This window comes from Heptranchias perlo, chromosome 11 (genome assembly GCF_035084215.1).
Source record: "Heptranchias perlo isolate sHepPer1 chromosome 11, sHepPer1.hap1, whole genome shotgun sequence".
Classification (NCBI taxonomy): Eukaryota; Metazoa; Chordata; class Chondrichthyes; order Hexanchiformes; family Hexanchidae; genus Heptranchias; species Heptranchias perlo.
This window is the reverse complement of record NC_090335.1, coordinates 67195904-67318265: the sequence shown is the minus strand read 5'-3', so window position 1 is coordinate 67318265 and position 122362 is coordinate 67195904. Positions and strand designations below refer to the sequence as shown.

General features: G+C 45.0%; 1 protein-coding gene across 1 annotated transcript; it reads right to left on the bottom strand.

The window, feature by feature from the left end:
• Window positions 1-14074: 14074 nt before the first annotated feature.
• pcp4b (Purkinje cell protein 4b) lies at window positions 14075-83143 on the bottom strand. Its single transcript, XM_067992392.1, has 3 exons — window positions 82986-83143; window positions 18830-18881; window positions 14075-14415 (listed from the first exon to the last, which is right to left on the bottom strand). The coding sequence occupies exons 1-3, from the start codon at window positions 82992-82994 to the stop codon at window positions 14282-14284; spliced, it is 195 nt and encodes a 64-aa protein (XP_067848493.1). The 5' UTR covers window positions 82995-83143; the 3' UTR covers window positions 14075-14281.
• Between the last annotated feature and the right edge of the window lie 39219 nt (window positions 83144-122362).

Here is a 122362-nt window from a genome sequence, read left to right as displayed (position 1 = left end):
CCTCTGTCTAGACCCCTCCTGATTTTGAACACCTCTATCAAATCTCCTCTCAACTTTCTCTGCTCTAAGGAGAACAACCCCAGCTTCTCCAGTCTATCCACATAACTAAAGTCCCTCATCCCTGGAACCACTCTAGTCAATCTTTTCTGCACCCTCTCTAAGGCCTTCACGTCCTTCCTAAAGTGCAGTGCCCAGAATTAGACACAATACTCCAGTTGTGGCCAAACCAGTGTTTTATAAAGGTTCAACATAACTTCCTTGCCTTTGTACTCTATGCCTCCATTTATAAAGCCCAGGATCCCGTATGCTTTTTTAACCACTTTCTCAATCTGTCCTGCTACCTTCAAAGATTTGTGCACATATACCCCAGATCACTCTGTTCCTGCACCCCCTTTAAAATTGTAACATTTAGTTTATGTTGCCTCTCCTCCTTCTTCCTGCCAAAATGTATCACTTCTCACTTCTCTGCATTAAATTTCATCTGCCATGTGTCCGCCCATTCCACCAGCCTGTCTATATCCTCTTGAAGTCTATCACTATCCTCCTCACAGTTTACTGCATTTCCAAGTTTTGTGTCATCTGCAAATTTTGAAATTGCGCCCTGTACACCCGAGTCCAAGTCATTACTATTTATCAAAAAAAAGCAGTGGTCCTAGTACCGACCCCTGGGGAACACCACCATATACTTTCCTCCAATCCAAAAAACAGCCGTTCACCACTACTTGTGCATATATACCCCCAGGTCTCTCTGTTCCTGCACCACTACGGCTTTCCTTAATTAATCCACATTTATCCAAGTGTCTATTAATTTTGTCCCGGATTATCGTTTCTAAAAGTTTCCCCACCACCGAGTTTAAACTGACAGGCCTGTAGTTACTGGGTTTATCCTTACACCCTTTTTTGAACAAGTGTGAAACATTTGCAATTCTCCAGTCCTCTGGCACCACCCCCGTATCTCAGGAGGATTGGAAGATTATGACCAGCACCTCTGCAATTTTCACCCTTGCTTCCCTCAGCAACCTAGGATGCATCCTATCCGGACCTGATGACTTATTTACTTTAAGTACAGCCAGCCTTTCTAGTACCTCCTCTTTATCAATATTTAGCCCATCCAGTATCTCAACTAACTCCTCTTTTACTGTGACTTTAGCAACATCTTCTTCCTTGGTAAAGACAGATGCAAAATACTCATTTAGTACCTCAGCCATGCCCTCTCCCTCCATGCGTAGGTTTCCTTTTGGTCCCTAATCAGCCCCACCCCTCCTCTTACTACCCATTTATTATTTATATGTTAGTTGCCTGTCTATTCTCATACTCTCTCTTTGCCCCTCTTATTTCCTTTTTCATTTCCCCTCTGAACTTTCTATATTCAGCCTGGTTCTCACTCGTATTATCAATCTGACATCTGTCATACACCCTCTTTTTCTGCTTCACCTTACTCTCTACCTCTTTTGTCATCCAGGGAGCTCTGGCTTTAGTTGCCCTATCTTTCCACCTCATGGGAATGTACCTAGATTGTACCCGAACCATCTCCTCTTTAAAGGCTGCCCATTGTTCAATTACAGTTTTGCCTGGCACTCTTTGATTCCAATTTACCCGGGCCAGATCCATTCTTAACCCATTGAAATTGGCCCTCCTCCAATTAAGTATTTTTATTCTAGATCGCTCCTTATCCCTTTCCAAAGCTAATCTAAACCTTATGATACTATGATCACTGTTCCCTGAATGTTCCCCCATTTGACCCACCTCAGTCCCCAGAACCAGATCCAGCAATGCCTCCTTCCTTGTTGGGCCAGAAATGTACTGCTCAAGAAAGGTCTCCTGAACACACATCAGAAATGTTTCGCCCTCTCTGCCCTTTACACTATTACTATCCCAGTCTATATTAGGATAATTGAAGTCCCCCATTTTCACCTCTCTGTAATTTCCCTGCAAAATTGCTCCTCTATATCCTTCCCATTAGTTGGTGGCCTATAGAATACAGCCAGGGGTGTAATGGCACCTCTATTGTTTCTTAACTCTAACCAAATAGATTCTGTCGTTGACCCCTCCAGGACATCCTCTCTCTCCAGCACTGAAATATTCTCCTTAATCAATACTGCCACCCTCCCCTCCTTTTTTCCCTTCCCTAACATTACTGAACACCTTGTATCCAGGAATATTTAGTACCCAATCCTGCCCTTTTTTGAGCCAGGTCTCCCGTTTCACCACAACATCATATTCCCATGTGGCTATTTGCGCCTTTGTGCGTTTTCACACTGTAAACCTACCTTCTTGTATCTCTCTTAGTTTGAACCCACCTAATACCGTACTATTTCTTACTCTAGTGCTATCTCTCTCTTCCAATACTTTTTGCATTTTGTTTCTCCTTTATATTGCTACATCCTGGTGCCCATCCCCCAGCCAAATTAGTTTAAACCCTCCCCCACAGCACTAGTGAACCTCCCTGCGAGGACATTGGTCCCAGCTCTGTTGAGGTGCAATCCGTCTTGCCTGGGGTACAGGTCTCACCTGCCCCAGAACCGGTCCCAATACCCCAGGAATCTCTCCCTCCCGCACCATCTCTCCAGCCATGCATTCATCTGCACTATCCTCCTATTTCTATACACCGGGAGTAATCCGGAGATTACTACCTTTGAGGTCCTGCTTATAAATCTCTTTCCTAGCTCCCTAAAATCTGCCTGCAGGACCTCATCCCTCCTTCTACCTATGTCATTGGTACCAATATGGATCTTGACCTCTGGCTGTTCACCCTCCCCCGCTAGAATGTTCTGCAGCCGTTCAGTGACATCATTGACCCTGGCACCAGGGAGGCAACATACCATCCTGGAATCATGTCTGTGGCTGCAGAAACGCCTGTCTGTTACCCATTGAATCCCCTTTCACTATTACTTTCCTGATCTTCCTCCCCTCCCCCACCCCCCCCACCACCCTGTACAGCTGAGCCACCCATGGTACTGTGGACTTGGCTCTGGCTGTAGTCAGCAGAGGAACCATCGCCCTCACCTACCGGTCAGAGAGCGAGATGCACTCAGGGGACTCCTGCACTACCTGCCTGCTCCTCTTTGTCTGTCTGGTGGTCACCCAGTCCCTCTCTGCCTGCACTCTCTTAAGCTACGGGGTGACCACACCTCCTGAAACGTGCTATCCATGTAGCTCTCAGCCTCACGGATACACTGCAGTGACGCCAATCATTGCTCAAGCTCCAAAACCCAGAGCTTGAGCTCCTCCAGCTGACGACACTTCCGGCACACGTGGCCGTCCAGGACACGAGGTTGGCGTACTGGAGATCCCACACGGCACAGGATGTGCATTCGACAGGACCGAGGTGCCCTGCCATGCGATTATTTGACTACTCACTAAATGATTTGACCACTAACTAAACTTACCCGAAATAAATTTTATGACTTAAAAAAAACACTCGCCAGCTACTAAGTTCGACAGCAAAAAAATTAATCACCTACCCACTGCCCTGTGACATCATTCTTTCAAATTTCTGCCTGTAATAGACCGGTTTCATCTGTGCAAATCCTCTAGAAATGAGCCCCAGTTCTTGGTTTGGTATTTTTATGGCCTTATCAATCTATGTCGCAACTTTTAGTGATTTGTGTATCTGTACCCCCAGATCCCTCTGTTCCTCTACTCCATTTAGACTCTTATTTTCCAAGGAGTATGTCTCCTCCTTATTCTTCCTACGAAAATGTACCACCTCACACTTATCTGTATTGAAATTCATTTGCCAATTACACACCCATTCTGCAAGTTTATTAATGTCTCCCTGTATTTTGTCGCAGTCCTCCTCAGTATTAACTATACCCCCAATTTGGTATCATCTGCAAATTTTGAAATTGTACTTCCGATTCCTGAGTCCACACCATTTACGTAAATGGTGAACAACAGTGGTCCCAGCACCGATCCTTGTGGAACACCACTTCCCACCAGTCTGAGTAACAACCTTTAACCCCTACTCTCTGTTTTGTAACCATCTTGCTCTCCATTTTGCTACTTGTCCCCTGACTCCACATGCTCTGACCTTACTCATGAGTCTACAATGCAGAACCTTATCGAAGGCCTTTTGCAAATCTAAATATATTACATCTACTACATTACCCTTGTCTAGTCTTTCCTGTTAATTCTTCAAAGAATTCAATAAGGCTGGTCAAGCATGACCTTCCCTTTTGAAATCCGTGCTGACAATTCGTTATTGTATTTTCAGTGTCTAGATATTTTCCTATTACATCTTTGAGTAAGTATTCTATTAACTTTCCTACCACCGACATTAAGCTTATTGGTCTATATTTAATAGGTTTATAATTAATCCACTTACATCCCATCTAAATCACCTTCAGTCTGTTTAGATGAAAAAAAGGGAGAATTATCTGATCAATTTTCAGCCCAGAAGGCATTACCAGTTCAATCTAAGAATGATGTGCCTTTAGAAGGGAGTGATCGAATTGGCTGCTCATTTGTTGACTCTTCACCAGCACAGGCACGATGGGCCAAATGGCCTCCTTCTGCGCTGTATCATTCTATGATTCTATGATGAATACCCTTACTGTGCTGAATGAATATGACCCTTGCTTGGCTTATGGGAGTCTATGGAAAAATGGGCTGGTATTTTTGCATCTCTATAATGTTTTGGGTAGTTTGTATGATTGATTGCCTTGGTAGTTATGAATTGTGAATTAAAAATTTTCAGCTGGTTTAGAAGCTTAAAGACACTCTTGGCCCATTTTGAATATTAAATGGATTTTGTTGAGTTTAACCATTTGAAGTTTTGAGTAGCGTCAAAGGAGGCTGGAAGGAGGACATCTCGTACTCAAGATTATTGTACATTGCCAACATAGAAAACTAAAAGGAACTTACAACCTCAAACAGCTGACAACACAAAAACAGCCTTGAACATAAGCCTATGATGTGTGAAAACAAGCAGTCAGCATTTCATCACTTGTATTGCAGCGGTTAAAATAAAGTACAGAAAAGCATAATTTGTAACAATGACAACTTACATTTATATGGCGCCTTCAATCATTGCAGCAGTTGTAGATTTAAAACATGTTGAAGAGTGTGAGGCTTATTTTCTGGGGTAGGGGGAGTGAGGTCCCAGAAATGATTTATTTTTGACACTATATTTGGTGCATTTCCAGAATTTTGAAGTCTATTGCCATTCCGCCTTCCAAGATAAAATGGTTTATCTTGGAAGAGCGACAGATATTTTAAATGAAATAGTTATAAGACTTCAATGCAACTCGACAGGATCCGTTTCCTTTCGTTGGTAATTAAGACAAGGCACATAATGTTGATTCTGAACTGAAAGCCTTTATAACAAGCACTTACAATAAACCCTGGCTTTAGGTGCCTAGCAAACCTAAAAGCAAGGAGTCCCAGGACCAGACTGCCCGAGCCCTGCTGTTGATCTGTTTGAGTCTGTGGGGGAGAAATTCAACTCAGACCCACCCATTTCTCCAACGTTATATTGGCGTTGGACCTACGAATTTCGCAACGTGATCTGCTGTGCCCAAACTGCACCCAAATTGCGCCACACACCCATATTGGCTCTGACGACTTTGAGTCGTCCAGGACGCCTGCCTGAAACAGGTGTTAGGCTCCTTAGGCATGCAAATTGGGACCCCCACATTGTTTGTAGGACCCTGAATGTGAACGTCAGGTAAGAAAGGGCGGAACTTGCGTTGCATATGCTCCGTCTAGTTTTACCAGGCATCGAGTGGCCCAATCTAAGACCCTTAAAGGGAATGCCGGAGGCCACTTAGAAAAAAAGGCCCAGGAAAATTTTCAGTTTTTATTTTGTGGCCCCTTACGGGATCACCTGCTCCCTCCCCCCGTTCCCCCCCGCACCCCCCACTTCACCCTCCCCGACCTGACCTGACCTGCTGATTGGCTGGCTGCGCGTAGCAGCCGATTTCCCGCCCTTTCCAACCGTCAAACTACAGGGTCCCACTCATTTGGCGTCCGCAGCTTGTTGGCAGCATTTAAACGAGGCCCGAAGCCTAATTTGGTTTCAGCATCAGGCCGGCACAGATTGGCGAGCAGAGCCAACAGTCTGTCGATGTTTTGCTCATTTTGGGCACGAGTTGAATTTCTCAGCCTGAGCAAAAAGTATTAAAGTACCCATGGAAAGAGATGCACCTTAATAGTTAAAATGATTTTATTTTCTGCAAACATATATTGTTTGCACATTATTTATTGGAGAGGCCATTTGTTTATGGTTTTCCTGGAACATAGGAACAGGAGTAAGCCATTCAACCTCTCGAGCCTGTTCTGCCATTCAATGAGATCATGTTTGATCTATATCTTAAGTCCTGCTTTGGCTCCATATCCCTTAATACCCTCGGTTAGCAAAAATCTATCGGCCTCAGATTTAAAATTATTAATTGAGCTAGCATCTACTGCTTTTTGTGGGAGAGATTTCCACATTTCTACCACCCTTTGCATGAAGAAGTGTTTCCTAACTTCTCTCCTGAATGGCCTGTCTCTGATTTTAAGGTTACATCCTCTTGTCCTAGACTCCCTCACCAGTGGAAAAAGTGTCTATCTACCCTACCAACTCTTTTTAAAATCCTAAAAACATCAATCAAATCACCCCTTAACCTTCACAAGCCTAGTTTATGTAATCTCTCCTCGTAATTTAACCCTTGGAGCCCTGGTAACATTCTGGTGAATCTGTGCTGCATTCCTTCCAGGGCCAATACAGTATATCCTTTCTAAAGTGCGGTGCCCAGAGCTGTACACAGTACTCCAGATGTGGTCGAACCAGGGCATTGTATCACTGTAGCAAAACTTCTCCCCCTCATATTCTAGCCCTCCAGATATAAAGGCTAACATTCCATTAGCTTTTGTACTTGACCACTACATTTTAGTGATCTGTGTACAGGGACCCCTAAATCTCTTTGAACCTCCACTGTTTCTAGCTTTTCACCATTTAAAAAATGCTTGGATCTATTCTTTTTTAGTCCAAAATGGATGACCTAGTAGAAAAAAGGGATATAACTAACAGAAGGATAGAAACAGAATCCGTATGGATTGAAATAAAAGGTAAGAAGGGATCAATCACGCTAGCAGGGGTATACTACAGACCACCTAATAGTGGAAAGGAGGTAGAGGAAGAACTATGTAAGCAAATATAATAAAGAATAGTCAGCACGGATTTCAAATGGGAAGGTCATGCTTGGCCAACATTATAGAATTCTTTGAAGAAGTAACAGAAAGGATAAGCAAGGGCAATTTAGTAGATACAATATATTTGGATTTTCAAAAGGCCTTTGATAAGGTACCGCATTGTAGACTCACGAGTAAGGTCAGAGCATGTGCAGTCATGGGACAAGTAGCAGAATGGATAGCAAGCTGGCCACAAAACAGAAAACAGAGAGTGGAGGTTAAAGATATTTACTCAAATTGGCAAAAGGTGGGAAGTGGAGTACCACAAGGAATGGTGCTGGGACCACTGTTGTTCACCATCTACATAAGTGATTTGGACTCAGGAATCGGAAGTACAATTTCAAAATTTGCGGATGACACCAAATTTGGGGGGTATAGTTAATACTGAGGAGGACTGTGACAAAATACGGTAAGTCATTAATAAACTTGCAGAATGGGCGTGTAATTGGCAAATGAATTTTAATATAGATAAGTGTGAGGTGGTTCATTTTGATAGGAATAATAAGGAGGCCACATATTCCTTGGAAAATAAGAGTCTAAACAGGGTAGAGGAGCAGAGAGATTTAGGGATACAGATACACAAATCCCTAAAAGTAGTGACACAGGTTAATAAGACCATAAAAAAAGCAAACCAAGCACTGGGGTTCATTTCTAGAGGGATAGAATTGAAAAGCAGAGAAGTTATGTTAAACTTGTACAGAACCTTGGTTAGACCACACTTGGAGTGCTGCGAACAGATCTGGTCTCAATATTATAAAAAGGAATATAGAGGCTCTGGAGAAGATGCAAAAAAGATTTACTAGGATGATAGCAGAACTGAGAGGTTATAACTATCAGGAAAGATTGAATAGGCTAGGGGTCTTTTCTCTAGAAAAGAGAAGACTGAAGGGTGACCTGATAGAGGTCTTTAACATTATGAAAGGGTTTGATAGGGCAAACGTAGAGAAGATGTTTCCACTTGCGGGGGAGTCCAGAACCAGGGGCCATAAATATAAGATATTCACTAATAAATCCAATAGGGAATTCAGGAGAAACTTCTTCACCAAGAAAGTGATAAGAATGTGGAACTCGCTACCATAAGGAGTAGTTGAGGCGAATAGTATAGATGCACTTAAGGGGAAGCTAGATAAACACATGAAGGTGAAGGGAAAAGAAGGATATGTTGATAGGATTTGATGAAGAAGGGTGGAGCATAAACACTGGCATAGACCTGTTGTGCCGAATGGCCTGATTCTGTGCTATATATTCTTTGTAATTCTTTGCAATACTATGCCACCTATCTTTGTGTCATCAGCAGACTTGGTTATATGGCTCTCTATTGTGTTCTCTAAATCATTAATAAATATTGTGAATAGTTGAGGCCCCAGCACAGATCCTTGTGGGACACCACTAGACACTTCCTTCCAATTCGAGTACATACCCATTATCCTTACTCTCTACTTCTACCGCCTAACCAACCTCCTAACCAGGTCAATAACTTGCCTTCAATTCCATGAACTTTAATTTTAACTAACAGTCCCTTATGTGGAACCTTATTGAATGCTTTCTGGAAGTCCATATAAACTACATCCGTAGACATGCCCCTGTCTACTACTTTAGTTACTTCCTCAAAAAATCCTGTTAGGTACATTAGGCATGACCTCCCCTTTACAAATCCATGTTGGCTCTCTCTAATCAGCTCTAATTTCTCTAAGTGCTCAGTCCATTAATTACAGATTCCAATAACTTCCCCACAACAGATGTGAGACCAACAGGTCTATAATTTCCTGGTTTCTCTCTCTCTCACCTTTCTTAAATAATCCAGTTACATTTGCAATTTTCCAATCTAAAAGGACAATTCCTGAATTGAGAGAGCTTTGGAAGATTACGGCTAAAGCATCTGCAATTTTCTCACCTACTTCCTTTAAAACTCTGGGGTGGAAACCATCAGCTCCTAAGGATATGTTGGTCTTTATTATTTTTTCTAATACTGCTTTCTTACTAGCGTTAACTTTGGTGAGTTTCAGTCCTTGATTCATTATTAGTTTCCCTGGAATGTCATGAATATTATTCTCTTTCTCTACTGTAAAGATTGACACAAAGTAATTATTCAACAAGCCTCCGTTTCCTTATTTTCATTTGCAAAATCACCCGCATTTGTTTTTAAAGGACCCACATTACCATTGACTACCTTTTTTCTTCTAATATAATTGTATAAATTTTTTATGTCAAGTTTGATATGCCCTGCAAGTTTTTTTCTGTATTCTCTTTTTGCAGTTCTTACTATATGTTTTGTCTCTCTTTGTTATTCTTTATATCTCTCCCAGTCCTGTACCTACACTATTCTTTGCACTTTTATATGCTCTTTCCTTTAGTTTTATGTTACCTCTCACCTCTTTTGTCGACCATGGCTGTTTTATTTGGTAAATAGATCTCTTACCCCTTAAGGGTATATACTGGTCCTGCATTAAGCTAAATCCTTTTTTGAACACTTCCTACTGTGGATGGCATGTAGGGTTGCCAACTCTAGTTGGATGTATTCCCGGAGGCGTCATCACATGACCACCCATCTCCCATCGTCCCGCCCAGTCAAACAATCTTTTTTTCCCATCTCCAAAATTTCCATAGCTAATAAACAAAGGTGTTCACAAGAAATTTTTTTAAAACACGCACAATTTTGCTTTAATGCCCATATGATTTTTTGTCCTGAGTTGTTCAAGCAGCATCCTGGGGACTAACCTTTAATTTCTGGAAAGTCCAGGATGATCATGAAGGGTTGGCAACTCTAATGGCATGTAATGGTGAAAGTATTGGTAAAAATCACAGAATCACATGTATTAAAAGTGGAATTCAACTTATTCAGTCCCTGTAAATCGGTGGCCTTGTTAATTTGCAATACAATTCTTGTTGATTTTATACTGGTAACTTTGTGCTGAGCTACATGAATGAAAGTTATCCAGTCATTTCAGGGTGAATCATGAGTCCTCCAGTCACAATTTATTGCGGTGATTGGCAATTTAAAATGTAAAATCCTACCGATGTCCCAGGGTCACCGATGGCTGGGTATTCCCACCATCACTCAGATGACTCCTCTTAGATCTTCACACTAACCGTTGTTAAATAAAGCTGTATTTACAAAAATTTAATTGTATCCTTTCAAAGACAGCTTGATACAACATGAATTTAACTGGTAATTAACCTCAATAAGCAGATTGCTAAAAAAAAACACACTTCGAATGTAGCAAAGTGCAGCATATAATGGAAGAGGCGGAAAGGCACATTTTTCAGGAAATTTAACACTAAGGGGAGCAGACATCCATTTTTTGGTGGGTGATTAAAGCTGGCATAGGCTATTTAACTACAGCCAGTTTTCAGTATGTATCATGCCCTTAATGCAATTATGTCATTTACAAAACTAATGTTTTGATGGAAACAAAAGGGTTTTATAATTTTTATAATAAGCTGGAACGTGGATTAGGCCAGAAGGCATCTGTGGTCAGCAGGTGACACAGGCAGAGATCAGAATAAGCAGCAGAGAGCAGGTGGTTGCAGACATCGAGAGGTGGCAGAGGTCAGGAGGCTGTAGGGACAAGGTGGTGGAAGAGGTCAGGAGGAGGAAGAGGACAAGAGGAGGAAGAGGTCAGGAAGAGGAATAGGACAAGAGGAGGAAGAGGTCAGGAGGAGGAAGAGATTAGGAGGAGGAGGAGGTCAGGAGGAGGAAGAGATCAGGAGGAGGAAGAGGTCAGGAAGAGGAACAGGACAAGAGGAGGAAGAGGTCAGGAGGAGGAAGAGGTCAGGAGAAGGAAGAGGTCAGGAGGAGGAAGAGGTCAGGAGGAGGAGGAGGTCAGGAGGTGGAAGAGGTCGGGAGGAGGAAGCGATCAGGAGGAGGAGAAGATCAGGAGGAGGAAGAGAACACGAGGAGGAGGAAGAGATCAGGAGGAGGAAGACAGCGGGAAGAGGAAGAGAACAGGAGGAGGAGGAAGAGAACAGGAGGGGGAAGAGATCAGGAGGAGGAAGAGGTCAGGAGGAGGAAGGGGACAGGAGGTGGAAGAGGTCAGGAGGAGGAAGGGGACAGGAGGAGGAAGGGGACAGGAGGTGGAAGAGGTTGGGAGGAGGAAGGGGACAGGAGGTGGCAGAGGTTGGGAGGAGGAAGAGGTTGGGAGGAGGAAGAGGTCAGGAGGAGGAAGAGGTTGGGAGGAGGAAGAGGTCAGGAGGAGGAAGAGGACAGGAGGTGGAAGAGGTCAGGAGGAGGAAGAGGACAGGAGGTGGAAGAGGTTGGGAGGAGGAAGAGGTCAGGAGGAGGAAGAGGTCAGGAGGTGGAAGAGGTCGGGAGGAGGAAGCGATCAGGAGGAGGAGAAGATCAGGAGGAGGAAGAGAACACGAGGAGGAGGAAGAGATCAGGAGGAGGAAGACAGCGGGAAGAGGAAGAGAACAGGAGGAGGAGGAAGAGAACAGGAGGGGGAAGAGATCAGGAGGAGGAAGAGGTCAGGAGGAGGAAGGGGACAGGAGGTGGAAGAGGTCAGGAGGAGGAAGACAGCGGGAAGAGGAAGAGAACAGGAGGAGGAGGAAGAGAACAGGAGGAGGAAGAGATCAGGAGGAGGAAGAGGTCAGGAGGAGGAAGGGGACAGGAGGTGGAAGAGGTCAGGAGGAGGAAGGGGACAGGAGGAGGAAGGGGACAGGAGGTGGAAGAGGTTGGGAGGAGGAAGGGGACAGGAGGTGGCAGAGGTTGGGAGGAGGAAGAGGTTGGGAGGAGGAAGAGGTCAGGAGGAGGAAGAGGTCAGGAGGAGGAAGAGGTTGGGAGGAGGAAGAGGTCAGGAGGAGGAAGAGGACAGGAGGTGGAAGAGGTCAGGAGGAGGAAGAGGACAGGAGGTGGAAGAGGTTGGGAGGAGGAAGGGGACAGGAGGTGGAAGAGGTTGGGAGGAGGAAGAGGTCAGGAGGAGGAAGAGGACAGGAGGAGGAAGAGATCAAGAGGTGGAAGAGATCAGGAGGAGGAAGAGGCCAGGAGAAGGAAGAGGTCAGGAGGAGGAAGAGGCCAGGAGGAGGAAGAGGTCAGGAGGAGGAGGAGGTCAGGAGGAGGAAGAGGTCAGGAGGAGGAAGAGGTCAGGAGGAGGAAGAGGTCTGGAGGCTGCAGAGACAAGAAGGTGGAAGAAGTCAGATGCTGCAAAAGACATAAGGTAACAGATGCCAGGAGGCAGCAGAATCAGACATTGCAAAGGACAGGAAGTAGCAGAGGCCAGGAGACTCCAGTGGTCAGTGTGCATGCATTGTGAAGGTATCTGACAAGATAGATCCAAGCAAATTGTTCACTATGGTAATAGTTTTAAATGGTGGGTTGCACGTGCAAAAGATAAGCAAGTTTGAAGGAAGGAGCGATGTAAGGCAGAATCTTTTCACCAGAAACGTAATGGCGTTGGGAAATAAAATACCAGGAAAGACTATTGAAGCAGACATTGTAAATGGGCTCAAAAGACAATTAGATGTGTTTCTGAAGAGAGAAGAGACTGAGGGAAATCAAAGAAAAGACACAAAGAAAGGAAAGGAAAGAAAGATAGAAAGAAAGAAAAAAAATCATATTTTTATATTGTGCCTTTCACATCCTCTGGGAATGCCAAAAGTGCTTTAGCACTAATGAATGATTTTGTTCTTGAATGTTAATCAATGTTGTTTTGTATGCAAATGGCACAGCCAATTTGTGCACAGCAAGGTCCCACAAACAGCAAATGAGATAAATCACCAAATAGACCTGATCATCTCTGGGTTGCAGCTTCTTTTCTTTACGTAGGGGTGATTTGCATCTCACTACTGCCCTGTTTACTTCTTAAACCAGGTGGTAGCGGGATGAAAATTGCAACAAATGAAAAAGTCCCACAACTGGATATTGTGTCCAGTTCTGGGCACTGCACTTCAGGAAGGATATGAAGGCCTTAGAGAGGGTGCATGGGAGATTTACTAGAATGATTCCAGGGATGAAGGACTTAAATTACCTGGATCGACTGGAGCTGATGGAGTTGTTCTCCTTGGAACAGAGACGGTTGAGAGGAGATTTGATAGAGATATTCAAAATCATGAAGGGTCTAGACAGAGTAGATGGAGAGAAACTGTTCCCATTGGCAGAAGGGTCAAGAACCAGAGAACACAGATTTAAGGTGATTGGCAAAAAGAACAAAGGTGACATAAGGAAAAACTTTTTTACACAGCGAGAGGTTAGGATTTGGAATGCACTGCCCGAGGGAGTGGTGGAGGCAGATTCAATCATGGCCTTCAAGAGGGAACTGGATAAGAACTTGAAACGAAAAAATTTGCAGGGCGACGGGGAAAGGGCGGGGAGTGGGACTAGCTGGATTTCTCATGCATAGAGCCAGCACGGACTCGATGGGCCGAACGGCCTCCTTCCATTCTGTAACCTTTCTATGAGTCTATGACTTACCGCTGGAGATCAGCTTGATCTGATTTTCGGGCGGGCCACGATTTAGGCAGCAATATTCAAACAGGGGTCAAACGGCACTGTCGGGACCCCCACCTCCATTTTTATGTTAATCAGCGCTTACTTTCTCAGCCTTTCCCCACCCCCCAACAAACCATGGGCGGTACAGGTCGAGAGGCGGCCGTTTATAGCACTACTTAAAGGGATCATTAACTGCAGTAAGGGAAAGCTGGAAACCTAAAACGTTAACTCTTGTTTCTCTCTCCGCAGACGCCGCCTGACCTGCTAAGTGTTTCCAGCATTTTCAGATTTCCAGCATGCTCAGTATTTTGCATATGAAGAATGATTGCTTGTGTGACTGTCTTGAAAGCTGCAAGCGGACATAGGAGACACACCCCAGTAATAGGCACCACCCTCAGGAGTTGAAAAACGAATTCTCTGTGCTACTTGCACCTTCTACTTGTAGCTTTGAGAAGGAAGGTCATTGGAAATGTATCAGGTACAATACTGACTTTATTAATGTATGAATAATAATAGGAATAGGTTACAAGTGAATGACTAAGGGTAGTATTACAGAGGCATTTTCAGGATTTTATTCAATACACACACATCGACGGAGTGTTTTTACTGCATGCACCAATAGAAGAGAGCTGTGAGGGAGTGGTCGGCTATGTGCTGTGTTCTCAGCACTCAACGGAAAGTCTAAGAAGGATCCTGTTTCTTCTTCTGGAATTTTCTGAACTGACTCTGTATAGCGACAGCAGCCTTCTCCGTCTCAGGGGCATCCAGATCAATGTCAAATTCCTCGGCATCCTCCTTCGAAGCTCTGGCTGCGTCTACACGAAAAGAAAAGTGGGAGGTTAGCATCAGCTGGGTTGTGTGACAACCCCCAAATCACTCCAATTTGGTTGCAATTTCCCACCTCAGTTTTCTTCTCTCCTCTCCTCGAGGTACTGACTCACACTGGGGTGCAGTCTTGCGAGTCCCATGCATGGTCCAGTGCTTTGCTCAATTGACCATTCTCCTAGTGTGAGTTTAGACAGTGACAGCAGACTGTTTGACTGGGAGAAGGAAGGTAGAGAAGGGGGAATCAGAGGTGAATCTGATCCTGCCCTCACCTGGCACGCACGCATGCATTTTTCCAGCAGGGTTCACTGAATATAATCAGGAGTGGCAAGCTGAGCTAACTTTCCCTCTCTCACCACATGAGGCTGGTGAGCTGCAGACACCTGCTGGGCGTACCCGGGCAGCTCACTGGCAAAGAGGATTTTAATTTCAGGCCCCTGCGTCGCTAGCAGAGTCCCTCAGGTACATCCTGGAAGGTGGTGTGGGGGGGGGAAATGATCAACAGGGGGAGGGGGGGCAGCCGGGAGAGGAGGGCAAGCAATCAGGAGGGAGGGGGGTGACCAGGAGAAGGGGGGCAAGCAATCAGGAGGGAGGGGGTGACCGAGCAAGGGGGATGAGCGATCGGGGGAGGGTGGGAGATCGGGAGGGAAGGAGGCGAGCGATCAGGAGGGGAAAGGGAGATCAGGAGGGAGGGGGGCGAATGGAAGAGGGGGGCAAGCGATCGGGAGGGAGGGGAGTAGCGTTTGGGAGAGGGAGAAGGCAGCGGTCGGGAGAGGGAGGGGGCAGCAATCGGGAGATGGAGGGGGTGGGGATCCGAAGAGGGAGGCAGGAATCGGGAGTGCGGCAGCCATTGGGAGAGGGAGGGGGAGCGGGGAACGGAGAGGGTGGGGCCAATCTAGAGGGAGCCGAGTGGGGGCTGGCAAAGGTCTTAACACTGCAGTGAAGCCAAGAAGAGCACTCCTGCTTCTCCAGGCTCCACATTCAGATAACTATTTTTTTTACAAACTTACCTCTTTGGGTGACGGCCTCCAATGGTCCCTTTAAGGGCCGTTGGTTAGGCCGTGTGCAGACCACATTTTCCTGCACACAGCTGGTCCAGCACCGGGTGCTTTCAGGGCAGCCCAATTTTGCAAAAGGACCCTTCGAATATGCAAAGGGACTAACGCCTGTTCAGGCGTGGGCCTTGGGTGCCTTTTTTTCTGCCTTTACCAATCTGGTGCATAGTCAGCTGGTGGCCTCTCCCACCATATTGGATGATTGGGCGCCCATTTTGAACCTGAACATTTCTAGGCCATGGAGGAGGAATAACTCAATAAAAAATTATTTGAAAGCAGGGCACATTCACGTAATCAATCTCCAACATCTGATTCTTAAACAGTGACAGACATGGCCACAATACTCATTGATTTCTTTCCCTGAAGTGCTGATACAGTGAATTAATTTCCATGTGTTGAATAATGCTCTATTGCACAGAGAGAAATGTAATTTGCTGGTCTGGGGTGAAGGAAATGTGACACATCAGTGACATTTATGAACTGATTGATCATTTTAATATTTTTGAAGCGATCACAAAGATCTTTCTGCTCATTAACACCACAGTTGCCCTATCCACTGATGGGAATAATGGTCCTATTTCTTTCTCCCACTTCCTCACTATCAGGTCCGATGATACTAGCTGTTTGGTTTCATGGCTAAGGAATTCTACCCTAGCTTCCCTCTCTTCAGCTTTCAATCACTGGAGAACTTGCCTCTAATTGCCCACTCTTCCTCACTTTTTCCCCTTCCTGCACCCTCACCACGTTGAAACCAAGAAGTATCACACTGTCTCCTACCCTAAATCAGTCTTTCCCAGAATCTCAAAACTGCACATTCCTCAATCTTTCCTTCTTCCAACAATCTGCAGTCAACTCCTCTTAATCCAATTTTCTGACAATTCATTGTTAAATTTAATATTAAATTCCCCACTTTGCTGCATTATTCACAGTTCAGATCATTGGATAATTCAGATCTTTTTGTGGAAACATTGACTTATCAGGAGTTGACTTTACCAGGCCCTGGGCAAGGTGGCATGGAGGGGTCAAAGAGGCAGGGGTGGCAAAGGACAGGAGTGGTCTATTTATTTATTTTTTAATCTTGTTCTATTGGCCTCCTCTTCATCACCGATTCCAAACAGGCACTGTGCAGTGAAAGTACTGCTCAGGCACTCTGGTTTCACCATGGAGCAGTCACATAACCTGCAGGGAAATCAGTTTCCCGATTCAGTGATCCCTGCTGGAAGTTCATGTGTATGGACATCAGGGGAAGGCAGCGACCGGCCTCCGCTGTGATTAAGAGTCTACTACACTCAGTGCCTAGACTCAGGCGTGAAGAATTGCCTTTCGGTCCCAGTATTGGAGGTGCCTGGTGAACAGGGAACCAAACCCCAGCAAGAAGTCAATGCCTTCAAAGGAGGAGGAGTTGAGAGGAAAAGAACTGGCAGAAAAAGGAAAAATACATCCAATGAGTCAAGTCTCTCTTTAGGGTGAGTGGTTGATTATATACTAAGTGTGCTTTGCTTCTTTTTAATGAAGGTAATAACCAGTTAAGTAGATGGATTTGAACGTAGATAAATATAAGATTTTTCACATTGGAACAGGAAAAATTAAGGTGGAAAAGCAAAGGCGGGGACAGTGGGGTCAATGTGAAGTTGTTTTCAACAAGTCTATTCATGGACTGGGGAGCATCCATGGGCCATTTCACTCAAGTTTTCTAACCTTGCAGAGGCCACATCTGGAATATTGGCAGAGATTTTGGTTTCAACGTAGTGAGGGTGCAGGAAGGGGAAAAAGTGAGTAAGAGGCAGCAATTGCTGCATAACAGGAGCAATAGAGGCAAGTTCTCCAGTGAGTGAAAGCTGAAGAGGGGGAAGCTAGGGTAGAGTTCTTTAGTCATGAAACCAAACAGCTAGTATCATCAGACCTGATAGCGAGGAAGTGGGAGAAAGAAATAAGACTATTATTCCATTGCTGCAGGAGTTCCTCAGGGCAGTGTCCTAGGCCCAACTATCTTCAGCTGCTTCATCAATGACCTTCCCTCCATCATAACGTCAGAAATGGGGATGATTGCACAGTGTTCAGTTCCATTCGCAACCCCTCAAATAACGAAGCAGTCCGAGCCTGCATGCAGCAAGACCTGGACAACATCCAGGCTTGGGCTCATAAGTGGCAAGTAATATTCGCGCCAGACAAGTGCCAGGCAATGACCATCTCCAACAAGAGAGAGTCTAACCACCTCCCCTTGACATTCAACGGCATTACCATCGCCGAATCCCCCACCATCAACATCCTGGGGGTCACCATTGACCAGAAACTTAACTGGACCAGCCATATAAATACTGTGGCTACAAGAGCAGGTCAGAGGCTGGGTATTCTGTGGCGAGTGACTCACCTCCTGACTCCCCAAAGCCTTTCCACCATCTACAAGGCACAAGTCAGGAGTGTGATGGAATACTCTCCACTTGCCTGGATGAGTGCAGCTCCAACAACACTCAAGAAGCTCGACACCATCCAGGACAAAGCAGCCCGCTGGATTGGCACCCCATCCACCCCTAAACATTCACTCCCTTCACCACCGGCGCACTGTGGCTGCAGTGTGTACCATCCACAGGATGCACTGCAGCAACTCGCCAAGGCTTCTTCGAGAACACCTCCCAAACCCGTGACCTCTGCCACCAGAAGGACAAGAGCAGCAGGCACATGGGAACAACACCACCTGCATGTTCCCCTCCAAGTCACACACCATCCCGACTTGGAAATATATCGCCATTCCTTCATCGTCGCTGGGTCAAAATCCTGGAACTCCCTTCCTAACAGCACTGTGGGAGAACATTCACCACACGGACTGCAGCGGTTCAAGAAGGCGGCTCACCACCACCTTCTCAAGGGCAATTAGGGATGGGCAATAAATAAACCCTATAATGGCGGGTTTGACTTACCGCCCCGTTCACACCAACGTATGGCCGACGTTATCTTCCCAAGCCCCTTACGCTGGGCACCCACCTGAGTCAGGTGGTGCACTCTTTTAACATGCAAACCGAGACATGCATAGAACCCCGAGAACTCACTGGGCGCAGCAAGCTCCATGAACACTCTGCCCAGTTTCAGCTGGCAGCCCTGCCGAAGAGGAGCCCGTAAGGTGAGTTTTTATTTGCTTTTGAGTGGCCATCTAGTTCACCTTCTACTATCCGGTAGTCACATTATACAACGTTCAGGGAGTTGTTGACTAATCACAGCTATCAATCTCTTCTCAATTAGTCTACAACAGACCCACGAGGAAAATGCCAGTGGTGGACAGCTTTGAGCTTCATTCATTGCTATTCCCTATTGTGTGAGTGTGGATATGAATATAAAAATGAAAAATATTTACCTTTGCCGTCAGATGTCTTCTCTTTCCCATATTTTGCTCCAGTGTTTTTTCTCTGGAAAAGAAAGTGAAACATTAAATGGATTAAGTTTCGTATGCAGCCTCTTTACGCTGGTCACAGATTCATTTTAACCATTGGAATGTTCTGATAATTGCTGTAATCCTCTGGCATCCATTATGCCATCTTCAGTATGGACAGTAGGAAACACCAGCCGAGGCACATCTCCACAGATATTGTCAATCCCATTGCTTGGTTATCTCATCATCAGTTGCCCAAGGGAAAGTTAAAGGGTTTAGCACCAGTAGAGACCTCCCAGTCAGGAATTGAAGTGGGATTAGAGGGCAGAGATAATTGGATCAGGGTGCACAGTAGTGGTTCAGTCACACACTCAGTCCTTATTTTTATTCTGTTACAAACCCATATGACCTCATTTATAGTGGAAGCTGCCTATGTAAACTTGTCACACTATTATTACCCCCTCCCATCAGTGGTGCTGACAGAACATGTAATTACAGTGTGAGAAGTTTACATAGGCAGTTTCCTTTCTGTTCCCGATTGCTGTGCACTGAAGCTTGCTGAAGAATGTTTGCATCTGGAAGCTGGATCTCGAGTGATTTCCCCCACCCACCACATAGTAAAATAGCTTGACAACACTACACGCTCACACACAAAGTTTGAATCCTATTGTTATGTCCGATTTGCTCAAATTGCTGTGGCAATAACCAGCTGACTTTATTTCCAGACCCTTTGGAATATTCCGTCAAAGAATAACGAAAGAATTACGAGAGACCTTGGAGTGTAATTACTACAATGCGCTTACTCCCTTCAGGGCACCATCTGGTGCTCAGTTAACAACATGCAAGTGCCATACATATTATCTATTTTCCCAGGTCATTTCTGAGGTATTTGTTTTCAGTGTCCATGGGACCATGAGTCATTGTCTTCAGGAGAGATGTGAAAAGCAAGAGTAAGAGTAGGGGAAAAAAAACTCAGGCTATTACCCTGAGAAGAAGCTAAATGCTCCCTCACAAGAGGGGAGGAAGAATTAGGGAAGAGTTATCTTAGGCCACTCTGACACAACTCTTAGTGCTTGGTCCAAGAGAATGATTAGTAGTGGCCTGGACCCAACTTACCCATTTGTCTTCCTTGGCCTGGAAAATGATGCATTACATACGGCGACCCAGGACGGAGCATAATTATAGAATGTGCTTATGAGAATTCTTTAAAGATTATTTTTGGGGTTGGAGGTCAGCAAGAGGGTTAGGAAGAGTATATGAATCTTGGGTGGGAGGAGAAGAAGAGTCCATGGACTGTGGAATGAGCAGCCTTGATGGGCTGAAAAGCACTTTTCTGCTTTCAAGCTTTCTTATGTAGCCCTAAATCTGAATCATTTTGGTAAAATAAATAGCGGAATTTTAAAATTCCAAACAGCACAGTGGTGCGCCACATTACAGCAACAATGAACTGGGATGTGGATTTGAGTCCATGGTCTCCCATGAGCTGAGTTACACAGTTTCAGCACCAAGTGGAGTCTGGGAAACTCCCCTCTAGGAAGCAAGGGGAAATTGGAGAGAGCAAGAGTTATTCACAGTTAAATCTTTGACACACCCTAGCGGGTTTCACAATGGTGCAGAAAGAGATCTGAAACAGATCGTTCATTCACCTAGTCTTAGCTTCAGAAGGTGAATAGTACAATGGAGATTAAGAAAGCAAAAGTGTCCTGGGCAATATTTATCCCTCAACCAACATCACTAAAACAGTGTATCTGGTCATTTATCATTTGCTGTTTGTGGGAGCTTGCTTTGCTCAAATTGGCTGCCGCGTTTGCTACATTACAACAGTGACTACACTTCAAAAAGTACTTTATTGGCTGTAAAGCGCTTTGGGACTTCCTGAGGTCATGAAAGAGCCTGTATAAATGCAAGTCTTTCTCGCTTTCTTTCAAAAGGGAAATGCAATAATAACTTAGCTCAACAAACAAAAAAATACTTCAATCCTTCAGAAAGAGTAATTGCACACAAAATGTTGAGTGATGGGACCAAAACTAGCAATTTCTGCTCTCTGTTTATGATTAACTTCACAACCCATAGTTCAATTTGTGGGAAATCACACTATATTAGATAGACCGCCTCCGTAATTCACAATTGATAAGAGTTTAATGAGTTATGGTTGTAATAAGGGAAGATTGGTGCAAACAGGCACTTTAAAGTCTCTTGTGTAGAATGGGAAGGCTTTGTCCCCTGCTGTTAAAAATGTATCTAAGTATAGAAATGTTCAGTGGTTCAAACCTCTTATTAGTGAGAGTAAGTGATGACATACTGCCATGTGTTTCTATAGAGATAGCAGTTCCTATCCAATCCACTGAATTTTTAATGCCTACTAAAGACTTTTAACTCATATTATTTGCTGACCACACTGACTTCAACAGCTTCCAAATAAAACGGTGCATTGTGAGGTGAGGCAGTGCATTAGAGTAATGACCTCTAGGGCTAGATTCTCCTCTGCAAGCCCGCCCAAAATTGGTTGGGATAATTAACAGAGATTGATAGGATATTGAGCTGGTCAGGCCTACCGCCACCTTACCACCTGACCTGCATCCCCCACTACTCCCTGCCACTGCATGTAAATGATGGCAAGGGGAATGGAGCCTGAGACCCCAATGGATTTCCCGCTCATCTGTCTGTGTTACTGCCAATTCCTGGGACTGCCATGGAAAAGGTGGTGGTAGGCCCCAGAAGGTGGTGGAAACAGCCCTGAGGTTCCTCCATGGAGGAAGAAGGCCTTGTAGTGATCTCCTCTCCTCTTTGATCCGGCCCCCCATTGACGCCCCATCGGTCTCTGCCGAGGCCTGCAAAACTGTAGCTCCATCAGTCATTGGGGGTCTCTGTCCCTTTAACATTTTCCCGTCTCTTATGGCGCTCGGGAATCTCGCTGCAGCAACACGGTCATTTCCCTTGAGGTAGTTGATGGGCTCACTCTTGACAGTGGGAATCCTGGTGGGAGCTCGCCATGCATTGGGAAAGACCCCCAAGCTAGGGAAATAGGTTGGAGTTGGGGCAGAGTCAGGGGCGGGGGTGGGGGGGAGGCGGACAGAAGTCTGGCCCATTGTGACTGCGCCCTTAAAAGAAAATTCAGTCCTTAGTGTCAGGAAGTTAAGGGTCACCTATATGATTCTCACCCCACTGAATTCTTGATCTAGGCTCCACTTTAGTGGGGATGCATCAGATGGCCCTAGAGATGGAGGGAAAATTGAGCAAGGGCCATGATCAGCTCTCCAGCAGTCAGCTCAAGGACAAGATAAAAGGAGGTCTAAAAGCAAGAAGCGCAACAGAGCAAGTGCAGGACAAACATTACCGGGAGAGGTCACAAAGGGGAGAAAACAAAGGTTGATATACTCTTAAAACAAAAACGCCCTCTGGATCAGCCAATACCTGATTCAACTCCAATTCCACCCCAGCATAGAATTGCAATGCTCTAAATCACTTCCCATCGTTTAGAATTCCTGATCCAACCCCAACATTATAGAGTTGATTTTACGCATGCACTGTCCAACGGGGAGCATCGCCCTCTGGGAGCACACAACGGAAAATTGTGGGCGAATTCCCCATTACAATTAACGGATGGAAAATTGTGGGAAGAGTGCCCGTGATTTCCCGATTATGCAGTTCTGGCTGGGAGAGCACATTTATAAAATCAGCTATGAAGTATAAACTCCTGTGAAAGATTAGAGTCTCTCCTTAGTAGGAGTGCTAGGGTGTCCCTGGGCTATGAAAAGAAAACACAAATCAGCCAGGGTTTCTGTTCCTGATCACTGTTCAGCGACCCCGGCTGTGTGAAGATTGGGAGACAACTGTAGGGATTCGACTCGCCCTCCGCCTCCCTCTTTCAAATTGCCTACTATCCCTCATTCTCTAGATCATCCAAAATATGAAGGCCGCCCACTGGGTGAAGATTTCCACCAGCCTTCATGGAACTGTGCTGAGCAAAATCAGGAGAGGGGGGGAAAGAGAGAAGAAAAAGACAAAAATTGGGGGAACGGTTCTCAACTATCCATTTTTTTAACAGTAATACAGGAGGAAACCACAAGCCAGTATTTTTTAAGTCATCACTTTTTGTTCAAAAAAAAATCTATTTGCCCAATCGGCGATGTGACGATTTCCAAAGTGACTGATGGTATCTACAGCTGATAGGACTCCTGATTCAGGCACAGCATTTCTGAGAAATCCAATTACGTGTTGATCAGCATCTGAGTGTGTCGACAACGAAAGTGCAATGCAGCATATTCCGCAAAGCGAGGTTAATACATTGGCGGAGTCCCACAGATCAGTACAAACAAGGTTATATTAAATGTAGAAAAATCTCAGGAACCTCGGGCATTTACTCAGTACCACCTAAATAATACACACGGGCTTCAAAATAGAGGCTGGACCTCTCTAGAGATGCGAAAAAACTTTGAATCTTTGAACACTTCAATAATACCCGAACCCCAAAAGATGCTAATCTGTTACATCCGATCTGGTCGGCACTTGTGAAGAATCTGAACCACGTCTGTCGCTTGTAAGTATTTAGACCATGAAAATGCCCCAAAATATTAACTCATTCGTAGGACTTGACTTTTTTTTGTGTGTGTTTTTGTAATAAATTAGCATAGTTCTAAAATGTTGTTACTAGGTACTTACTTCACCTATTGCAGCCCAGTCCAGTGACATGGCCATGCTACTTTGCTAAGATTCACATTGCTAAGATCTATATTGCCAAGAATCACATCGCTAAAATTCACATTGCTAAGAAAAAACATTGCTAAGATTCTGCCACATGTGATATCACACTATTAGTAAAGAAGGAAGAAAGAATAAATTTGCATTTAAATAGTGCTTTTCACAACCTCAGGACATTCCAAAGCGCCTCACAGACAATTACGTACTTTTGAAACATAGTCACTGTTTTAATGTAGGAAACGCGGCAGCCAGTTTGCGCACAGCAAGGTCCCACAAACAGCAATGAGATAAATGACCAAATAATCTGTTTTCGTGGTGTTGGTTGAGGGATATACATTGACCAGGATACCTTGAGAACTCCCCTACTCCTCTTCGGATAGTGCCATGGGATTTTGTAAGTCCACCTGAGAGGGCCGACGTCTCATCTGAAAGATGCATCTCCAATAACAGAGCATTCCCTCAGTACTACCCTGAATTGTCAACCTAGATTGTGTACTCAGGCCTCTGGAGTGGGGTTTCAGCCCACAAGCTTCTAGCTCAGAAGTAAGAGTGCTACCATTGAGCCAACAATGACAACATTCAGTTTAGAAAAGTTGAGAGATCATTTTACAAATTCGCACTCCTAGTGGATGGAAAATCATGCAGGAAGACACGCTGGTTAGTTTGTTGATCTCAACCAAACATCAATTGGGGGTCTTAAATTGATCTCTGGACCCCTGGGCTAGGGAGGTTTCCTGCTCCTGAACACTATCCAATGACCTCTGCTGGCAAGTGAGTGAGGAGAGGATTGGATTCAGCCGTGACGCCCTCTATAATCAATTAGCTTGCTAATACTCACTATCCAAGGTCATGCACAAAATATAATCATTTGGGAGAGGTACCAGAGGATAGCTGGAACTGTACCCCAGCACCTTCAGGAGAAAAGAGGTAAACAAGCCAAAACAACTGCTTGTCCCTATCAACTGGTCTGGCATGGACCAACTGGGCTGAATTCTGTGCTGTAAATTCGATATAATTCTATATGATTTTGCATCCTTTCATCAGGTGAGAAGTGCACAGGAAAAAAAAATCCACCATTACCGGCGCTATGACCTAATACTGCTCTAAAACTCCCAGGCAGGATACTGTTAGATTCTCAGGAAATCAGAGAATGGTTACAGCACAGAAGGAGGCCATTCGGCCCGTCGAGCCCGTGCTGGCTCTCTGCAACAGCAATCCAGCTAGTCCCACTCCCCCGCCCTTTCCCCATAGCCCAAGAGGAAACCAAGTGGGTTTTCAAATATTGCTTCTGGAATGTCACAGTGTTTATTTGAAAAAATATTTATAAATCCTATAGGTTCCCAGAGGGTTTTGTTAAGAAATGAGATCTGTTGAATCCATTGGACTAACGCTACTGAGCATATAGATACTGAGGTCTTCCTAACGGGTAAGGATACAGTCGACATGGGAACTGCTTTTTTATACACATCAAAGAGATGTCAGTGGTATGGAATGGAACACTTTTTGCATCAGCATCAAGCACTTCTGAGCCAGATGTAGCAGAGCCAAATACAGAATGTTGTTCCCTTTGCATAAACAACGGACTTTAACCTCAATCATAGAACAGCGCTGCCTAATGTACCAGTATCTTATTTCCATTTCCTGCACCAACCACCCTCACTGCAAGATTGCTGATTGATTTGCACCTATGAGGAACTGGGGACTTTGACACTGACCAGATACAGCTCCTAGTGGCAGCAGGAGGAGGCATTAGTCCTATCAGTCTGTACTAAACTCAAACCTAGATCCCAGAGGTTGAAAATACATGTACCAGCCCATTGCATCATCCAGTCCCCATTGGAATACATCAATTTGGAGGAATAAGCACACTGGCAAGAAAAATTGGTGCTTTTTTCACTAGAGTAACAATGCTGTACAGGGCGATATGATAGAGGTGTTTAAGACTATGAAAAGATGGGACAAGCTAGATAGAAGCATTATGTTTCCAGTAGTTGAGGTGTCTAGAATGAGGAGCCATAGATACAAGATTAAATATAGGAGATTTATAATGGAGAGAAAGATACATTTCTTTACACAGAGAGTAGTTGTAAAGCTCTCTGTACAGGGTACAGCAATGGGCTGCACATTATAGGAAGGATATTGAGGCAGAAACTATGTCAACATTCAAGATTGAATTAGATAGGTAAATGAAGGAAAAGAGGATTAAAACAATATGGAAACAGGATTGGTAAATATAATTGGAACTAATTGCTCGCCAAGAGGTTAAACATTGACATGGGCTACTTGGAACAAATGGACTATTTCCATGTCGTAATTTCCATGTATTACCCAAAATCCACACGCATGCACTTTTCAGTAGGGATCACTGAATAATGATCAGAGGTGATTATGCTGGCTGATTTTTGTCCTCTTGCTTGCCCAGAAGAACTTAAACCAATTGTAGTACCCTCTCCAATCGCTTTAACAACAAGCGAGACAGAAACTTGAATACCACATCACTCGATTCAGTCTCCTGTTTGAGGAGGTTATGGGGTCTGTTGCAGCCCAACCACTCCCATTCCCCAGCCAAGTGAAATTTTCGCAGCAAGTGGCTCCAAAAATGGCACCACTCCTTTTGAAGTCTCACAACGTAGAGCAGTTCATCTCCGTCAAGTGTAGAGAAAATAGCTATCCACTAAAATCATGTTCCCCTCTCTCCTCTGTCTGAAAAACATATATATGGATTGAAATCATGACAAGCCTGTCAGCTGGTTATCAGAGTTAGTTGCCACGGAGACGAAGTATTGCTGAGTGTCAATGCAGAAAAGAAAGAACTTGCATTTATATAACAATTGTTACGACCTCAGGACGTCCCAAAGCTCTTCAGGTATTTAGTCAACAATAAGTCAAGTTCCACTGCTCAAAGTATCTCATTAACAAACTCACATTAATCCGACAGATTCATTTCCTTTATACTTTTCCTTCCTATTTCTAGGTATTAACATAGGTCCCCAGATGACATTGATGTTAAATGTTATTCATTTTCATTATTTACTGATGGTTTGCATGTTTTCCAGAGGACAGGAGTTCTGTGTGTCCCCCCATCCTCTCCCCCCCCCCCCAACTCCATCCATGCCTCCATTTCACCACCAGGACCCTCCACCGTTAAACTCCTCTAATTTGCTACATTTCTCCTGCCCTTCGGTCTCCTCCCCTATTCCTCTTCTCCCAATTCCTACTCGGTATGCATACACAGCCCCTGCCTTTGTGAAACACCTTGGGATGTTTCACTATATTAAAGGTGTTATATAAGTGTAAGCCACCATCAGACAGCTTTGGATTGCTTCCAGGCTGGCCCAACGTTGGAGCTGCTCCAGGATACGACAGGGAATGACAACCACATTAAGATGGCAGCTAGATGCCACCAAACAACACTCTGTATACTTTCAGGCTGTGTCTTCTCTTTGACAAAGGTGGGAAGTATTGGTGGTGTATTTCTGAACATGATTGATATTTTTGACTTCCGTGGTATGACGTGCTACAAAGTTGAAGTGATTCTCTACCATGCAGTGATACTGGGTTTTAGTTTACTGCATCCACAGTCTACGTACATTTTATATCATCTAACATGCCATAATGTATTTTCATAAAGCTGTAAACACTGAACAAACAGAACTTGGCTACAAAAAAGTACAAGGATATCATTTATTGAAAGGTGTGAATTAGGGCATTGGACTTACTGAAAACCCATTACGCGCATCGTCAGCACCAAGTTCATTTCATGCACCATTGATAGGTTGGACTGTTATTAAAGATATATTTATATTTGGAGCTTGTGTGAGGTGTGGTACAGGCAATGTATAATTGCTCCCAGCAAAAGCACTGTCATAGAATCATAGAAAGTTACCAGGGAAGGAGGCCATTTGGCCCATCTTGTCTGTGCCGGCCGAGAAAGAGCTATCCAGCTTTCCAGCACTTGGTCCATAGCCCTGTCGGTTACGGCACTTCAATTGCACATCCAAGTACTTTTTAAATGAGTTGAGGGTTTCAGCCTCTACCACCCTCTGGGTGAAAAATTTCTCCTCAGCTCCCCTCTAATACTTCTACCAATTACTTTAAATCTATGGCCCCTGGTCACTGACCCCTCTGTTAAGGGAAATAGGTCCTCCCTATCCACTTTATCTAGTTCCGTCATAATTTTATATACCTCAATTAAATCACCCCTCAGCCTCCTTTGTTTCAACAACCCCAGCCTATCCAATCTTTTCTCATAGCAACCCCGGCAACATCCTCATAAATCTCCTCTGTATCCTCTCGAGTGCAATCACATCTTTCCTGTAATGTGGTGACCAGAACTGTACGCAGTACTCAAGCTGTAGCCTAACCAATGTTTTATACAGTTTTAGCATAACCTCCCTTCTCTTATATTCTATGCCTCAGCTAATAAAGGAAAGTGTCCCGTATGCCTTTTTAACCACCTTATCTACCTGTCCTGCTACCTTCAGGGATCTGTGGACATACACTCCAAAGTCCCTCTGTTCCTCTACACCTCTCAGTATCCTTCCATTTATTGTGTATTCCCTTGCATTGTTTGTCCTCCCCAAATGCATTACCTCACACTACTCTGAATTGAATTCCATTTGCCACTTTTCTGCCCATCTGACCAGTCCATTGCTAACTTCCTGCAGTTTACAGCTTTCCTCCTCACTATCAACCACATGGCCAATTTTTGTATATTTGCAAACTTCTTGTTCAAGCCCCCCACATTCAAGTCTAAATCATTAATATATATCACAAAAAGCAAGGGACCTAGTACTGAGCTTTGCAGAACCCCAATGGAAACAGCCTTCCAGTCGCAAAAACACCCGTCAACCATTACCCTTTGCTTCCTGCCACTGAGCCAATTTTGGATCCAACTAGCCACTTTCCCTTGGATCTCATAGGCTTTTACTTTTTTGATCAGTCTGCATATGGGACCTTGTCAAAAGCCTTGCTAAAATCCATGTGCACTACATCAAATGCATTACCCTCATCAACTCTCCTTGTTACCTCCTCAAAAAATTCGATCAAGTTAGTCAGACATGACTTTGCCTTAACAAATCCATGCTGACTGTCCTTGATTAACCCGTGCCTCCCTAAATGACGATTTATGCTGTCCCTCAGGATTGATTCCAATAATTTGCCCACCACCAAGGTTAGACTGATTGGCCTATAATTACTCGGTCTATCTCTTTCTCCCTTTTTAAACAACGTTTCAGCATTAGCAGTCCTCCAATCCTCCGGCACCATGCCTGTAGCCAGGGAGGATCAGAAAATGATGGTCAGAGTCTCTGCTATTTCCTCCCTTGCTTCTCTTAACAGCCTGGGATACATTTCATCTGGGCCTGGCAATTTATCTACTTTCAAAGATGCTAAACCCCTTAATACTTCCTCTCTCACTACGTTTATCCCATCCAATATTTCACACTCCTCCTCCTCCTTAACTACAATCTCTGCATCATCCCCCTGTTTCGTGAAGACAGACACAAAGTATTCATTAAGAACCATTCCCACATCTTCCACCTCCAAACATAGGTTACCTTTTTGGTCTCTAATAGGCCCTACTCTTTCCTTAGTTATCCTCTTGCTCTTTACGTATTTATAAAACATTTTTGAGTTTGCCTTAATTTTACTTGCCAGTATTTTGTCATGCCCTCTCTTTGCTTTCCTAATTTCCTTTTTAATTTCACCCCTGCACATTCTATACTCCTCTAGGCTTTCTGCGATATTGAGTTCTCGATGTCTGACATAAGCTTCCCTTTTTTGCCATATCTTACCCTGTATGCTCCTTGTCATCCAGTCGGTTCTAGATTTGGCAGTCCCACTCTTTTTCTTTGTGGGAACATGTTTACTCTGAACCCCTTGACTCTCCTCCTTGAATGCCTCCCACTGCTGTGACATTGATTTACCTTCAAGTAACTGTTTCCAGTCCACTTTTGCTAAATCACTTGTCGGCTTAGTAAAATTGGCCTTTCCCCAATTTAGAACTTTTACTCCTGTTCTATTTTTGTCCCTTTCCATAACTATGCTAAAATCTAACTGGATTATGATCACTAGCACCAAAATGCTCTCCCACTGATACTCCTTCCACCTGCCCAACTTCATTCCCTAAAACTAAATCCAGAACTGCCCCCCTCCTCCTCTTTTTGGGCTTGCTACATACTGGCTTAAAAAAGTTCTCCTGAATGCAATTTAAGAATTCTGCACCCTCTATACATTTTGCACTGATTGTATCCCAGTTAATATTAGGGTAGTTGAAATCCCCTATTATTACTACCCAAGATACCTAGATGTATCAAAGTACTCCCCTCACAAACTCTATACAAGTCCATTGTATGATGGAGTCATTAACTGCTAGTAAATTTCCACGTGCTTGTGTTCTTCAAACTTTAGGCAATTTATCCTCAGTGTATAAATCTTACCAGTGTACTGAAGGTATCTAGATTTTTATATCTTGTTTCTTGTCTGCTCATGAATCTTGTTCTATTCACATAATGTAAGTTGAAGTTGGAAGATTAATGGTGTTATGACTGGAATAGGACACTCGGCTCTGTCCCTAACTGATATCCATTAACAGTTTTTGCTACAACATTCCTCCATTTAGAAATGAACAGGCTGTATTCAGAACGGTATCAACATGGGGTTTCTGGTTACATTGCTGTCTTCAGGTCTTTCACAACTGTGGAGCACTTTGCAGATTAAATGGATACGATCCAACAAGAGTTTTTCCAATACTAAAAAAAAGTAATTATCAGTAATTAGAAAACATTCAGAGGCAATTTATGACAACTACGAGGACAGGTTGCATAGATTAGGCTTGTATTCCCTTGCATATAGAAGATTAAGGGGTGATCTAATTGAGGTGTTTAAGATGATTAAAGGAGTTGATGGGGTAGATGGAGAGAAACTATTTCCTCTGGTGAACAAGGGGGCATAACCTTAAAATTAGAGCTAGGCCATTCAGGGGTGATGTCAGGAAGCACTTCTTCACACAAAGGGGAGTGGAAATCTTGAATTCTCTTCCCTCGACGTGCCTGCTCCGCCATTTGATAAGATCATGGCTGATCTGTGATCTAACTCCATATACCTGCCTTTGGCCTATATCCCTTAATACCTTTGGTTGCCAAAAAGCTATCCATCTCAGATTTAAATTTAGCAATTGAGCTAGTATCAATTGCCATTTGCAGAAGAGAGTTCCAAACTTCTACAACCCTTTGTGTGTAGAAATGTTTTCTAATCTCACTCCTGAAAGGTCTGGCTCTAATTTTTAGACTGTGCCCCCTACTCCTAAAATCCCCAACCAGCGGAACTAGTTTCTCTCTATCCACCCTATCTGTTCCCCTTAATATCTTATAAACTTCGATCAGATCACCCCTTAACCTTCTAAACTCTAGAGAATACAACTCCAATTTGTGTAATCTCTCCTCCTAACTTAACCCTTGAAGTCCGGGTATCATTCTAGTAAACCTACGCTGCACTCCCTCCAAGGCCAATATGTCCTTCCGAAGGTGCGGTGCCCAGAACTGCTCACAGTACTCCAGGTGCGGTCTAACCAGGGTTTTGTATAGCTGCAGCATAACTTCTGCCCCCTTGTACTCTAGTCCTCTAGATATAAAGGCCAGCATTCCATTTGCCTTCTTGATTATTTTGTGCACCTGTTCATGTCACTTCAATGATCAATGTACCTGAACCCCCTAAGTCCCTTTGGACATCCACTTTTTTTAACTTTTTATCATTTAGAAAGTACCCTGTTCTATCCTTTTTTGATCCAAAGTGGATGACCTCACATTTGTCTACATTGAATTCCATTTGCCACAGTTTTGCCCATTCACCTAATCTATCAATATCGCTTTGTAATTTTATGTTTTCATCTACACTGCTTACAATGCCACCAATCTTTGTGTCATCGGCAAACTTAGATATGAGACTTTCTATGTCTTCATCTAAGTCGTTAATAAATATTGTGAATAATTGAGGCCCCAAGACAGATCCCTGCGGGACTCCACTAGTCACATCCTGCCAATGTGAGTACCTTCCCATTATCCCTACTCTCTGTCGCCTTTCGCTCAGCCAACTTCCTAACCAAGTCCGTACTTTTCCCTCGATTCCATGGGCTTCTATCTTAGCTAACAGTCTCTTATGTGGGATCTTATCAAATGCCTTCTGGAAGTCCATATAAATAACATCCATTGACATTCCCCTGTCCACTACTTTAGTCACCTCTTCAAAAAATTCAATCAGGTTTGTCAGGCACGACCTACCTTTCACAAATCCATGCTGGCTCTCCCTGATTAACTGAAAATTCTCGAGGTGTTCAGTCACCTTATCCTTAATTATAGACTCCAGCATTTTCCCCACAACAGATGTTAGGCTAACTGGTCTATAATTCCCTGGTTTCCCTCTCTCTCCTTTCTTAAAAAGCGGAGTGATATGTGCAATTTTCCAATCTAGAGGGACAGTTCCTGAATCTAGAGAACTTTGAAAGATTATAGTTAGGGCATCCGCAATGTGCTCACCTACTTCCTTTAAAACCCTGGGTCAATTAACAATTTCAAAACTGAGATTGATAAATTTTTGTCAGGCAAGGGTATTAAGGAATACGGAACCAAGGTGGGTAGAAGGAGTTAAGATAGAGATCAGCCATGATCTAATTGCACGGCGGAACAGGCTCAATCGACTGATTGGGCTACTTCTCCTATGTTCCTATAAACCAATGTTCAGAGCATTTGCTGGATCAGAACAGGTGACAGATCAGAGATAATGATCCTTTAACTTTGACAGGCGTGCCTAAATTTTACGAGCCCGGGATGGCAGTGAGGTGTTTCATTTGCTTCCAGTGCGTATCGGGAAATCACATGTGATTTCAAAGCAACAGACAGAAAATAATCTGCTCACAATGTTCTGATAGGCATTGGTGACTGGCAAGGTACCTCTCTACGTGCCCCGGGTGAGGAAAACTTACCCCTTGGCAAATGAAATGAATGGCCTTAGTTTCCCTCCCACCCAAAATAGATCCAACTGCATACAACCCAGGTCAGTCTTCTGGCCATAAGAAACCATGTAACAAGGAAAGACCACTTCAGCCTATCAACCTCTTCTTTCCACACACCATGCGCAATCGGCTGAATCTCAGATTCCACCCCAGCCCATTTAACATCCCGAGGAAACGTCCTGCAGAGTTTTGCCCTACCCCTCCCACCAAAATCCAGGATATCTATCCTTGCACAAACACTTATATTGCTATAGCACTATAGAAGCAGGTGTCGATAACATGCGATACGATAAACATATTTAGAGAATGCATGAAAGCATCACCCCCAACAGTTTTAAATAGAAAGTGGGGGATGTCGCTGAATCAGATTACATTCCCACCTTTTTCACCCACTATGTGATGCATTTTGGGAGTAAGAATGAGGAGAGACAATGTAAACTAAATGGTACAGTTTTAAAGGGGGTGCAGGAAAAGACAGACCTGGGGGTACGCATACACAAATCTTTGAAGATGGCAGGACAAGTCGATAAGGCTGTTAAAAAAAGCATATGGGATCCTGGGCTTTATAAATAGATGTGGAGATGCCGGTGGTGGACTGGGGTGGACAAATGTAAGGAATCTTACAACACCAGGTTATAGTCCAACAATTTTATTTTAAAATCACAAGCTTTCGGAGATTATCCCCTTCGTCAGGTGAATGAGTGAAATGTTCTCAAATCGCATATGCGATTTGAGAACCTTTCACTCATTCACCTGACGAAGGGGATAATCTCCGAAAGCTTGTGATTTTAAAATAAAATTGTTGGACTATAACCTGGTGTTGTAAGATTCCTTACATTTATAAATAGAGGCATAGAGTACAAAAGCAAAGAAGGTATGCTGCACCTTTATAAATCACCACTTTGGCCTCAGCTGGAGTATTGTGTCCATTTCTTGACACCACACTTTAGGAAGGATGTCAAGGCCTTGGAGAGGGTGCAGAGGAGATTTACTAGAATGATAGGAGGGATGAAGGACTTCAGTTATGTGGAGAGATTAGAAAAGTTAGGATTGTTCTCCTTAGAGCAGAGAAGGTTAAGGGGAGATTTAATAGAGGTGTTCACAACTATGATGGGGTTTTGATCGAGTAAATAAGGAGAAGCTGTTTCCTCTGGCAGGAGGGTTGGTAACTGGAGGACACAGATTTAAGATAATTGGCAAAAGACGGGGAGATGAGGAGAAATGTTTTAATGCAGCGAGTTGTTACAATTTGGAATGCACTGCTTGAAAGGGTGGTGGAAGCAGATTCAATAGTAACTTTCAAACGGGAATTGGATAAATACTTGAAAAGGAAAAAACATTCCAGGGCTATGGGGAAAGAACAGGGGAGCGGGACTAATTGAGTAGCTCTTTCAAAGTACTGGCACAGGCAGGATAAGCTGAATGGCTTCCTTCTTTGTTATATGATTCTATGATCACAATCAAGTAGCCAGCACATTATTTAGATGCAAAATAAAACTCCCTCTGCAATATCCCTTAGCCCCTAAAGGCAGTGAGCATGAGTAATGTATTGCAAGTGGGGCTTAATGCATGCGTAATTTAAATTAAATCTTGGCAGCTCCACTAACTTCAGAGAGCCTGTGACCTTCTTCACTGGTTATAATTGGGAAATGAGTAAGAAGGCAGAGCCCAGGTCATTAAAGTCTCCATGAAGTCCACCAGGATCCATTACTGCAGACAAGTATTCCCCTTAAGAGGGCAACACGCTCTGAACCGCCGACCAGTTTAAGTCAGTAGATCTGTTAAAATGGAATTACAATGAGGCGGCAATGATTGGCAGGTGTTCTATTTATAGCACAGATCAGAAGTACCCTCTGAAGCACTTCAAACCTGAAAAAGGTCGGCATTAGATAAACAACGAAGGGAGATATTTAGAGAAGTTGTTGCCTACATATGGGTACTATTAACAGGAGATATTAGTTCGACCAGTTTCAATTAAAATCTGAGCCTGAAGAACAACTCCAATCTTAACCCTTCCTATAAACCCAGCATCATTTTGCACTATTATAATGAGGACTGGTCTTTAAACACGCCCCATTAGTAGGATGCTTGGCTACATACTATACTAAATTAGGAATATTTTCCAGTTCTGTTATACTTTGATCACAATGACACGAATGCCACCCTCAATTAATGAGATTAACCACTTAAAGAGAGCACACTCCAGGGGATTCATGCCTTTTTAAAGGAATGGACTTCATTAACTTAACAAGGCAATGTTCTAATAGCAAAAGATTAATCTAGGTTATTGAAGAGGTGAAGTGCATTATAATCAGCAGATTTAGTGCTATCACTCTGCTGACAGTACTTCATCATGTACCAAGTCGGGCTGGGTTCCTCTAACATGCTGATGTGCTCATGGGCACGTTGAGGAAAGGTGGTGGAAGCAATCAATGTTGGCCTCATCTAGGAATGTTGCTTTTTGCAGCATAGGAATGGTGGTAATCTTGGAAGCACCCCATGAGCTGGAAGGGGGACATATTTTTGTTCAGTGACAATGGCCAGCGAGAATACTGGTGTCTGTCTCTGAATGGAATAATCGATAACTGTTTGCTGCACTGTAAGCAATTATAGGCATGTATGTGTGTTGATTGAGAAGCTTAGATAGCTTGGAAAGCATTATCTGACATGGTAGCCTTCCTTCTAACAAACAATCACCTTTGTGTGTGACCCTTATTAGTTTGTTACTGTATTGGATGTTAACACCGAGGCTTAAGCCAATTCAGCATATAATGCCCTTTTTTCATATTTTTTCCTTCTTCCAATTTGTCCCCTCCTTCTCCCCTTAAAGACATTGACTCATGGCAGGACATGGTTTCATGGTTGCCTAACCAACACGCCAACACTTCATCAAGATGGCTCCCCTCTTAGTGTAATATTGTTTTATGGCTGCCAGTCAATCCTCCAGCTGGGTATTAATCACTGTTGAGCTTAAGTAGTTGGCAGACTATTCAACGGCATCATGGCTGAGCAATGTTCTCATTTTCTAGCGGGAGTCAGAATCTTGGCTGGTCTAGGCCAGGGGCACGGAGATAATTGTAGCACTCCTATGGCTACACTGGGTAGAACTTTTTTTTGTCATATCCTAAACAGCTGTGGCTGACTGTTCTACATATCTGTACAAGACTATGCTATGCACCCTTCTGTTTTCCTCTTGCCCTCCCAGGTCATGAAGCTGAGAGTGCAGGTGGTTAACCTATTTCTCGGCATCAGCCTTGGCTCAGTTGGAAGCACTCTTGCCTCTGAGTCAGAGGGTTGTGGGTTCATAGTCCCATTCCAGGGACTTGAACACAAAATCTAGGCTGATAAGAACATAAGAACATAAGAAATAGGAGCAGGAGTAGGCCAATCGGCCCCTCGAGCCTGCTCCGCCATTCAATAAGATCATGGCTGATCTGGTCCTGACCTCAAATCTAAAATCATGTCCAATTTCCTGCCCGCTCCCCGTAACCTCTAATTCCCTTTACTTCTAGAAAACTGTCTATTTCTGTTTTAAATTTATTTAATGATGTAGCTTCCACAGCTTCCTGGAGCAGCAAATTCCACAGACCTACCACCCTCTGAGTGAAGAAGTTTCTCCTCATCTCAGTTTTGAAAGAGCAGCCCCTTATTCTAAGATTATGCCCCCTCGTTCTAGTTTCACCCATGCTCCCAATGCACTACTGAGGGAGTGCTGCACTGTCGGAGGTGCCATCTTTTTGGATGAGACATTAAACCGAGGCCCCATCTGCCCTCTCAGGTGGATGTAAAAGATCCCATGGCACTATTTTGAAGCAGAGCAGGGAAGTTCTCTCTGGTGTCCTGGCCAATATTTATCCCTCAACCATCATCAAAGAACAGATTATATGGTCATTATCACATTGCTGTTCGTAGGAGCTTGCTGTGTGCAAATTGTCTGCCACATTTCTCACATTACAACAGCGACTACACTTCAAAAGTACTTTGTTGACTGTAAAGCGCTTTGGGACGTCCTGAGGCCATGAAAGGCGTTAGAGAAATGCTAGTTCTTTCTTTCGTTCTTCCAACGTCACCTGTTCAAAGCCGCACAATGGCTGCACATAAACAATTCATCCTCCCTTGGCTTCAGCCTGTGTTGGCGACGCGATATAAGGCAGTGAATTTTTTCCTCTTACTTAATGCAATTGCACAGCTCCAATCATTAAAACTCAATTTATAAATGAGTGGCAGTCACATATTCTTTTACAAGAAAAACGATAATCTTGAGCAGTTACATTAAAATCCAACCACACGCTGCATTCATCTTGAAGAAAAATCATAGGCTTTTTATTAAAGCTGTTCCTACCCAATCCATAAAAAAAATGTTGAATCTATCTTTAGATGATGGAATTTACATTGTATCTAATTATTTCAACTCCCAGCTGCAGTCGTGCAGATATTTTTTTTCAAAGGATTATCACTGGTTCTTGGACTGCTCCTGGCATAACCCTGCACCAAAAACTCAGCTACAGATTTGTTCTACTAAGCACACGGAAAGCTTATCTTGCAGCGGTTGTTAAGTTATCAATTCTGCAGAACTATAAAGTATACATTTTTGAGAACAGGATGGAAAACTAGGCCCAATAAAAGCCCTTTTCTTTTTCAGCAATCAATCCCAGCCATTCAGCTTGTCACCACAATCGCTCAATCCCCTCTCTCTTCAGAAGCACATATAATGGTGTCTTGAACTGAAATTAGCTAGGGGAGAGGCTGAAAGAGAGAGTAATAATAGACTCAACATTGGGAATATCCAATCATTGCATAGCAGCAATCAACAAAGCATGCAGAACGTTATATTACCAAATCAGTTGAGTATAACAACAACAGCTTGCATTTATATAGCGCCTTTAACGTAGTAAAACATCCTCCAAGGTGCTCCGCAGGAGCGATTTGATGCTGAGCTACATAAGGAGATATTAGGTCAGGTGACCAAAGACTTGGTCAAAGGTAGGTTTTAAGGAGTGTCTTAAAGGAGGAGAGAGAGGTGGAGAGGTGGAGAGGTTATGGGTGGGAATTCCAGAGCTTAGGGCCTAGGCAGATGAAGGCACGGCCGCCAATGGTGGAATGATACGCAAGAGGCCAGAATTGGAGGAGCGCAGAGATCTCGGAGGGTTGTAAGGCTGGAGGAGGTTACAGAGATAAATATAAGAGCATCGTGCTGAAGCTGTATAGAGAGCTCTGGTCAGTCAGTACCTTCAGTATTGCATTCAGTTATGGTCACAGAGACACAAGGGAATCATCCAATACCTGGAAGAAGTGCGGGGAAGGATCACAAGGATTGATCCCCAGTATCAGACTACTGAGTTGTGAAGAAAGGTTAGAAAAATGAAGACTCTTAAGCCTTGGAAGGAAGCAACTGAGAGAGGACTTACTTTTCTTGTGCTCTCCACTAAAGAAACCTTCCATAACAGTTATCACTTCCTATGACCTGAATTGTGATTTAGCACACACGATGGCCTAGAAATTGGTTGACACCTCACCCATTTTATAAGCATAAAATGGGAGCCAGTGTCCAATATGGCAGGCGGTGTGCGCTCACACATTCCACGCCGGAAATGCATCACGCACCATATTGGTAAAGGCAGAAAAAGAGGCTTCCTGGGACCACGCCTGAAACAAGCGTTAGGCCCTTTGTATATGCAAATAAGGGGCTCAGCTCCTGTTTCAGGCCACCTTTACAGAATTGGTCTGCCCGGAACACAGCTGAGGCCGGACTGACCACGATCAGGAAAACGTGGCCTAATCAGCGGTCCACAAAGTGATCGCTGGAGGCCGCCACCAAAACGGTAAGTTTGTTAAAAAATACTTACCTGAGTGAGAAGCCGGGAGGAACAAGGAGCTCTCCTCTCGGCTCCACTGCAGTGCCGAAGTCCGTTGCCAGCTCCCGCTCGGCCCCCTCCTGATCGCCGCCCCCTCTCCCCCCCCCCCCAGGAGCTACCTGTGGGCCGCTGCTGGCGATGCAGTAGCTCGAAATGCGATGCCGATTCACCAGCCAGCTGCCTGCGGATGTCCAGCATGCGTCTGCAGATTGCTGGTCTCATTTAAATAAGGCCCGAGGCCCAATATCAAGTGTGCCTCAGGCCTATCTTCCAGCGCAAACCAATTTCTAGGCCAATATCCGGTAATATAGCATTGCTCATGAGTTGAGGAGGAACCTTTGTTACTGTATTTAGCCTGCTGGATATGACACGAGCCCTCTTGTGATGGCCTAGATTTTGGGTTGCTATACAATAAACATTCCATTAGATCATGATTTAGGTTATAAACTACAAAACATGTTAATTAAAAATAACATAAGCAATAAAGCAGCTTGTGTTATTTTTAACTTTTAACTCACAGTCCCTTCTAATGTACAAAAATTTACAAAAGATGTGACACTTGGTTAAATGTACTGATAACACCAAACCTGGACCAACATCTGTCACATAGAATGTATACGTACATCTAGCTTACCCAGCATGGAATCTCGTTGTGCTTAGGGTTGCCAACTCTGGTTGGACATATTCCTGGAGGTATTATCACATGACCTCTTGCCTCTGACTGCCCCGCCCCCACACTCCTGCCATTGGTCAACCAACATGTCCATGCTCATGGTGCACCGCCTTCCCCCTGCCAATTGGAAAGCGAATAGACTCCATAACACCCTATTGGATGATTCTTGACTGTCAGTCAAACAGCCTTTTTTTCCCATATCCAATACTTTTATAACTAATAAACAAAAGTGTTCAAAGAATTTTTTCTTAAAATCACAATTTTTTAATGCCCCTATCATTTTTCTCCTGGGTTGCCCGCAGCAGTGCCCTGGAGATTAGTCTTTAATTCCTGGAGACTCCAGGGCAATCCTGGAACCGTCGTTGCACCACCTCCATGTTACTTGCAGCAGGAGTGGTACGAGAAGAACCGGCAAACAGGGAACACACTGTCTGGGATATACCTCTCGTACCCTCGGGCTACAGGAGAACAACAAATGTCTCCCATAGTTGTACCAAGTTTATCCAATTAGTGCAATGGTTTATGGAACTTCTTCCCGGCCCATCAAACATATTTCCAAGTATTTACCTTAATGTGATGAATTTCAGGACATTGTGATTTCTACTTGCGTTGTAATCAAAATGTATTTGCATAGAAATAACGCATTTGACCTGACATTTTGTGTACCAGACAGTGAAATATATCTGTTCAAGTCTGGGGAAATAAGTTTGCAATAACCAAGTTTAAAGTGACTCACCACATCTCGTAGAAATATTAAAATATTTATGGCCTTTCTTACGATTTGAAGTGTGATGAGACTCTCTGTTCATCACAAAGACCTTGTAGAAGTATAGAAGGTACTAAAAAATGTTACTCCAGAGCACTGTTTCAAGTTAACCACAACTATAGGGCAATGGGACATAGACTGAAATTCCCAGAACTCACCTCTTCATGCAAAAAGTGGTCAATACCTGGAATGGTCTTCTGGCTAGGAATGAGCTCTGGATTCATTCAAGAGGCAGTTGGATTTTGGGATGAGCTAAATGCACTTCCCTCACCTGTACTTATCTTTGTAACATTGAAGTTGACTGACCAAAATGTTGATGCCACTTGAACATTACACCCTTCTAGTGATTGTCAAACAGCCTCTGAAATCCATTCACAGTGCAAGTGTGCTAACTGTATAGAATTACATAGAATTTACAGCACAGAAACAGGTCATTCGGCCCAACTGGTCTATGCCGGTGTTTATGCTTCACAAGAGCTTCCTTCCTCCCTACTTCATCTCACCCTATCAACATATCCTTCTATTCCTTTCTCCCTCATGTACTTATCTAGCTTCCCCTTAAATACATCTATGCTAATTGCCTCAACTACTCCATATGGTAGCGAGTTCCACATTCCAACCACTCTCTGGGTAAAGAAATTTCTCCTGAATTCCTTATTGGATTTATTCATTACTATCTTATATTTGTGGCCCCTAGTTTTCAACTCCTCCACAATTGGAAACATCTTCTCTACGTCTATCCTATTAAACCCTTTCAAAATCTTGAAGCCCTCTATTAGGTCACCCCTCAGCCTTCTTTTTTCTAGAGAAAAAAGCCCCAGCCTGTTCAGTCTTTCCCAATAGTCATAACCTCTCAGTTCTAATAATCAATTAACCCATGACTCAATTCGAAGCCCCAAAGCTGGACGATGTTGGCTGTTGGTCAGGAAGAAGCAAAATGTTTCCTCTTTCAGTTCTATGGGCTAAGCCAAAGATGTATCTGAGCTTAGCTGACAATGCGACAGTGATGGGAGAACTAGTGCAGTTACCACACTGACACCATCTCATATCACACAAAATTGAGAATATCATTTTATTGGACCACCACTGAACCACTGATATTGATAGTCTTAGTGACTGTGCTAAGCTGGGTAGCATGAATAGTACAATAAATCTTTGCTATATATTAAGTTGCCAACTACTATATCGCAGTTTACTTTTAAAGTGGATAAGATGGGAAATATGCCCGTCATACATCCATAAACTTGACGAGGAGCATGTTAGTCATCAATACCTGCATTAAGGGCTGCGGTCAGCAAAAGTAGCACCCAGCGTTCAATAAAACCGCTCTATGCTGTTCGCAGTATATTTTATTAAACGTGATAGTCGCCATGATTGCAGGATTGTAACCCAACCAGGCATTCGTAATTCAGTTTATTATGCTTTCTGAATTCTTCATTAATGATTATAGGGTTACAATCACTGAGGCACCAACTATTCTTTATATATAAACCATCTGAATCCTGTAATTATATTACGGTCTTTACCTTGATCCCAGGTATTCATTTCTTTATATGTAGTCTGTATATGTGAACCCCTTCCTCCATTAGCATTCAATCTGTAACTCGCTCACTCTACTTTAACCATCCAAACTTCTTGATTAAATTACAGTCTTTACCTCTTCTTGAGTATCCATTATTTTATATGTAAACAATCTAGGTATTCAACAACAATGTCCATTTATGTAGCACCTTTAATGTTAAATAAATGACCCAAAGTGCTTCACTAAAGGAAGATTGGAAAACAGATGTCAAATCAGGAAAGGTGAGATTAGGAGGAGCGTCCAAAACGCTGGGTTGAAGAGATAGGTCATGAAGCAGTTTTTAAAAAGAGACGGGAGATGTGGGGTTTACAGAGGGCATGCCAGAGAATAGGGTCCAGGTGGATGGAGACTGTGCTGCCGATTGTGGGGCAAAGGGAGAGGTGGATGCTCAAAAGGTCAGATTGTATGGCTGAAAAAGAGTGCAGATGGAGTGAGGTGAGACATTGGAGGGAATTAAAGACAAGGATGAGGGTTTTAAACTTGAGGCATTGGAGGACAATGGAGCCAGTTTAGGTCAGGAAGTCGATTTGATCAGATTTCGAATTTCGAATTACTTTTATAAACATTTTTTTCCATTTGCTTCTGTAATATGCAACATATAACTTGTCAACTGACTCATAAATAGACATTAAACAGTTGCTGCTGTAGAAACAGATATAACTTGCAAGAAAACCTAACATTTCCAGTAACCTAAAAGACCCTATGACATGTGTCAGTGGTTATAGCAACTGGCCAATCGGTAACAAGGCAGAATTTAGCTAAAGACTTCATTAGATCCAATATCCTTAGAGCCAAAAATTAAAAGAAATGTTTCTCCAGAGCTGGGTTCAAATCTAGTTCAGTGTGAGGCAATGAAAGTCTAATCAAACCGTTGTAAAGATCTTATGTGAAGTCAGTGTGAGCAACTTCAATCCAGTTCCTAGTGAGCCTGAGTCCATAGCACAAACATGTTCCTATTTTAGCATTAAATTGGCAATTTTGCTCAGCAAGGCCATAGGGTGGCTGTTGTGGAGAGTGAAAAAATGCCATGCTGTTGCAAAAGGGGTGTTCTTTTGAGGTTACAGCTGAGGCAAATTGTTGGGCCAGTGTAGAGGAAGCTTTAAGCTGCATCTAACTGTGCTAATCATGGTCCGAGAGTGCTTAATGTGCACACTGCTCAACGTGAAAAGTGTTCCAGCCCCCAGCATTAAAACCTCAGTGAAAGCATAAATAAAAAGAGGAGAACATCATGAGAAAAGGTGGCAGGTATCTTAAAATTGACAACTAGTTTAAATTAGCAAATTAGAGAAGTTAAAAGTTATCTCTGAGGAAGCCACCATCTTGTTACGGCTCAGCAGAATTGAGCTACAGGGATTTATCTTGAATCCAAATTAATGCATTCCGTATCTAAGGACTTGACTATGGGAAAGATACTGAAACAATTTTCTGACAATGTTTATCAACACACTGAATACAGATATAATTCATGTCAGAATGTGTCATCTGTGCTGCTGGAGCATGACAATACCAATGACAAAAATGACATGTAACTCTTCTGGGTTCTTCTGCTCCTGTGAAGCGCCTTGGGACGTTTTACTACATTGAAGGTGCTATATAAATGCAAGTTGGTGATATTGTATAACCTGAGGCACATAATGGGTTAAAGATTCATGCTATGTTGGTAGCACATTATTGATAGGGCAGTGAGGCAGCAAGATATTACTTCAGTGCAGAGAACATTGATCCTACTTTATTAAATCACTAGAACACCTCCTTCATTACTTTGTGAAGTCTTAAATTATCTTTTTTTGTATCTCTGACAGTGGCAGGGCTGTATCTAGCATTTAAGTTAATGAAGGAAAAGAGGAATGTGAAACAGATGGGGAGAGAGGGAGAAGTAGCAGTGAAATTCAATTTTGAAGGGATGGATTGAATTACTGTACTTTGTGTGCCTGGTTTTGTAAAAGTATTACGATGCTATAGTAAACGTAAACCAGCACATCTGTTACATATAATGAGGGCCACTCGTCTTCCATCCTCTTAAGTTTGTGGTTTGCGTTATAAAAAAAACATCAGCCCTTTGTTTAGTCACTTTAACTAATGAAAAGCCTCTTAGCTTTCAAACCAATTATGTCCTTCCATTCATATATGCCTTTTTTCTCCAAAGCTTGCCCTTTCATGACCTGTTTGCACACATGTATAACACCCATCAGATACCACATGAATTAATAAGGGAACACTCAACATTTTGTAAATTATTTCCTTGTATTATTCACTGTGGCTATTTCCACATCCGGTTTTTGCACTTTCTTCCCTTTGCTCCCCATCTCATTTGAAGGCAGTGACTGGTGTTAGGTTACAGTCCTGCCAACACCAGCACCCGAAGCTCCCTTCCCCAAGTCTGACACTAGACAGTGAACAATCACGGGGTATTTGACTGTGATAGGCATCATGGCTGAGTCCAATCTTGATCTGATCCAATGATCATATATGTGTCGACGTTTACACACATGCACACATACGCGTGCACACAAATACACACACACATACACACACACACACACCAGAGGTAAATAGAGCTGCCTGACTCATTAATGGGACATGGAGGGGTAGACCTGTTATTGGGGCTGCGGCAGTTTTCATTCAGCTCCAGATAACTCTGCAAATGAATGCACTAATGCATAGCATGGTCCTAGCTGGAAAAGCTTACTGGTGCTCTGTGCTGGTAAGCTCATAGAATTATACAGCGCAGAAGTAGGCCATCCAGCCCATCGTGCCTGTTCCGGCCCTTTCAAAGAGCTGTCCAATTAGTCCCACTCCCCTCCTCTTTCCCCAGAGCCCTGCAAATTTTTCTTTCTCAAGTATATATCCAATTCCCTTTTGAAAGTTACTATTGAATCTGCTTCCACCGCCCTTTCAGGCAGTGCATTCCAGGTCATAACAACTCGCTATGTAAAAAAATTGCCTCCTCAAATCCCTTCTGGTTCTTTTGCCAATTTTCTTAAAAGTTTTATGGTTTTAGCTGGTTGAAAATCATCAGGCCCCTGCCTAAACCTTGGTCATTGCTAATCTCTATCTAAACTCACTGGATTTGGATAAGTTGGGTTTGTTTCTACAGGGAGAGAGTTCACCCCATACACAGCAAACAGAATCTCTACCTGTGTAGATTTTCTCAATAGTTTGATTTGGAGATTTTTAAACTTGCTGCTGGGCTTCTGACATTCATTTAAAAAATCCCATTTTTCACATTAACTTTTCTTGCTTCCTTTTGCTATTTTGCTTTTGAATATAATTACCCAATTTATTTCCAACTTTCAAATCAAAGGCAATCGTGTACGTACAGCACTGAACCCTATCACACCGATCTCTCATGTATGCATGTTTTGATTGATTTTCAAAAATGTCCACCGTTCATTTTATTGCTATCTTTTACTGATGCCTGTGGTTCTTTTTCTGTTCGTTTTTAATTTATATCTAATTGTTATATTCCCACATGAATGCGTGTGCTCATGTGACCCCCTCACATTGGCTGGCTTCTCCAGGGATGTTTATATATGTGTCGTTATGACAAAGAATCTTAAGTTTGCTCATCACTTGATTGCTTATGCTTTTGAAGCTTCAGTTTAATCGTGTTAGATTTTATTTCTCAGCTATGTATTGTTAAAATTTGTAATGAGTGCACACATTTCTGTCCACAAACTTCACTTCCTGCTGTCACATTTTTGGTCATGCATTTATGTCAACATTTCCCATTCAATTTTGGTATGTCAACTGTCACAACCCAGTTGCAGAATTCGGCCACTAAGTGGCACTGTCGAGTGAGTTTCTGACGTTTCTCTCCAAACTTTGTCCGCTAACTTTTTTTTCTTTTTTCAATTTTTACAGTGGTACCACTCTCAGCTCTGCGTCAGAAAATTGTGGGTTCAAGTCCCACTCTAGAGACTTGAGCACATAATCTAGGCTGACACTCCAGTGCAGTACTGCTGGAGCGCTGCATTGTCGGAGGTGCCGTCTTTCAGATGAGACGTTAAATCAAGGCCCCGTCTGTCTCCTCAGTGTGAAGTCCAGCCTGGGTGTCCATGCTTGACCACTATCCTAATATGTGGCTCAGTGTCAAATTTTGTCTGATTACGCTCCTGTTATTAATGAGTGCACTCGGGATCCTGGGCTTGTGGGTCATTGCTTGTTGATGTTGCAATCTCAGCTGGTGTGCTGTTTACAGATCAAGCAGGTGCCTGATACATTGGTCAGCTGGACCTATACTTTCGCCTCCTTTCCCACTAAATAACATGCTACAGTTTTCCAATATTGCATTTCCCAAAGTACAATATATCAGCAGAAGCTCCTCAGGCAGCCCTTTGAGATTTCAGAGTTCCCTGTATAGAATGTTGGAGAATACACAAGACTCTTTCTCCAACATCTGTGTAGGAACGTGAGAAGGTTTTAGGAACCCACAGATCGCCATAGAACGAATAGCAATTCCAGGGCATTCTGTGGAAGGGGCCTCCAAGGATTGAGAACCCAAACGCTGATGCAATTTTTGCTCACCAGCACTTTGTCTGCCACTACTGAGACTTTAGCTCCAACTTACAAGAGATTCTTACTTCTGGTCTATGGAGGCTGGTATATCAGCTTGAGAACGGCTTGATGGCAGGTTTCATGCTCTTTAGTGGCAGCCAAGGGTCTATCCTCATGTAGATCCCTGATTTTCCAGGGGGACAATGAGTGAGTGAGCATCTATCCACTTCTCCCAGCCAGCTATTTCAGAGGACTGCAAAAGGCGGCAATGTCCCGTTTGATACATCAGTGTACAGATGACTGACTAATCTGGAAAACGTCACCAATAGTCACTTGAAATGAGCATAAAACGTCGATGCGCGATGACACAAATCGCAACAGAGAGGGCTGTTCCTGTGCTGGATGTTGCCTGAAGGTAAGGCTCCAGTACATGCCACAGCTCAGTGACTGCCTTCCTGTTGGATCGTTGATGATGAAAGTAGTTGTCCCTGTGTGGCATGACTGGTCTGCCCGCTAGTGGGTGCCAAGCACCTGCCATGTCAGCACAACGGCCTCTCCTCCCTCCACAGGAATTCCTCTTGCTCTTCCAAACCTCACGCAGCCGTTGGCAGGACCAATGGAATGATTGTGGTCAGCTTTGCCTGCAGCTACAGGGAGCGAAATGGTGGCAGCAGGAGTGCTGCTGTGGGAGATGTGCACCAGCAGGAGTGCTGCTGTGGGTGGTGTGCACCAGCAGGAGTGCTGCTGTGGGTGGTGTGCACCAGCAGGAGTGCTGCTATGGGAGATGTGCACCAGCAGGAGTGCTGCTGTGGGTGGTGTGCACCAGCAGGAGTGCTGCTGTGGGTGGTGTGCACCAGCAGGAGTGCTGCTGTGGGTGGTGTGCACCAGCAGGAGTGCTGCTGTGGGTGGTGTGCACCAGCAGGAGTGCTGCTGTGGGTGGTGTGCACCAGCAGGAGTGCTGCTGTGGGTGGTGTGCACCAGCAGGAGTGCTGCTGTGGGTGGTGTGCACCAGCAGGAGTGCTGCTATGGGAGATGTGCACCAGCAGGAGTGCTGCTGTGGGAGATGTGCACCAGCAGGAGTACTGCTGTAGAAGGTGTGCACCAGCAGGAGTGATGATGTGGAAGGTGTGCACCAGCAGGAGTGCTGCTGTGGGAGATGTGCACCAGCAGGAGTGCTGCTGTGGGTGGTGTGCACCAGCAGGAGTGCTGCTGTGGGTGGTGTGCACCAGCAGGAGTGCTGCTGTGGGTGGTGTGCACCAGCAGGAGTGCTGCTATGGGAGATGTGCACCAGCAGGAGTGCTGCTGTGGGAGATGTGCACCAGCAGGAGTACTGCTGTAGAAGGTGTGCACCAGCAGGAGTGATGATGTGGAAGGTGTGCACCAGCAGGAGTGCTGATGTAAAGGTGTTCACCAGCAGGAGTGATGATATGGAAGGTGTGCACCAGCAGGAGTGCTGCTGTGGGAGGTGTGCACCGCAGGAGTGCTGCTATGGGTGGTGTGCACCAGCAGGAGTGCTGCTGTGGGAGGTGTGCACCAGCAGGAGTGCTGCTGTGGGAGATGTGCACCAGCAGGAGTGCTGCTGTAGAAGGTGTGCACCAGCAGGAGTGATGATGTGGAAGGTGTGCACCAGCAGGAGTGCTGCTGTGGGAGATGTGGACCAGCAGGAGTGCTGCTGTAGAGGGTGTGCACCAGCTGGAGTGATGATGTGGGAGGTGTGCACCAGCAGGAGTGCTGCTATGGGTGGTGTGCACCAGCAGGAGTGCTGCTATGGGAGGTGTGCACCAGCAGGAGTGCTGCTATGGGAGGTGTGCACCAGCAGGAGTGCTGCTGTGGGTGGTGTGCACCAGCAGGAGTGCTGCTGTGGGAGATGTGCACCAGCAGGAGTACTGCTGTAGAAGGTGTGCACCAGCAGGAGTGATGATGTGGAAGGTGTGCACCAGCAGGAGTGCTGATGTAAAGGTGTGCACCAGCAGGAGTGATGATATGGAAGGTGTGCACCAGCAGGAGTGCTGCTGTGGGAGGTGTGCACCGCAGGAGTGCTGCTATGGGTGGTGTGCACCAGCAGGAGTGCTGATGTGGGAGATGTGCACCAGCAGGAGTACTGCTGTGGGTGGTGTGCACCAGCAGGAGTACTGCTGTAGAAGGTGTGCACCAGCAGGAGTGATGATGTGGAAGGTGTGCACCAGCAGGAGTGCTGATGTAAAGGTGTGCACCAGCAGGAGTGATGATATGGAAGGTGTGCACCAGCAGGAGTGCTGCTGTGGGAGGTGTGCACCGCAGGAGTGCTGCTATGGGTGGTGTGCACCAGCAGGAGTGCTGATGTGGGAGATGTGCACCAGCAGGAGTACTGCTGTGGGTGGTGTGCACCAGCAGGAGTGCTGCTGTGGGAGATGTGCACCAGCAGGAGTGATGATGTGGAAGATGTGCACCAGCAGGAGTGCTGATGTAAAGGTGTGCACCAGCAGGAGTGATGATATGGAAGGTGTGCACCAGCAGGAGTGCTGCTGTGGGAGGTGTGCACCGCAGGAGTGCTGCTATGGGTGGTGTGCACCAGCAGGAGTGCTGCTATGGGTGGTGTGCACCAGCAGGAGTGCTGATGTAGAAGGTATGCACCAGCAGGAGTGCTGCTGTGGGAGGTGTGCACCAGCAGGAGTGATGATATGGAAGGTGTGCACCAGAAGGAGTGCTGATGTAGAAGGTGTGCACCAGCAGGAGTGATGATGTGGAAGGTGTGCACCAGCAGGAGTGCTGCTGTGGGTGGTGTGCACCAGCAGGAGTGATGATATGGAAGGTGTGCACCGCAGGAGTGCTGAAGTGGGAGGTGTGCACCAACAGGAGTGCTGCTGTGGGATGTGTGCACCAGCAGGAGTGCTGAAGTGGGAGATGTGCACCAACAGGAGTGCTGAAATGGGAGGTGTGCACCAGTAGGAGTGCTGCTGTGGGAGGTGTGCACCAGCAGGAGTGCTGAAGTGAAGGAAGTAGCAGGGGGAAAACACACTAGCAAAAATGCGCAAAATTCAGTTCGTTAAGTCAGAAACCAGCAGTCATAGAAACAGGAACATTCAGCCCCTCGAGCCTGTTCTGCCATTCAATTAGATCATGGCTGATCTGTATCTTAACTGCATCTACCCGTCTTGGTTCCGTAACCCTTAATACCCTTACCTAACAAAAAGCTATCAGTCAGAACGCAAGTTTCACTAATATAGCAGCCTCAGTTTAAGTGGTTGAGCTCTTTAAGGGGCAGCTTGCGGGCCTCCCAAGTACGGTTTTATACCTGGGCTCCGTGGATCAAGATCTGCTGTGCAGAACATGCAGGAAAATCCAGATTCGGATCACTTTTGCAACAATTGGCGTAAGGGCTAACCTTAACTCCAGGCGATAGCGGAAATCGGGCAGCAGCGGATCGGCTGCCCGTTCCGTGCCCCCTCCCCCCCACCACCCCCCCTCCCCCCACCACCCCCCGGCCTGATTTTCCTTTTCACTGCCGAAGTAAATTGAAAGAAAAACCGGGGCAGGGGAGAGGGTGTGTAACGAGCAGCCGATCCACTACCAACCGTGTACTACCACTCCCGGAAGTTAAGATCACCCCTATAATCTTTACTGGTCAATGGAGCCAACATGCGCACACACTGAGCTGCCTCAAGGTGTTCCAAGACTTTTGCTCCCATCAATTTGGGAGCTGCGTGCCAGCTCTCTGAGACTCACCCACCCACCCACTGCTGGCCTCAAGTGCACCACTGTGGAATCAGCCCTTGTGATTGTGTTTTTTTTGTTGTTGTTATTCAGCGCCATGGGTCCTGGCACGCTGCCAATTCTTCTTTTTATTATAAATTCAAAAGACCTAAGATGGATCTTTCATGCAGGAACACAAAGTGGTATTTTGAACTGCTAACTGAATAATGATGAGCTGATTTGAATGAACTATTCCCACATCCTTTCTAACCTGTGAACACAAAATACAGGGCGGCGCCAGGGAAGAGACAGCATCATGTATGCAGTTAAAATAATGAGCCCATTTCCTGAGTCAGTCGTTAAGTCAAATGATATTTTATAGATACACATATATATGCCACAGACACAAAATTTAGGCTGAGCACAAGGAACAGTGTGGGAGATGAAGCTGGTTGAACTCCCAGTTAGCCAGTGAAATTGTCACAGCAGTGGCTCACTATGTTAACATTGCCCAGTGTGAATTTTATATGTTGCTAGGGTTGCCCTGGAGTCTCCAGGAATTGATGATTAACCTCCTAAACAATGCTGTGAGCAACCTGAGAGAAAAGTCAGAGAGAAAAGTCATAGAAGCATTAACAACAATGTTTTTAAAAATTTTCTTTGAACACTTTTGTTTATTAATTATAAAAATATTGGAGATGGGGGGAAAATGGCTGTTCGACTGCATGGGGCAGTGGAGACGAGAGGTCATGTGACGAAACTTCCAGGAATACATCCTAATAAAGATGGCAACCCTATCTGTTGCTGAAATGGTGAAGGAGCCACAAATATGTGTAGACATAGAGGGAAAATATAATTGCAAAGCAACATAGAAGACTAACGGGAAAAAAATTCGATAGGGTCCATTTTCGGGCACAGGTAGCATGATCCGTTATTACCCCGTGCCCGATGGCCCCTACGCAGGCAGTAGATACCATGCTACTTACCATGATATCTTCATGAAGCCTCTCATCAGTGCGGGTAGCGCTGGCTGCACTTGCCGAGCCGGGTGAAAGATAGCTGGCACTTCGGACTGCCACATAACGAAGGCATCGTGACTGCTCCCAGGGTAGCGGGCATCGACCTCCATGATTCGATGCGTGTGGTCGCACACCAGCTGCACGTTGGGGGAATGGAAGCCCTTTCGTTTGACGAAGACGGCTGAGTTGATATGCGGGGTACGCAGGGCAATGTGCGTGCAGTCAATGGTACCATGCACCGTGGGAAAGCCAGCAATGCGAGCGAACCCCCGTGCTCACTCGTTCTGCTTGTCTCTGTGGAGAGGGAAGGTGATGAACCTGTTCCTCATCCGGTACAATGCGTCTGTGACCTCCCTTATGCAGCAGTGCACTGCATACTGTGAGATGTTGCACATGTCGCCAGCAGAGGCCTGAGATGATCCTGAGCTGTAGAAATTCAACGCCACGGTGACCTCCACAGCCACAGGCAGTGCTGTCCTTGCCCTGCCCTGAGGCTGCAGTTGTGGCCGCACCAGTTGACAGATCTCCGTCACGGCCTCCTTGGTGAACCTCAGCTGTTGGATGCAATCCTCCTCGGTCATGTTGAGGTAAGAGAATTGGTCCCGGAAGGCCCTCATTGGATATGGCCTCCTGCTCAGTGTCCTGCTCCTCCTGCTCCTCCCTCTCCTCACAGCTTGACCTGCTGGGCGTTGCCTCTCTGCATGCTCCCAGTCGTGCTCGATGCCAGTGGGAGCGCTAGCAGACCACCCACGGTTGCCAGGAATGTTGTTCAACCACGGTTGTAACTTTCTAAACCGTAAGGCAGTACCTGCCGAACCACTCTCAAATGTACTGTAGGAACTCTCAGTAAGTACAGGGAGCTTCAAAAAACACTTCCTATTCCACCATCAGCAAGAAGCAATAATCCAGCAGCTAACCTGCAAATCCTGCATGGTCCCTTTAAATAGCGCTGGTGGGGGGGTCCTCCAGGCACTCTAAGACATTTTCAAGCATGTGTGGTTAAGACAGTGCATTGAGTTGAGCGTTAAGGTCCAAAATGGTGTCTATCATTTTAAATCAGCATTGCACACTGATTGCACGCACTTTCTCCTTACTTTACATGCTTTCGGCGTTTGGTATTTGCGCATGCACTAACTCCTATACCAAGATGACGTCTGGCGCACTTCACACTGGAAATGTGCGTGCACAGCCAAGGCCGCATAGCGTCGAAACAATGGGTGCTACACGGCCCAATTTAATACCCGTAGAATCTTGTGTCTTATTTACTTTATGAAACTCTCTGGGGGTAATTTGGATTTTGTGCGATTGTGTAAAATGGATGATATCAATTCAGCCGCCTGTTATACATCTCTCCCGTTTTAATTTCAATTGACTTCAATGCCCAATCTACACTATCGCCCAAAGGCAAATGACTCCCTCTGGGTCTATTACCATCTGTGGACAGAAAAATGACTGGATTGAAGGGGTTGAATCTTCCCCCAGATGGCTCCTTACAAAGATTGAAAGGGAAGTCAAACTAAAGCAGTCTTCAGACAACTCCAGAAAATCTCTTAGAGCCCCTATGAATTGCATATTTGCACTGTACTCAGTCCCAGATACTACAGTAGGTGGGGAGGTTTACAATATACCCTTCATCAATTGAGGTAATATCAAAACAAATTCTTAAAAAACTTTCTTACTTTGTATCGACAGTTTCACTGTTATTTTGTCTCTCTGTGGAGACAACTTATTTTGATTTTCCAAACTTAGGAGGCAAACAACAACAACTTGCATTTATATAGCACCTTTAACATAATAAAATGTCCCGAGACTGTGCACAGGAGCGATTATCAAACAAAATTTGACACCGAGCCACATAAGGAGATATTAGGACAGATGACCAAAAGCTTGGTCAAAGAGGTAGGTTTTAAGGAGCATCTTAAAGAAGGAGAGAGAGGAAGCGAGGCGCAGATTTTGGGACTTAATTCCATAGCTTAGAGCCCATGCAAGGCAGGCTCTGAGCAGGGTTCCTGCCATCAAGTGGGAGACCATTAGGGCCGAAGAGGGAAATCTGGCAGTGCCGTGGTGGGGATGCTACTGCAGCACCATAAGAGGCAACGAGGGAGTTTAAAGGGGCAAAAGAGTCTGACGATGAAGGGAACAGCAGATTTGTAGGCCTTGGCAGAGATCAAATATACAGGTAAGTGTATGGGAACCAGATTGGAATGAGAGGAAGACTTTACTGTGTGCTCTCCCTCCATTTGTGGACAAAAGGGCCATTACCACTGCTACATTGGGCCTTCTGCTATCTTCCACCGGGCAGTCCTGAGGAGCAGCAGCAAGGTGGGGGGCAGAAGGGAGGGAAATAGGATGGGAGGCCTGGCCATGGCCCCTCGCCAGCATTAACATGTGGTGGGTGGGATAGGGATGTCCAGATGCACTCCCGTTGGATGTGGGGGGAGGGGATCCAGCTCACCAGCCTGTTTTCCTGCTATTTCTGCCACTTCCCCGCCTGATTTCGGGTAGGATAACGGAGGAGAATCCAACGCAAAGTGTCTTGTCTGTGTATCAGCCATTGTTCCAATGGGTCCTTGGTTGTCATGATATTGAAAGCAGTGACAATGCAGACAGTTTGGAGAAATCTGTTCCCAACAAACGCCCAATCTTTCAAGACAGGGACCACTTGCCAAATGATACCACTCAGCATTCATGTCTAAAAAATAATATAGAGAAAAATTAATTTCATGCCAATTAGTGGCTGGAAAACTGAAGGGGAAGAAAAATGAAAAAAATCCATCTTCAGCTGCTTCATCAATGACCTTCCCTCCATCATAAGGTCAGAAATGGGGATGTTCGCTGATGATTGCACAGTGTTCAGTTCCATTCGCAACCCCTCAAATAGTGAAGCAGTCCGAGCCCGCATGCAGCAAGACCTGAACAACATCCAGGCTTGGGCTGATAAGTGACAAGTAACATTCGCGCCAGACAAGTGCCAGGCAATGACCATCTCCAACAAGAGAGAGTCTAACCACTTCCCCTTGACTTTCAACGGCATTACCATCGCCGAATCCCCCACCATCAACATCCTGGGGGTCACCATTGACCAGAAACTTAACTGGACCAGCCACATAAGTACTGTGACTACAAGAGCAGGTCAGAGGCTGGTGACTCACCTCCTGACTCCCCAAAGCCTTTCCACCATCTACAAGGCACAAGTCAGGAGTGTGATGTAATATTCTCCACTTGCCTGGATGAGTGCAGCTCCAACAACACTCAAGAAGCTCGACACCATCCAGGACAAAGCAGCCCGCTTGATTGGCACCCTATCCACCACCCTAAACATTCACTCCCTTCACCACCGGCGCACAGTGGCTGCAGTGTGTACCATCCACAGGATGCACTGCAGCAACTCGCCAAGGCTTCTTCGACAGCACCTCCCAAACCCGCGACCTGTACCACCTAGAAGGACAAGAGCAGCAGGCACATGGGAACAACACCACCTGCACGTTCCCCTCCAAGTCATGCTCCATCCCAACTTGGAAATATATCGCCGTTCCTTCATTGTCGCTGGGTCAAAATTCTGGAACTCCCTACCTAACAGCACTGTGGGAGATCCTTCACCACACGGACTGCAGCGGTTCAAGAAGGAGGCTCATCACCACCTTCTCAAGGGCAATTGGGAATGGGCAATAAATGCTGGCCTCGCCAGCGATGCCCACATCCCATCAACGAATAATAAAAAAGGTTGAAAGAATGTTGTTCTATTCATCACTTCCAATTTACTTCAGTGTCACACACTATCCTGACTTTGACCAATAGTGCTGTTCCTTCATCGTCGCTGGGTCAAAATCCTGGTGTTGTCGACCTAGTATTATTGTGGGAGCAACAGCCACTTGCATTTATATAGCATTTATATAAGGAAGTAAAACATCCCAAGGCGCTTCACAGGAGCGTTATCAAACAAAATTTGACACCGAGCCACATAAGGAGATGTTAGGACAGGTGACCAAAAGCTTGGTCAAAGAGGTAGGTTTTAAGGAGCATCTTAAAGGAGGAGAGAAAGGTAGAGAGGTCGAGAGGTTTAGGGAGGGAATTCCAGAGCTTAGGGCCTAGGAAGCCAAAGGCACAGCCGGCAATGGTGGAGCGATTAAAATTGGGGATGCGCAAGAGACCAGAATTGGAGGAGCACAGAGATCTCGGAGGGTTGTAGGGCTGGAGGAGGTTACAGGGATAGGGAGGGGTGAAGCCATGGAGGGATTTGAACACAAGGATGAGAATTTTAAAATCGTGGCGTAGCTGGATCGGGAGCCAATGTAGGTCAGCGAGCACAGGGGTGATGGGTGAACGGGACTTGGTGCGAGTTAGGATACGGGCAGCAGAGTTTTGGATGAGCTCAAGTTTACGGAGGGTGCAAGATAGGAGGCCGGTCAGGAGACCCACAGTTGATGTCAACTTTAAGAGCCTCAAGGAGGAGCTCCACTGGGAACCCTAGAAATTGATATCCACTCCTGCCCTTAATGTTGACTAGGAAGTGTCTAAGTTGGGGAAGTTCAGCCCTCATTACTCATCTATTCAAGTGCATGTCTGTGTTCACTTTGTTCCTCTCCCCGTTTGCTTGATATAAAGTTTAGCCTGCCAGAGACTGAAGTAACAGACCACAGGTACACTTGAATACGTGAATAATGAGTACTGAACCTTTCCAGCTCAGGCACTTTCCAGTCAACTTCAAGAGCTGCAAAAGTGTAAAAATAGCTTAAGAGGCAGCATTATAGAATAAGTGGAAAAGATTACAAATGTCTACAAATGTGGAATCTGCTCCTTTATGGTCCTGAAACTGTCTCATTCCCAAGTATGTATTATGTGTTACCACCAGCCGAAGGTTTCATCTGTGAATGCCCATTCATAAAATTACTCCTTTTTTTCCCTCCCATATGAGTGAAGCAATGTTATATATACCTATAGTTTAAGTTACAAACCCCTGTCCCACTGCACTTTCAGTGTAATTTCTTCTTTTCTGAAGCCAGGACTTGCTTCCTTTCTAGGTGTTAGCAAGCATGATTTCTCACTAGAAAAGCAAAATGGTTTGAGGCTCGAGTTCCAGCTGGACACCTTTCTGTAACTGCAGGTAGTGAAATGCATCACAGAGGGCTGCTAATGCCTCCAAATTCTCAGCAAACACAAGATAAACAGCACGTCAGAGAGGCAAAGAGGATAGCTGGAAGATTCGTAGCGCTGCAGTAGGTATCTCTCTTCTTCTGAGATCCAGAAATCAAGGCAGGTTGTTGGGGCAGATTAGAAGGAGCATTGCTCTGCATCTAACCCATATAGATTGCTTTAGTGGAATATAACCTACAAGGTTACAATTATCTATATAAGGAGTAAAGTCAAGATTTGATAACAGCCTCCCATGCATCAGAATGGTGCCAGGGATTTATTCAGAACATATCCCTGCCCCTTTTATAATGCTGCCTATGAGAACCAAACAATATGGTAAACAGAGCGGAAAGTGCCTTATAAAGAGGATGATTTATGTGGGTAACTGTGTTTATGAGAGAGCCATAAACTGTGTATATATTAGAAAGCTTTATAAAGAATCTCTAAAATTCTTCTCTGTATACTTTGTCTAACTACTTTCCATCCCTGTACAATGTCCATCACAAGTATTAATACGTCCAGGCTTTTTTCAAATTCGGCTCATTTGTTTAATCACATTTTTTAATTAAAGGTAAAATTATGAATGAATTTATTAAAGCCGCATTGTGAATAGGCAATTGTGTTTTATTTACCTTTTATCAAAACCTAAGTTGCATCAATAATCAATAGGCATGCTGACGACCATCACGTCCCAAGAATGAATAGTGAAATAAAGTACATGAAGCATTAGTTCCGTAAGCAAGATAAATGTTCAGAAGTGAATCCGGCTGCATTAAGTCAGGACGTTTCTTCAGGTAAACACATTAGATGTAAGTGGACAATGTTATTTCTAGTCTTCTATTTTTGCTTTTGGCAGAAGCCAGTGGGTGGAGGTGGAAAAAGCATATTTTCCATTTTGCGTTTGTCACAGTATATGTGCTATATATCACACTTGTACATCAAAGCAGAGTCAACTAAAACTACTTCTTTGATTTCCCCGATTCATTTTCGTTTTGTATATAAAATATATACAAAACTGTTAGGTTTGTTCTCCTCTCCTCCTCAATAATTTTCTCTGTGGCTCAGTGGGTAGCACTCTCACCTCTGAGTCAGAAGATTGTGGGTTTAAGTCCCACTCGAGAGGCTTGAGCACAAAAATCCAGTGCAGTACTGAGGGAGTGCTGATTGGTCGGAGGTGCCGTCTTTTAGGTGAGACTTTAAGTCGAGGCCCTGTCTGCCCTCTCAGGTGGATGTAAAAATTCTCATGGCACTCTTTTGACGAAGAGCAGGGAAGTTTTTCCCAGTGTCCTGACCAATATTTATCCCTCAACCAACATCACTAAAACAGATTATCTGGTCATTGTCACATTGCTGTTTGTGGGAGCTTGCTGTGCGCAATTTGGCTGCTGCATTTCCTACATTGCAACAGTGACTACACTTCAAAGGATTTTCATTGGCTGTAAAGCACTTTATGATGTCCTGAAGTCATGAAAGGCATTATATGTGTATAAAATTATGAGGGGCCTAGGTAGAGTGGATAGGAAGGACCTATTTCCCTTAGCAGAGAGGTCAATAACCCAGGGGGCATAGATTTAAAGTAATTAAGGATTAGAGGGGAGCTGAGGAAAATTTTTTTCACCCAGAGGGTGGTGGGGGCCTAGAACTCACTGCCTGAAAGGGTGGTAGAGGCAGAAACCCTCATTGTATTTAAAAGGTGTTTGGATATGCACTTGAGGTGCCGTAACCTACAGGGCTACGGACGAAGAGCTTGAAAGTGAGATTAGGCTGGATGGCTCTTTTTTGGCCAACACAGACACAATGGGCCGAATGACGTCCTTCTGTGCCGTAAATTCCTTTGATGCTTTGATTCTATGATATAAATGCAAGTCTTTCTTTCTTTGGGTGGTGGGTAGAATTTGCTTGTTTGTGACATTACTTTTTTTCTAGACAACTGATCTCCTAAACCTTAGCATCCAGTCCCAGGTCCAAGCCTGCATCTCACACTATCCTGTTTAAAACTTGACCAAGTTCCTTTTTCTCCCCCTTTTCTATCTGTATTCCTAGGAAGTGTGTGGGCTCTGCCTATAACTCCTTCCCCGTTCAGGCATTCTCCAGTAGGCTGTTAACCAAACCATCTACCTACTCGCCAAAGAATATATTCTCAGCAAACATATTCACTAGGTTCACATATATCAAGTTATGCCCACCATAATAGATTTGGTTGTTTTGTTGGACCCTCTGAGATTAGATAATATATTGTATAATGTCCCTAGTCATCATGGATAACAATGTGGATTGTTGTCTGATAATCATATCAACCCTGTCCTCTGTAACAGCAGCTGTAGTCTGTGGCTTTTAAACCTGTGTGAATTTACTTTGTTTAAAGCACAACACTTCAGAATAATTTGTTCCCAAATCCTCTCCTTGAAGGAAAGAAAATCAAAAAATCCTAAAATCTGACAAGGGATATAAGGGGGGGGAAAAAATTGGATAGGGGCCGTTTTTGGGCGTAGGTAGCGTGATGTGCTATTACCCCACGCCCAGTGACCCCTGCGCAGGCAGAACGCAAGTTTTGGCCCACCCGAGGACTTACCTGCAATCAGCGTTCCAGTTCAGGCCTTGCACGTGGAATCGGTGCAATTCGCACTTTCCACCCTTTCAAATCTAAATAACCAAAACCCCTATGCATTCAATTGGCTCAGGTGCCAGTGTTAAAAAAATGTTTTTAAATGTCATACCAACAGCACAGAGGCCGTCGGCCATGCTGTTTTGTGGCAACAAATTTTTGAGGGTGGAAAATTATCCAGAATGAAGAGTGCATCCTCTCGGAGGGTGGAAGTCCTGCCCTATCCGACCCCACTTCCACTGGCGTAACCGCGGAGCGGAAGATTCAGGCCACTACCTCGTCTGAGTCAGAAGGGCTGGGGTTCCAGTCTCGCTTCAGGACTTCAGCATATGATCTGGGCTGACACAGCACTAAGGGAGCGCTGTCTTCTCGATAAGACATAAATGATCCTAAGGCACTATTTGAAGGAGGACATGGAATCCTGGTCAACGTTCCTCACTCAACTCGCCCCATCAAATATAGATTGCCTGGTTATTCATCCAGATCTACACAGCGTAACCTTAAACTTAGAGCTAGGCCATTCAGCGGTGATGTCAGGAAGCACTTCTTCACACAAAGGGTAGTGGAAATTTGGAACTCTCTCCCCCAAAAAGCTGTTGAGGCTGGGGGTCAATTGAAAATTTCAAAACTGAGATTGATAGATTTTTGTTAGGCAAGGTATTAAGAGTTTTGAGGGTTACAGAACCAAGGCGGGTAGATGAAGTTAAGATATAGATCAGCCATGATCTAGTTGAGTGGCGGAACAGACTCGATGGGCTGAACGGCCTACTCCTGTACCTATCTCGTTTTCTATTTGTGAGCAGAATTAGCTGCTGATTTCCTCACATTACAACAGTGACTTCACTTCAACAGTAACTCATTGGATGGGACACCCTGAAGATATGATAAAACACTATATACATGCAAGTTCTTTCTACTATATTAAAAATAATCTCAAATTCTACCTTAAATTGTAGTTTGTTTCCACATCGATTTATTTTTAAAATTTCTTCTTTGTGCTCCAGTAGTTGATTTGCAATTCCTAGTTGCTTTTGCACTCAATGTAATTATCCTTCATTTGTGATTCATTCTACCAGCTTAAGATATGCTTGCGTGTGCAAATTCACATTAAATCTTATACTTAGTGCAAATGTCAGTCTTGGCTCAGTGGTAGCATTCTCGCCTTTGAGTCAGATGGTTGTGGGTTCATAGACCCACTCCAGAGGCTTGAGAACATACTCCCGGCTGACACTTCGGTGCTGTTGGAGGTGCCGTCTTTTGGGCGAGGTGTCAAACCGAGGTCCCGTCTGCCCTCTCAGGTGGATGAGAGGGCAGATGGGGGTGGAAGTTTCCTGTAGGGTATGAGAGGGATGCAAAACCACGTCGCAAAGGTGAAAGGGCAGCATTCCAACCCAACGTGATGGTTTTCCAATGCTGTTTGCAGTTGGAAGCAGTAACACATGATGCATTGCAAATGATATTTCCAATTTAGCGGTGTAGGGTCTGAACATATATTGGATTTGTGATTTAGTATCAAAAACTGTATTAGATTATATACAGCACTTGGAGTATTACTAGATTATATTTACGAGTGGATTACGCTAACGTGTATATATTATACTGCAGTGTCTGTCACGTGATCACGATTGTCCTTCAGGTCTTTCTCTAATGTCATTAGTATTCTCAATGCCACTGGTAACATAGTTAGTTTCATTGCTCTATTCAGTTCCTTCGAGCTATTTTTATTATATTTTATGTCTTCGTTCACTTCTCCAGACAGCTTTTATTTAACTTTTACAGCTAAAGTTCTCCCAGGTCGATTTTTGTGAAATGTTACCAGCTTCCACAGGATTTCTCCTGGGTGCTTTTGTGAAGTATAACTGGCTCCTGTGGAATTACTTCTCCTGTTGTTCATTTTTTGGACTGCTGTGTTGAGCTGTCATTTTCGTTCAGTGGCTTAAAGTTGAAGCACCTTTGTATTTGGGAAGTTTGCAAACCAGCTGAGTAAAGAAAGAAGAACCTGCATTTATATAGCACCTTTCATGACCTCAGGACGTCCCAATGCACTTTACAGCCAAATGAAGAACTTTTGCGGTGTAGTCACTGTTGTAATGTAGACAACGTGGCAGCCTATTTGCGCACAGCAAAGTCCCACAAACAGCAAAGAAAAAATGTCTGTTTTAGGGATAAATTTTGGCCAGGACACTCTCATACAACAGGGGAGAACTTCCCTGCTCTTCTTCAAATAGTGCTGTGGGACCTCTTACATCCACCTCAGAGGGCAGACAGGGCCTTGGTTTAACATCTCATCTGAAAGACAGCACCTCCGACATTTCAGCAATCTGGAGTGTCAGCCTAGATTATGCGTTCCAGTCTCTGGAGTGGGCCTTGAGCCCACAGTCTTCTGACTCAGAGGTGAGAATGTTACCACTAAACCACAGCTGAGTTCTTGGAATGGCAGGGTCCAGCTCGCTCTGAAAGCTATTATGTTTTATATTTACATTGAAAAGTAACACAGAGAGGAATTACATCACTGTGAGGTGATTATATGATTTCCCCTATTTTCCAAGTTCAAAAAAAATTGGAATCCCGTAACATCTATTTCAGGTTGTGTTGGGTGATGTCTATATCAAGGGCCCCTCCATCTCTGGAAGATCAAGAGTGACAGAGAATCACCAATCCTCCACTAGCAAATACCAAATATCTAACTACAGCAAATGCAGTCCATGCCCAGGGGTGGCTATGCCCTGAACTGTTGAGCTGACAAGCCACTGAATCAGAAGTGACGTCAAAGCCGCCAAAATACTAGGGTTTGTGCACCTGGATGGAGCCTTGCCCAGCAGGAGCACGTATCAAGAATTCAGGCACCGAGGTCAGGATTTTCTCTCCACTAAAATGAATGGAAAATGAAGGGCCTGTCTCACCCTAAAAATACCAAGTCCACTGCACAAAATGAGCAATGTACGTCCATCTCATACAGTCTCATTGGGCCAAGTTTTGTTGTTTTTTTCCAACTCCCTTTTTGAGTATTATTTAAGTTTTAGAATGTACAACTCAATGTACAGACAAAATGCAGCATGTGAGGAGCTCAAATGAAATTGTTTAGGAATGGCTAACCAATTTGGGGAACTGGATGGTGGAGAGGGTTATACGCTATCTTTTCATCTTTGGAGTCTGCATTCGAATCCAGCCCAAACCAATGGTGTGAAGGTCTCTGCTGCCTGTTGTATGAGAGTCCTGTGTGAGATGAACGTAGGGATGTTTCAGGCCATTATTTATCACTTAATTGCTGACCTTAGTTAAAGAAGCCACAAAGATGGCTGACATGGGAAGTGGAAGTGTTACACTGGCATAATAGAGGAGAAATGCCCAAGCTTTTGTCTTCATGGGTCACATATAAAGTTTAAATCCATGTGCCCATTAATTGGTCAATGTTACAACAACATCATCAACGCTTATGATGCCTTTAAATCCAGCTCGGACTGAGTGGATTGAAGTCTCCTCATTCTCTCTCTCTCTCTCTCTGTCTCTGCTGCAAAAAAGTCTGGGCACTTTCAATCCAGAACCTAGTGGGCGAGTCCACCAGCACAAAACTGTCCATTATTCTCTGCCAATTATCACCAAACTTATTAGTCTAGCTCAACGAGGCTACAAAAATGGCTGGCGTGGGAAATGGAAATCTCATACTGGTGCAGTAGGAGGTATCTTCAGGGGCCAGAAGGAAATTAATTTACAGTGGATGAAGAATGCAAGTAACATTCGCACCAGACAAGTGCCAGGCAACGACCATCCCCAACAAGAGAGAGTCTAACCACCTCCCCTTGACATTCAACGGCATTACCATCGCCGAATCCCTCTCCATCAACATCCTGGGGGGGTCACCATTGACCAGAAACTTAACTGGACCAGCCATATAAATACTGTGGCTACAAGAGCAGGTCAGAGGCTGGGTATTTTGCGGCGAGTGACTCACCCCTTGACTCCCCAAAGCCTTTCCACCATCTAGAAGGCACAAGTCACGAGTGTGATGAAATACCCTCCACTTGCCTGGATGAGTGCAGCTCCAACAACACTCAAGAAGCTCGACACCATCCAGGACAAAGCAGCCTGCTTGATTGGCACCCTATCCACCACCCTAAACATTCACTCCCTTCACCACCGGCGCACAGTGGCTGCAGTGTGTACCATCTACAGGATGCACTGTAGCAACTCGCTAAGGCTTCTTCGACAGCACCTCCCAAACCAGCGACCTCTACCACCTACAAGGACAAGAGCAGCAGGCACATGGGAACAACACCATCTGCAAGTTCCCCTCCAAGTCACACACCATCCCAACTTGGAAATATATTGCCGTTCCTTCATCATCGCTGGGTCAAAATCCTGGAACTCCCTTCCTAACAGTACTTTTTTTTTATTCGTTCATGGGATGTGGGCGTCGCTGGCGAGGCCAGCATTTATTGCCCATCCCTAATTGCCCTTGAGAAGGTGGTGGTGAGCCGTCTTCTTGAATCGCTGCAGTCCGTGTGGTGAAGGTTCTCCCACAGTGCTGTTAGGAAGGGAGTTCTGGGATTTTGACCCAGCGACGATGAAGGAACGGCGATATATTTCCAAGTCGGGATGGTGTGTGACTTGGAGGGGAACGTGCAGGTGGTGTTGTTCCCATGTACCTGCTGCTCTTGTCCTTCTAGGTGGCAGAGTTCGCAGGTTTGGGAGGTGCTGTCGAAGAAGCCTTGGCGAGTTGCTGCAGTGCATCCTGTGGAGAACCTTCACCACATGGACTGCTGCGATTCAAGAAGGCGGCTCATCATTACCTTCTCAAGGGCAATTAGGGATGGGCAATAAATGCTGGCCTTGCCAGCGACGCCCACATCTCATGAACAAATAAAAAAAAATGCTATCTGCACTAGGTATACCAAAATCACTTAGTCTTTCTAAACGTGTTTACGATTTCACTACACCCAGCACTCAAGAGGTTTTCCTCCATTATTGGGGCAAAAGAGAGGAAGCTTTGCTCTGCGTCTGAGCTATACGTGACTTTGAAGAGTTTGATGCCGGCACTGAGATATGAGCCTAGAAATGTTGGTGATATTAGGCCGATAAACACTTAATGCTTTTGTATGACATTCCTCCTCTGCTGTTTTAATAGAGGCATTAAACACAGGCAAAATAAATGGGTTAAGTGTTCGTCTGCTAATATTGCCAAATCATTTCTAGGCTATAAAGAGGATAAATATTCCATTTTAGCACTGGGATCCTGACCCATATGAGTAAAAAAATTCATCTAAAATAGATAAATTAACATATCAGGGAATACAGTCTCGAGTGTAATCCAATCTCAGAGCTCAGACGATGATTTCACAGTATAGATTGTCATCTCAACCTCTTGATTGGATGACAATCTGTTTCTCGCTGCCAGATAGCCACTATTCCTTTCTTAAACTTTATTTATCTTTCACTTGAAAAATCCTTCTTCAGTTTCCACCCCCCACCCCTCCCAACCTCCTGCAGGCCATTCTCCTCTCCTAAACTCCCTCCCCGGGGGATTGATCCACAGATGCCAGTCACTCTCTGGTATTACACCCAGGAGCCCATTATTCATGCATAAGCCAGAACTCCAGCTGACTGTCCAGGACATGACAGGGTTGATTTTCCAATATGAATGCGCAGCAGTCGCAGAATGCCTGTGAGGAAGCAACTGCCAACTTTTTTCCTCCATCAGGCCATTTGCAAGGCCCAGGCAGCCTCCAGGTACAGGCCTACCCCCTGCCTTGGCTGTATAGTAGATGGAAATAGGAGCACAGCAACAGCCCTCTCAGGCCTGATGCCTTGCTCTGGGCTGCCAAGCTCAGGGTCTCAAATTGTTTTGGGGCGGTTAAAATATTTACATCCCTTATCTTCAGCCTGCCCCAGAATGCTCTCAGCTCCTCCAGTTGCCAGGGATCCAAGAACAGGACATATTGTCTGCTTCTGGCAGGTGCCCCTCTGCTGGGGGCTCACCAAATGGGTCAAATTCAAGGAAAAAGAGGCAAAAGGCCAGGAACACCATCTCCCGCCTCGTCAAAACAACAACACTGCACGAGCGCCTACTGCAGGCGCAGGCCCAGTTACACATGTTGGGGCTATCCCAGGAAATGGTAGGGCAGCACAACGGGGGCGGAGACCTGAGGTAACAGGTCCCCTTTTTCCTTTGCTCTCCTTCCCTAACACGGGGTTGCTGAAGCTGACTGTTGCACCTTCACTGTTGCCCCTGATTGAGATCAACTAATTCAGCACAAACTGAGGATCAAACATGGTCTGTATGGCTGAAGATTCTTCTAATATATACCATCTCATCTTATGTATCCTACCATACAATATTGACGATAGCACTCTTTGAGTGCTCCAAGATCATTATCAAGGTTTTCCTATACACTGTATAGTTTTTCCCTCCATTTTCCTACACATTTTCCAATTTTTTGCCACAAGTCTCCATAAAAAAAGCATAGAGACGATGACTACATTGGCTTTGTTTTTTATTAAACAGTAAAGGTATACAATCTGCCAAGACTGTCCAACATTTGAAAGAGAAGGAAAGTCTAGAGGGAAGACATTTTTAATCATTTACTTCCCTTGACAGCTTGGCTCATTTGGTAGATAGTCCTCTTACCACTGGGTCACAATGTTGTGATTTTGAGCCCCATGCCAAGAATTTGAACACAAATGACACTCCAGGGCAGTACCGAGGCAGCGATGTATTGTTGGAAGTGCTGTTCTTTGAATGAGATGCTAAACCATCTGTCTGTTCCGATAGTTCAGGCTATTAAAGAACCAATGCCATTATTCAAAGATGAGCAGATTAATATTTTTGGCGAACATTTCTCCCTCAACCAACACGATCAAAAGCTGACTAACATCTTTCATCCCATGAGGGATGTTGCTGTAGGCAAAGTGGCTGTTGTGTTGTACCAACACAGCCGAAGCGACTGCATTTCAAAGTAAATCACAGTTTATGAAGAGCTTTGAGATGTTTCCAAAAAGATGTGAAAAGGTGCCATCTAAATACAAGTCTTTAATTCACCCCATCCCCACCGCCATCTTCATTTTATATTGAGAAAAGATAATCTCTAAAAAATACTTGCCTTTTTAAAAAAAAACTGTCAAATACTTCTTTCTAGCATCAGGCCTCCTTCTTGCTGCGAGGCTGCCCTGTGATGTGAACGAGTGGGAGCATTTTAGAGCACTCCACTGGAAACAATTGGAGCCAATCTGGAGCCCCCTGACCCCAGGATAGCATGCTCCTCAGTGGTGACAGTGCATTCCCACTTTCTGAACGTCATCCTTTGTCGAATAGGTTAAACTTTCCATCCCCCTTTCATTGGAAGTTACAAAAGATATTTTAACTTCTGCAAACATGAAGGGGTCGATTTTAGCACCCGCAATCGGGTGCATTCCTGGTGGGGGGGCCACGAAAATTGGGGATTTACCGGGGCGGGTCGGGAGCCCGGCTCCAACCCGTCCACTTCCGGGTTTCCCACTGACGTGCGCACGCAGCCCCCGCATGTGGGACTCCCGCCAGCAATTAAAGCCGGCGGGGTGCCACTTAAGGTATTTATTTTGGTATTTCAGGTCGTTTATAGACCTAATTACGAGATATTTTAAGAGGGTTGGGATTTTACATACAACTGGGACTGTTTCCTATACTGGGGGAAACACTCCCAGTTCAAATGGATGTGTTGCAGCCATCAGCTGCAAAGGTCCATTTGACAGGTGTGGGGGGGAGACCCTCACTCTTTGCAGGAGGCCACTCTGTCACTTTGGACAAAGTTTGGCCTCCACCACCCTCCTCCTAACTACAAAATTCACCAACTTGCACACTTATCCCGGTGTCCAGACACATGTAGCTACCTTGCGGACCCCCTCAGATGTACATCTTCCGGATGGGGGCCGCCGTAGCTGCAGTCATGACCTCCTCGGAGGGCGAACAGCATCAACAGACTCGCCGACCACACTGTCCACCTCTGACACATGGAGCTCCACAACACAGTGCTGTGACACATCCACCTGCACAGCAGGAGAGAGGGCAACCGCAGAGAGAGATGCGTTGCAGAGGGCTCTACCCTCGCCACAGCGTCTCTCAGTCGTCTGCACAAAAGAGCCCTGCAAATACACCTACACCCACTCTGCAGTGACACAATGAGTGGCATCAGTTGTGGGTCTTCATTGTGATCCTCAGGAAAGGGCATTATTGCACAAACCAGACAAGATTCGCAAAGACGTGGCAGTAGTGGTGCCAATATAATATGTAATGTGAGTTGCTCAGAAATTAGATATAGGTAAAAACCATGACAAACCCTCAAACACCCTTGTGCATCCCCTTCATGCTCACGACACGTTTGCCTTACACTTCCTACTGCACATATGTGATGCATGCCCTGTGGCTGCAGCACAGGTAGTGGCAGGTTGAGTGAGGCTGACTGTGAAAGAGATGCATGAGAGGTTGAGTATGAGATAGAGCCATGAGATTGTATGAGGATTGGGTTGAGTGGTAGTGGTGGGATGAATACTGGCGAGGTGAGTAGGTGCAGGTAATATGAGGATGAGGTTTGAGTGGGTGTGAGGGGTGATGTGACAGAGTAGTGTTGGCAGTGCAGAAGGAGATGTGGGGTGGGGGCGGTGATGTGGCAGACGGAGTGTAGGGGAATGAGTAAGTGTACTCACTTTGGCTGACCTACTGAGGTCGTTGGAGCGCCTCCTGCACTGTATGCAGGTGGGCGATATGTTGGTGGTGCAGGTGACCTCCTCTGCCACCTCGAGCCAGGCCTTCTTGGTGGCAGAGGCAGGCCGCTTCTTCCCGGCCGCCGTGGGGAAGATCTCTGTCCTCCCCCTCCTCCTCGCCCCGTCCAATGATACCTGGAGTGAGGCATCATTAAACCTGGGAGCAGCCTTCCACCTGGGCTGCTCCATGCTGTAATTTTTCCTATTTGTTGCAGCATCAGTCAGTGGAGGACTGCCCCTTTAAATAGAGCTCCTCCAGCTGACAGACCTTACTGCGCATGCGCAGTCCGCCCGCTCAGCAGCGGGGAACCCGGAACAAGAGGTAAGTGGATCCAATCAGCCTGCGATTGCGCGCGGGGCAGACTGATTTCACCGGGCGCGTTACCCACGCGCCCAATCGCCCCCCCCCCCAGCCGCGAACCCGCCGCCCTGGTAATATCAGGCCCGAAGAAACTGTTTCCACTGGCAGAAGGGTTGGTATCCAGATAATTAGAAAAAGAACTCGGGGGAAGGTGAGGGGAACTTTTTTTACACAGCGAGTTGTAATGGTCTGGAATGCACTGCCCGAAAGGGTGGTGGAAGCAGATTCAATAGTAACTTTCAAAACGGAATTGGATAAATACTTGTAAAGGAAAATTTTGCAGGGTTATGGGAAAGAGCAGGGGTGTGGGACTAATTGAACATCTCATTCAAAGAGCCAGGACAGGTACGACGGGTCGAATGGCCTCCTTCTGTGCAGTATGATTCTATGATTTCTATGAGGCAGTCATTAAGGAAATGAACAAAAGAAAACACGGCAGCTCATTTCTTTTCCTGTAGGGTACAGGACTATACATAATTATTATATCGTCTTCTCCTGTAATATGATGCATTTGGTTACAGAAAATCGCTACATAATACAAAGGAATCCAATCATGATTGCAATGGCTCCATCTCATTAAACATGGAATGGCTCCTCCGGAATAAAATGTAGCATAAAATCTGGTCTATTGGTAGCACTGCCATAGAAGTTGCATTACAATTGCAGCGTCTGCTGGTGAGAAAGGATTTTCATGTCCTTAGGATGCACCAAATTGCTTCAAGGCCAGTGAATTATGTTTGAAATTATTTTGTGGTCACACGCAGCAGCGAATTAGTGCACAGCAAGATCCCACAAACAGCAAGGGAGATAAACGATCAGATACATTGTCTTGGTCATGTTTTGGTTGATAATTCCACAGGCATCATAAGCTTTTCAGCTGGGTATTCCCTATGGATTTACTGGGATTAGTACAGAATGCATGGAATTTGCAGCTGAATCAGGAGCCAAAACAATGTCGAATCACTGTAATGATATATCAATTTGAATAGGAAAGTTTAGAGACCTTCTCTTAAGTTCTGTATCAATGATCCAGACTGCAGTTAGTCTGCAGGATGGAGTTTGTAAGCTAGCACTGAGCTGCTATGTGCTGCTGTATATAAAGTTATGTTCAGTCTTATAAATCAGTTATTCCATTATTATTCACCATTGAATTAACTCTAACATAAGTTAAACATAAGAACAGCACACTCGCGACATGCATTAATTTCTAATTGTATTGACTCCAGCTACTATGCAGGATTCCATCTGAGTGAGTCTCAGTAGGTGTAAAGTGACCATAACAGAGTGTGATTAGACCGGGGTGTGCATTTAGAACAAACATCTAATGATAATACATACATAAGGAACACCTTTTGCAGTTGCGCATGGCATACAGGTGATTTTCCCTCCCACTCCGAGGAGAAGCACATAGTGTCACCTTAGATCTATGCCTGCAGCAGCGGGGCTGAAATCAGGAACTCACTGTATGAAAGATCAGAAGTGCACATCAATGGATTTCAAATGATACTTCTCTCTCTCTCAATCTCTTTTAATTTTTTCACTCCAGTTTTCTCTCTTCTCTCCTGAAGGCATTACCTTCTTACTATGATGTTGTACCAGGAGTGTCAGGTGTCATCTGGTACTTCGCCCAAGTGACCATCCTCAAGTGCTAACCTGGTCATTGTCAGCAGCTTTTGAAGTCCAGCCCAAGTCTGTCCTTACTCGACCTCCACAACTGCAATACACCTGGATGAGACCAACACAGACTGGGGATCGACGTTCAGTCCTGGATGAGTTGCAATTTCCGACCACATATCCACCCCATCTCCAAGACCGCCTACTTCCACCTCCGTAACATTGTCCGTCTCCGCTCCTGCCTCAGGTCAACTCATCCATGCTCATCCAAACCCTCATCCATGCCTTTGTTACCTCTAAACTTGACTATTCCAATGCTCTCCTGGCTGGCCTCCAATCTTCCATAAACTTGAGCTCATCCAAAACACCGCTGCCCATATCCTAACTCGCACCAAGTCCCATTCACCCATCACCTTTGTGCTCGCTGAACTACATTGGCTCCCGGTCCAGCAATGCCTTGATTTTGAAATTCTCATCCTCGTGTACAAATCCCTCCATGGTCTTGCTCCTCCCTATCTCTATAACCTCCTCCAGCCCATCAGCCCTCCAAAAACGCTGCGTTCCTCCAACTCTGGCTTCTTGTGCAGCCCCCACTTCTTTGGGCCCACCATTGGCGGCCATGATTTCAACCATGCTCAACAACTCCCTGCCTAAACCTCACTGGCTCTTGACCTCTCTTTCCTCCTTTGAGACCTTCCTTAAAACTTCTTTGCCCAAGCTTTTGGTCACCTGTCGTATCTCCTTCTTCGGCTCGGTGTCAATTTTTGCCTCATTACACCCCTGTCCCTGTCAAGCACCTTGGGAAGTTTTGCTATGTTAAAGGCACTACATAAAAGCGAGTTATTGTTGTTCTTGACCCTTAGCCCTACTTTTTTTTATGCTTCAAAATATACTTCATTTAATAAAATTTAAAGGTACACACAGTTCAATGAAAAGGGACACAATTTCAAGCAATGCAGTTCAAACCAATACCATGCAGATCGTACACACTATGATCCCATTATTACAGTTCAAAACACAGTACATATCTTCTAATACATTTTGCACAATACAGAGTGGGATGGCCTTACACGGTGGCATTTCCCCATAGAGTCTTTGCGTAGGCCACACCTCGCTCCAGCACGTACTCCTGGACCTTGGAGTGTGCCAGTCGGCAACACTCAGTCGTGGACAGCTCCTTCAGCTGGAAGACCAACAGGTTTCAGGCGGACCAAAGGGCCTCCTTCACCGAGTTGATGTTCTTCCAGCAGCAGTTGATATCTACATCGGTGTGCACCCCGGGGAACAGCCCGTAGAGCACAGCGTCTTGTGTTACCAATCTGTTGGGGATGAACCAGAACAGATACCAACGCATCTCTCTCCACACCCTCTGCACAAAGGGGCAGTCCATCAGGAGGTGGACGACAGTCTCGTCCCCGCTGCAGCCACGGGGGCAGCTCATGGTGGCGCTGAGATTCTGTGCATATTAGAAGGACCACACTGGGTAGGGCCCTTCTCACCACCATCCAGACCACATCCTGGTGCCTGTTGGTCAGTTCCAGCGATGAGACGTTCTGCCAAATGGCATCGACCGTCTGGTCGGGGTGCTGCCCGATCAGATCCACCTTCTCCTTTCCCTGCAGTTCTCTCAGAATGTTCCATGCCGACCACTGTCTGACGGCCTTGTGGTCGAAGGGGTTCCTCCTCACGAACTTCTCCACCTGGGGCAGGTGGTGGGGTACGGTCCAGCTGGATGGGGACAGCCTGTGACTGCTCGGCCAGCGTGGCCAGGCCCAGTCTTCTCAGTATGGTGAACAGGTAGAAGCTCAGCACCGTAGTGATACTTGGTGTTTGTGTACTGGGGGTCTACACATACCCTGAAGCAGCCACACACATAGGTGGCCATCAGGATCAGAGCAGCATTGGGGACGCTGTTCACCCATTTGTCTGGGGTCTTGTACATGGTGGTCTGCGGATGCATTCTACCTTGGACCTCCAGAAATAGTGGAAGATGGCTTGGGTGACTGTGATGGTGAGAGGCGGGGAGTGGGCCAGACCTTGGCCACGTAGAGCAACATTGCGAATACCTCACACCTTTTCACCAGGTTCCTGCCGGTTATGGAGAGTGAGCGCACCACCCACCCCCATATACCAAGCTTCTGTTTGGCCTTCGCAACCCACTCTTCCCAGTTTTTGGTGCAGGCCTGGGGCCCCCCGAACCAGATCCCCAGCACCTTCAGGTAGTCAGACCTGACAGTGAAGGGGACAAAGGATCAGGACTCCCACTTACCAAAGAACATGGCCTCACTCTTACTTCGGTTCACTCTGGCCCCACATGCCCGCTGATCGGAGCAAAAGACAGCGATGTCATCCATGTACAGGGAAGCCTTAACCTGAGAGCCTCCGCTGCCTGGGATCGTCACCCCCCCCCGATACCTGCATCCTTCCTGATGGACGCGGCAAACAGCTCGATACAACATACGAACAAGACCGGAGAGAGAGGACAGTCCTGCCTGACTCCAGATCTAATCGGAAAGTTCTCCAATTCCCACCCGTTGATTAGGACTGCACTACAAATGTCCGCGTTGAGCAGTCGGATCCAACCGTGGATTCCCTCCCCAAACCCCAGTTTGGAGAGCACGTCCATCATGTACGTGTGGGATATTCTGCCGAAGGCCTTCTCCTGGTCCAGGCTGATGAGGCAGGGGTTCACCCCCCTGTCCTGTACGCAGGCGATCGTATCCCTGAGCAGCACAAGGCTATCAGAGATCTTCCTGCCAGGTACAGCGCAGGTCTGATCCGGATGGATCACCTGCTCCAGAGCAGACTTGAGCCTGTTGGCGATGACCTTGGACAGAATCTTGTAGTTGACATTTAGCAAGGAAATGGATCACCAATTTCTGATTTCTTCCCTCTCCCCTTTCTGCTTGTAGATGAGAGTGATGATGCCTTTCCTCATGGACTCTGACATGCTGCCTGCCAGAAGCATACCCCCGGTACACTTCCAGCAGGACTGGGCCTATCCAGTCCCACAGAGCGAAGTATAACTCAACCGGTAAGCCATCGCTTCCAGGAGTTCGACTCTTCTCGAAGGACCAGACGGCCTTTGTCAGCTTGTCCAAAGTCAGCAGCCGATCCATGCTGTCCCGCTTACTGTCCTCTAAGACTTCCGTGATAGAGGACAGAAAGGACAGGGAGGCCGTGCTGACTGTGGGCTTCGCGTCATACAGTCCAGCACAAAAGAACTTACTGATCGTCAGTATGTCGGCCTACAAAGGCTTCACTGAGCCATCCTCCTCCTTCAGGCTGCTGATCACAGAGGTCTCTCTGTGCAACTTCTGGAAGAAGATGAGCGAGCACTTCTCGTCCTGCTCCACGGAGCAAACTCTGAACCGGAAGATGATTTTGGAGGCCTCGAAGGCAAAGAGTGAGGCTTGCTGGCCCGTCACCTCTCTGAGTTCCTCCCCGACTTTGACCACTATCGACTGCCCTACTATCAGTATACCGCTGTTCCTATGTGATTACCTACAGTAATTGTGTTCTCTCTGCAAAAATGCCTAAGCACGCAGATCTGACACTAATGCGACTCTGGCAGATATGTAAATCAACGGTTATCTGAGCAAAAAAAAAACGACAGGCAAAATTATTTCCCTTCACTTTCTATTAACTCTAATTTAGCAAATAAGCATTTTAGGAGGTAAGCACAGAAAGCTGCTGACATACTGACAAAAGTCCATCTCATTAGTGTGCTTTAAATCAACCTCGCCTTGCCCTTCACTCTTCAATTTAAAGAGAGCATTTTTTTTTCATTTAAAAGTTTGGTCTGAATGTGCATGACAGTTAAATAAAAGATCTGATTTGTGTATAAATGTTAATGGCAAAAGCGTATAAATGTTAATAGCAAAAGGCTTGTCTGTCAGAGAATTATAGCAATAATAAATAATAGCCTCCTCTTTAATTAACTCCCACTGAGATCTATATCTTATTTGGCTTTACTGTTGGCAGGCAGGGAGACTAGCTACCTCAACATAAGCCGAGGAGCAAACCTAGGATTCCTAAGAACATAAGGATATAAGAATTAGGAGCAAGAGTAGGCCATATGGCCCCTCGAGCCTGCTCCGCCATTCAATCAGATCATGGCTCATTTTCGACCTCAACTCTATTTTCCACCTGATCCCCATATCCCTTGAATCCCCTAGTGTCCAAAAATCTATCTATCTCAGCCTTGAATATATTCAATGACTCAGCATCCACAGACCTCTGGGGTAGAGAATTCCAAAGATTCACAACCCTCTGCGTGAAGAAATTCCTCCTCATCTCAGTCTTTGAATGGCCGACCCCTTATCCTGCGACTATGCCCTCTAGTTCTAGACTCTCCAGCCAGGGGAAACAATCTCTCAGCATCTACCCTGTCAAGCCCCTGCATAATCTTATATGTTTCAATGAGATCACCTCTCATTCTTCTAAGCTCCAGAGAGTATAGGCCCATTCTACTCAACCTCTCTTCATAAGACGACCCTCTCATCCCACAAATTAATCTAGTGAACCTTTGTTGTACCGCTTCCGAGGCAAGTGTATCCTTCCTTAGATAAGGAGACCAAAACTGTACACAGTATTCCAGGTGAGGTCTCACCAATGCCCTGTACAATTGTAGTAAGACTTTCTTACTCTTGTACTCCAACCCCCTTGCAATAAAGGCCAAGATGCCATTTGCTTCCTAATTGCCTGCTGTACCTGCATATTAACTTTTTGTGTTTCTTGTACGAGGACACCCAAGTCTCTCTGAACACCAACATTTAATAGTTTCTCACCATTTAAAAAATATTCTGTTTTTCTATTCTTCCTACCAAAGTGAATAACCTCACATTTCCCCACATTATACTCCATCTGACACCTTCTTGCCCATTCACTTAACCTGTCTAAATCCCTTTGCAGACTCTTCGTGTCCTCCTCACAGCTTGCTTTCCCACCTCGCTTTGTATCGTTAGCAAACTTGGATACATTACACTCGGTCCCTTCATCTAAGTCATTAATATAGATTGTAAATAGCTGAGGCCCAAGCACTGATCCTTGCGGCACCCCACTAGTTACAGCCTGCCAACCTGAGAATGACCCGTTTATCCCTACTCTCTGTTTTCTGTCCTTTAACCAATTCTCTATCCGTTGTGATATATTACCCCCCAATCCCATGAGCCCTTACCTTGTGTAACAACCTTTTATGTGGCACCTTATCGAATATCTTTTGAAAATCGAAATATACGACATTCACTGGTTCCCTTTACCTACCCTGCTAGTTACATCCTCAAAAATCTCTAATAAATTTGTCAAACACGATTTCCCTTTCATAAAACCACGTTGACTCTGCCTAATCATATTATGATTTTCTAAGTGCTGACAAACTTTTAACCCTTATCTAATCTCGCTGCATTTAATTTAAATGAATAGGCATGAGGGTCCCATGTGAAAGGAGTGTGAGCAGTCTCAGACCAGTTCCCGGTGTGTATGAGACTCACAGCTCAAAACTGCCCCAATTCAATACAACAACAACAACTTGCATTTATATAGCGCCTTTAACGTAGTGAAAACATCCCAAGGCGCTTCACAGGCGCGTTATCAGACATAATTTGACACCGAGCCACACGAGGAGATATTAGGACAGGTGACCAAAAGCTTGGTCAAAGAGGTAGGGTTTAAGGAGCATCTTAAAGGAGGAGAGAGAGGTAGAGAGGCGGAGAGGATTCGGGAGGGAATTCCAGAGCTTAGGACTTGGCAGCTGACTTGCACGGCTGCCAATAGTGGAGTCAATACTGGGCCATGGGACAGCATAAGTGCAGCGGAGTGGGACACTTGTCCAACGATGCCTGTAGGCGCGAACCTCTTCCCAAATTGCATGGCTAGGGTGGGAACGTCATGCCTGCAGTATTCAGCAGTTCTCACCCCAAGCCTCCAGTTGGATTGTCAGAGCGGCACTATTCATCTCCAATAGTAGAGAAGAGAAAAATATTTTCTCTTTAAAGAAAAAACGAACTTGCATTTATATAGCGCCTTTCACGACATCCCAAAATGCTTTATAGCCAATAAAGTATTTTTGTAGTGCAGTCACTGTTGTAATTTTGGGAAATGTGGCAAACAATTTGTGCACAGCAAGCTCCCACAAATTGCAATGTGATACTGACCAGATAATCTGTTTTAGTGATTAATGTTGGCCAGGACAGCGGGGAGAACTCCCTTGGTCATCTTCGAAGTAGTGCCATGGGATCTTTTATATCCACCTGAGAGGGCAGACAGTGCCTTGGTTTAACATTTTGTCTAAAAGACGGCACCTTCGACAGTGCAGCATTCCCTCAGTATTGCACTGGCGCGTCAGCCTAGATTTTGTTTTCAAGTCTCTGGAGTGAGGCTTGAACCCACAATCTTCTCGCCTCAGAGGCATGAGTACTACCCACTGAGCCACAGCTGAGACAACGTTCACCGACTAATCTGGCCTTCCCCGCTTCTTAGATACTTCCTATGGGAAAGTGGCCTAAGTAGGCTCTGAGGTCAATTATTAATTATTACCTCGTTATCACAGGTTATCTCAAGGTCAGAAGGAAACAGGAGCAAATGAGTAGAACTTCAACACAGAACCTTTTGACTCAGATGCGAGAGTGCTACCACTGAGCCTTAGCTGGCACCTTGACTCTTTCTCTCCAATGGAAGAGATCAATTATCTTCCTCTAGCAAAGGCTTAAGGCCCTCAAAGGGATTGACAACAGCTGAAAGCTGGCGTGACTTCCCCTGAGGCATAACAAGGACGGAATTTCCCAGGAACTCCTCCTGAAACCTGGGTGCGGAGTCCGCCCACGGTCCCATCCACCAAACTTTAAAGGGCCGCTGCGAACATGAGGGAATCCTGGCGGGAACCTTTCATTCCGCCTTCCTGGAACCCAGGAATTGCAGGGCCCAATCCTGCAGCTGTGCCCGCCACCTCACCTCATGCCCGCAACGGCACCCTTCTTCCACCAGGTAAGCTCCAGAAGTTGGAGGTCTCTATACCCACACCTACAGCATCACTAATGGCAATGAAGCAAATTTGCTTTGTCCTGACATTCTGTGGGCAACGCCACAGGAGGTTCACTAATGCATTTTTAAAAGTACCCACTCACTTTGTTAGATTCATCAATACCATCCCGACTGCTGAGATATATTGTCGCCTTGAAACACATTGTATTAATATATACTGAACCCTGAGGAAGATATTTGGAATTGCAAGAGCAATCAGAGCTGAGCAGCAAGGAAACCAAATTGTGCATATAAAACTGCAGTGATATAAAGCGTTATTTGGTTGGTATCAAGAAGTATCATACTTTTTAATATACATTCTAAACTGGTAAAGTACTGCCCCTTTCTTCCTAGGAACATAGGAACAGGAGCAGGCCATTCAGCCCCTCGTGCCTGCTCCGCCATTTGATAAGATCATGGGTGATCTGTGATCTAACTCCATATACCTGCCTTTGGCCCATATCCCTTAATACCTTTGGTTGACAAAAAGCTATCTATCTCACATTTAAATTTAGCAATTGAGCTAGTATCAATTGCCGTTTGCGGAAGAGAGTTCCAAACTTCTACCACCCTTTGTGTGTAGAAATGTTTTCTAATCTCACTCCTGAAAGGTCTGGCTCTAATTTTTAGACTGTGCCCCCTACTCCTAGAATCCCCAACCAGCGGAAATAGTTTCTCTCTATCCACCCTATCTGTTCCCCTTAATATCTTATAAACTTCGATCAGATCACGCCTTAACCTTCGAAACTCTAGAGAATACAACCCCAATTTGTGTAATCTCTCCTCGTAACTTAACCCTTGAAGTCCGGGTATCATTCTAGTAAACCTACGCTGCACTCCCTCCAAGGCCAATATGTCCTTCCGAAGGTGCGGTGCCCAGAACTGCTCACAGTACTCCAGGTGCGGTCTAACCAGGGTTTTGTATAGCTGCAGCATAACTTCTGCCCCCTTGTACTCCAGTCCTCTAGATATAAAGGCCAGCATTCCATTAGCCTTATTGATTATTTTCTGCACCTGTTCATGACACTTCAATGATCTATGTACCTGTACCCCTAGGTCCCTTTGGACATCCACTGTTTTTAACTTTTTACCATTTAGAAAGTACCCTGTTCTATCCTTTTTTGATCCAAAGTGGATGACCTCACATTTGTCTACATTGAATTCCATTTGCCACAGTTTTGCCCATTCACCTAATCTATCAATATCGCTTTGCAATTTTATGTTTTCATCTACATTGCTTACAATGCCACCAATCTTTGTGTCCTGCCCCTTTCCCTCTCAATAAATAAACTGGTAATAATGGAGATTCCATCACATTATGCCAGGTTCCTTCAGGTTCACAGTCAAAAATAATACTCTGACGAAAACATTCGATTTTCCCCAGTTTTCTCCCACTGTATGCCTGTCCACAGTGACCTGGTGGGCAACCCAAGTGTGCCAATATTGGCATGGGAGCCCGCCCACTGTGCCTTAGTTGCCCGGCACCAGGAATTCCGATGGAGTTCACACCTCCATGGGTGCTGGCAAATGATCATTCGTCACGTTTGAGACAGGGCCTGGAACCAGGGCCTGAAAAATCCACGCTCCTCGCGAATGGTGATGGATTTCGGGACAGGACCCATTTACGCCCCTTGCAGCCTGATAACGGCAATGGAGGTGGGACTGGCACCACCAAATTTCCCACCAGTCCTGCAGCCCCTGTCCCCAACATGCTACACTCTTGCAAGAACCAGTAATTAACAGTGGCAGAAGTGGACCCACCAAAGTGGCATAGACCCCCTACAGAAGATGGTCATAAAGCGACTGGCCCCTGTAAGAAAAACGGCCAATTGTTCTTCACTTCAGGCACCTTCTGCCAGACCTAACGGCTCTGCGCCCAAGCAGCTACCCACTGCCACATATTCCTGAGCTCATCTAACTCAGCACAGACCAAGTATCCAACCCTGCATCTTCTAGCCTGCTTGGCTGAATGTTATACTGGGGTCGGGGGTGGGGGGGCCGAGAGGGAGGAGGAGGAGGGGCACCTTCACCCACTCAGTCACTGAAGGAGCTCCCAAACTTAGAGCTTTTAACTAATTAATATTTATTATTTAAAGCACCAAATCGCCGAGTTTCAGGTTAGTCGCAGAGTTTCATCTTCACAGTTTATGTCATCATCCGAATCCCTGAATTGGTTTACGGCCTTCCAGCTTTCCCTCTTTATTCCCTGAATCCATCCTTTCCCCGGCAGCTGCCTTTCTTCTCTGTTCTTTTCTACTCAACAATAATTAAGCAACGATTTCTCTGATATCCTGCGGTGTCCCACAACAACTGAAATATTTACAGATTATAAATGTTTAATTTCTGTGACCATCTGCTGGATTCGCTTTGGATTGCTGCCGTGTCTCAGACTGCCTTTTGTATGCGTCGGTTTTCAGCATCTTCTTAGGGTTTCTGCAGCCTCTTTTCCCTCTCCTCCACTCCTCTCCTCTCCTCTTTTCCGTCTCCTCTCCTCTCTTTTCCCTCTCCTCTACCCCTCTCCTCCACTCCTCTCTCCTCTCCTCTCTCCTCTCCTCTCTTTTCCATCTTCTCTCCTCTCCTCTCCTAAAGGTGCTGATTCATGCTAGGCTCTGCTTCTCCACTCAAGTGCCAGACTTTATGTGCAAGTCTAGCCAGAGAGAGTTGGCAGACGACTTGATCATGGCAACACAGTGGTGACAGGTGCTGTCCTGATTTGATATCCCCACACATTCCCTTCCTATCAGGAGTCACTGGGTAATGAGCTGGAGTGGGGAAGCCCTAACTGATTTTTCTCTTTCAGCGCAGCAATTATAGTGGGGGTGAATTTCCGCAAGGGGGGGGGTCTCTTCCACTCGTATCCCATGACTGCTGGTGTAAAGGGCGTTTTTCCAGGATTCCCGCGGCCCTTCCTCCAGAGTTACGGCGGGAGAACCCAGGCAGAAATGCACCCCCCATTATTTCAGCTCCTAAGTGAAGCTGTCGCTATGAACATACACGCATGTGAAAAAGGACAGGAAAAAGACCAATCCGGGCATCGTGGTGCAGGTTACGTCCACTGTCAAATTCTGGCCTCTTGCGCATCCCCCGGTTTTCATCGCTCCACCATTGGCGGCCGTGCTGTCAGCTGCCTAGGCCCTAATTTCTGAAATTCCCTCCCTAAAGCTCTCCGCCCTCTCTACCTCTCTCTCCTCCTTTAAGATGCTCTGTAAAACCTACCTCTTTGACCAAGTTTTTGGTCACCTGTCCTAATATCTCCTTATGAGATTGTGTCAAATTTTGTTTGATAATCGCTCCTGTGAACTGCCTTGGGACATTTTTACCACGTTAAAGGCGCTATATAAATGCACGTTGTTGTTGTTGTTGTTGTTGTCGTCGTCGTCGTCGTCGTGAACCCACCAATCCCTGCCCCACTCATACAATCTCCTCAGACTGGCAAATGAAAAATCTCAGGCCGATTTAGGAATCGTGGGGAAAAAAAACTGGATAGGGTCTGTTATTGGGCGGGGGTAGCACGATCCGCTAATACGCCGGACTCAATGGCCCCGGCGCAGGCAGGACGAGGCTTTCGTCAGGCCTGAAGACTTACCTTCAAGCAGCGTTCCGAATCAGTGTTGAACGAGGATTCAATAGAATTCACACTTTTCACCAGCAGGGGGAGCTCCAATCTCTTAAAGGCAGGCTGTCTCTTAAAAATCTCTTAAAGGTAGCTGGTACCTGATATTTGCTGAAAATAACAGTCTGCTGTCTGCACGGAGTCTGAACGGAGATCAGACATCGCACACGTAAAACACAGATGCAGGTCCCGTCCCTATGTTTACAAACTGATGAGTTATGTTAAAACATTGAATAAAGGTTCCGAACTACTAAATCCCACATCCTCCAATCTGCATGCCACACCTCACCAATCTGCCGATCTGAGTTTGTACCGGGCCTACGAGAGTGCATGCACCAAGGTTCTCTGCTGATGCACTAGAGACCTTGGTGCAAGAGGTGGACAGAAGGAGGGACATCCTATATCTGCGGTGGGGGGAGGGGGTAAGAGGCCCTCCAGACACATACCCAAAAGGCAGTGGGAGGCAGCGGGGGATGAAGTCAATGCCAGGCACACAGCATCATGAACATGAATGCAGTGCAGGAAGAAGTTCAATGCTTTAACACGAATGGTCAAGGTGAGTGAGGTCAACTGTTAAGTGGCGTCTCCTACCATCTGCACCACTAGCCACATCCACTGCTCCACACACTACACCCCCCATCACCCACATACCAACAAACTCTTTCCATCAGTTGCTTCCTCTCACCTTTATACATTACCACTGTTGCAAGCCGCCCACCCACAACTCACAAGTCACGCACACTGACAGCTATTCAACCATGTCAGACACCCAGACACACATCCTGCTTTCTTGCAGGAAAAGGTGGCGCATATCAGGAGGCAGCAAGCAGCAGTGGCATTTAGCCCCTTGAGCCTGTTCCACCATTCAATGAGATCATGGTGGACCTGTGACCTAACTCCATATACCCGCCTTAGCCCCATATCCCTTAATACCCTTGGTTCACAAAAATCTATCAATCTCAGATTTAGAATTCACAATTGAGCTAGCATCAACTGCCGTTTGCAGAAAAACGTTCCAAACTTCTCCCACCCTTTGCATGTTAGAAGCATTTCCTAACTTCACTCCTGCATGTCCTGGCTCTAAATGTTAGGCTATGTCCCCTAGTCCTAGTATTCAAGTATAGGAGACCTCCAAAAACAGTTACAAATGTCTCGGCAGCCAGAAGCAATAATCCAGCCACTAACCTGTAAATCTTGCATGGTCCCTTTAAATAGTGCTGGTCAGGGATCCTCCAGGCACTCTTAAGACACGTTCAGATGGTCGGGGTTAAGACTGTGCGTTGAGTTGAGCGTTAAGTCCCGAAATGGTGTCTATCACTTTAAATCAGCATTGCACATTGATTGAAGCCATTTTCTCCCTACTTTACACGTTTCCGGCATTCGTTATCTGCACCTGCGCTAACTCCTATACCAAGATGGCGTCCGGCGCACATCACGCTGGAAACATGCGTGCGCGGTCAAGACGCCTTCTTGGCACTTCGGGAGGCCGCATAGCGCCGAAACAACGGGCGCTACACGGCCCAATTTAGTACCCCTTGTGTCAATAATGAGGAAGAGATGACATTGAAGTATTAACTTTTGCGAATTGCGTGTAAGTGAATCCCCCCTTTTCCTCTGCTTACATCATAAGTGGGTAGTGGCTGATACAAGGTTGAGAATACTGTGCAAAGCTCGTGAAAATGGGATCTAATCTTCATTGACACAGATTGATTTGAATCGGATAGATGGTACAAAAGAAAGGAAGCCTCTCACTATCAGGCTATAACAATCTATTATTCATTACAGATAACCCGACAAAGCACTGTCTCCGCAATTCATTTTTGTTTGTTCTCTAAATATAACCTGTCATTACGTGGAGTGAATAAACTACACGTCTGCAAGGGAAAGCGCATTCCAAAGAGAATTCAAATTAGACACAGTTTATTTTTCAAAAAAAAAGAATTAGTCAAATAGCAATTAGCCTTTCTTTAATAAGGCTGCATCTTATAGAAGCTTAAGCTCTTATCTTGAGTTCAGTGGACTATTTCAAACAGAAATGGGGTGGGGGAGAGGGGCGTTCATTACAATAGGAGCATTGTTAAAATAAGGAGTTAATTGTAAGGAGCTACATTGCTGGCCTATTGCGTACATATTAAAGCTCACGGGATCTTTAATAGAGAACGTTACAAGTGCAGTCGACTGTCTATGTGCTGTACATATAAGGTCTTCATGTCTTTCAGTCTCATTCTGCTATTTATGATTATTTTTACCCTTTTAATGCTTCTGTCTTTATTTTTGTCCTCATGCTCCTTTGACTTTATGTTGCTTGCTGTATCCATGTTGGTCTTTTCCCTTGTTTTGAACCCTGTTAGTTTGTATTACTGTGTTTTTCTTTTCCGTTTTGCCTCTTTCACTACATCAGCCTCTCTCTTTCTCATTCATTTTCTTCTCACTGTTAGTCTCTTGCACTCTCAAATATTCTCTGTGTGTTTCTCTCTCAGTCTCATACACTCTGTCTCTCTCGCTTTCAGTCTCTCTTTCTTTAGTCTCGCTTTCTCTTTAACTCATTCTCTGATGCATTGTCTTTCTTTCTCCATCTGTCTCCTTTCCCTTCAGCCTATCTCATTCTCTTTACTTGCTCTCACACTCTCTCGTTCTTGTTTTCTGTCACATTTCCCTTATATCTCACCTTTTTTCACCAGACTCGAACACCATTAGTTCTACTTCACTTTTTTTTTAAAGTCGTCTCACCGAGTACTTTTGCCTGCGTGTACTTAAATTTCTTATTTGAACAAAATGCCTCAGAGCAGAACCAAGCTATAAATGAGTTATTAACCTGCAATGCCTTAGTAAAAGAAATTCATGATACAAATGCACATAACATACTGAATTAATGCAACAAAAAAAAATCAACAAACACTTTTTAAAAAAATAAAACCAGAAGGTGCTGGAAATTCGCAACAGGTCTGTGAGCATCTGACCAAAGATGAAACAGCTTAATATTTCCTCAGACCGCTGGTTCTCCACCCGAAACAATAACCTGTCTTTTATTCCTTCTTTAAGATGCTGACCGACCTCCTGAGTATTTCTGGCATGTTCTGGTTTTCCTTCAGAAAGTCTTTCATTAATCATAGGTTTAAACTGCATTAAAAAAAATCAGTGAAAACACCATCGACTTTAAACATAATCACACAGACAGAACTTAGGACCTGCAGTAAGAGGCTTCGTACACCATGCTGGGTTGAAGGCAGAACAATTAAGTATTTTACATGCACAAAACCTCTAGACATTTTACTTAGAAGCCTCACCTCGCTCATGGTTAGACAGCAAACGTCTCTCTGTGGGTTTTTTTTGGTCGCTTCCTCTCTTCGAGGGAGTTCAAATTCACGCTTCTGCTGGTGTCAGGAGTTCAGCAGCCAGCCCTCTACAATGCTGAGCTCTGTGAGCAGATCCTTTTAAACTCAGGCAGAACCTAATGTCATCACACCTTCAGGGGAGCCAATGGAAATCGCTGTTCTAAACTTCAGCAACCCTTGCCTGACACACACTCATGCCACCCAGTGTTTCAAATATTAATAGAAAGCTTCAAGGTACCAACTCAAGGTTCTCGCTCTCCCACACACATTGTGGTAAAAAGAAAAGCAAACCCAATCGATATTTTGAAAAAGCATTTTTCTGAATGCTACACTCTGACCTCTTAGGCAAGATAAACAGAATGCTTTTCAACACACAGAGGACTTTCAATCCACGCACGCTGCAAGCAGTCCCCTCACTGTTTCCACATTCGCAAATCATATTTGTTATTAAACAGAAAAGAAGAGCAGTTTGCGGTGGTTTAGTTGGCTATGTGCTCCGCCCAGTGCGCTACTGAGGCGTAGGAAGGATCAGGAAGGTCCTAGTTGCCAGCCTTGTTCTGTGCCGCATTAGCTGTTTTTAGCCAGGGTGTCCCACTTGCCTGCACTGCCCTTTGACCTAAGGAGAGGTATAATGGGCCCAGAGTTCCTGCTCTTCATCACTGCCCGCTGACTCTTGCTGTAAAGCACGTCAGTGGGCATCGGGCGAGGACAGGATCAGGCTGAGCTACGCACGGTCTGCCAACACTAACTTACACCGCTCATACGTGGGGAATGGTCACTCAGCCAAGGTACTGGGAGCACCCGTAGAATCATAACCTGGCAGAGCCAATGCGGTCAGGGGAAGAAGGGAGAAACTCTGCTAAAACAGAAGTGTTTCTGCGTGAAGTAAAAAAAAAAATCACTTTTCATTTGTCGATACCTTGAGATGAAAACGTAGCAGGTTCCCCATCTCTTGCCCCCTCGTCGATATGACATTGCTTACGGCTCTTTGTGTACCTATGTGCGACCAATAACGCCGTGTAATAAATAGTTGTACAGAATTTATCCAATGTCCATCAAATATCCTGACCCAGAACCACCTTCCCAGGAGCCACTACCAGTAGCATAGAAAAAATTCACACATCCTTGAGTTGCCACCTTCTGCCAAGTCCGAAACCGGGCAGAGGGCAGGGCACAGGAATGGCAGAGCTAGGGCATACATCAAGAAATTATTTTAACTATTGTGTGGCCTCAACATTCGACTGTTATAGAAGGTACATTTATTTCGGTGCAGCCTCTTGGCATTATTGCAGGACTTCAGGATCCCTGCTTAGGTGCTTAGATGTGACGGATGTAAATATCGTACCTCTGGCTCCTTATTGTAATAATTTGTATTATATTTGCTGTTAATTTTTGTCCCCAGTTTTTGTTTTGTAGGAGGACATAGATTTAAGGCGATTGGCAAAAGAACCAAAGGTGACATGAGGAAATTTTTTTTCACACAGCGAATGGTTAGGATCTGGAATGCACTGCCCGAGGGGGTGGTGGAGGCAGATTCAATCATGGCCTTCAAAGGGGAACTGGATAAGAACTTGAAAGGAAAAAAAATCCAGGGCTACAGGGATAGGGCAGGGGAGTGGGACTAGCTGGATTGCTCTTGCATAGAGTTGGCACAGACTTGATGGGCCGAATGGCCTCCTTCCCTGTTATAATCTTTCTATGATTCTATTAGCTTCTATGTGTTTTTGGAGAGATTCCCCTGACTCCCAGTATAAGTTATTTATTTGGCTCTTCCTCTCTCTCTCTCTCTCTCTCTGTGTTTACATTTTTATAGCTGGGACCAGCTGGTAGTGTTGAACTTCATTTCGAGGCCCCGATGATTTCGCAGCCACAGGACGAGCTCAAATCAGTCCAACTTTGATATTTTACTTTGAGCCTTGCTTTAGCAGGAAATAAAGAACTGCCAAAAAGAAATCAGAGAAAACCCCAGGAAAACAGACATTTGCTGCCCCATTTACAATTAAGCTTAGAAATGAGCAGCCTGCTCAAAGAATAAATGGACAGGTGGGAAGCCTAGCGTCCTTGTTCCTGGAAGTAGTGAGTATCAGCTCTGACAACAGCGATTATAATCTTCTTCGACAGCACCTCCAAAACCCCCGACCTCCACCACCTAGAATGACAAGGGCAGCATGTGCATGGGAACATCATCACCTCCAAGTTCCCCTGCAAATCACACACCATCCTGACTTGGACACATATGGGCCATTCCTTTATCGTCGCTGGGTCAAAATCCTGGAACTCCCTACCTAACAGCACTGTGGGAGCACAGGAAGAAGGCTCACCGCCACCTTCTCAAGGGCAACTAGGGATGGGCAATAAATGCTGGCCTTGCCAGCGATGCCCATGTCCCAAGAATTAGTTTTAAAAAAATATTTGCCTCTGCTATTGATTTTCCTGTAGCATTGAAATTGGAAGTATACTGCAAGGATGCTACATTCCTGACAGTGCAACAATCGAGCACTCTCACGCTGGCTCACAGAAGCTATGAACATTGTATGACACCGATTACAAGTTAAGGGCAAAAGTCCCCTGCTAAAAGGCAAGTTTATTTTAAATGCTTAACAGAACATAGCACAAAACTGGAACATGTATAAATAGAATACTGCCTGGGAAATTGTTGCATTCAGGGTTCCTTTCACTTAAGAAGGAGACGCGTATAACTTAGTCATGATAGAAAAGAAAGATTTGCATTTTTATGGCGTCTTTCACGACCTCAGGACATCCCAAAGCATTTTACAGCCAATGAAGTACTTTTGAAGAGTAGTCACGGTTGTAATGTAGGAAACGCGACAGCCAATTTAATTACAGTAAGGTCCCACAAACAGCAACGTGCTAATAACCAGATAATCTGTTTTAGTGATGTTGGTTGAAGGATAAATATTGGCCAGGACACTGGGGAGAACTCCCCTGCTCTTCTTCAAAATAATTCCATGAGATCTTTTACGTCCACCTGAGAGGTCAGACGTCTCATCTGAAAGACGGCACCTTCAACAGTGCAGCACTCCTTCAACTGCACTGGAGTGTCAGCTTGGATTATGTGCTCAAGTCTCTGGATGGGACTACGAACCCACAACACACTGATTACCCACTGAGCCACAGCTCACACCCTAACCATGGCTTCAGATATCACAATGTTAGATCATTTTATACAGGCTACTCTTTTGAATTTATTCAGGAACTTCCCTCATGGAATAAATTCTCTGCTTGACAGCTTCCCATACAGTATTCTCAAAGTAACCATATTAGGGCGTTATGTTACAGGTGTGTTAAACCAAGTCCCAATCTGTCTCTGACAGTGGTTCAGGTGGACATCAAAGATTCATGACGCTGTCCAAAGAGGAGCAGAGAGTTCTCCGGGTGTCCTGGATAGAATTCTTCCCTCAACCAATGCCACCAAAATATAGATGAACTGGCCCTTAATCTTATCGTTGTTCATGGGATATGGCTACGAGCAAAATGGGTGCCGTGTTTCCATATACAATGACAGTGACTGCACTTCAAAACAATTCATCTGATGTGAATTATTTTTGGACATTTTTGAGAGACCTGATAGGTGTTGTATAAATGCAGCTCTTTCTTTCTTCTTTCTTACCAGTTTGAGAATGTTACTTATCTATAATGGCATGAGGCTGGCAGATCTGAGTGTTATAGTTCAGCCTTTTTATTCATGTAAATGGCTCGAGGTCAGTTTCCATAAGTAGACTGAGGTGTCCTACATACTGAAACCCAGGTATTTATTCTCTGCTGTATTTAGGTTAGTAAAGCACAGATCTAACAATTAACTTTAATTGTGGTATGTTGGGTTTATATACATATGCATTGGCATTTCTAACACCCCGCACTGTGGGAGTGCAAATGATGGGAAATACATTGCATGATGTACCCCCATCGTTGGCATGCCATAACAATATGTTTACCCATACATGGGCGGATGACCTGTACTCCTCTGTCACTTCCAGAACATCTCAGAAGTGGCGGAGGATAATGGTGAGACACTGGATTGGTTCCCAAAGAATTTCCTACTGCATTTCATGGAGTACAGCAAGGAGCCTATGTTACTCCAGTGGAAAATAATGTTGCATAGACCTTAAGTCCATAATAGGCCAATGACTGTGGAATAGTAAGTAAGGAATTTCATCGGACCTATCAGCCTATCTGTTAAAAATATAGCACAGAGGAATTCCAGCCCACTAAATGGGACTGTACAATAAACCATTCCATTATGGGTTAAATGGGCTCCCTATTGCAACTATAAATAAGCATCTCACACCAGTCTTGGCGGCAGCAGCTCTCTCTGAAGAGCTGTGGAAAATTCACTTGCACTAAACCAGCTGCAGATAGAGACGGCCAACATGTTCCAGCCACTGTTAAGAAATATAATTAACCTCAACAGTTGTGTAACCCTGCATACTGTAGCTCTTGTGCAATTATCCACAAATGCAGCCTCCCTGAGTACGGAAGTAGTATTTGCTGATGCAGTGTACCTACCTGAAAGCAGAAAAACCTGCAGGGCTTGTAATGGAAAGGAATCCCCAGCCTCTGGCTTGAGTTAGTCAAATAGCTGCAGGATAGAGAGGAAAGGTAGTGACCATTATTTTTTTCGTGTGAAGGAAAGAGACTTTGTGAAAGAAATCACATCAGATTGGACAAGTCTAGCCAGCTGCTCTGTTATAAACGCCAGGAAGTTTCTTAGGGTTTCTCCCTCTCCAACAGCGGAAACCTCATTTACCCGTGTAAATGTGATGTGGGTTGAGGGATAAATATTGGCCAGGACGACAAGGGAAGGACTCCCCTGCTCTTCTTTGAAATAGTGCCGTGGGATCTTTTACATCCACCTGGGAGGGCAGACGGGCCTCGGGTTAACGTCTTATCCAAAAGACAGCTCCTCCGACAGTGTAGCACTCCCTCAGTACTGCACTGGGAGCATCAGCCTAGATTTTTAGATCTTATTGTTGAGTTATTGAGCAAAATAAAAACTTCTGCACTCTGGGACTCACTGCAACAATATGCTGTATTTTGAACAAAGTAGAGCAATATGCTTAATTTGGTGTCCTTACTAAGGGGGTTTACAAGATGGCAAATACTCACATCTGGATAGTATTCCTATCTGTCTAGTTTTAGATCAAACTAAGCAATCTCATTTTGGGGTGGAACAACTTGAAATTTCTAAAATTTAAAGCAAATACCAAAAGTCTTGATTCAATATAAATAATTCAAATAATTATTGATTCTGTGCCTTATCATCCGGAAGCTTTAGTTATTAAGAGTTTACATTGAGTTCAGTTCGGTGGCAAAGAAAACATTAGGGTGTAAATTATCCGAGTCTGTGCCAGTGGTGAGGGACCTTGCCCACTGCCAGCGTGTATCAGAAGATTCCAGGCTTATGCCCTGGTGGCAGGTGAGGTGCCATGCCATAAGCACAGACTTGGAACATTTGGGTTAGAACTCAGACCACTGGCCAGCCAATATTCCACTCACTATTTGGTTTTGGAGGTGGCGAAAAGCAGCATCTTTGCTTCTGGATATAGATGAGAGGCAACTCTAAACATCTCTGGAACAGCATTAAACAACATGAATGAGCACAAAGACATTGACCTGTAACTATAGTCTATCGAAAATCTTGCATAAAATGTACACTTCTCGTAAGCACCATACTTACTTCCTGCGACACTTTCCCTATTGCACATTGTTGATTGTACCCCTATTATGTCCTCCGACTCACCGTAAACAATGGCATTGGACATCTGCTAATGGATATTTATATTCTTCCCACTTCAAATGCATGTTGCTTCAACAAAGCATGTTTCTTGACCGTCCTTGGTTTTTAAAACAAGTCTTGAAAATATGAGAACTCAAGCCTTGCTCCCAACCCGCTACTGCCTCCTGTCCAGTTTGGACTTGGCAAAAAACTGGCAGCTCTAATCTGTAGCATTCAAGACACTAAACCCTAAAATTGTTCTTGAGAAAGGCTAAGTAATACTACTATGTGATTTTTTAAAAAGGAAAGAAGTCCACTGTGTTTTTTGTACCTAGGCCTTTTGATTTTAGGGTTAAACCCAAAGGAAACATTGGTATACCAGAGTTCTGATCTGACTTATGCAGCCACTTTCAATATTTGGCACAGGGAACAATTCACCTTCTCTCCTTACCAACAGGCAGGGCTTAAAGTGGTAAATTAAGAACAGATTGCATAAACTTGGCTTGTATTCCCTTGCGTTTAGAAGATTGAGAAGTACTCTGATCGAGATGTTTAAAATGATAAAAGGACTCGGTAGGGTAGATAGAGAGAAGCTATTTCCTCTGGTGGGGGAAATCCAGAACAAGGGGGACACCATCTTAAAATTAGAACCAGGCCATTCAGGAATGAAATCAGGACACACTTTTTCACACATAGGGTAGTGGAAATCTGGAACCCTTTCCCCCAAAAGGCTGTAGATGCTGGGGGTCAATTTAAATTTTCAAGACTGAGATCAATAGTTTTGTTAGGTAAGGGTATCAAGGGATATGGAGCAAAGGCAGGTCAGTCATGATCTAATTGAATGGTGGAGCAGACTTGAGGGGCTGAATGGCCTACTCCTGTTCCTATGTTCCTATCAGCAAAGCGTATACCTTCAGTCCAGTATCACATACGGATGGCTAAACAAAGTTCTATGGGGGAGATGGAGCTGAGGATACACCAATGATGTATGCCAACTACTTTATAAAGACAGTTAGAATCATAGAATCACAGAATGGTTACAGCACTGAAGGAGGCCATTTGGCCCATCGGGGCCATGCCAGTTCTTTGTAAGAGCAATCCAGTTAGTCTCATTCCCCCGATCTTTCCCCGTAGCCTTGCAATTTTTTTTCCTTCAAGTATTTATCCAATTCTTTTTTGAAAGTTGTATGTGCTTATTATATATTTCTAGAGGAATAGAAATGAAAAGCAGAGAAATTATGTTAAACTTATATAGAACCTTGGTTAGACCACACTTAGAGTACTGTGCACAGTTCTGGTCTCTATATTACAAAAAGGATATAGAGGCACTGGAGACGGTGCAAAAAAGATTTACAAGGATGATACTAGAATTGAGAGGTCATGGGCTATAAATTGGGCCGTGTAGCGCCCGTTTTGTAGGAGCTACGTCGCCTCCTAAGGACCCAAAATAGCATCCGGAATGTGCGCACATACTTCTAGCGTGACGTGCGCCAGACGCCATCTTGGTAAAAGTGTTTGCAAACGCACAAATAACGAACGCCGGCAGCATGTAAAGTAGAGAGATTATACGGTAGATCAGTGTGCAACACTGATTTAAAGGGACAGACACGATTTTGGAACTCAACGCTCCAGCCAATGCCCTTAATGCAACGTCTTAACCTCGCAGAGCTGAACAGGTCTTAAACAGCATGAAGGACCCCCGCACCCAGCGCTATTTAAAGGGCTCTTGCAGGAGTTACAGGTTAATTGCTGGATTATTACTTCTGGCTGCTGATGCATTTGTTCCTGTTTTTGGAGGTCTCCGATATTTGAAAACTAGGACTAGGGGACATAGCCTAAAAATTAGAGCTTGGACTGTCAGGAGTGAAGTTAGGAAATGCTTCTATACACAAAGGGTGATAGAAGTTTGGAACGCTCTTCTGTAAAAGGCAGTTGATGCTAGCTCAATTGTTCATTTTGAATCTGAGATTGATAGATTTTTGTGAACCAAAGGTATTAAGGGATATGGGGCAAAGGCGAATATATGGAGTTGGGTCACAGATCAACTATGATCTCATTGAATGGTGGAACAGGCTCGAGGAGCTACTCCTGTTCCTATCTTCCTATGTTCCCATTATAAAGTTTCAATACTCTACAGGGAGTGGGCTGGCTAGCTGACAGGCAATGGTAAGGGCACTGGCAGAGTGGCAGGGGTGGGACAGGAATGCTGTCATCCTGAGAGAGGACAGCAGGTTCATGTTCCATGGAGCCACTGCCACTTGCTTCCTCCTGTTGTGCGCCACCTTCTCCTGCAAGAAAGCAGGAAGTGTGTCGGTGAGTGTCCAGCAAGATGTTTGGGTGATGTGCCTGTCTTGGTTGAATAGCTGCCAGCGTGTGTGACCTGTGAGTTGTGGGTGTGCAGCTTGCAACAATGGTAATGTGTGAGGGTAAGAGGAAGCATTTGATTGGAAGAGTTGAGTACTGATTGAAAGAGTTTGTTGGTATGTGGGTGATGGGGGGGTGGAGCAGTGGATGCGGCTAGTGGTGCAGTTGGTAGGAGACGCCACTTGACAGTTGCCGTCACTCCCCTTGACCACTCGTGTCAACGCATTGAACTTCTTCTCATTGCATCCATGCTCGTGGTGCTATCCGCCTGGCATTGACTTTGCCCCCCGCTGCCTCCCACTGCCTCTTGCCACCCCCCTGCGTATATAGGATGTCCCTCCTTCTGTCCATCTCTTGCACCAAGGCCTCTAGTGCATCAGCAGACAACCTTGGTGCATGCTCTCTCATAGGCCTGGTACAAAACCAGATCAACAGATTGGTGTGGTCTAGCATGCAGATTGGAGGTTGTGGGATTTAGTGGTGCGCAACCTTTATTCAATGTTTTAACATAACTCAACAGTTTGTAAACATAGGGACGGGACCTGCATCTGTGTCTTATGTGTGCGATGTCTGATCTCTGTTCAGACACGTCTCTTATATTTTGCAAATAAGAGGTGCAGGCTGCCTTTAAGAGGTGCAGGCTGCCTTTAAGAGGTGCGAGCCACTCACGCGATATCGGGGTCCCCCTGCTGGTGAGCAGCCACTCAACAGTGGCCTGGCTGCTCGCAGATATCAGTTAAATCACCAGGCAGCTCAAATCTCACATGCTGCCTGCATCTCAATGACCGGGCGCGGGTTAATGGCGCACCGCAACCCCCCCACCAAGATTCGGGGGTTATCGAATTTAACCCCCTATAACCATTCAGAAAGACTGAATGAGACGGGGCTAGAGAAGGCTGAGGGGTGGCCTAATAGAGGTCTTTAAAATTATGAAGGGGTTTGATAGGATAGACGTAGAGAAAATCTTTCTGCTTGTGGGGAATCCAAAACTAGGGGTCATAAATATAAGATAGTTACTAATAAATCGAATAAGAAATTCAAGTGAAACTTCTTTACCCAGAGAGTGGTTAGAATGTGGAACTTGCTACCACAAGGAGTAGTTGAGGCGAATAGCAGGAATGCATTTAAGGGGAAGCTAAATAAGTACATAAGGGAGAAAGGAATAGAAGATTATGCTGATAGGTTGGGAGGAGGCTCGTGTGGAGCATAAATACTGGCATAGACCAGTTGGGCCGAATGGCCTGTTTCTGTGCAAAAATTCTATGTAATTTTCAAGTGTTATATCTGTTCCTGTTTTTCTGATTACATCATTCTCTTTAATTAGTGACTCTGAAAAAGCACAGATTTGTTCACAGTTTATTTCACCCAATTTGTTTTAAAATCTAAATTCAGGGGTTGGGGAGGTTGGGGGGGGGGTAAACAAAGCCTTTTTTATTCTGCAAAGGAAATTTTGTACTGAAAGGGTTCATTTAATTTTGTTGTGAATCCAGGCTCAAGTTGTGCGATTACTATCGATCTCCAGCCCTTCACTCCTGTCATTAACAAATTACTAGTTGGGGGAAAGCAGTGGTTTGTTGTGAGATAATTTATTAGACGAATAAAGCATTGATTAATATAATTGTTCCCCCCACTCCCAGTCCCGTCCCTCCCGCCCCCCCCCTCCGCCACACACAATCTATTCATGGATTTAAACAGATATGTGAGACTCTCTGGGCGACATGACCTCCAGGTTAGTTTGTAGTTGGCCAGCATTCGTTGCAGCAAGAGGGGGGAGAAAAGGGGGTTTCTATAAACTATGAACTGATGACTAGGCAAATCAATTTCTCCAACAAGTCCCCAGTGGAATGACTGATTTTAAATTTGCATCTCAGCCTGACATATGCATCATTTTGTCGGAGCTTGTGGCTGTGAGCCACCTCACTGTCCCAAGATCGAGTTACCACTAATTCCCCTATGTAGAGCTGACAGCTGTTGTGAGTGAGCTTCTCAAATAAAGAGACACAGAGTAGGGCACACTCGAACAGGAACAACCCAGCCTTTACTCAACATGCTGAACACAGCAGGATGACAGTCGCAGCTGAGAAATAATAGGAGCTGATGCATTGAAAACTCACCCAAAAAAAAAAACTCCCCTTGTTATTTGAATGTATAACTGTGAGAGTGACAGCTAGGCAAATAGACCAACATCCAAAATCCAATTTCAGGGAGCCCTGTCGTTCCTCCCACTGGCACTCCCCGAAATGCTTGTGTGTTTTCTATTCATTTGTTCTCAGGGTGTGAGCGACATTGCCCATCTCCAGTTGCTCTGAGAAGGTGGTGGTTGGCCTTCTACTTGAACCTCTGAGGTCCTTGTGGTGACGGTGTTCTCCCGATGACGTGATGTAGGGAATTCCAGGATACTCATCCAGCACTGATGAATTTACGGCAGCGATATATATCCAAGTCAGGATGGTGTGTTACTTGGTGGGAATAGTTTTCCCATATTGTTGCTGCTCTTGTCCTTCTCAGTGGTAGAGGTTGCGGGGGAGGGAGGTGCTGTCGAAGAAGCCTCGGTGAGGTTCTGCTGTGCATCCTAAAGGCCACAGTGCACCAGTGGTGGAGGGAAGTGGATAATAAGTCCAGCAGGGGGCCTGTTTCCTTGTATCCCTCGCCACCCGCATCACTCTACTTCCCTCTAACCCCACTTCTGCCTCTGCCCCTGGGGAAAAAAATCACCTCCAAGTCACTAGTAAGACATAGAGAAGATATTTCCACATGTGGGGAAGACCAAAACTAGGGGCCATCAATATAAATTATTTACCAATTAATCCAGTAAAGAATGCAGGAGAAACTTCTTTACCCAGAGAGTGGTTAGAATGTGGAGCGTGCTACCACAAGGAGTAGTTGAAGCAAATAACATAGATGCATTTAAAGGGAAGCTAGAAAAGTACATGAGGGGAAAATGAATAGAAGGATATGCTGATAGGGTTAGATGAAGAGGGGTGGAAGGAGGCCCGTGTGGAGCATAAACATAGCAGTTGGGCCAAATAGCCTGTTTCTGTGCTGTACATTTATGGGCATAATTTTAGCCCAGAGCCTGGAAGGGGGCGGGGGAGAGGTTGAATTGCGGATGGCAAACCCAGAAGTACGGGGGTTTTTTTGTCAGTTTCCCACTCGACAGGCCGGCCTGATTGGCAGGCTGGTCTCAGTCAGACGGGAGCAGAGCAAGGAAGAGGACATCTTCAGGTAAGTGTTAGATGGGATGGATGGGGGGGTGGGGGCAATGGGGGAGGGGGCATGGCGGGGTATCGGCAGGCATGGGGGTCATTGGGAGGGGGGATTAGTCATCAAGGGGAGGGGTGAGTCACGGGGTTGAGTCATCGGAGGAGGGGGTCAATTATCGGTGGTCAGTCATCGGTGGAGATTGGGGGTCAGTTATTGGGGGGGGTTAGTCATCGGGGGATCGAGGGTCAGTTATCAGGGGGTCAGTTATCGCGAGGGGGATCGGGAGTCAGTCATCGGGGGAGGAGGGTCAGTCACGGGGGTTATGGTCAGTCACTGGGTTGGGGGGGGGGGGGGGGGCGGGATCGGAGGTCATCACAGAGGTCAGCGATCGTTGTGGGTGGGGGGGGGGGCCGCGATCAATGGGGAGGGGCGCCGCTGCAAGTAGGCTTGCTGGACCTGGGGGAAGCAGGCCTGCTCCTCCGGGCCCACAAGCTGTGCTATAAAGGCATTTACCCGCAGTTTTGGGCCTTCTCGCCTCCTCTCACGCAACGTGAAGGAGAAGGCCCGGGAATCTCGGCCCCCATGAGGCTAAAATCAAAAAAGCTTTCAAAATGGAGGCCCGAAAGCTTTTTAACTGAACCAACCTGCCTCCTGAGAGTGGGTTGGTTGCTCGCCCCTTATCCCACCCCCGTAAAAAGCGGAAATGGGCGGGTTGGGGGCGGGTTTTACATTGTTGTAATTTTTACTGCCCCCCCCCCCCCCCCATTTTTCCAGGCTGAAATCATCCCCTATGTAATAACTGCACTCTCAAATTCCCAACTACCTAACCTCGGACCCAGTTTTGAAGAAGGGCCTTCACCTGAAACATTAACTGGTCTATTCCATCTACAGAAACTGCCTGGCCTGCTGAGTGTTTCCAGTATTATCGCCTGTTATTATTTCAGATTTTCAACATCTGCAGTTTATTTTTGCTTTCTGTTTGTGATTTGATTGATTCACAGTTCATATATCATGCAGGCCTTACAGACCCAATCAGTGCCCTGACACGGCATAATTGGATTAGTCCTGGAAAAAAAGCATTCTGTGCCTGACTGATTTGCAAATCAAAGCAGCTGACCTGTATTCTGCAAAGCTTGTATTTCTGACGGCCTAGACACTAAGACTGTTGATGGTGTCTGCAAGCTTGCATTCTCTGACACCTGCCTGGCTGGATTTTAGAAAAATATAAAATAATCATTGTGCTCGAAGGATCCCTAATTTGATCAGTTATATTTTCGAAAGCCACCAGGGTCAAACAGAAGTTTTCAAAGCCAGAAGAGAATTTTGTTTATCATTAACATGTGATGCCCTAGAACAGAATTCACACAAAGTACACACAAACACCTAAAGGGCAGAATAAACCTCTTCTAGAAAGCAGTTATCAGAAATCAGTTTAAATTTGGCAACCTTGGCTCAGCTAAAATTCCATTTAATGGTATCATAGCAGCACAGGAGGAGGCTATTCAGCCCATCGTGCCTGTGTCAGCTCTCTGACGTAGCTATCCAATTAGTCCCACTCCCCTGCTCTTTCCCCATGGCCCTGTAAATTTTTCCCTTCAAGTATTTATCCAATTCCCTTTTGAAAGTTACTATTGAATCTGCTTCCACCACCCTTTCAGGCAGTGCATTCCTCATGTCGCCTCTGCTTCTTTTGCCAATCACCTTAAATCTGTGTCCTCTGGACATATATACATAAAATATATAGCATAAAATTGTTACAATTTAAAAAAAGATGGACACCTGTCTCTGTCTGTTGCATCGAGCTATCTGCAGTAGGGTTCAGACCCCAGTAACAAGACTGCAGGATCCTACTGCAAGTACCTCAAGGTTCATTCAAACTATGCTGTACATGCAACTGTTATCTCAACCCCAACAATTGTTGCACAAATTTGGCTTGTATTCCCTTGGGTATAGGAGATTGAGGGGTGATCTGATTGCAGTGTTTAAAATGTTAAAAGGAAATGACAGGGTAGATACGGAGAAACTATTTCCTACAGGATATTTTCAATGATAGCGGAGTAGGCTCCGGAGCGAGAGTGCTACCACTGAGCCAAGGCTGACACCAATGTGGAACACCAATTATGTGACCCCCTCTAGCTGTTAGCCAGACTCTGCGCCAGTAGCCAGGCCTCACAAAAACAACCCTATATGTGACTAGAGTGTGAATGAATCACAGCTTTTTGATCTCACTGCTAACATTTCCCTGATGTTGGCAGCTCAGTCATGAGCAAAAATTTGCAGGGCAACGGGGAAAAGACGGGGGAGTGGGACTAGCTGGATTGCTCTTGCATAGAGCCAGCATGGACTCGATGGGCCGAATGGCCTCCTTCTGTGCTGTAACCTTTCTATGATTCTATAGCATATTGGTATGCCAAAACATTGTGCCTTTGGACCCATGGCCACGGCTCAGTGGTAGCACTCTCGCCTCTGAGTCAGACGGTTGTGGGTTTAAGTCCCACTCCAGGGACTTGAGCACAAATGCTTGGTTGACATTCCAGTGCAGTACTGAGGGAGTGCTGCACTGTCGGAGATGCCGTCTTTCAGATGAGACGTTAAACCGAGCCTCCGTCTGCCCTCTCAGGTGGACATAAAAGATCCCATGGCACTATTTCAAAGAAGAGTAGGGGGGTTCTCCCAGGTGTCCTAGCCAATATTTATCCCTCAACTAATATCACTAAAATAGATTATCCGGTCATTATCACATTGCTGTTTGTAGGACCTTGTTGTGCGCAAAATTGGCTGCCATATTTCCTACAATTACAACAGTGACTGTACTTCAAAAAAATTACTTCATTGGTTCTAAAATGCTTTGAGATGTCCTGAAGTCATGAAAGGTGCTATGTCAATGCAAGTCTTTCTTTTTTCTTTTTTCTGTAAAAATAACGATGTTAAAGTCACCCTATTGAGGTAGGGTGTCTTTATGGGTTGTGATGGTGATATGGTAGAATTCCTTTCACGCCTCTGACTTCCAACATTTACAGCTCATGCATAACTGATTGGGAAACTATCGATTGGCTTTGTGATTCAACTGCCACGTGTTGTTGTGTGGGGCTGACAGCCTTGGTGTCTGGTGGGATTTTCTGTTCTGTGACATGCATTTCTGATGCGTTGTAGCAATCCGATTTTTAAAACATTTAAATCATTTAGGAATAAGTGTAATGCTTTTTTCACAAGACTAATGAGCAAAACCTAAGATGAATCTAATGATATATAGGAAATCAAGTAAAATGAGTAGGACTCGGGTAGCCAATTTAGATCAAGATGCTTGACTATTCTACAGCAGCCCTGAGGCTTTCTTTGTCTTACCCCATTCATTTGTTTCAGGGACTGAATGCTTCAATCTACTCCACCTCTGTACTTTGGGTTTAATTAGGCCATGCAGGTGTATTGTGCCAGCAGAACTAATTTCAATTAATTTACTGATCTAATTGAGGTTTAAGTCATTTAATAAGATTACTAATGTGAAGGCTGAGAATTAGGATTGTGTGCAAAAACCTTCCATCTGCAGGTAGCGCTATAGACAAGGGCTAAGTACCTATTCACCACCCCTCCCCTCTTCCAAACTAATCCCATAAAGTTACATTCGATGGGTTATGCGCAAATCTAGCATACAGCTGGTGGTGGCTACATTGGGCAACTGTGTTTGTGGAGTAGAGTGTAAGAATCAAGGTTGGCATGGAAAATTGACCCTTTTCTACGATAACAACAACAATAACTAATGCCTTTAATGTAGAAAAACATCCCAATGCGCTTCAACAAATGGACACCAAGCCAAAGAAGGAGATATTAGGAGGGGTGACCAAAAGCTTGGTCAAAGGGCTGGACTTTATGGAGCGTCTTAAAGGAAGAGAGGGTGGTGGAGAGGTAGAGGGTTTAGAGAGGGAGCAATAGGCTCTGTCAACTAGAGGCTGAATTATGAAATGTGAAGCTTCTTCAAAGGCACTGGGCAAAGATGCTTCCCTCTGTTGGTTACGTTAATCTATGACTTTTCTGGCAAACAAGAGTCAGTCGCCTCCTCCGTCTTTAAGTCAGTATGTGCATAATATGTGCATTCTAGGCCTGATTTTAACCCTCCTGAGCCCAGAGGGAACAGTGCACACAGGGAATTAAGATGGCGGGTGGGCAGGGAGTTGGCGCTGTGTTCCCAACGACTTACCCCTTCCTCCATCTTAACGTGCCTGAATTGAGGCACGGGGAGGCCCCACACCCCAGAGGAGCGGGAGCCTAATTTAATGGTAAAGTTGCGTCCCGATAACGTCATTGTGACGTGCGTGCCATTTTAACTGCAGTCCCAACCAAGGCCCGCACAGTCTCAAACCTGCCAGCTAAACCTGGAAGCTGGCAGGAGCCTGGCCACAGGAGGCCCAGGTAAGTTAATTATTTTTACTTCTTAAAGGTTCCTGGCAGACCCCATCAGGAGTATTGCGTTCAGTTTTGGACACCGCAATTCAGGAAAGATATATTGGCCTTGGAAGGGGGTACAGCTACCAGGGCTTAAAGGTTAAATTATGAGGACAGGTTAAGAACATAAGAAATAGGAGCAGGAATAGGCCATATGGCCCCTCGAGCCTGCTGCTTATTCGATAAGATCATGGCTGATCTTTGACCTCAACTCTACTTTCCCACCCGATTCCCATATCCCTTGATTCCCTTAGAGACCAAAAATCTATTGATCTCTTGTCTTTTATTTCCTTGAGTTTAGAAGGTTGAGGGGTGACCTAATCAAGGTATTTAAAATGATAAAGGGATGCACTAGAGTAGATACGGAGAAACTATTTCCTCCAGTGGGGCAATCCTGGGTCAAGGGGGACAGTCTTCAAATTAGAGCTAGGCCATTTAGGAGTGAAATCAGGAAGTACTATTTCACACAAAGGGTAGTGGAAATCTAGAACTCACTCCCCCAAAAGACTGTGGATGCTGGGACGATTAGAGCTTTCAAGACTGAGATCGATAGATTTTTGCTATGTAAAGTTATCAAGAGATATGGAGCAAACACAGGTAAATGGAGTTGAGGTACAGATCAGCCATAATCTAACTGAATGGTGGAACAGGCTTGAGGGGCTCAATAGCCTACTGCAGAGCCTATGTTATTATGTTCCCTATGTGGGCCAGGAGGAGCAGGAGAGCTCCACAAGGAAACCTTGGACCTTTCCTTCCATGGGCTTCCCCCCTCCGCTGATCACAGATATTTCTGATTTGCCCTCAATTCCTATCTTACCTTGCCAGGGACTGTTCCCGTGGGTCCCTGACGGGGGGCCTGACACCAACCCATCACCCACCCCCCACCCCATGAATTTCAACTTCCGCCCACCGGTGGTGTCGTCTTTCCCATCGGCTCCGGGTGGGAGTCAGTATTGGAGTATGATGATGAGGCCGGGGAGTTAAAAATCTTCGGGCCTTACATTCCGGAGGCCGTACGGATCTCCACCCGCTTCGGGCCACCACACCCCCAATTCCCACCATGAGTTATTACTAAATGCTCCAAAAGGAGGTCACCTGACCATACTGAAAACGAACTGCTCTGTTTTGACCTGCTGAATGGTCATTGATGAATTGTAGAGATTAGACAAGTTGTCAGGTTACAAAGCATGGGATCAAGGACTTCTGTTGATGCCACGACTATATTGATCGTATTACATTCATGCTCGATCATGGTCTCAATCCCTCTCCATACGCTTTCGATTGTGAATAATTTGATCCTGACCTGTAGTGTGCTGTGAAAGGCTACTGAAATTGATGACAAATGCTGCAAGTACTTAAATCTCTTATGTCACAGGCATGAAGAGATTTTGGGACCTCCTCCTCACCCCTTTCTGTACAAAATGTAGGCCGACACTCCAGTGCAGTACTGAGGGAGTGCTGCACTGTCGGAGGTGCCGTTTTTTGGATGCGACGTTAAACTCAGGTGGACATAAAAGATCCCACGGCATTATTTCGAAGAAGAACAGGGGAGTTCTCCTCGGTGTCCTAGAATCATAGAAACGTACAGCACAGGAGGCCATTCGGCCCATTGAGCCTGTGCTAGCTCTTTGAAAGAGATGTCTAATTAGTCCCACTCCCCTGCTTTTTCCCCATAGCCCTGCAAATGTTTCTTTTTCGAGTGTATATCCAATTCCCTTTTGAAAGTTAAATTCTCTTTTTGAAATTCGTCCTCGCCAATATCTATCCCTCAACCACCATCTCTAAATAAAACAGATTATCTGGTCATTATCACGTTGCTGTTTGTGGGGCCTTGTTGTGCGCAAATTGGCTGCCGCGTTTCCTACATTACAACAGTGACTATACTTCAAATGTACTCCATTGGCTGTTAAGCACTTTGGGACGTCCTGAGGTCATGAAAGGCGCTATATAAAAGCAAGTCTTTTCTTTCTTTGTCCCGTACTGCTAAACCCTCGCCAAGGGGAAATCGTAGAATCATACAGCACAGGAGGCCATTTGGCACATTGCACCTGTGCTGCTAGTCCTTCAGCTGGAGCTGTCTTCTCTAATCCCATTTCCCTGCTCTCACAGTTGTCATGCAGCCTGAATTTCCAGGGCCTATATCCGAGAGATTGTGGTTTACGGAGCAGGAAAAGAACTAGTTCAGCTCTGTGCAGTCTCTGACAATCCGTAAATGTTGCCTGTAGTGCAAAAAATCCATGAGAATAGAAAGGAAAATACAACTTTTTTTTAAGTGACAGTGACTTGTGGGGAGAATGTTATGGAGTTCTTCTTGATTTTATTGATAATCTCAATGATGGTCTGAAGATAGAAATATAAACTATCAGGGCACAAAAGCCACCTATATTGTGATTATCTGGAGGGTGCTTTTGGAATCCTGACCCTTAATCTCTTTAACCCAATGACAATCAGATCTGTGAACGTACTCCCAAACAGTGTTGTAACCAAAGTAGTCCTAAGGTAAAGGTAATGATCTCTACCAATATCGGTTGAGCCCTGGCATTAATTATTTCTTGCACACTTCAATCCAATAATTGAATGGTAACTCTAGTGTAGGTCAAAAAGTAGCTGAGATGGGGGCTGAAAAGGTTAGCTTACATACTATAGGGTTCACTCCTCTTGTGACATCTGTGTTTGATGCAACCTAATACCTATGAGATGGTGCAATGCATATCAGAAATCTATAATATTGAAATTATTGAGGGCAATATCACAGATGCAATCAAAACTCACCATATAATGCCCTTTGTTTATTGGTTTAACAGAGATGTAATTCCATATCGCCGTTCCTTCATCGTCGATGGGTCAAAATCCTGGAACTCCCGACCTAACAGCACTGTGGGAGAACCTTCACCACACGGACTGCAGCGGTTCAAGAAGGCGGCTCACCACCACCTTCTCAAGGGCAATTAGGGATGGGCAATAAATGCTGGCCTCGCCAACGACGCCCACATCCCGTGAACGAAAAAAAAATTGTTTTAAATGGATTGTTAATGTCTCTATTAAAATGGTGCACAGGGAAATGTTAAACTCCCACATTAAGTGTTCACCTGCTGGTAATGCCAAAAGTAATTGATATGCTTATATCTTGTTAGGCACTGAGACTGTGATTAGCAGATATTGTATAGTCAAAATATGCTAAGATTCTGCTGGGACTAATGACAACAGAGCCTTTATTTAAGGCGCTGGTGGCACCATATTTAGGCATTTTCGGGCAAGCTCGATTCCTACAATCTCCTCTGAAACCTCCACTTAAATGGAACCATGTTGACTGTTCCAATGAGTACAAGTGACAGCAGTTGCCCTGTCATTATGCTGCAGTATAAAGTTTTGCAAAGCGTTTTTGGAGATTTCCCCGGCAATGGGAAAGACCAGCAGTGCAATATTCTTTGAAGCCCCTGTTATTCGAATAAATCCTGGTGTATCTACAAAGAAAATTAGCTGTGCTTCCTGTCTGAATTGATCATGCATTGAAAATAATGTCATTGAATTTTTCAATTAGTGTTGTTCCCTTCAGTGCTTCTCAACAATTTCAGATTGGAGATTAAAGTGATGGTCCTTAATGAGATTATTGATGTGACAGGAGCTTCAAATGACAAAGCGTGAATAGACTCTAATGATCTTTCCCAATTTTGATTTTGCTTATAACTTGTATTTCATTAATGACAGGTAACACTATTTGAAGACACCTATACGTAGATAGCTCTGGAGAGCCTGTTAGATTTACCAGCAGGTCTCTTCAGCTCTGCAAAAGGAAAGCAGATTATACGACCTTCATTACAAAAAGTTTGAATTTTCTCACTTTAAAAAACATAGGAAACACATTTTCCACTTATAATTGCTAAAGAAAGGAAGAACTTTCGTGAACGCGCCTTTCACGACCTCAGGATGTCCCAAAGCGAGATTTAAAGCCAATGTCGTATACAGTGGTGTTCCCCAGGGGTCAGTATTAGGACCACTGCTCTTTTTGATATATATTAATGACCTGGACTTTGGTATAGAGCGTATAATTTCAAAGTTTGCAGATGACACGAAACTCGGAAATGTAGTAAACTATATGGAGGATAGTAACAGGCTGGTGAAATGGGCAGACACATGGCAGATGAAATTTAAGGCAGAGAAGTGTGAAGTGATGCATTTTGGTAGGAAGAATGAGGAGAGGCAATATAAACTAAATGGTACAATTTTAAAGTGAGTGCAGGAACAGAAAGACCCGGGAGTGTACGTACACCTGTCTTTGAAGGTGGTACGACAAGTTGAGAAGGCTGTTAAAAAGGCATATGGGACCTTGGACTTTATTAATAGACGCACAGGGTACAAAAGCAAGGAAGTTATGCTAAAGCTTTATAAAATACTGGGTCAGGCCTCAGTTGGAATATTGTGTTCTGGGCACCACACTTTAGGAAGGATGTCAAGGCCTTAGAGAGGGTGCAGAAGAGATTTACTAGAATGGTGCCAGGGATGAGGACCTTCACTTATGTGGAGAGACTGGAAAAGCTGGGATTGTTCTCCTTAGAACAGAGAAGGTTAAGGAGAGATTTGATAGAGGTGTTCAAGATCATGAACGGTTTTGATAAAGTAAATAAAGAGAAACTGTTTCCAGTGGCAGAAGGGTCGGTAACCAGAGGACACAGATTTAAGGTGATCGGCAAAAGAACCAGAGGTGACATGAGGAAACATTTTTTTACACAGCGAGTTGTTATGATCTGGAATGCACTGCCTGAAAGGATGGTGGAAGCAGATTCAATAGTAACTTTCAAAAGGGAATTAGATAAACACTTGAAGGGGAAAAAATTGCAGGGCTATGGGGAAAGAGCAGGGGAGTGGGACTAATTGGATAGCTCTTTCAAAGAGCCGGCACATCACGATGGGCCGAATGGCCTCCTCCTGTGCTGTACCCACTATGATACTATGATACTAAGTACTTTTGAAGTGTGGTCACTGTTGTAATGTAGGAAACGCAGCAGCCAATTTGTACACAGCAAGGTCCCACAAACAGCAATGTGATAAAGACCAGGAAATCCGTTTTAAGTCTCAGTTGAGGGATAAATATTGGCCAGGACATCAGGGAGAACTCCTCTACACCTATGCGGATAGTGCCATGGGATCTTTTACGACCACCTGAGAGGGCAGACGGAACCTCGGTTTAACGTCTCATCCAAAAGACAACACCTCCGACAGTGCAGCACTCCCTCAGTACAGCACTGATACAAATAATGTTACAATAATGAAAGATCACTTCTGGGCTGTAACTGTGTGATCAGATTGTGGGGAGATTGATCTTGGTAAAATGATCACTGTATTCACCTCAAAGTTCCATACCAGGTTTGTTAGCTATCTGCTCTATTTCATTCCCTCTCCACCCTCTCCCCCACCAAGTTTTCTTTCCTTGAGGCACTAATTGATTCTCGGATACTTTACCACGGTGTCAGCAGCTCTCTGCTACTTTGCTCAAGAGGCCATTGTTCATGCGTGAACCACGACATTGAGTCTTGACACCTTGAGGGAGGAGGGAGCTGACACAGCCAAGCCTAACCTCGACCTCAACTAGTGTCCACAGGTGAACATTCCACCAGGGGTTGCTGGATAACAACGAAGAGAGGGGAACCCAGGCTAAAGTTTCCCTTCCCTAGCTCGAGGCACTGAGGTCAGTTGTTGTGTTGTAACCACAACACTAGGTCGGACAACGAGCGTGTTTGTCCTCTCGGTTGCACCAGTAGTGAAGTTATGATTATCAAAGGCCAACTTCGTTGGTCTGGCCATGTATGCCGAATGGATGACTCCAGACTCCCAAAGCAACTACTTTATTCAGAACTGAGCTCCGGCCAAAGAAGTGTTAGCCTCCAGAAAAACTGATATAAAGATAGTTTGAAATCCAGAAGGAATGGGGTATTGACATCAATACCTGGAAAGAAACTGTCAAAGATCGCATACTGCAGGCAGGGAGGTAACAAGTTTGAAAAAGCTAGGAATGCCAAAGAAGAAGAGAAACATAGACAGAAGAAAGCGTGTCAGTCTGTTACGACTACACCATCAACTGGGTTGTCTCTCATGTGTCAGTTTTGTGGTAAAATAATCATCCAGTTAATCTGAGGCGATCTATTAATATACATAATTACACTGTAAAAACCTCATTATTTAATTGCAATAAAGCACTTGGCTTTGCCTTGTGCCAAAGTAATCACTCACACGATAAATTCCCTGATCTCCATTCACCTTTATACTCCTTATTTCAATATATAAGGCCTCAACTATTTACAATCTATATCAATGACTTGGATGAAGGGACCGAATGTATGGTTGCTAAATTTGCTGATGACACAAAGGTAGGTAGGAAAGTATGTTGTGAAGAGGACATAAGGAGTCTGCAAAGGGATATAGATAGGTTAAATGAGCGGGCAAAAACTTTGGTAGATGGAGTATAATGTGGGAAAATGTGAACTTGTCCACTTTGGCAGGACGAATAGAAAAGAAGTTTATTATTTAAATGGAGAGAGATTGCAAAACTCTGAGATACAGAGGGATCTGGGTGTTATAGCACATGAATCACAACAAGTTAGAATGCAGGTACAGCAAGTGATTAGGAAGGCAAATAGAATGTTGTCATTTATTGCAAGGGGAATGGAATATAAAAGTAGAGATGTTTTGCTTCAGTTGTACAGGGCATTGGTGAGACCACATCTAGTATACTGTGTGCAGCTTTGGTCTCCTTATTTAAGAAAGGACATAATTGCTTTGGAGGTGGTTCAGCGAAGGTTCACTTGACCAATTCCTGGGATGAAGGAGTTATCTTATGAGGAAAGGTTGGACAAGTTGAGCCTGTATACACTGGAGTTTAGAAGAATGAGAGATGATCTTATTGAAACATATAAGATCCTGACGAGACTAGAAGGGGTAGATGCTGAGAGGATGTTTCCCCTTGTGGGAGAGTGTAGAACTAGGGGCTACAGTTTAAAAATAAGGGGTCCCCATTTAAGATGGAGATGAGGAGAAATTTTTTCTCTCAGAGTGTTGTGAGTCTGTGGAACTCCCTTCCCCAGAGAGCAGCGGAGGCAGGGTCATTGAATATTTTTAAGGGTGAATTAGATAGACTCCTGATTAACTGTTCCTGTTCGGCCACTCAATGAGATCATGGTTGATCTGTGACCTAACTCCATATACCTGCCTTAGCCCCATATCCCTTAATACCCTTGGTTCACAGAAATCTATCAATCTCAGATTTAGAATTCACAATTGAGCTAGCATCAACTGCCGTTCGCAGAAGAGTGTTCCAAACTTCTTCCACCCTTTGCGTGTAGAAGCATTTCCTAACTTCACTCCTGCACGTCCTGGCTCTAAATATTAGGCTATGTCCCCACTTCCTGGTTTGAAGTCTAGGAGACCTCCATAAACAGCTACAAATGTCTCGGCAGCCAGAAGCAATAATCCAGCCACTAACCTGTAAATCCTGCATGGTCCCTTTAAATAGCCCTGGTGGGGGGTCCTCCAGGCACTCTAAGACACGTTCAGATGGTCCGAGTTAAGACTTTGCGTTGAGTTGAACGTTAAGTCCCAAAATAGTGTCTATTAATTTAAATCAGCGTTGCACACTGATTGTATCCATTTTCTCCTTGCATGCTTCCGGCATTCGGTATCTGCGCATGCGCTAACTCCTATATCAAGATGGCGTCCGGCGCACATCACGCTGGAAAAATGCGTGCGCAGCCAAGATGCCATCTTGAATGTTGGAGAGGCCATGTAGCGCCGAAACAATGGGCGCCACATGGCCCAATTTAGCGCCCGTAGTGCTTTGATTGCTCTGTGGCTTTATGTGAATCCAAATCCTCTTGCAGCAGAAGAATGAAAGCTTTTAGCTGACTTGGTCTAAATGCCTCCGCATCACATTAGCCTTAGTATCCTTGGGCATTTTCAGAGGAATAATGCACAGCTGGGAGTGGGACACAAGGTTGGTAGCTAAATGAGGGATTTGGATCATCCCCCCTCCCTATATCTGCTTTTTAACTAGATAGTGGAACCTCGATTATACACCATAATAGAGGGAAAACCCCAGGCAAATATTAGAGAATAATCAAGAGTTCCACGAGATGTTAAACCATCTCCTCATCTACTGTTCTTATGGTGCAAATAGATTTTAAAGATCCTGTGGCATTATTTGATAAAGCACAGGGAATTCTTCTGGTGTACTGGCCAACAATTCTCCCTCATCCAACGCCATCAAGAAACAAACTTTCTAGTCAATCATTGCAAGGCCTGTTTGTGCAAAATGGATGCCATGTTTCTCTACAAATCAACAGTCACTGCTGTTCTAAGTGACTCATTTTATATGAAGTTTCAGAGATATGATAAGGTGTTGTACAAACACAAGTCTTCCTTCTGAACTGAACTACAATGGACTAAAGTACAATGATGAATTCTATGATCGAACTAAAGTACTGTGCAACCCATGCTGATGGATACCACTGTAGAACACTAAAACCTGTACTTACAGACACCAATATAGAACAGGGCAACCTGTACTTTTTTTTAACTCGTTCATGGGATGTGGGCGTCGCTGGCGAGGCCGGCATTTATTGCCCATCCCTAATTGCCCTTGAGAAGGTGGTGGTGAGCCGCCTTCTTGAACCGCTGCAGTCCGTGTGGTGAAGGTTCTCCCACAGTGCTGTTAGGAAGGGAGTTCCAGGATTTTGACTCAGCGACGATGAAGGAACGGCGATATATTTCCAAGTCGGGATGGTGTGTGACTTGGAGGGGAACGTGCAGGTGGTGTTGTTCTCGTGTGCCTGCTGCCCTTGTCCTTCTAGGTGGTAGAGGTCGCGGGTTTGGGAGGTGCTCTCGAAGAAGTCTTGGCGAGTTGCTGCAGTGCATCTTGTAGATGGTACTCACTACAGCCACTGTGCGCCGGTGGTGAAGGGAGTGAATGTTTAGGGTGGTGGATGGGGTACCGATCAAGTGGGCTGCTTTGTCCTGGATGGTGTCGAGCTTCTTGGAGTGTTGTGGAGCTGCACTCATTCAGGCAAGTGGAGAGTATTCCATCACACTCTTCACTTTTGCCTTGTAAATGGTGAAAAGGCTTTGGGGAGTCAGGAGGTGAGTCACTCGCCACAGAATACCCAGCCTCTGACCTGCTCTTGTAGCCACAGTATTTATAAGACTGGTCCAGTTAAGTTTCTGGTCGATAGTGATCCCCAGGATGTTGATGGTGGGGGATTTGGCAATGGTAATGCCGTTGAATGTCAAGGGGAGGTGGTTAGACTCTCTCTTATTGGAGATGGTCATTGCCTGGCACTTGCCTGGTGCAAATGTTACTTGCCTCCAATCAGCCCAAGCCTAGATGTTGTCCAGGTCATGCTGCATGTGGGCACGGACTGCTTCATTATCTGAGGGGTTGCGAATGGAACTGAACACTGTGCAATCATCAGCGAACATCCCCATTTCTGATCTTATGATGGAGGGAAGGTCATTGATGAAGCAGCTGAAGATGCTGCTTGCCCTGTTGTGTATGCCCTATAAACAGGGCAACCTATACTTATGGATATCCACATAGAACAGGGCAACCTATGCTTACAGACACTGTATAAAACTGTGTAAGCTGTGTGTATAGAAAAGTGCAACCTACATTCATGAACATCTATACAGAACAGTGTAATTAGGACTTACAGATATCTATACATAGAATTACATAGAATGTACAGCACAGAAACAGGCCATTTATGTTCCAAACGAGACTCCTCCCATCCCTCTTCATCTAACCCCATCAACATATCCTTCTATTCCTTTCTCCCAGATGTGTTTATCTAGCTTCCCCTTAAATGCATCTATGCTAGTTGCCTCAACCACTCCTTGTGGTAGCGAGTTCCACATTCTAACCACTCTCTGGGTAAAGATGTTTCTCCTGAATTCCCTATTGGATTTATCATAGAATCAAAGACTCATAGAATGGTTACAACAAAGAAGGAGGCTATTCGGCCCATCGAGCCTGTGTCGGCTCTTTGTAAGAGCAACCCAGTTAGTCCCATTCCCCTGCTCTTTCCCCCTAGCTCTGCAAATTTCTTTCCTTCGAGTAATTATCCAATTCCTTTTTGAAAGCTACGATTGAATCTGCTTCCACCGCCTTATCAGGCAGCGCATTCCAAATCATAACTACTCGCTGCGTAAAAAAGTTTCTCCTCATGTCGCCTTTGGTTCTTTTGCCAATCACCTTAAATCTGTGTCCTTTGGTCCTCAGCCCTTCCGCCAATGGGAACAGCTTCTCTTTATTTACTTTATTAGTGACTATCTTATACAGAAATGAACCCCAGTGCTTTGTTTGCTTTTTTATGGCCTTACTAACCTGCATTGCTACTTTTAGTGATTTGTGTATCTGTACTCCCAGATCCCTCTGCTCCTCTACCCCTTTTAAACTCTTATTTTCCAAGGAGTATGTGGCCTCCTTATTCCTCCTACCAAAATGCACCACCTCACACTTATCTATATTGAAATTAATTTGCCATTACACGCCCATTATACAAAGCAGTACAACCTGTGCTTACCAACAGCAATATAAAACTTGTACTTGCAGCCAGCTATATAGAATGGTGCATTATGTACTCACAGACACCGATACAGAACAATGAAAACTATATTTGCAGGCACCATTACAGATCACTGCAAATTGTACTTAGAATTACCAACGTAGAACAATGCAACCTGCAGACATTAATATAAAACAGTACAACCTGTACTTGCTGACACCATTAAAGAACAGTGCAAAAGGTCTGTTACAAACATCCCCATTGGCTTTTAATACACAGGTGACTGTTCTGTGCCAGATTCGGATAAAACGATAACTTATGATAAAACTAAGAACAGTTATATTGTTTGCTTTTTGACCCTGTGGCATTTTGTTCAGTTTTTGGTCTCTGAAGTGCAGAGCAAACCGAAACAAAATGCTTTGCTGGTACAGAATGTGCACATTGATAAAGTTCAGTAAGTGCGTCTCTGTTCAGCAGTAAAAGGAGCGAATGATTCAAATTTCCAATGCTAGCAGGCTTGGTAAAACGTGAAATAACAACCGCCTGAGGTGAAAGTCACATTGCAATGAAAAAAAGCATAATATGCTACATAAAAGGCCCTAAATCATTAAACGTTTGAGCGTCTGTAAACACAGCTTTCTTCAGTTTTTCCAAAGAAGTTTTTTTTTGAGTAAAATTTACTGCACCTGACTCCGGCCTGTGGATTTGTTTTTGCTGACTGTCTAGGTTTAATATTCATTTGGAAGCCCTACCTCTGCAGATTATTGCGCAGATGGTATTCATGAAGCCCTGAGGACCGACAAAATGACAATTAATGGGAAATCAAATTACAGGAGCCAACAGCCCCTGTGGTAAATTATCTACAAGCCCAGTGAAAAGCACACAGTTTCACCACTGATTGAATCATTGTACAATCTGGTCTAGATTATAAATCATTCCGATGTCTTTTAAAAGTATCGATGTTTAAAAAGAGTTATAATATACATTATTTCTTTTTCATGCTTCATAAAATAGACACTGAATGATAGCTGTCCTTAACAATAATAAGCATGCAATGTCTCACAGGTTCTCCACAGATTTCAGAATTAGTTCCTATATCCTATCTTGCAGTAATTCTCATGCCTCTATTACTCCAATCCTGCATTAGCTCCTGCCCTTGGTGCACTGACTTAATTTCAAAACTCTTCCATGGCCTTGATCCTCCCTTCTTGTGAAATCTGCAACAGCCTTATATCCCAAATGTACCCTCCACTCTTCTGACACTGGTCTATACTGTACCTCCCTTCCTGTAATCCATCATCGATGGCAAAGCCTTCAGCCATCATATCTCTTCACCCTGGAGTTCTCCCCCTAAACCCTTCCACCTTGCTCCATCTCCCTCGTCATCTTCAAAAGCCTCTTGAAACTTACCTCTTCGCTCTTCTTTACCCAGAGAGTGGTTAGAATGAGGAACTCGCTACCTCGAGGAGTAGTCGAGGCAAACAACATAGATGCATTTAAGGAGAAGCTAGATAAACACATAAGGAAGAAAGAAATAGAAGGTTATGCTGATAGGGTTAGATGAAAAGGGATGGGAGGAGGCTCGTGTGGAGCATAAACACCAGCATGGACCAGTTGGGTCGAATGGCCTGTTTCTGTGCTGTAAATTCTATGTAATTCTATGTCATTCTTTCAGCCACCTCTCCTAACTTCTTTCCGTCTTCCTGCTCAAGTCTCTTTTGCAAAGCATCACGGAACATTCCATTGTCCAAAAATTGTTATAAAAGTGCATGTTGCTGTTATCGTCATTGATATTAATATTTTCAGTATTCTTGCTGATTGCACTTCTAACCAATTCAACCCTGCCATATCTGAAGGGAACAAATGGAAGCTGATATAGAAACTCTCAGAGAAAGATGCCGATGTGGAGACCAGAAAGATCCCAGGTACAAGTTTTGGCCTGTGCTGAGCCTCAGCTGGGGCAGCAGTAAGGGTTTTACAATTGGCTCAGCATCCTTGTGCTAGGTAGGGGGAAATAAGTCAGCCAAGGTTCATGTCTAGAAGTGACAATTCAGATTCCAGGCAGCAGCAGATTTTCTCTCTGTGGTAAATCTACCAACTGCCCAGTTAAAAGTTGCAACCATAATCCAATATTAGGTGAAAGCATCTTTTCTATTAAAAGTTGTGTAGTTTCCTCATTATCTCACCTCCCAATTTATTTGCTGCTTATTTACATGGTGTGCTGACCTATAATAAATTCCGCTAAGATTCAAAACAGAAAATAAATAGTTCTTCCAAAGCTGATGTTGCTCTTCAGTATTTTCATCCAATTGTGATTTCTTCATGCATTCTTCAAAATTTAGTTTATTTGTTCCCGGAATGTGGACGAAGCTGGGAAGACTGCATTTATTCCCCATCCCTAGTTGCCCTGAGAAGATGGTGAGGGCTGCCTTCTTGAATTGCTGCAGTACTTGTGGTGATGGTGCTCCCACAATAATGCTAGGTCCAGGATTTTGACCCAGCGACGATGAAGGAACAGCACTATAAGTCAAATTCATGAGTGTGTGACACTGAAGGGAACTTGGAAGTAATTAATACAATGACATTCTTTCAACCTATTTTAACATATTTCCTGTCTACTTTGGTCCTCTATTGTAATCTTTGCTTTCTGACCATATGCTAGTTCCAGCTCATCAGTTCCTGGTTAAAAAAAAGATTTTATTAAATAAGATAGATTTTTTTCATTTTTCTTCCCCTTCGGTTTTCCAGCCACTAATTGGCATGAAATTAATTTTTCTCTATATTATTTTTTAGACACGAATGCTGAGTGGTGTCATTTGATCAGTGACCCGTCATGAAAAACTGGATGTTCGTTGGGAACAAATTTCTCCAAACTGTCTACATTGTCACTGCTTTCAATATCATGATAACCAAGGATCCATTGGAACAATGGCTGATACATAGACAAGACCACTTTGCGCCAGATTTTCCTCTGTTATCCTACCCGAGATCAGGCGGAAGTGGCAGAAATAGCAGGAAACAGGCCAGTGAGATCTACCGCCACAACCTGGATTTCTCCCCCAACACCACGGCACCGCCAGATTTCCCTCTTCGGCCCAGGTGTGCTCCCTCATGGTGGCAGGAACCCTGCTCGGAGCCTGCCTTGCATGGTCAATGACCCCCACAACCCAGGAAAGTTGGTTGGGGTTGCGGTGGGGTCAGAGGGCCGGGTGGAGGTCCTCCCTTCACAGCTGTCCTGACACTGGAAGGAAAGTCCAACCCTTATCATGTCACTGTGAGATTCAATAATGTTAACTATTTGAGTAATTATATAGTTATCCGTAAATCTGATAATGAAATATCAAATAAAGAGTGCCTTTCATGCTGTCTAGTGCTGCTGTGATTACTTTTGATTTGCCTGTCACGTCATGGTTGTAATTTTCTGGTATGCGATAGCAGTTTTACCACAGAGACCGGAGTGAAATTTGATTTGTCATTTTTGGAGGAGAGATTTCAAACTTGGCAACAATTCCATCAATATAGAACTGTCTGATACAGAACATTTTTTTTCCCCCATCCCCAAAGCTGTACTCAAGACGTCGAACTGTCCTGAAAGACGGATGAGTACCAGTGAATTTAGTTTGATGGATCACCAATGAATGTCAAAAAGTTGCCTCCTTTTTGCTTGAAGAAAATGGCCAAGGTTCCAAATGTATTGCGCCAACCTTTGGTTGTGAAGGATCTCCTGATGAATTATATTCAGTTTGAAGTTCAGCTGTTTCAGACACAAAGAAACCTGGGAGGGTTATGTCATAGAAGTTGAAAGAAAATCTGACATTTGATGAGCCTTCAGCTGTACACCTTTAAAACCTTGCTTTTAGATAATGCCTTGTCACATTTTCAGGACATTCCAATGAGCTTCAAAACTGATGGGGAGAACTCCCCTACTCTTTAAATAGTATCATGGGGTCTTTTACGTCTACCTGAGGCCTCAGTTTAACATCTCATTTGAAAGACAGCTCTTCTAACAGTATAGGATTCCCTCAGTATTGCATTGAAGTGTCGGCCCAGATTTTGTGCTCAAGTTTCTAGAGTGAGACTTGAACCCATAACCTTCTAACTCAGAGGCATTGAGCCACGGCTGCACAGCAAATTGATTGAATGGTATGTATCCATACTCATGTATTATAGATTGTTCATGTTCCAAAACAAAAGAACAGTTTCATCCAGCTCAACAGAAAAAATAATCTAAAAGTTAAAGGCTACATTGCTTCTAACAACCTCACTAAATATGGTAGATTGCTTATAGCATGACCTTCATTGTAACATATCTTTTGAATGGATCTCAAATATTATACAGCTTCACTCAATATCAATGTCTGCGTTGATGTATTAATAAATTAAGTTTTCAGAATGACTACCTAATTTCACAAAACCTGTTGAACGTTTTGTCACTCTTCACTCACTTTCATTAATTTGTTAAAGGTAGAGGATTTACATTAAAATTCAAGCTCAGACTAAACAAGTATGACACCAAACAGATTAGCAAACAAATTGCAAATGCAATAAAGAGGAAAAATGACCTCTACAAATCTTGCAAGGAGAAGGGGCTCACTGGGATGTTTATAGGATCATACAGAAATAAGTTTAAAGGACTAGCTTAGTGGTATAAACTGGGCGACATGGACATGTTGGGCCGAAGGGCCTGTTTCCATGTTGTAACTTCTATGATTCTATGATTCTATGATGAGCAAAGCAGCTAACAGAGACCTAGAAAAAAGCATAACTGCAGAGGCAGGACATAACAATGAAAAAATTCCTTTATTACTACAAGTGTAAGCCTTGGCTCAGTGGTAGCATTCTTGCCTCTAAGCCAGAAGGTGTGGGTTCAAAACCCACTGCAAAGACTTGCCCCCTACATTTAAGTCTAAATCATTAATATATACCACAAAAAGCAAAGGACCTTGTACTGAGTCCTGTGGAACCCCACTGGAAACAGCCTTCCAGTCATAAAAACACCTGTTGACCATTACCCTGTACTTCATGCCACTGAGCCAATTTTGGATGCCACTTTCCTTTGGATCCCATGGGCTTTAACTTTTCTGACCAGCCTGCCGTGTGGGACCTTGTCAAAAGCCTTGCTAAAATCCATGCAGACTACATCAAACGTGCTACCCTCATCGACCCTCCTTGTTACCTCCTCAAAAAATTCAATCAAGTTAGTTAGACATGACCTTCCCTTAACAAATCCATGTTGACTGTCTTTGATTAATCCGTGCCTTTCTAAATGACAATTAATACTGTCCCTCAGAATTTTTTCCAATAATTTGCCCACCACCGAGGTTAGGCTGACTGCCTGTAATTACTCAGCCTATCCCTTTCTCCCTTTTTGAACAACGGTACAATGTTAGCAGTCCTCCAATCCTCTGGCACCATGCTTGTGGCCAGAGAGGATCGGAAAATGACGTTCAGAGCCTCCGCTATTTCCTCCCTTGTTTCTCTTAAAAGCCTGGGATACATTTCATCCGGGCCTGGCGATTTATCTACTTTCAAAGATGCTAAACCCCTTAATATTTCCTCCCTAACAATATTTATCCCAACCAATATTTCACACTCCTCCTCCTCAACTACAATCTCTGCATCGTCCCCCTCTTTTGTGGAGACAGACGCAAAGTATTCATTAAGAACCATACTCACTTCTTCTACCTCCACACATAGGTTACCTTTTTGGTCTCTAATAGGCCCTACTCTTTTCTTAGTTATCCTCTTGCACATTATATATTTATAAAACATCTTTGGGTTTTCCTTGATTTTAATTGTCAATATTTTTTCATGCCCTCTCTTTGCTTTCCTAATTTCCTTTTTAATTTCACTCCTGCACTTTCTATACTCCTCTAGGCTTTCTGCAGTATTGAGCTCTTGGTATCTGACATAAGCTTCCCTTTTTTGCCTTATCTTACCCTGTAAGCTCTTGACATCCAGGGGGCTCTAGATTTGGGAGTCCCACCCTTTTTCTTTGTGGGAACATATTTGCTGTGAACCCCCTGAATCTCCCCCTTGAATGCCTCCCACTGCTCTGACACTGATTTACCTTCACATAGCTGTTTCCAGTCCACTTTTGCTAAATCACATCTCAGCATAGTAAAATTGGCCTTTCCCCAACGTCTCCAACCAGTGCGGAGTAGTAATCAACAAAGCTAATGAAGTGTTGAATTATATAGCCAAAAGAGTAGAATATCAGTCAGTGGAAGCCGTGATCAAACGAAAAGGTGCTCTGGTCGCCAAGAAACAAGAGAGATATTCAAGTGCTGGAAGCAGTGTAAAGAAGAGCCAGGAGGCTGGTCCCTTCTGTCATGAGGAAAGACTGGAGAGACTTGGGCTTTTCTGCCTGGAAAGAAGAAGTCTGAAAAGTGATCTTATAAGTGGCATATAAGATAGTAAATGGTATGAAAAGGGTTAATCCAGAATACTACTTTAAATAAAACTGTGGATGTACGAAAAGAAGACAAAGGTTCAAACTGGTGAAAGGTAACTGTAGGACTGGTATCAGGAGGTGCTTCTTCACACAAAAGGGGTAATCTTGACTTTGGGTGATAGTGTAAAACGGGCGATATCGATTCGGCCGCCCATTATACATCCCTCCCAGTTTTCATTTCTATTCATAGAATCATAGAATGATACAGCACAGAAGAAGGCCCTTTGACCCATCTTCCCTGTGCCGGCTCTTTGAAAGAGTTCTCCAATTAGTCCCACTCCCCCTGCTCTTTCCCCATAGCCCCTGCAAATTTTTCCTTTTCAAGTATTTATCCAATTCCCTTTTGAAAGTTACTATTGAATCTGCTTCCACCACCCTTTCAGGCAGTGCATTGCAGATCATAACAATTCGCTGCTCAAAAGAATTTCTTCTCATCTTTCCCCTGGTTCTTTTGCCAATTACCTTAAACCTGTGCCCTCTGGTTACCGACCCTCCTGCCAGTGGAAACAGTTTCTCCCCATCTACACTGTCAAAACCTTCATAGACATTAAGGGCTCCATTTTAGCACCCGCTATCGGGTGCGTTCCTGGCGGAGGGGCTCCGAAAATCAGGGAATCCTGGAGCGGGTCCAGAGCCTGGCTCCAACCCGCCCACTTCCGGGTTCCCCACAGATGCGCCGGCATGCGCGCACAGCCCCCGCATGTGGGACTCCCGCCAGCAATTAAAGCCGGCGAGGTGCCACTTAACAATATTTATCTTGCTATTTCAGGTCATTAACAGACCTGATTAAGGGAATATGTCAGGAGGGGTGGGGTTTTAGAAACAACTGGGAATGTTTCCCATACTGGGGGAAACACTCCCAGTTGAAATGGACGTGTTGCAGCCATCAGCCTGTGGCAGCTGCAAAGGTCCATTTGACTGGTGGGGGGGGAGACCCTCACTCATTGCAGGAGGCCACTCTGTCACTTGGGACAAAGTTTGGCCTCCACCACCCTCCACCTGACAAGAAAATTCACCAACTTGCACACTTACCTCGGGGTCCAGAGACTTGTACCTACCTTGTGGACCCCCTCAGATGTACATCTTCCGGATGTGGGCCGCCGTAGCTGCAGTCATGACCTCCTCGGAGGGCGAACAGCATCACCAGCCTCGCTGGCCACGCCGGCCACCTCTGACACGTGGAGCTCCACAACACAGTGCTGTGACACATCCACCTGCATAGCAGGAGGGAGGGCAACCACAGAGAGAGATGCGTCGCAGGGGGCACTACCCTCGCCACAGGGTCCACAGACCGAGGCTCAGCTTCCTGGACCTCTCTGAGCAGCAGTGCACACGGAGACTCAGAGTCACTCGACATGTAGTCGTGGACATCTGCAGCCTCCTTCATGCCGAGCTGCTCCTGGCTAGCCCAAGCACCATCTTCTTACCTGTCGCTGTCAAAGTCACCTCTACCCTCAACAACTTCTCCTCCGCATCCTTCCAGGGTGCAACCGGGGACATCGCTGACGTCTCTCAGTCGTCTGCACAAAAGAGCCCTGCAAATACACCTACACCCACTCTGCAGTGACACAATGGGTGGCATCAGGTGTGGATCCTCATAGTGATCCTCAGGAAAGGGCATTATTGCACAAATCAGACAAGATTCGCAAAGACGTGACAGTAGTGGTGCCAATATAATATGTAATGTGAGTTGGTCAGAAATGGAAAACTGCTAATGTAACATCCTTATTTAAAAAGGGTAGTAGGCAGAAGGCTGGAAATTATAGACCAGTTAGCCTAACATCTGTGGTGGGTAAAATTTTGGAGTCCATTACTAAGGCGACAGTAACGGAACATTTGGATAAACATAATTTAATAGGACAAAGTCAGCATGGCTTTACGAAGGGGAAGTCATGTCTGACAAATTTGCTTGAGTTCTTTGAGGACATAACGTACAGGGTGGATAAAGGGGAACCAGTGGACGTAGTGTATTTAGACTTCCAGAAGGCATTCGACAAGGTGCCACATAAAAGATTATTGCTCAAGATAAAGAATCACTGGATTGGGGGTAATATTCTGGCATGGGTGGAGGATTGGTTATCTAACAGGAAGCAGAGAGTTGGGATAAATGGTACATTCTCGGACTGGCAACCAGTAGCCAGTGGTGTTCCGCAGGGGTCGGTGCTGGGTCCCCAACTCTTTACAATCTATATTAACGATTTGGAGGAGGGGACCGAGTGTAACAGATCAAAGTTTGCAGATGATACAAAGACGGGAGGGAAAGTAGAGAGTGAGGAGGACATAAAAAACCTACAAGGGGATATAGACAGGCTGGGTGAGTGGGCGGAGATTTGGCAGATGCAATACAATGTTGGAAAATGTGAGGTTATGCACTTTGGCAGGAAAAATCGGAGAGCAAGTTATTATCTTAATGGCGAGAAACTGGAAAGTACTGCAGTACAAAGGGATCTGGGGGTCCTAGTGCAAGAAAATCAAAAGGTTAGTTTGCAGGTGCAGCAGGTGATCAAGAAGGCCAACGGAATGTTGGCTTTTATTGCTAGGGGGATAGAATATAAAAACAGGGAGGTATTGCTGCAGTTATATAAGGTATTGGTGAGACCGCACCTGGAATACTGCATACAGTTTTGGTCTCCATACTTAAGAAAAGACATACTTGCTCTCGAGGCAGTACAAAGAAGGTTCACTCGGTTAATCCCGGGGATGAGGGGGCGGACATATGAGGAGAGGTTGAGTAGATTGGGACTCTACTCATTGGAGTTCAGAAGAATGAGAGGCGATCTTATTGAAACATATAAGATTGTGAAGGGGCTTGATCGGGTGGATGCGGTAAGGATGTTCCCAAGGATGGGTGAAACTAGAACGAGGGGGCATAATCTTAGAATAAGGGGCTGCTCTTTCAAAACTGAGATGAGGAGAAACTTCTTCACTCAGAGGGTGGTAGGTCTGTGGAATTTGCTGCCCCAGGAAGCTGTGGAAGCTACATCATTAAATAAATTTAAAACAGAAATAGACAGTTTCCTAGAAGTAAAAGGAATTAGGGGTTACGGGGAGTGGGCAGGAAATTGGACATGATTTTAGATTTGAGGTTAGGACCAGATCAGCCATGATCTTATTGAATGGCGGAGCAGGCTCGAGGGGCCGATTGGCCTACTCCTGCTCCTATTTCTTATGTTCTTATGTTCTTAAATCAATAAAAGTAAAAACCATGACAAACCCTCAAACACCCTTGTGCATCCCCTTCAAGCTCACAACACGTTTGCCTTACGCTTCCTACTGCACATATGTGATGCATGCCCTGTGGCTGCAGCACAGGTAGTGGCAGGTTGAGTGCAGCTGACCGTGAAAGAGAATAATGAGAGGTTGAGTATGAGATAGAGCCATGAGATTGTATGAGGATTGGGTTGAGTGGTAGTGGTGGGATGAGTACTGGCGAGGTGAGTAAGTGCAGGTAAGATGAGGATGAGGTATGAGTGGGTGTGAGGGGTGATGTGACAGAGTAGTGTTGGCAGTGCAGAAGGAGATGTGGGGTGGGGGTGGTGATGTGGCAGACGGAGTGTAGGGGAATGAGTAAGTGTACTCACTTTGGCTGACCTACTTAGGTCATTGCAGAGCCTCCTGCACTGTATGCAGGTGGGCGATATGTTGGTGGTGCAGGTGACCTCCTCTGCCACCTCGAGCCAGGTCTTCCTGGTGGCAGAGGCAGGCCGCTTCCTCCCGCCCGCCGGGGCGAAGATCTCTGTCCTCCCCCTCCTCCTCACCCCATCCAATAAGACCTGGAGTGAGGCATCATTAAACCTGGGAGCAGCCTTCCCCCTGGGCTGCTCCATGCTGTATTTTTTCCTATTTGTTGCAGCATCAGTCAGTGGAGGACTGCCCCTTTAAATAGAGCTCCTCCAGCTGACAGAGCTTACTGCGCATGCGCAATCCGCCCGACACGCAGCTCAGCAGTGGGGAACCCGGAAGACCAGGTAAGTGGATCCAATTAGGCTGCGATCGCACGTGGGGCAGACTGATTTCACCGGGCGCGTGGCCCCCCCGCCGCAAACACACAGCCCTGGCAATATCGAGCCCTAAATGTTCGACATTTTAAAAAAATATTCTATCAAAAACCCTCTAATTTTAAAAACCTCTATTATATTTTCCCTTAACCTTCTCTGCTCTAAGGACACCAAACCCAGCTTCTCCAGTCTCTCCACATAACTGAAGTCTCTCATCCCCGGTACCATTCTAGTAAATCTCCACTGCACCCTCTCCAAGGCCTTGACATTCTTCCTAAAGTGTGGCCATCAGGTAAACTCAGGCCAGATGATCCTCTCATTGAATTCTTTATCGATAGGTTGTGTAATTAATACATTTTCCCATTCCCTCAATGCCTCCAAAATGATTTGAATTTGACAGCACTGCACAAAGACTTTGAGAAACATACCAGTGCCTGAAGCATTGATGTCTGGCAGGAGAAAGTCCACTGTGACTATTGTTGGCACCTTTCAATACTAAATAGTCCATAGCTTCTATGCTTGCAATAATTCTATTCAGTGCCTTATTGAATTTCAACTACTGCTATTGTAAGTTTTTATCCCTTTTATATACACTTTAATTTTCCACACCCTCTCCTTCTGTGTGCACAGTAACATAAGCAATGTTTACATAACTGATAACAGCACTTGGAAACCAAAGGGATATATTCTTACCTGGCATAAATGTGATCCTGAAATGCAAGGTATTGTTGGACAGTTAATCCATCGTTTACTCCAATTTACTCATTTAAATATTTAGAAACCCAAGGGAAATTGGATCAGGGATTTAAAGTTGCGGCAAACGGAATGAACCATATTCAGTGTCAGTGCCCTTTATACAGAAGATGATGTCTTAAAACGTTACTAAATCGTATGGGATTCATTTTCAGGCCTTGTTGAATCAGATGAAAGACAAAGGCCTAGAAATTTGATTGCACGCGCCCGTCTTTCAGGTGTAAAACGGGCGGCTAAAGGTCCAATGTGGTCAGCAGTGCACGCGCGCCCCTCGCTCACCACCCGCCAAATTGGTCCGGGCTCCTCCGTAGGCGAACAGGGCATGCACTGGGACTATTCAGGAACCTCATTATCGGGGGGTGAGATTGGGGGAGGCGATCGGTGAGCGGGGGGGGGTGGTGATCGGGGTTGGAGTTTGAGGTTTGATGGGGGGGAAGATTGGGGGATGATCGGGAGGGGAGATTGGGGGGTGATGGGGCGGTGGGGGGAGAATTGGGGGGTGATCGGGGGGGGAGGTAGGGGGATGATGGGGGCTGGTGATTGGTGAGGTGATGGGGTGGTGGGGGGAGAGGTAGGGGGTGATGGGGGGTGGTGATTGGTGGGGTGATGGGGGGGTGGAGTTCGGGGGTGATCGTGGGGTGGAGTTTGGGGGTTGATTGGGGGGAGAATGAGGATGATAGGGGGTGATGGGGCGGTGATCAGGGGAAGGAGTGATGGGGGGTTGGGGGATGGTGATCGGAGGGTGATAGGTGGGGTAGATTGGGGGAGTGATGGGGGTTGGTGATCGGGTGGGGGGGTGATAGGGGGGTGGGGGGGTTGGTGTGTTTAAATAAGGGGTCTACGCTTGTTGTAGGACCCTTTTGTGAGATTGATCTGCCCCAGTGGCTGATTCATCACGTGATAAACTCACCCAGCAACTCATGTCGCTAACAGTCAGGAAGGACCCTGCTGGAGCATTATTTAAAGGGCACATCCTTGGAGATCTGGGCCAGCTGGCTGTATGTCACTGGCAAGGGCACTGGCGGTGTGGGTGGCAGAGGAGCAGGGATGCTGTCATCCTGAGAGAGGACAACAGGTGCCTCTCCCATCGAGCCAAGGCCACCCCTGGGGCTGCGCCTCAGCTCTCCTACAGCTCTGTGTGAGAGCGGAGTTCAGGAGTAACATGGCGCTCTGGAAGCCCCTGTCAACACTCCCCCTGCCCACCCCCCCCCCCACCCCCCGCCCAATCTTCCATGGCAGCAGGATGAGCTGTGGGCGGAGGCTCCATCATGGTGGGCCCTACTGTCGTGTCGTCGGAGCTGACCATTTATTCCATGATTGACAGAACGGTCTCCATGCCGTGCGTGAAGCCCCGACGTAAGCTGGAGTTGGACTCTTCCATGCTCTCAACCATTGTGTGCAAGCTCGCTGGCAGGCTGCCCAGTGCACCCAGCATTTCCTGCTGAATTCCTATCGGCCTTCTTCGGTAGACTGGGCCCTTGAAGTCATCATCTGAGTCCCCCTCACCCCATCCCTCCAGTGAGCTGGAACCTGTGGCATCCTATCCTGCCCTGGCTCCTGCACACTTGTGCCCGATGATTCACCACATGAAGACTCCTCCTCTAGCCTAGCCGCTAAAGTACGCATGGTGCCAGTCTCTGAGCTGGTGCTTGTTATGGTCAGGTTGAGTGATGCTGCAACTTCAGGAAGGCTGCCCTCCTCTTCCTGCACTGGCACAGGGGCCACAAGATTTTCAACACATGAAATAAAAGAGAGGGACAAAGGTTAGATTTTAGTGTGAAGGGAGAGCAGAGAGAGATAAGCGGCTGCTGAAAGCAGCTGTAATTTGT

Excerpts from the sequence above, each read along its gene's own strand:
- pcp4b (XM_067992392.1), bottom strand. Across the intron at positions 14,416-18,829 it reads GAAGACATCTGACGGCAAAG|ACGCAGCCAGAGCTTCGAAG; the intron begins GTAAATATTTTT and ends CTTTTCGTGTAG.